The sequence below is a fragment of the Balearica regulorum genome, chromosome 1, assembly GCF_011004875.1.
Source record: "Balearica regulorum gibbericeps isolate bBalReg1 chromosome 1, bBalReg1.pri, whole genome shotgun sequence".
Classification (NCBI taxonomy): Eukaryota; Metazoa; Chordata; class Aves; order Gruiformes; family Gruidae; genus Balearica; species Balearica regulorum.
In genome coordinates this window covers 196560589-196704767 of record NC_046184.1, presented here as the reverse complement: position 1 = coordinate 196704767, position 144179 = coordinate 196560589, and the positions used below count along the sequence as shown (strand labels likewise).

General features: G+C 41.1%; 2 protein-coding genes and 1 long non-coding RNA gene across 4 annotated transcripts; 1 reads left to right on the top strand and 2 right to left on the bottom strand.

The window, feature by feature from the left end:
- Positions 1-22799: 22799 nt before the first annotated feature.
- Positions 22800-97859, top strand: WASF3 (WASP family member 3). Of its 2 annotated transcripts, none has more exons than XM_075742124.1 (10): positions 22800-22895; positions 45940-46032; positions 73575-73717; positions 77550-77684; positions 81006-81159; positions 83229-83346; positions 89198-89373; positions 92240-92503; positions 94115-94482; positions 95244-97859. In XM_075742124.1, exons 3-10 carry the CDS (start codon positions 73585-73587, stop codon positions 95399-95401), a joined length of 1506 nt encoding a protein of 501 aa, XP_075598239.1. In that variant the 5' UTR covers positions 22800-22895; positions 45940-46032; positions 73575-73584; the 3' UTR covers positions 95402-97859. The 2 variants fall into 2 exon arrangements, with proteins under 2 accessions (XP_075598239.1, XP_075598238.1); XM_075742123.1 differs by lacking the exon at positions 89198-89373 and adding an exon at positions 91216-91382 and having other exon boundaries at positions 22807-22895.
- Positions 97860-114634: 16775 nt separating this feature from the next.
- LOC142600174 (uncharacterized) lies at positions 114635-138558 on the bottom strand. The gene is made up of 3 exons (XR_012833623.1): positions 138412-138558; positions 118635-118772; positions 114635-115016 (listed from the first exon to the last, which is right to left on the bottom strand). It is a non-coding gene; the product is annotated as an uncharacterized LOC142600174 (long non-coding RNA).
- GPR12 (G protein-coupled receptor 12) lies at positions 136462-137811 on the bottom strand. The gene has a single exon (XM_010301130.2). It carries the CDS (start codon positions 137792-137794, stop codon positions 136790-136792), a length of 1005 nt encoding a protein of 334 aa, XP_010299432.1. The 5' UTR covers positions 137795-137811; the 3' UTR covers positions 136462-136789.
- Positions 138559-144179: the final 5621 nt, after the last annotated feature.

Below are 144179 nucleotides of genomic sequence, written 5' to 3'. Positions count from 1 at the left end.
GACCTAGAGATTTCACCCTGAGGTGTTAGCCAAAGCTGACCCATGTTTATTCAACTGGGTTAATTCTCCTCCCTAGTGATGCTTTCTAGCTGCAGCTCATTGATATTATTTGGGCTGCTTCATGCTATCAGAGAAAAACAATACCTTCAGAAGCTCTGCCGTGCTGATTGCGACATTTGCTGGAGGGAGAAGGACGGAAGTAAGGCAATATTTAAATGGGCATCTGAGCTGCAAGTATGCAGCAAGTCACACGAGCTTCACAATTTTTTTTCTGTGATCAATTACTGGTGAGGTATGTAACAGCAACATATTATGTTATCTCCTCCAGAGAGGAAAGATGGTCTGTAGATATTTAAGGTGGTTTTAATTTCCCGTCTGACTCCTAAATAGTCTCCTCAGCATTTGCCTTTACATCTCTGACTCCAGTCCTAAGGTCTATAAACCAGCTCCGTGCTGGGGAAGAGGTCTCTGCTTCTGAACAGCAGAGGAGGACACCCTGATGGTGGGATCACGCCTTCAGCCCTTTCTTCTGAGAGCGGAGCTATGTCCTAGGTAAGAGAGTCTAAGCAAACAGACACATTGTGTTGCAGGGTTGAGATTAAAACTGCATTTATGCTTTGCCGGCAATTTAGTTTGCAATCTTCTAACAGAAACCTGACCTTATCTCTTGGTGGGTAAATGGGGCTTTGTCTTGCCAGCAGCGTCAGTGTTTACTCCTGAGGTGGGCTCAGATGAGTCTGGCGAGGTGAGGGCGAGGTGCTAATCTGCAGGTATCACACTCAACAAAGAGAGGAGAGATGTGAGGGAGCCTTCACCCTGAGATGCAATTGGGCCCCTAATGTCTGCAAAATGTCTGCAAAAGGCTATTCTTAGGGCTGGCAACTCTTGATGTTGAGTTCTGCTGGAAACCTGTCCTCAGCAAGGAGAAGCAACATCTTTCCCAGTCTCCCTCTCCCCCAGGGACTAGTAGCTGAAATGTCTCCCACTGTTAACAGCAAATCTGAAGTATGACCCTAGCTAATCACATCACGCCAAGTTCTCAGTCATGCTCCTCCAAGCCAGAAGCCCAGTGAAGCAAGGTCTTCTGAAACCTCTCCCGTGTGCAGCCCAGTCTCAGAAATGCGGTCAGTCTGTCTTTCACCAAGAGTGTGTGTTGCATCCTAGAGCTGCAGCCTTCGTTCACGTGGGAGATGGAAACCACAGCTTGTTGGTCACCAGGAGACTGCATGTGGCCAGTCACACAAAGATGAAAGTAAGGACAGGAATTCTTCTGCATCTGGTGTTCTATGTGTTGTTCATGCAGGTTCCACGATGTCTTCTGGGGTTCCCTGGTGCTACAGAGCTCTTTCCTAACTGAGGAAAGATGGGCAATCAGCAGAACATAAGGGCTGCCAAAACAGACCTCGCTGCCCAAAGATGCCTCATACCTCCGTGGCTGCATGTGCCACAAATCCCTGAAAAATACAGACAACGTTCCCTGAAGAAACCAAAGTAAAATTTCTATTTTAGGATATGTTAGAAGTACAGTAAAGCATATTGTATTTATGAAAAGACTTTATGATGGAAATATTAATAATAAAAAGGAAAAAGAATAATGCAGAGGACGCTTCTCTCTTCTGTTAGATTGCAACGAGACAGAGCCTGGGTAACACTTCTGCTAGATTTACTCCTGACTAATCACACAAAAATTACTGATAGAGACTACAGATTTCTTTAAGAAGAAATCATAAAGCAAAGCAAGCATTTTCTGCTAGTAGATTTTTTTAAGCCATTTCACAAAGCACAGTCTTGTAGCAGTTTCTCTTTTTTGTGCTGCTGAACTTCTCAGCCTGGCTGAACAAGAGGGCAATGCATTTGGAAAAAAAATTCAGCCAAAGAATTGCTCTGAAAATATGACTTTTATAAAATCATTTTTATTTACATTTTTATTTAAATCTATGTACGATCATCTATCCACCAGAACATTTGGAGAATTTTAGATAACTATGAACTACCATCTAATTACAGCACCTCTATATTTAACATCATTAGGGTCCCATTAGCTTTACAAAACCTTACCAAAATTGTTCTTAAAAAAATAAATCCAAATTCACAAATGCCATATCAACTCGACTGCCTAGTCTAAGTGCATTCCACTTAAAGAAAGGATCAGATCACAAGCCTTTATTGACCGGGTGTTCAATTAAATATAGCTAATGATTGGTATGAAGAAGGTAGATCTTTTGTACTCCTGCTTCTGTTTTACCAAGTCGAGCAGAGTGGCCTCCCAGGAGCCCTGTTCCTTTTGATATATATTACCGGAGTTAGAAAACCTTTTATCTGCTGAACAGAGGCCACGTTTCAGAGTACAACCCATTAGCTACCAGTTTGGGTCAGTTCTCCATGAAGCAAATGAGCGATGTAGCCTGCATGGCTCCCTCTTTCTCATCATACGAAGGTGAGAAGAAAGATATGGGTTATAAGATGGTGGAGTCTGGGCTATAGTATAAAGTGGGTTTATAAACCCAGATGGGTAAAATCATATTTTAGGGTAAAACAGTGTCTTCACAAAGGAAGCAGTGTATTCACAGAGCACAAGAAAATGCTGAGGCACTGAATATTATTTCTCTAGAGGAAAGGTGTATCCTAGTTGGGGAAAAGAAACAAGCATACTGGAACACAGAAGAGGAAAGGCTTAACCGTTTAAATATAACAATCCAGAGGATGCATTGGGTACTGATACAATCCAGAAGTACAGGAATAATCTGGGAGCCAAGTAGAGTGCCACGGATCCTTAGCAATTGCATGTGGTCTGTGAATAATAGCTCTGCAGCAGAGCTGAGCGCTCCCCCTTCCTCAGGAGGCCCTTGGTGACACTAAATAATGCTTCTGGAAGTCACTGATGGGAAAACTCAACAAGACCAGTATCACAAATCAAAATAAATTTAAAAACCCCAAACAAACCCCTTGGATTTCACAAATCTGAAACCTATGTGGACTTGACCAGTACCATAATTAGAAGCAGATCTCAGCCTTTAGCCTAAAGAAACAGCAAATCCGCCTGCTTTGAATCCTGCCTGCGTGAGTCTGCGCGGTGATTCTCTGTGCACACCCCCAGCCCTCCTCAGAGGCAAGAGATGATGCATATCTTGCCTGGGAAAGCAGTAAAGTGCAAATTCTTTAGCAGAGAAATGGCCTATTGCTGGGCGAGGGTACACTTTCCCAGTCCATCCAGTGCTGACACAGGATTATACACTCTTAGCTGAGCCTTAGACTGCTTTGAGTAAAGCCCATCCATTTAATCCAAATCATCTTCAGACAGTTTTATCAGGAAAAAGCTCCGCGATCTGGAATGGAAAAGTACCTTTTGAAACAATAAATTGCAGGTCTCTGTTTTGCTTGCTACAGCTATTTATATCGTTACTTGAAAGATGGCATACAACAGGTTTGAGTCACTGCTGAACAGCTGAATTATAAAATTACTAATCTAAGGACTAATTGTACTGAGGGTTTATTATGTCAAATTGTATTAGACACAAGGGGTTTATTTGTTGCCTGATACAAACAAGAATGATTTTTCCTGGCACTACCCACTCATACCTTGTACTTACCGCCACTAGGGACTTAAAAAAATAGCTGCAGTAATAAAATTTTAAATATTCTTACTGTAATCTCTTGCTTGAGGGGCTAATGCTGCTAAACACAGAAGGCTTTGTAAAGCGTTGTGTGTAATGAAGGATGAGCTACAAGAACAGAATTGAAAGAACAATACCATTATCACAAATTGCAAACTTCTTCTGAGTGATGTTTGGCAGTAAATTACAGGCTGTGTGTGACTTCCTTTCTGCAGCTGTGAGATGTTTACTATCGGAACATGCAACCTGAAATTAGAGGGCAGAGAGATGGTTGGGAAACGCGAGGAAAATGCATGCACATTGTAAGGGCATATACACTGTGCATAGGGGATTGCTCTCCCGCCAACTGTCCTTTCCTTCACTTAAATTCCGCTTTAATTCACTTCTTCTGAAAAGGATTTAGGTCCTAATCTGTCAATGAAAACTTTTTTTTTTTTTACATATTCTTAATTGCACTTTTTTCCCCAAAAGCAACCTAAAAATCTATACAGCAGCCAGATTGGGCATCCTTTTCTCCAGGGGGTACCACATCTCTCAGAGAGTTATTCTTCCGTTTCATTCACCAGTACCCTCTCCAGTTTGTCTGCAGCCTGTTTTTTTTTCCTTGCTGGACTTTCAGAGGCACTGAATTCCCACTGGAGCTCCTGATATTGGGCGAGACTTGCAGGTAGCAGCTTTGGAAATTCAGTGGATTATCTTGATGATTACAGAAGGAAATGCTGGCATTTCATCTCCTACATTCATCCATTCCAGCAGAGATCTGGAAATTTCTGAGCAAAGGTTAGAAGGGCTGAAATAACCAGGGGAAAAACAACTCCAAGTAGTCAGTAACAGAGGAAGGAGTATCCCGAGGAGTTTGAGGTAGTTTCAGCAAGGCTGTACTTCCATCTAGATGCTCAAATTCCTTTGAATCTCCAGGTCACTGGCCTCATTTCTTGGTGATGCTACACCTGCTTTAAATTGCTCTCCTCAGGCAAAATGACCATAAAACCAGCATAGTTAAGAGCTGACTCTGCCTCTGCGGGCAAGAAACCGGCATAATGGATCCTACATGTCCAGTATCAGCTGGGGCTTTCTTCTGCTCTGTGATGCTTGGCTGAAGACTGTCTTAATAGAGTGCTACATCCCCTTCGCCACAGTGCAGAAACAGAGATGCTGGGGTGACCTCACAGTTTTCAGGACCTCGTTCTGTCAGAAAAGTGGGGAGAACACATTAAAACACGTAGCATAGAGCAGCTAGGAGTTGGTGGGAATTAAGTCCATGCACTGCAGAGTGATGTGAAAGAGTAATGTTTCTTACAGGAATTAGAAATCTTTTATACTAGGGGGGTTACGTAGGGCCTCAGTGAAGCTGCTGCTCCGGCTGAGTGGCTGTAATGGATGCTCTGCGACTGCTGAGCATCTCTTTCCCGCTCTTACTCACGTTGTTCTGGGAGAATGGTGAGAATGTTAGTGCTTTCAGGTGTCTGGCGTGCGTAGCTGTTAACAGACAGAGAGATCAGAAATTGCCTCAGTCCCCAAAGCGTCAGGGATTTATTGAACATGTTAAGCTCAAAATCTTGTTATGGACAAAAAGGAAACACATTTCATATGTAGAGCTAAGAATCTGCTGTTAACATAATTGAAATCTAAATGTTCTAATCAAAGAATTCTTATTAATCCAGATCTAATTATTATAGGAAAAGAAAGAAAAAAAAAAAAAAAGCAAAGAATACTACTATAGAAAAAGTTTCAATAATAACAATACAGCTAAAATTGTTATATCCAGTCCTTGTGTCTGGTCCTTTCTCCAGTGTTTTGCAACCCCTTCCACTGCCCTTCTGGGTGCTCAGATTGATGGTTTCAGACTGGGGGATGTGGGGGGAATTGGCGCCCCTGAGTCCCTCACCAGGTTGATGGTTTCTTCCTCCTCCCTGTGGGAGCCAGTTGGGGTCATTTCTGTAAGTTTGCTAATTTGGTTCACACCTTGATTTGTCACTCTGCATTGCAACCAAATTCACATATATGGTACCTTTTACTTATATTAGATACTTGTTCTTTGCTCTGTTTGCTACCCCTGAAAGACGCTTTCTCCAGCTCCCAGGTCTTCATTTCTTTAGTTGACCATCAATGAGCTGTTTATAGCCCTGGGCTCTGCCATGTCAGCCTCTGCCCTCTTTCTTACCATCCCACGCCTGTACATTGCGTCCTGTGTCCCGACGTTCAAGGCCCCTGCTATCATGCCCAGCCCGCCGCCTTCTACACCACCTCGTTGCATTAGGCATGAAGGTTTCGTTCTGCAAGGAAGAGCTATTTGTTGCTACTGTCAATGTAAACATTATGGTTATAGCATGCAAAAATAAGCAAAAGGAAAACAAATCAAGCATAGCCGCCTGGTCATTAGAAAAAACTGCAGCTACAGCTAACTAGGCTTAAAACAAAGCTCTAGGCAGGTTAAGACAGGTTCAGACAAAAAAACCCCTGATGAACCTCAGTCTTGAGACCTTGCAAACTCAGCACCGTGCATAACAGCCCGTTACGAGCAGTGGCAGTGCTGTAGTTACAGGGCCACAGGGCTATGGGTGCTGGTACGTGAAATGTTTAAGCCTCTCAGGAAAGCTTAGCGCTTGTGTCTCATTCTTCATCCTCAGCTTCATCATGCTTTGTGACAAACAGGCAAGCTCTTAACTCCTCAGCACGTGGACACTCGCTTTCTGCCACAATCTGCTGCCTCCAGCCTTATTGGAAAGGCAATTTTCCCCTTGCCAATACCAGGCTCACTTCCTTGGCTGTTCCCCTTTTCACCCTGCTGGGTTCCACGTTGCTTGCTCACCTGTGTCTCCTTGCTGATGTCAGCCTCTGCTCCCTGTGGTGGCCCTAGATTCCCAAAATGTCTGTGATGACTGCAGATGTTTCCATGTGAGCTGCACCCATGGCCATCCCAAACCCAGGCTCCTTGGAGGGGCAAGCAAAGTAAACAGCTCAGATCACATGTGGAGCTGAAAGACCCCACTACTCCTTGCTGATATATGGGATGGAGACTGGGAGCAGGGGGGCTACAACTTCAGAGTAGAAAGGCACTTGCAGATTTGGCTATGAAAAGCCACAGAAGAAGAAAAAAATGGGTATTGAGCTACTTTGACATCATCACTCTCATGCTATGTTGACCTCTCCCCAGCAAAAGCTGAGCATCAGGACCAGTTTGGTGCACAAACAGCTGTATTCCACACACACACACACATATATATATATAAAAAATAACAGCCAGCTAACAATAACATATTAATAAGGAAGAATCTCATAGTAAGACACTGAAAAACCCGGGAAATCTTTCTAAGATAAAAATGTGTTAGATAAAAATGTGTTATAAAAAATCCAAGGAGGAAGAAATAAGCAGTAGACTAACCATTCAAGTGCTGAAGGTGTAGAAAAGACAAGGAAAAAAGCAGATTTTTTTACTAACAGAAAAAGTAGTTAAGGAACAGAAATGAGAAAAGGTTATTATCTTCTCATCCACTGATTTGCATTTCTGAAGCAGCTAGCTCACCAATTTCTCAGTGCTTGGATGTAGGAGAGAGGACAGCACCACTGGAGATCTCCAAGTGGAAATACAAGTGCCCAGGAGGTCTAGACACCAGCAGAACAGTTAATAAAGAAGTAAAGGTCTCTAGAACAGCCTCAGAGAGCTGAGGTCTGACTAGCTCTTCTGCAATGTGTACAGAAATGACAGCAAAGGAGGTTAGAAAAATTCTGATCCAAACATGGCATTAAAAAATTCATGGGATCTTCAGCAGTGGCTGAGAACAGACGTTATGCAGGTGAAAAAAGGTTTCTGGGAAACTCTGAGAACTTGTATTAGAGCTTAGAGTATGATCTTTTATTCAAGTTACTTGCAGAAACCTGTCTCAGGAAAACCCAACGCTCAGAGGGGCTGGCTGACACAAATATTTCCTCTTCTCAGCTGGTCATGTAATTCTTGGTGATAGAATAGGTTAAGCTTCACGAGAGTTGTGTTGGCAAAGCAGAAATTGCCAAATGCTGTGGGATCGCTCCAGGTTTCAGGAGTTGGCAGGTGGCTGTGTTGCCCCCAAGAGCTGGACTTTCCCCCTACTGCTTCATGCTGGGAAAGTTGGAAATATTTTTGAGCACAGCTGGGTAAGGGCACCTTGTGCTTCTGCCCATGGCAACCTGTGGCAGAGCCGGGCCATGTCTGTGGGGTGGAAAGGGAAACTCTGTTCGTTCCTTTCTGAAGGATGTTGACAGTGAGAGGGGACTTGGGCGGCGGGGAGGGAAGCACTCAGCTGAAGACAAAAATAAATATTGAAAGGGAAGGCAATTATGAAGCTAAACTGGTAGGAGTGATCTGGGCCTGTGTTGTGCTGCCTTGGAAAACTTTCAAAGTCTTTTTAAGCAATTGGCAAGAAGCTTTCTGCTGGCTATAAAAACGTCCTTTGAGAATCATCTCCCATTTGTATTTTTACAATTCATGCTTTTAATAGGAATACTGTACCCGTTGAAAGTGCAGGCTTGCTTAACAGCCTGAGAGAATGGAGTTTAGACCAGGCAACAACAGTAGGTGCCCTGCGGGCGTCAACCCTGCCTCAAAGAGAAATGTCTTGGGGTGAAAAAGCAGGTCTGTTCATAAGGCTGTTCCTATCCTTTGCCTTGCTGCTGACCATGTATAGAATGAGCCTAGGTTGTTGTAGGGGCTCTGATCCCGATATCTGTTGAGAAGGAGCTGCCCATGTCCAATAAGCTCATTTCACACTGACACAGTAAGGTTAGGTGCTATCGTTCCTGGCTGGGCTGAAGCCAGCAGCCATGACCACGAGGCAGGAGGCACTCTCACCAGGAAAGTGCTTGTGTGTACGGTATACTTTACACAAGTTTCTGCTCCACTGAAGTGGATGGGAGTTCAGTGTGTAAACGAGAATAAAGACAGGCTTCAGTGTGTAGTTCAGTGCTTCTGAAAATGGAATTCTAACCATGAAAGACTACAGGCTTCATCCCCTATTTCTCTCTTGATGCTCTGCACCACTTTGAATTTGGAAAGCTATCTTCACAAGTCACCACTAGAAGTATCTACATCTTGGAGCTGAGGAACTGAGTCGTGCTCCAGCACCCTCCAGGCTGGTGCCACAGCATGAGCACAGGGTTTCCCCATGCTGCAGCAGCCCCACGGTGCTGACCTGACTCCTGAGACAGCTGAAAATACATCAGAGTAGGCGTGAGGCTGCTGTGCTGAACTTCAGCGATGTTTTTGGCTAGCTGGGCTCCTTCTGTACTCAACAGAGAAAGAGTAAGACAGTAAGTTAGACCCCTGTTCTGGCTCAGTTACAGGAGATGCTGATGTTTCTCCATTCACAATAGCAGGACTCTAATCAGACATGCTAACTAATTGAGTTGCCTCAAATTGTGGCGTGAGCATCCCTCCTGTGCTCCAAGATGTGCTCTTGTGCCAAGCCCAGCTTGAATAATCTGGACCTCTGTATTCCACTAGCAGTCCTTTAAGCTCTTCAATCTTCTCTTTTGAATGTAATGTATTTTTTATACTGCAAACATGAGTGTGTAATTCAACGCATATGTTTTGGGAGTGGGGAGTCTATGAGAATGCCAAGCAAATCAATAAAGGTTTAGCACATTATTATTCATTGTTGAGATGCCATGAGGAATTTATGTATACCCTTTAGTAGGGAGGAACAAAAAAAAAAAAAAAAAAAAAAAAGGGAAAAGGGAAAATTGTTATATATGTGTAGTAAAATTTGATTAGAGAGGAAGAGTTTGCATCTGAATTGCATGAAGTCTATTAAAATTTTGGTCTTCTTTAGACTAATAGGATTATGCCATTCCCAAACTGATTGTTTCCAAGCAACGATGCAGATCCTAGTATGTATTTGCTTATCTCTTTAGTTTGCTGCTAAACCAGAGAGGCTTCCAAAGATAGCTGCAAAACTGATGATATCAGGTGTTACACATAATTTCAAGACATTGTTTTGAAAAGACATTCCATTTATCCCCTCTTTGGAAGCTGATTTAAAGAGTGCATCGGGGCTTACGTAAGGCAACTGGCAAGTTATTTTTATTTTTATTTTTTTGTTTAATAAAGGAAATGACCTGCACTGCCATCAGTCATTTTCATTTGGACACAAACACTTTACTATGGTTATGGGGAATTGCTCTCTCTGAGGAACAAATCCTAAGTGGTAGCTATGAATAGCGGCATAGGTCTTCAGAAACTGTGGTTCAGCAAGGCTTTTCAAACGTCCTCAAGCGTGGCTGTCTAAAGGGCCAAGTCTTCCCTGCTTTACTAATTGAAAGCTCCCTTCATGTATTATAAAGGAATGCACAGCTATATAGCCCTGTATACTAAATAATAAATAGCCAGTTGCAAATGACATTGCTATTTTACATTCAGAACTGTCCAAATTGTGTTGAGATTTTGAAAGGTGCATTAAGAGGAGATTAGAGTATTTTCTGTCTTGCCTGACTGCTTTTGGATTTGATGACATGGAAGAAATATGATTTAGGAGTCAATGTTTACTATTTTGGCATTCAAAAAGGCTGCCTAAAGAACTCTGTTGCTAAATGTCATTAATGTTTTTTTCTTTCGAGTAAGAAAACCGTGCATTTATACATAATTTAATATGAAGAAAGGGCTTTATAGAGTTCTCTGATGGCTACATAAAGAATATAGTGCAGCTCTGTGTACATCTGAATTTCCACAGAAGGCAATTGATCACCTCAGAAAAGAAATATATCAGTTATTTAACGGTGTAAAGCAAGCACAAAGTTTAGGACCAGAAGTGAAAAATACTGTTATTGGTAGAAATTTTAAAAGGAATTTATTGTGGCAGAATGTAATTACCCAACTGGATGGAGTGCTGTGATTTATGTTTGTGCCTGTGTAAAACGCTTTGAGATGATTAATAACCGGCTCAATCCTTTATACTCATAACAACACTTCTGGCACAATAGCACTGTAATGATCTGTCACTCCGGCTATTGTGTTATTGGATATATAAGATCCCCTGCATTAGGCAAGCGTGGAGTCTTGGGGCTAGTGAGCAGGCAGATGCAGCTCCCTTACTATTTGCATTGCAGTATTACCAGATATCTAATCAGGGCTCAGAGCCCTGGTGGGCTAGACACTGATCAGTACTTGAAATGAAAGATGGCTTTCCCTTTCAGAGTTCACAATTTAATTATGTGATGGGAATCAATAGATAGATAGAGTGGGAGGGGTGCATGATAGGAGTTGTTGCACTTCATATAATAAACACCAGCCAGAGTCCATCATCTGTCTGCATCTCTTACAAAAGCACTGTTTGATGGAAAATGAAATTATCTTGCATACAAGTTGAAGAGAGGTAATTTCTTCTCATTTGTACTTCAGCAACAGCCAAAGATCTCATGAGATTGTCCTGTTCAGAGTTTGACTGCCCAATGAGTTGCAGTCAAAGTAAATAAAACATAAGGGAGAGACCCCTGAAAACATCATGTAGGATGTGGTGGTATCCCCCTTAGTTAGTTTGGCTTCTTGGCTTTTTGAGGGAAGTGGGGGAGTGAGGAAAAGGCAGTGAGGCTTGAACATTGTCTGTTCCTTGGCTGGTTTAATGGGGACGCTCGAAGACTAAACGGAAAAACAAAGTGAAAGAGATGATACGCACAAGTGAGGGTAGGGTAGAGGAGAGGGAGGCAGACTGATTAAGGAAAGTGACGCTGAAATGAAGACTTTGGAGAGGTTTATGAGAGGCCTATGAGAAGAGATGGAGAGCATCCCAAGGGAAATTAGTCGTATAATGATATCCAGTGTCTAATAGTCTTTGGAGACTATTTCTTGTGCTTGTTTAAGACAACCTGACTGTCTTGGCCCTGAGGCTGGCACCTCCCATACTGAACAATGGGACTTGACATTTACATGCAAATTTACCCGGTTCCTCAAAGGAGCAATATCACATTCAGGGTTTCCACCAGGCCAGTGAAAGAAACGAATATTAGTCACATAAAGGAACAATACAGCAGAAGAATCAGGGAAAAAAATGTAAAATTTTAATTTTTTTTTTTTTTAATAAAATCACCAGAGTCAAATTTGACCTCTCTGGCACTGGAAAGAGAAACCAGTGATACTGAAAGATGAGAAAAATTTGACTGATGCTGTCCCTCTCAAGAAGACAATAGTTTTGAGTAACTGAGTGCTTTGAATGGACAATAATTGGTTTTATTTTGCATACGACTTTGGCTGACGCTTCCTCCGTTGGCTGGGTGTATAGTGCTCTATTTATTTCCTCTATTTTTGTGCTTCACTCATGTTGAGGTCTCCTGCCTCCTTCCCCTTTGCAGAACTGCCACGCTCTAAGACATGCAGCATCGAAAAAAAACCCCCGAACAACCCAGAAAAAAAAACCAACAGAAAGAGCCCCCCACAACCAATTTCACATTGCTCTTTTCAAAGGGCGTGCCAAATGATGGGAAATAAAGCAGAGCGCGGGCTATAAACCGCATGCAGTAAATAAGGACATGTGTCGCCATGCCTGCCAGGCCCGCGGGGCCCCGCGGGGACGAGAGAGGCAGGCTCCGAGGGGCCGCCGTGCCGGGCTCCCCCCGCGCTGCCGGCCCGGCTCCCGGCGGGGCCGCTGCCTCACGGCGGAGGGCGCGGAGCCCGGGCGGGCGGCGGGGCCGCGCCCTGTCCATGGTGCTGAGCGGAGGCGGCGGCGCCCACGCCGGGCTGAGTCGTCGGGAGGGGAAGCGTTTTCCTTCAGGTTACTGTAGGCTTTCACCTTGAGTTACTGCTGCCTGAGCGGTGCAACAGATGTTTGCCGGGCTGGATTTTCCTCTTTTAGCCACCCTAAGAAGGCAGGGAGATTAATTAAAGCCGGAGTCCCCATAGGTGAATGGCTCTCTGCGTGTTCAAGGGGGCTCTCTCACTTTTCTTGTTTGTATCTTCATGAGTTGCTTGCATAGGAGAGAGGATTAGATCAGCACCGAAAACGGCTTCTGCTTTGATTTGTTTATGTGTTTACTTTTAATTTTTTAGGATAACTACAGAAATAATGAGAAACACCAGGGAATGGGAAACTGATTGAGATTGATCGTTTCTTGTATTTGGCTTGTGATGACCTTTGGGGAAAGTGGGTATTTAATTTTTACTGATGTTGTAAAGGCACAGACAAAGTCCTGACCTTTCTGATCCGGGGTGACCACTATGAGCATCCCGCTGAGAATTAATTACAATTGCCTGGAGCGGCTCCAAGAAGCATTTATTAGAGGACTGTAAATGTGGTAAAAGCGATCAGTATGCCTGGGAGAAGCCATTCCATGTGCCTGCTGTGATATCTAAGGGAAGCTCAGACTTGTCGGCTTGTTGTTTTGGTTTGCTGTTCATTAACAAGGCTGAAATAGGAGAGACAGTGTTAGAACTCCAGGGCAAGCATTTCCCATCATTCTGCTCTTCACACAGATACTTTTGTATTAGATTAAGGCACGATAGATAGAACTAGGCAGAACAAAAATCAAACGTCTCCCCAAGAGACAGGACATGGTGCAACTCTCCGACTGCACAAAGCACAATACACCAGTTTCTTCTACTAGCCTCCTAGAAATGTAAAGTGGGAGTGAACAGAAAGCTCCACACAAGAACTCCGTACACGGAAGTATTTAAAATTCTAGGTATGCTATAATGCCATTGTACTTCAGCATCCAGCACAAAGCTGGAGCTATTAGTCACATGGGAGTTTGCAGTCCTATTCCTCAGAGATCAATCTAAAAATGGAAAATCAGTTATGTGTACAGAGTTTAGGCAGAAATATTTCATATAAGATATGACAATTTTGTCAGATACTCTGCCAAAAGGACTGGAATTGAATAAGGAGGTTTAAATAAAAATTGTAAAAACATCTAGTTTTGTTTTGGAGAAGGATTTAATTGGGAATCATGATGAAAAACCCAGAAATGTGGATTAACCTGAAATGGAAAGGGCAGCCAAGTTACAGCAGATGGCTTTTTCTTGTTCTTTAAGTGCCTTATAATGAGGAAAATATGCTATGTAATGACAGTTGTTTCTAAACTGACTTTTTTTGGGGGGGGGGGGGGGGGGGGGGGGATGGGGGGTAGGGGGAGGTTTCCCAAGAGGCATTGGTTGAAAAAGGACAATCAAAAAGACGTAGCTGCAGACAGTCTGTATTGAACTGTTTTTGTTCCGGAGTTCCGGAGCTCAGTTTGATGTATGGTAGGAAAGACAGCCGTCTCCCATTCCAGCTAAAACCGAACGAGCACGTAGTCTCTATTTCTCCCATCTGCCTTGCCTCCCTGAGCATCTGCATTGCATAAGGGCTCTGCCACTCTCCTCTCATAGAGCTTTCCAATCGCCCTTTCTGTGAGTTCACTATGATTTCTTTATTCTGACAGGGTTTTGTTCTGTCTTGCTGTGGTTGCTTTTCTTTCTCGCCTGTATCATTTAAGAATTCCTCCTCTAATGCTGTTATCCAAACAACAGATTTTCCTACAAGTGAAAAGCTGCTGTTAAGATTTACTTAAAATCTTCCCCTCATTCTGTATTTTGATTCCTTTCTACCCAAAATGGGGCTGGGGGGGAGAGGGAGTGAAGGAAAACAGAAGAGACAGCCTATTCTATATGACATATGCTCGATTTCCCAGCAAGGCTTAATTACTGTTGGGACTTTGCACTCGTGTTCCTTTTGACACACCGAGCACTCAGAGTTCAGTGCAACGCCTCTTGCCTATTCCAGTTTGCATGCACATGGATAAGATTTGCACTGGGGCAATTGTATATGAATTGTATATGAGAATGGGGACCATAGGCATCTTCCCTCAAGACTGCAGGCATCCATGTAGCTTTCAGGCAGAGTTAAGGCCCACAGAAAATGGTACTTGTCGTGCTCTTTTAATATAAGGTTTCATCCTGCAAAGAAATTAGTGTTCTGACCCAGAAAGTATGGGTGGAACTTTCAAACCCCCACATAGCTCAGCCAAAAGGTCCTACGATAATGCAAGGGTAAGGGAACTTTGCAGTCAGCAGGACTGAACCCATGACTGATATCTGAAGAGACTCATGTTTCATGCGTTGTGGGTACACATATATAATTGGAGACGACAAGAGGCTTAGGATATAACACGCAAGATGGAGACCTAACATGGTGATTGCTCTTCAACTCTGCATAATGAAATGTGCATTGTATTTTGAGGAAGAGCATGATATCCCTTGCTTTGGATTGTAAAACACAGCTAAATGGTATTAGCTTCCTCCAAAAGGCAGAATAAAAGCTAGAGAATTCGCATGCTGAAGCTATGGTGTTAAGAACAATTAAAGAATACGCTTCACAAAAGAAATCCAATAAATATAGCACTTTCAAACTTCATTACAAAGAAAGAATGTGGTTTTCAAGATATAAAAGCGTGTCTGTGAAAGTAAGACCTTTTTTTCTGTTTTCAAGCTCTACATTTTAAACTGTCGGCTGGATCTCAGCTTTAGCTAATTTGAATAACATTCCAGATGACTGGGGAAGTCTATCCTACCAGACAAAGCAGTAATAAGTTGCTGAAATTATCTTGATAATTAAACAGTTTAGCTTTTTATTTATTTGCTGAAAAATCCCCCAGTGACATATTAATTATGCATAAAGCTTTGCCTTATAAAAAAGTTGGTTGGTTTTCAAATACCCATCTCATCTCTATTTATTTTTAGAAAGCTGGTCTTTCAAACTGACAGCATTTCAACTATTTTAATACTTTGATGAAGATCTAACTTTCGCTCTGGTTATTTTTCAAAATTAATATCTAGTGGCTTTTTTGATCAAGCTACAATCACTATTACTTCTGAAGCAGGAAATAACTTTGCTTTTAATCTTGGTTTTCATTCAGCTCTGCCTTATTCAAGGCATCTTTCACTGGAGGGATGCTCAAAAGAGGAGCTCAGTCTCTAGTGGCTGGAGCTGCTGAAGAAGGAAAACTTTGGAGGGCTTTGGGTGGAAAAATATATTTAGAGCAATACAGCTGTTTGAGGGGGTAGGGTGGGTATCGAAGCTCCCTGAAGACTACCAAAGTCCCTCTCTCTCATATCAAGTATAATATCATACTCCTGATAAAGTCTAGGCAAAATTTTGTAATATCATCTAACTCATTGCTCAACTTTAGGCTAATATTTTCAATGAACACAATACTGCCAGATATGTTACTGAGGGATACCTGGGAAGCATAGGGAAGTGATAATCTGAAGCATTAGAGATGGAAGGTGGCCTTCCAGTCTATGTAAAAGCGATGTTGACCCTCAGTCATGTGCATAAACACTCAAATACAGATTATTTACTGATGCTCAAAATCTAAGGATCTTATATGAGTGAAAATCCAACTTTTACCTGCCTACTGTCCAAAATGCCTGGCTTTCACTGACAATTCTGAAACATTATTTTGTGTGTCTCATGCGAATATAAGTGCAAGAGATAAGTAATCAACTCTAATATAAACATGAAGTTTAAGGAAATTATTAACTTCAGGTCCCTTGAAAAAGTTGGTATAGCTAGAGGTTTTTTACATTGTTATGTGACATGTCTGAATGGCATTCTTTTAAGAAGCTGGAGAAGATTGTTTGGAAAGCAGTAATCAGAGATTGTGTCCTGAGTTTGGTAACGTTTTGTATTTACTTTAGTGGCCTGGATGATGAAATAGAAAGTACGTTTAGCACATTTGCAGATGTCACAAACCTGGTGGAGTGGCAATCAAAATAATCCTGACAAATAGGACAGCTGGTCCAAAAAAACAGGATGAACTTCAAAAAGGAGAATGCGAGGTCTGCATTTAATCTGGAAAAATCAAGTGCATTAACAGAGAATGGGAAACAGCTGACTAGGCAGAAGTTTTGCTGAAAAAGATGTTGAGGTTACAGTGACTCACAAGTGGAATATGTATCAACAATGTCATACTATTACAGTAAAAGCAAACGTGCGGCATTTCTATTGAGTGCTGTATGTCTAGTTCTCTGCAGTGAACTTCAGCAGATGTGCAGGCAATCCAAAAGAAAGAAAGAAAGAAAGGAAAATGGCAAAGGAATTAGAAAACATGTCCTGTGAGGCAAGACTGAAAGAGCTAGGGGTTTAATTTATTGAATGAATGACTGGAGAGATGTAAGAAGCCTTCAAATAATCACAGGTTGTCATCTATTCTCCACATCCATTATGTACAGTATGAGAAAAGAATGTGCTAAAATTACATCATGGAAAAGTTGCATTAGACACTAGTAAAAACTTTCTGACAATAAACACTAGACAAGAAGGCAGGAGAAAATTGTGGAATGATCTTCTTTTGATTAAATACCTTAAAACAATCAAAAATTCATCAGTCCGTAATCATATCTCTCTCATTTATCCAGCCTGAGCACAGGAGGGTGGATTAAGAGATCTCTTGATGTAATTTTTGCCCCATTTTCTGTGTTTATATCACTACCTTCCCTATTTAATTTTAGTGTGAACTTTTCCATTTGCAGTTAATTTATATACATTTTTGAAGGGTGGTCTCAATAAAAATCTGTCCCACCTCATCCAAACTATATGAGATTCACGCATTTCATCTTCTTCTGGTGCTCTCTACCTTTACCTCCATAAATCAATCATTTACATCTCAGCTTCGTTCACTCTCAGACACCAGATACCAAGTCCACTGAGTAAGCCTAACTTTTGATCCAGCTGTGTCTGGCAACTAGGGTCAGGGAGTTGGAGAGGGACATCCCAACTGGAAAATGTGCTCCTTAGCAAGGAACTGGGAAGAAAGGAGATGGTCTCACTAGCCTTATGTCACTTTCCTGCCATATAACAGGATATAACAGTGCATAAAACAGTGCACTTGTCATAGGACTCCTAAAGTTCAGAAGCATTTTATGCTTGTTGTGCAAATTTATACACACATTTGGTCTTATAAATGGCTGTACATATAGAGAATTTGATTCCTGTGAGGCAGACACTGAGGTCAGTAATTAAGTGTTCCCATGACAGTTTTATTCTGATGAGTTATGCATACTAGTATGGCTGAAAGACTGGGATGCTATTTAATCTTTCCCTTTTAAAACATTTTTATTATTTTTTGACTGTACTCTCCATGTTTGTTTGCTATGTTATATGTCTCCTAACAATCCTAGGAGGGCATTTTTTATTGCCCCCCACTATGATTTTTATAGTTGAATAAAAAAGATGGGAAATTATTTAACATAACTAACCCTTTCATCACAGCCATCTTCATTGCTCTTCCCTCAGCTACCTTACGTCCTAGGGTGCAGCAAACCCAATGAAGTGGGACGCTGCTGGGACGTTCCAAGATCTTGAGCAAGGTTGGGTCTGGGTCTGAAATTTTGCACATCCACGTGTCATTTCAAGTATCTTCATATCTAAGGCAAATCATAGATGTTCAAATATAAGCCAAAGCCATATGATGGTCAGGTAGCTTATCTTCATGCTCTGGTTGTGTCTAACTGTCCACCTGACTTTCCTAAAGTCTAAGATGTTAGTGGGGTATAACACTGACGGATGCAGTGACTCTTTTGTGTGCTTCTGTAGATGAGAAGAGAGATTTCTAAAGGCACATATGACAGCTACATGACAATGTCTTGCTGAAAGTCAGTGGGAAGTGGATAATTGCAGTCCATGTTGGTAATCTTTACTTGTGATACTACAAGCCAGACAGACAAATCAGATGGAGTGAGGCCACTAATAACTATTGGACACCAGGGTGGGAGCAATCAAACATAGTGATCACGAATCTTTCAATATCCATGTCTGTTTATGGGCTCAGTAGAGTAAGAAAGCAGCTACGGACTTCCCAGCTGCATAAATCCTTTGTCAATGAGCAACATGTTGCTATTCCTTACCCTTTTATTTTTATCCGGTAGAGCCTATTTTTACCTCGTAAGAGATTTTTCCCCTTCCTTGACATTATAGCTCTCTTATGATCGGTGGCCATAATACAACAAGGCACAGAAGTTTAGGGAAGGACTGCTGGGTCTGTAAAAAGCATACAGCTATGGCAAATCCAGCCAGGAGAAATAAAAGTTATCTCATCCTTAGCTGATGGAAAAGTGTTTCGTACAGCACACTTTGAAACATTTCACACAGTCCTGTTTGCAGAACCCCAACCATCCTTGTGAGCTGACCTTCCCTTCACTTCTTTCAGGCTAGATATTTGCCCTGTGGCTCTTGTTTCTTAGCTTCATCCCATCAGTTCTAGCTGTGTCCTGCATTGTACAGCTGCTAAATCAACAGTCTATTATTAATTACAGCTTTCTGTACATCATTTTTAACCTCCCCAGCAACCTGGAATCATATCTTTCATGGGTTTATTTTTAAAAAGGGAGCTTGTTCAATTCACAATGCCGTAAAACCATTAAGAGACTATGTCCACTCCTGCTATAAATCACCAGTCCCTGCTTCGCAGGATATCTTACTACGCTGGCCTACCAAAGTGTCAGAGCCAGCAAAGAAAAACGAGTGCTTTGCATAGCAAATAGTTTTTATGACTTACAGTTAATGGACCTTACTATTAATTGGCAGAATTACAACTCTTGTTTAGTTGATGAAAGTAGTTGTCTTGAAAAGTTATTAGGCTTCCTTTTGTTCTTGTTTGCCTGCATTTTTTTCTCCAGATTGATTACACAGTGCCTCTTTGAACTTGTATTGAATGTTTCCTTTGAGGATCTACTTGCATCTTGGTTTCATATACTTTGCTAGGCACTGAATCACAGAATCATTTTGTTTGGAAAAGACCATTAAGATCATCAAGTCCAACCATAAACCGTAAGTTTCCTACAGGGAGGGAAAACACATTGCTTTCAAAGGTATAGGACAAATACTTATGCAAAGCATGATATCCTGACAGCAAAGCAAAGGAAACCTAGGTGCCCTGATCTCCTGTATCTGACTCCCAAGGTAACAAAATACTATTACTTACACTGTAGAGAGACCTACAGCAAAAAAGATTCATGATGGGATGGAGCTACTTCTCAGAGGCCACATGCTTGTGCCCATAACTTCTTTCAGTATTCCAATGGTCCAGGGATAATAAAAGGAAAACAACGACAAAAAGCAAAATACTTAATAGCCTCAGGAAAATATTCCTGAAAAATATGAATAGTATGGAAATATTTTGAAAACATGAAGAGTATGAGACATACTTATGCAGACTTATCAAGGCTAAACAGTTTTGTGTTAGTGGAAAATAAACTCCATTAACAGAGATGTAGTAATTCATAAAGCATCTTATATTGTGCATTGCATGTATCTGCTAGCCGTCCTAAATCAATTACCTCAGCCAAGACATGGCTCCCCTTTCTCTGGGGCGCGGCTGCGCCTGGAGGGAAAGCAATTTATTTCAAAAGCTGATTCAGCAAGAAACTCTTCAGGGGCCCATCAATGTCCTATTAATAATCAGAGATGCTGTAATGATTACCGGTGGTGCTGTAAATCATTTGCGTAACACTATTTATTTTAACATTATTCAGCAATTTTGTGTTTCCTGAAAGACAAAAAGATTTCTGTATCATGAAATATGCTTTTCAGCAGGAAGTGACAAAAGGTATAACAGACTTTCAAAATACTGCTTCTTATTATTTTGTACATTTTTTTTGTGTGTGTGAAATTAAATATTCAAGAAAACAAGGTCCTTATAAATTTGATCTAAGTCAGTGATATTCTAAGCAGACATTAAGAAAATGTCATGATCACTTCTGCTAACTCATCTTGGCTTCAGTCTCCAATAAACCTCCCTTTTCATTACCCTCTGAAGCCTGATTTTGCCTTCAAGTGAAATTAATAGGAGAAAGATCAATCCTGGACATCTCTCAGTGTGTCAGTCCAAACCTGTATCTATTGCCTTCAGAGGACTTTTCTGCAGCAGGATTTCACTTAAAAATAATAATGGTTCAGACAAAAGCTGATTCAATTATTCCTTGCAGATAATTTAACCACCTTTTTTTGTCTCAACGAAAACTCAGTATGGATTAAATGCAAATTGTTTGGCAGATTTGCCTTATTTGCAAATTCTAAGGCAAGGTCAAAACAGCAGTAATAAAGCTCTGCCTGAGTTCCTTTTTTACAAGATGTAGACATTAGTAAAAACAGAATTAAAAATCTTATGAATATGGAGGAGAAAAATGACAGCTGAGAAGGAATCCAAGAGCCTGGAAAGCAGCTGGAATGAAATAAATGTTCATTAATACCTTGCATCACACAGGCTACTTTGATGGAGCAGAAAAAAAAATTACTGGCAGTGATAGGTGTGTTTGAAATTAATATTTTTCAAACCTCAAGATCCCATTTTCAGCATGAAAAAAGCATCACCGAATGAGCATGAATGCAGCTGTGTTTTAACAATGCCAGGTCATTTTCCCTCCGTTTTATTTTACAGTCTCTGAAGAGCCTCCTCTTTCTTGCTGCATATGGATTTTAGGAAAAATATTCTCCTTTTGAATAGAGAATGACTTTTCCTCAAAACCTAAAGACTATTTTCCTCCTAAGATTTTTGTCTTAGTGAGTCCTTAAGCTGAGTAAAAAGTCTTACGCAGCTTCCTTCTTTTAGGGTTATGTTACTTAATGACTTCTTTTCTGTTTGCTTTGCTAGCGATCGTAAAACTGTCACCATCCGTACTTCAAAGCTGGCTTGCTGCTTTTTGCCGTGTAACCTTGAGTGATTATAGCAGTGGTTCTCCGCTGCTGCTTCTTACCGCGACCGGTACTGGTATCTTAAATGCAAATAATTTTTCTCAAATTAATAGCAATACGGCATATTATTTTTTGTGAAAAGGAGGTGCTTGTGAGCCCATGTCTTTGCAGTAAGGCAAAGTATGAGTAGCTGAAGCCAGTGGTACAATGGGGTTTGAGTTCAGTAAACTTTCAGTTGCCAAAGATGATTGACTCAAGATGGCATTCAGTAACCTCTACTTTCAGCTGTGATTATTTATTGAAGTGCCCTGGGCCATTAAAGTTCATTTGGTGATTGTTCGACACGGCCCCCCCCCCCCCCCGGACTCCCCCAAAATCTCATTCACATGATAAAGTCCGACTTATTTTTTCTAAAGGCTTTGCAGTGAACAACAAAAGCCCCTGTTACAGGCCGAAATCTCAAGCAAAGCGGGAAAGGGCACATTGTTCGGGCCGGGTCAGCAGCTGCAGCCCTCACAATGCACCCTGCCCAGCGGGGCAAAGGCCCCCGCCGCCGGCCCAGAACCAAGTCCCACCATCCCTGTCAGCATGAGGGTGCGTGTCGGTATGAACATGAACCTCTTTGGGGCCTCGATGACCGCAAGTTGGGCTTCAGTAGGAATTGGGTCACAAGGGCAGGAAAAGGGCAGGGGCAGCGGGTGCCCGTGGCAGTCAGGGATGAGGGCAGAGGCCGCCGGCAGTCGGAAAAGGGGCTGAGGAGGTGGGTGGATAACAGCGCAGGCCCCACGAGCAACGTGCGAAATGCAAGACAGCCTTCATCGCTGCGAAGGACCGGGCACGGGTTTCCCGAAGCCGGGGCGCTGGGCGGGGAAGGGGCGGCCGGAGAGGGGCGGAGGAGAGAGACGTGTGACAGGGCCGCAGCAGCCCGCACCCATGCCCTGCGTCTGAGGGGAAAGCAGCCGTAAGGGAAGGGAGATCCCTGCCCCGGAGCGGGCACCGGGGGCAGGCTGCTGAGCCGCCTGTTGGGGAGCGGGGGTGAGGCCGGGCCCGCGAGGGGGCAGGGAGCGGGGCCAGGCGGGGAAGGAGCCGATGTGGCGCCGGAGGAATGAGGCGGCTGCTCCTGAACGGCACGCAGATGTTGGGGAGGACACAGCCCCGCGGCGGCCGGACTGCTGGAGCCCCAGGACAGCCTCCGCACCTCCGAGACCTCGGCGGCCGCACCGAAATATGGGAGCGAGGCCCAGGGCGGTGGAGAGGGAGGGAGGGAGGGAGGGAGGGGGAGGGAGACAGAGGGAGGGAGGGAGAGAGGGAGGAGACGGCAGCGCCGGTCAGCGGGAGGAAACTCCCCTCCCCCGCGCCCGGCCTCTTGCGAACCCCAGGTAGGGGTAGCTGATTGACAGCTCTCCCCGCCCTCCTGACGTTTTCATTGGATACTTTTCACGCCGATCAGTAATGTGTGCGGCGAAGCCCTGGCTCCCATTGGCGCGTCTTGCCCCGCCCCCTGGCACGGCCCAAAAGACAGGCTAGGGGCGGAGCCTGAGTCTGAAGGGGCGGGGCGGTGGTGGGGGGCGCGGAGGCTTAGCCCGCGAAGGCGGTCGACGGCGGCTGGAGTGGTGGCGGCGCGGGATGGGACGGAGCGCGGCGCCAGGTGGGTGCGGGGCCGTGCTCCCGCCTCTCGCAGGCGGCGGCGGTGGCGGGAGGGAGCGAGCGCGCGCAGGGCGGCGACCCTCAGAGGGTCCGTTCTCTCTCGGGAGCCCGGTGGCCTCCGGGAGGGGCGCTGACGGGGAGCAGCGGCTTTTTAACGGTCTCTAGCCGCTCGCCCGCGGGGATAATCTTGCTGTTGCCCTGTGTGAGCCCCTCAGCGCGGCAGCGGCGCCTTTCCTCTCACAGCCGCGATGAGGGCAGCGACGGGTCGCTCTGGAGCCGCTCGCTTTCCCCCGGTCCGGGCTGAGCTGCCAGTCCCGGGGGCCTCCCGCCTCAGCCGGGGGGCGAGCTTTGTTTCGAGCCCTCCTGCCCCCCGGCCCCTCACCAGTCCCCAGAACCGCGGGGCGCATTCCCCTTCCCCCATACGGTCTCGAGTGGGGCTTGCGGAGCCTCCCCCCCCTCTTCCATGGGTAGGGTCGGGGAGGAGGCCCCCGAACTTGCGGTTCTCGGGGCTAGGCGCCGTGTTCCCTTCAGCGCGGTCGGAGCGGCCGCTTCCCCACTTGTGTTTCCCCCACGAGTGGCCCCCGCAGTAGCACCGCGCCGTGACACCGGCAAGTCTCTTCTGATGTCCAGCGGTCTTCAAGTATTTAAAAATAATCGTTTTTGGCTTTGAAGGGCACTGGGAGTCCTTGACAGCTCAGGAACTTTTAAACCTCTTTTTTTTTTCCCCCCCTACTCGTGTTTTGTGCAGATTAATTGTTTTTTTTACTTATTTCTTAATCGAACGTGTTGCTGAGAAGAAGCTGGGCGTCTGAGTGCAGGCATGTGAAGACAGGGATTTATTATAACTGCTGAATGTCTAACACTATCCAGAAAGCAGTTAAGAAATGCTTTATTTATTCTTTTTCTTCTCATTTCTGATACAGTTCAATAATTGCTGCAGATAACTAACAGGAGAAGGGCTGATAGTTTTAGGCTGAGCAACAGTCTGTGAAGTGGAGCCAGTACTTGGGTGATGGGTTATTTGATGCAGTTGTGAGATTCCTTGATAGAAAATACTTCAAAGCATGGGTGGTTTAGTTTGTGCAGAAATAGGAAAAAGCTGTCTAACTGCGCTTCTTTGTGCCTCTTTTGTAAACTACAGGGAATGAGGGGAAAGTTTTCCTATTAGAAAAAGACAGGGCAAACTATGAAAGCAGCCAGGAGCTTTGAGGCTTTAAATCTGAGGGTGAGAAGCAGGAGGTTGTTTTGCCTTGCATATCATGCAAGACTGGCCTCTTAAATTTTTTTTATTTTTAAAGCTTTACGTAGGGCATCAAAAAGTGTTAAGTTTGTAGGAGACAGACTGTTGTTTTGACTTTGCCTGATACAGTATTTTCCATAGTAGCTAATAGTGTGTGTGCTTGAAGAAGGGAATGAAGTAACGGGGTAAGGTTGCAGTTCTTATTTTCCAGCATACTCTCCCATGCTACAGCAAGCTGTAGCGCGGATGCAAAGTTGTATGGCCTGTAATATATGGAGGTTGACATGATACGGACTAATTATGTAGACTAATACCCAAGTTGGAAACCTGTTAAAGTTACAATTTTTGCAGACTTCAAGATTCAAGATTAAATCCTGTGTTTGAGATCTGGAACTGAACTTTGTTAGGTGTTGTGTTCAGTTACAGTTTACTTTTGCCTTTAGAGTTCTCATCAGAAGAAAATACACTAAGATGGAAATACAGTTATCTGCCTACACTAAAATAAAGGCCTGAAGTCATTCTTAGTAAGTAAGAATGTGGCTTTCAGTAAGTCCTGTAAGAAGGATGTTTTATCTGCAGCTCTTCAGTTGAGACCAGGACCAGACTGTGTTCCCCTTGAGCTTGATTTATTTCCAGCTGAATTTTGGGGATGAGTTGTGCAAAGGAAACTCTTCTTATTGGTTGCTGGAGAATTAGTTTTGTGTTTGTATTGCTGGTGGTGGTGTGAATGTAGTTATTAGGCGATGAACACAGAAGTTTTGTTATATGTGAAATAATATATAATTGAACCAGTTGTCTTTTTTTTCTCCTTTTCCATGGTTATTTTCTTCAAATAAAGGGGGGAAAAAAAAGAAAATATTTTTTTAATCAGATAGATACTGAAACAATAGTCTTGATTATACACAATAGTTACTGAAATTGTATGGTCTTTGCTAATCTTCCTGTTTATCCATGGAAGTAATAAAAGATGACTTTGTATGTCAGAAATAGAATTGCTTGTGCTTTAAAAGGGGACTTTCATAGCAGCAGTAAGTTATTGAGACTTCATGTTCGATTTATATGGTACAACACATGTGACATTTCCTAGTTGATAGCAGCATAAACCTGCTTTGTTTTTCATGATATGCCTTGTCTGTACAATATGCCTCAAAAGATTATGATTTTAGAAGGAGTAATATAAACTTCTTACAGACCAGCTGGTCTTTGGTGTGACTACTTTGGTTCAGGTTTATTTACTTTATTCTTCAGTAGGAAGGTACATGCCATATATTTCTCTGACACAAGAATAACAATGTCTGCAGGCAATATTCCTCTATGGAGGAAAGAGGAAGAAAAGCCATTGTGTGACAGATGATAGTAATATTATTTTGAAGTTTCTAATGTACAGTGGTTAGCAGGACAGGATTTATAAAAAAACAAATCTGAGCAGATACTTTGAAGAATTCCAGAAGAGCTGATGGTAGCTGAATGTTTAAGTCCTTCTATCAGTGTCACCTGGGCAATGAATTAGCTCTCATGCCTTTGCAAGTCTTCCCTTTTTGATTAAACTTCCTGCATAGACAGTTACATCTTAATGGAATTTGTAGTAATTGGAGTAGGAAAGAGCCTTGCGAGAACTGCATGGAGGACTCATGATGTAAAAAGATAAATATATGGAGTTAAATCTTTGTTCTTTCGAGCTCTCCCATCGCACTGTCTTCCAGAGCTCTCTTGACTGCTTTTAGTGAGGAATGAGCAAGAAATGCTGTTGCAGTTAATTGTAGTCTGATCTTGCAGGCCTGTCTTTAGTTGCTGCATACTTGATATTGTCTTGAATCATACCTGATATCAGCCTGAATATGTTCTAGGCTGTATAATACCGCGCTTCTTGGCTTTTTTAATGCAAAGGTGATGTATTGTTATCTTTCTGATTCATGTGTGGCTCCAATAAAAATTTTTGGACTTCTTGTGGTTGTTGCTGTGACTTCCTTTCATTTTGTTTTTGCTTGCACGGGGTATTGAACTACAGGCTGTGCATCAGGTGAATTGCACTACTAGCATGTTACTAACCAGGCTATGCGTATCCAGTGGGTTATAATACTAAGTTTTGTGAATTACCTCAGTAGCAGAAATATATTCATTTGTAGTACTGATGGGGAGAAGTTGTTTTTATCAGGCTCATTTCTTAGTTCTCTAATCTTAAAGCCATTCAGTATATGAAGATCATTAATAGGATCAGATTACAAATAAGTGTCTTCCAGTGTTATTTATGACTGTGCATTGCCTTCAGAGGCTTCCTTGTCCAAGGAATACTATGAGTCACAGATTGTAACTGCATATTCTCTTAAAAGAACAGATAAAGAAGTAGAGGTTGAGTATTGACTTCTCCATATGGGAGACTCACATCCAGAATACTTGTAAGAAAATCAGTGACTCGATTAAGAATTAAATGGAGTCATCTTAAGCCTTAGCTCTGTAGCAGAACTGTTACAGCAATTATGTTCTCTCCTGAGAAGTTAGTCTGCCTTTAGAGGTAATAATGAGAATAACCTGAATTTACACCAGATTTATTTGTTCAGCTTTAACCTGTGAGTGCTTCACACATACTGTTAATTCAGTCTAACTGTTCAGAAGCCAACCTGTTGTAAAAGCTGTTGAAAAGTTGTGCTGGGTTGTGTTTTTTAACTGGAAAAGCACTGTTGTTTTCACCCTTCTTTTGAAAGCTCAAGATAACTGAAATATGTTTAGCTGCTGATAGATGTAATTTCTTCTTCCTCTGCCAAAAGGGGAAACATTTGGGAAGAAATTAAGAAATTTGTGTGTAGAAACAGCTGGAGATCAAAATGGAAGTCTTTGTGCTCATTTAGGCTGTAAACTAGGAGCTTATCTTGTTTGATTTCTCTATTTTTGGCAGGTGAAATAGCTAGCAAATTTTTATTGAAGGCTTGTTAATATGGTAAGCATTTGTTTTATTTGCTTGTTTGTTGTTAAAAACAAATCCAAATTTATTTGTGTAAGGGTGTTCTGAATTTCAACACATTGCGAATTAGTCTTTCCTTTCACATACTGAAATATTATGGCATTAAACTAATGGTGTTTTATGGATCTAGCATTGATGGCTGTATAGGTTTGGGATTTTTTTTTTTTGTAGACCTCTCCATTTAGCAGAGTTTTAGTTACTGTTTCAAGATTCTGGAGCTCCTTCCTACTTGTTGGTGACAAATATATCTCTTTATTCTTATAGAGATTTGGTAACCAAATAGAGCGATAGGGAACAATGTGTGTTTCTGTTAAGTGTAGAACATCTCAATGCCAAATTTATTTAATATTTTATTTTTGAGTATTCATTATAGGCATACCACTTGAGAAGACAAACTTCAGCTGAGTTAATAATGTTTTTGACCTGGACAGGCTGGAGAGTTTGGTGGAGAGGAACCAAATGAAGTTCAACAAGAGCAAGTATAGGGTTCTGCACCTAGGGAGGAATATCCCTAAGCACCAGTACAGGTTAGGGCTTGACCTGCTGGGAAGCAGCACTGCTGAGAAGGACCTGAGAGTTCTGATGGACAGGAAGTTACTTGTGAGCCATCAGTGTGCCCTTGTGGCCAAGAAGGCCAATGGTATCCTGAGGCGCATTAAGAAGAGCGTGGCCAGCAGATCAAAGGAGGCTATCCTCTTCCTCTACTCTGCCCTGGTGAGGCCACATCTGGAGTTCTGTGTCCACTTCTGGGCTCCCCAGTTCAAGAAAGACAGGGAACTACTGGAGAGAGTCCAGCGGAGGGCTGTGAGGATGATGAGGGGACTGGAGCATCTCTCTTAGACCCAGCTTTCTCAGCCTTTCTTATGTTTAGCGTGGAGAAGACTGAGAGGGGATCTCATCAACGCTTATAAATATCTAAAGGGTGGATGTCTAGAGGAAGGGGCCAGACTCTTTTCAGTAGTGCCCAGTGACAGGACAAGGGGCAACGGGCACAAACTGGAACACAGGGAGTTCCACCTGAATGTGAGGAAAAACTTCTTCACTCTGAGGGTGACCGAGCACCGGGACAGGCTGCCCAGAGAGGTTGTGGAGTCTCCTTCTCTGGAGATATTCAAACCCCACCTGGACATGATCCTGTGCAACCTGCTCGGGGTGATCCTCCTCTAGCAGGGGGGGTTGGACTAGATGATCTCCAGAGGTCCCTTCCAACCCCTACTGTTCTGTGATTCTAAAACACATATATTTTAGAAGCAGAAAAATTAAGCATTATTTAGGTTGAACTTGATTGATGTTTGTGTTTGGTTTAGGCTATCATCTGTGTTTAAAACAAAAACAATAGAGCAAAATATTTCCCCATCATTTGTATACTGTCTAACAGATTGTACTTAATGTGTAGGTTTTCTTCTAAACATTCATAACTGCAAACCTCCTTGCAAGAGTGTTTTGGTAAGAAGTACTGGAAAGAACTGACACAGACTATTGAGTGCTGAGTTAGAGAACTGGCTAAGCTATTAGTGAACATAACTGAAATAAGTGTCTTGGACATGGCTCGCATACAGATATTTTTGCTTTAGTTTTTGAATTAATCTTGCATTCTGTAGATACTTAGGTTTTATAATAGTCTTCAGAATGATGCAACCTTTAAAATGCTGTTAATTGACACAGAGAAAGTATGTATAGACATCAATGGTAATTTGAATCTGTTAAGAGTTCTTATTTTACAGTCGTCATAATTGATATAAATAGGAGTAGCCTATGCTAAGACAGTCATAACTTCCATTAGTCTGTCAAAACCAGAATTCTGGCTTGACTTAAATGTATTTTTCTTCAGGACAAGAGAAAATGAGATTTTAAAATGTTGTGCACAGAATTACAGCCTGGCTTGTTTTCTCTTTAGTTCCATAAATCAAAAGTATGAAAACACTGTTTCTTTGGCATGAGCTTCTGTTGCACATCCCTGTTGTTGAAATCTGCTCACCATAGAAACTATAGAATAATTTATTGTGGTAAAACTCTATCAAGCATTGTTCATTTTACGCAGCAGTATGCACAGATAAATTCACATCAGTGAAAAATATTTATCGCTATTAATTTTGAATGAGACAGACTTTTTGGAGGCTTATGCAGTGGTTATGTTTCTTCCTATGCTGGTGTAAAAGCATAGTTAAGGTTTTTTTGGCTGTTGTACTTATACATTAATGTGTTTTGGGGGCTGTTTTTTGGTACCTGAATAGGGACATGCTTTAGAGTTATATATTATGGTGATTCTCAAGTCCTCTGTCAGCATCGTGTTTGCTGATAGGACTTCAAAACTGGGAAGGAAAGTTTAAATTATAAATAGTGATAATGTTGTTTAATGCATGATCTAAATGAAATTAATAGATAAAAAAATTCTTCAACTTTGTAGCAAGTGCTGCTAGTGATGATTTTTCAGACACTTTGAGATTTTTATACAAGCCTGTTGTTTGATACTTTTCATTAGGTAAAGAATGCTGAAATACTTTGCTGTCATTCAACCTTTTCTAACTTTTTTTTCTTTGAGATTTTCTTGAATTTGGCTTCTTCAGTCTTTTTAAGGTAATATGTTGTCAGATCCCTGGCTTATCTATGAGCATATGTAACTATTTTATGTATATTTAAGCTGTTTATTGAACAGTGAAATATTAAAATGGGGTGCTGTTTGGGTTGGTGCTATGCTAGTCAAATGTAGAGGCTGCTGCATCTTGTTGAAGTACTCTGGATGGCCACACTCAAAGGCTGCTGCATGTGTTTTCCTGTTGGGTTACCCAAATGGAAACCCTAATCTTCTGAGGGCATGTATCTTAATACTGAACACCGTACTACTGTCTTACTGTTAACATGTTAGAGATTCCTCCTTCAGGGAACACTTTCATCTGCTTGTTGAATTGGGGTGATGTTATATTTTCTTGGAATAATGTAATTTTCTACTTTTGGTAATATTTGTTCTTTTCAGTTCTTTGTCTTGTTCTTTGGGTTACTGGGTAATTAGTTGGATCTTAGCATACAGTGATATTATGGTTTAACTTAGTTTGCCTTCTTCATGACTTACGAAGCCTGTTTAATGTTCTTAAATGTATTGGTAGATTATGAAGGCAGAGGTCATTGACGGAATAAAATATACCAAGAGTTTTGGGTTCCACAATAGAAAAAGGATACCAAAATATTAAGAGTGTACCCAAAGGAGGGGAACAAAGATGGTGAAGGGACTAGAGGGCATGAGTTATGAGGAGCAGCTGAGGGTACTGGGTTTGTTCAGCTTGGAGAAGAGGGTACTGAGGGGTGACCTCACTGCTGTCTGCTACTTCCTCATGAGGGGTAGCAGAAAGGGAGGTGCTGATCTCTTCTTTCTGGTTTCCGGTGATGGCACACAAGGGATTGACTTAAAATTGCATCGGGGAAGTTCAGACTGGATATTAGGAAAAGGTTTTTCACTGAGAGGGTGGTCAAGCACTGGAACAAGCTCCTCAGGGAAGTGGTTGTGGCCCTAAGCCAGTTGGGGTTTGAGAAGCATTTGGACAATGCTTTTAGGTATCTGGTTTAACTTTTAGGTTTCCCTGTGTGGAGTCAGGAGTTGGACTTGATGATCCTCGTGGGTCCCTTCCAGCTCAGGATATTCTATGATAACATGAAAGGTACAATGCAATAGTATTTTAGAGGCCTTAGAGGACTTGAGTTTCACTGACTGTTTAGAAGACAGCATGTGCAAAAATGTTTCCTTTTAATCTTGATATGATAATAGAAACTAAAAGCACCTCATCAGTGAAGACTGAAAAGCATGTATAATCTCAAAAAATGTTTTATTCAAGTCTAGTAGCCAGTGCAAAGAGAACATAATGTTAAGGCTGTATGTAAAGGACAATAAGGTGGGAATTACTAGAGCTCTACTATATTTATAGGTGGAGAACATTATATAAAATGTGACCATCAGGACTTTCTTCCATGGACTGGTTAACCAGTTATCTGTTTGTTGCTTGATTTAGAGCAAGATACCATTGACAGGGCTGTTTGTAGGAGCTGGGGGTCAGATTGAATCTGGGGGTGACGTTTGCTCCAGTGATGACTGCAATGGCCAGCTGAGTTTGAGTATTCCCTTATTTGAGGATTTACAGTTAATGTATGCAGACATAGCTGATATATACAGCTGTTGCCTACTCCTCCCTCTCCAGCAGCTTTTTCTTGCAAACTAGCACTGCTGGTTTTGTTGCAGTGCCTTCCTTTGAAGGCTAATCTATCTCTTCTATTTTGTGCTTCTGATGCCCTGTAAGGTAAGGACAATGGTGTTTGGGTCACTATTGTGTTAGAGCAAGTAAGCAGTATATAACCCTTGAATCGATAACTCATTTCCTATAAAAAAAAAAAAGGTTGGCAAAGGTGTAAACAGATTCTCTTCTGCATTCCTGTGACTTGGAAAATTAAATGGCATTATGACACTTACTTTCCTCATAGCCAGAGACCTTAGTTATAAACCTGATGGATCCCAGGTTTCTTGTGCATCTTCATAGTGGCAACAACTTTGCTTGTAACAAGTAATAGTTGGAGAGCTTATGTATATAATGGGCAACAGGCATAATACATCAAAACATGTTAACAGTATTCCAGAGAATGTTGGAATTGATTCCTTGATGTTTGTTTTGAAATCCTGTAGTGGAAAAGGTCAGTATTCCCTGATGCCGAGGAAAACCATCTGCCATGGACTTTGTTTTGTCCTAATAGAGTAACATGCAGCTGTGGGGACTAGTGTGCTACAAGACAAGGCCTGGGAAGCTTATTTTGTTTTGAAACTTCAAACAGCCTTTGGAAATGCTTCTTTGAGAAGTTCTTCTGCCTCATTACATGTGAATGAAGACGAGAAGAGTTTGAACTTCTGAATTAGAAGGGGGGCTTTAGTGAAAATGTGGCTCTTTAACTGCTGTAGAAAAAAGAACTAGAGCTTGCTTTTGAGTTTTCTAGAGAATGTTGAAATTCTCTGGAACTCATCAGCACAGGTTTATTGTAGAGTTATTTCCTGGGAAAGCACTGTGGTTTTTTTTTAAAGTTTGGCTGCTGCTTTAAATGCTTAAACAGCTGCAAACATGGAGGAGCTAACACATCACTTCAAATGAAGCCTACACGTGGTTTTTATGCTGAATTTGAAGACACTCATATGTATTACTGTGTTTTTGCAAATGGTTTGAATATTGAAATTCCTTCGAATCTCTGCATGCCAACTTGGGAGTCGGAGTGCAGCTGCAGTTAACTCTAAGTCATATTTAAAGAGGATGTCTTGGTACAGTTATACAAGTGGTTTGGTTAGAGTTTCAGGTTGTCTGTGTAGTAGGAGAAGGGTATTTTCCAGGCTATGCTAGACAAACAGATGTGCAAGCCACATGCTTTATATCCACCCTTCTTTTTGCAGAAAGAACCAGGAACTAGTGTTTCAGCTGCTTTATTTTTTCTAGATGGAGGGCATCCTGTCTCCTTCAGCTCAGTCAGCTTGCTTCTCTTGAAGCTCTCCATTCTTCAAATCCTACAGGTCTTGCACATCTTCACCGTAGCAATCACTTTCTAGCAAGTAAAAAGTTGGAGAGCTTGTGCATGCCAGGCGTGAAATACCTGAATGTTGAAGTGATGAGTCACAAATGTCTTCAAGAGGAGTGTCTGAGAATGCAGTGGGGTATAGTCTTCCGACCCTCAGATGAAACATAACTATTCTAACATTTACCTCTGTCATCAAACACTGCTCATACTCTTGTAGACTATCTTGAAATTTCAAGCATTCTTTGATTCAGGGTGGGTAATCCTATACAAGTGCTTGGTAAGATTAGGAGCAACACCTAGTTATAGCTCAAGCTAATAATGCTGTAAAGACAGACCTTCATGTCTAGTTGCTGAATTTCTGTGGTGGACTTGTGCTGCTAATGACAGGAAGAGCTTCCATGTTGGTGGACTATTAAGCAGTTGGATTTTCAATCTTAAGGATTTTTATTAGCCTGAATAGCTGCATCTGAAATATTTCTGTAAGATCATTTGGATTGTGACCTTATTTTTCTAAAATATTTGCTATTCTACTGGAGAAGGTACATGCTTTGCAATAATGCTCTGGTTGCTATACTAACAATTTTAAGGGCTTTTAAGCTTGCATGGATTTGCAGCTTACTGTCATCTAGAAGATTATATTCTTGGTCGCTCAGCTGGCTGAACTGTCGTCTGACTAGTTGGCTTGATGTTGGAGCAGGTCTAGCAGCCTTCAGGAATTTCTGTATCTTGGAGACATGGCATGGTTCTGTTCAATGAGATTTATAACTCTTTGCAAAAACTGCTGGGAAGTGGTAATTAAAATTCTGTGATTGGGGAAAATTCCAGAATTTGTGTTCTTTTAGATGCTTCAAGTTGACTAAATATTTTACATCACTTAGTAAATTGGTCCAGTTACTATTTCTGTCAGTTATTAATTGATGTCTAGTAAAATGAATGAAGGACTAAGTCAAATACTCTAGCAGATCAAACCAGTGTCATAAAATGGTGGCTTTCTGAAATGTACAGACATAGTAGTCTCATGCAGAATACAGACCAATTTGCATGTTTCTATTACTGATTCCATCTCTTAATCTGAGTCTATTGAGGAAGCAGTGAAAAAAACACCTTTAGTGGACAGGTAGTATTTTTGCTGCCTGTTATAACAGCAGCCGAAACCCCAAATCCATCTCCTCTTCTTGTCCTACATTTTAAGATGAAGCTGTTGATGATCTTTGCGTGCTACTTCCTTATTTGGATTTTTAGTTCCACTTCCTCTTGCTGCAGATGCATTTCTTCTGAAGTTGTCTTTTACTTCCCTTTCAAACTCTCTCTTTTATATCCTAGTATTCCCCATAAGAAAGAAATGCATTGTGATGAACTTCTGCTTCGTGTAATTTCTGGTAAAAGCCACAGATGTCTTTTTTTGAGAGTGAAATGCTTGGAGATGTAAAAAAAACAAAACAAAAACCAAACCCAAACCAAAATCCCACAAACCACAACACAAGCCCTCCCCACTGCCACATTCATCCCCAAAGAAACTTAAAATGGAGGGAAGTAGATGCAAGACATGAAATGTAAACCATTCTTCCCTCAACTGAGTGAACTGCCTACTATCAGATTTCTTTAAACCACAGAATGTTATTTTTGGCAGGAACATCAAAAAGAGTATTCTCTCTTTTAAACAGTTGTTGTTTGGAAAACAAGCATATGTCTGGCATCATCATGGATTTCTAAAGAGGAAAAAGTGATTTTTAGTTTCAAAGCATGTAGTAAAATTGTATTTTCAGCAGAATCAAATGTTAAATGCTTTTGGAAGCCTAAATTTAATGGTGTGTCCTTATAGTTGGTTGTCAAAGTTGAAACAAGAAGCACAGTTAGCCCTTAAGCTGCTAAATGTTAATCATAGCTTGGCAAGAGTTTTCCTCAGCCAAGTTACTGGGCTCCAGAGAAGCACATAGGCAGCCTGTAATAATTTTTTGAAGTTTTTCAAAGCTAAACTTAAATGTTAGGCTCAGATATGAATACATAAGGCTTCATTTTATGCTTATGGTAACTATGATGTTAACTGCAAGACTCATCACTATAAATCTGTAGTTTGAGTATCCCCATTCTTGTGCGTCTTGGTAGAATTGTGACTGTTAGTGCCTTTGAATATGAAGCATTAGAAAAATACATTGAAATAAGTTTTGTGAACCTAAGGGATGATAGTCTAAACAGTGAACAGCTTTGATTTGTTGGTCAAAGATAACTTTCTTTATGCCTCATTACAGAACAATAAATACAGCATAGAACGCTCTCAGATACCCACAGAAGTTTGTCTAGATTCATTCAATTACAGAGATGGGATAAGAATGGGGAAAAATCGTGTGCTTTAGCACTGAGTGGGAAAAATTAGGGAGATTTAATTGGGAGGAAAGGAAGTATGAGTGGTGAATCTAGAGGAATAAAACCAGTGAATTTAACTGAGGGTTATTGAAAGTTGTTATACCCTCTTTACAATGTTCAACCTGGTATTTCAGAGCTAAAAATATATGGAAGAAGTATAGAAACAAAAGCTTGTCTGAAATACAAAGCTTGAAGGACAAGTGTTCTTTTGTCAGAAGTGTATATTTTGAGTCTTATAAATCCACTTTGAACAAAATACTAAAAAAAGTAACTGTAGGAAAGATAACACTGTAGAAATAATTAAATTCCACTATGGATTAATTAATACGCATGATATTACTAGTGCTCTATAAAATATGCCTTTCATGCTTTTTTGCTCGTTTTCTGCAGGTGTATAATGAAGTGTTGATCCTCTTTTCTGGTTCAAAGCCTGCAGGACTTGCTGATTTAAATCAAATTCTTACTGGGTGTTAAAAGAAGAATAAACTTGGCGGAAGCGGGAAGCTTAAGTATTAAGTTTTTTCTGTAGACTCAAAACAACTTCTGGTGATGCTGAATAGAAAAGAATGTGACCTATGAAACAGGTGGCCCATAAGGATCCAGTAGCTGCAGGTACCCTGTCCTCCTCTTCCCCCTCAAAACAAATAATATTAGTTAACTGTTTTGTGTAAGATGGGGATTTACAGCAGTTTTATTCAGGAACAGATACTGATACTCTAAAGGCTCAGGAGAAAGTGAAGTTCTCTTCCTTATTAATGAGTAGTCTCTGCCAGATTGATTCTTGGTAGCCAAGAAGAGGCTTTATAAATCACTCAACTGATCTAGTACTAGTTTTCACCTACTCTTTTTTTTTTTTCATACTTTTTGTTTCTAATGCACAGATAAATTGCTTTAGAGCTGGTTGTGCTTGGTGATTAAAACTATTTACTGTTGATAGCATTGTATCACTTCCAGCCATTAAATCAGTGTTCCCTTGTTCTGCAGAAAGAGATGGCAAAGAATGTAAGTTGCAAAGGGGCATGAAATCTCAAAGCATGCCTCTTCTGTGTTCTCACGTACTTTTGTTTGAATTCTGGCTAATTCCTTTTGTCTTGCTTCTTATTTCTTCGGAAGTATATCTCGTACAAGACTTAATGTTAAACTTTATTCTCATAAGTGTTTACTCTTTAATAAAAACTAGAACGTAGTAGAGAAATACTTACCAGCTGTATTGTAACTGTACAAGAACTTGGAAAGTTTAGTCTGGTTTAGGCCTTGTTAGCTGTATCTTAGTTTACTGGGCTTGGTTTAAAAAAAAAAAAAGTGCCATAATCCCTCTAGATTCCCTTGTATTTGTGGGACTAGGTATTGTGTGTGTTCCTATTGCCAGTGCAGTATCACTCTGCAATAATCTGGTTTGGGTTCAAATTTCCCAAGAATTAAGTCCTAACTCTCCTTGAGGCAAGTTCATTTTTCAAAGAGCAAGAAGCTGGTACAGGAAGAGTTCTGCTGATACCTGAAATCCCATTGACCAGTTATCCAAACTTTTATGCAATATTGTGGTACTTTTTGTTATTCAAATGATATTGTCCATTACTAGTTGTTAATTACTTGAATAACAGGAGAGAAAGAGTGACTGACCTGAAGTGATCAGATGCAGGCAGTCTGGCAGAAGGGGGTTTAAGATTAAAATTCCACTTAACTGTACGAATTCACCAGGTTTTTTTTAACCTGTAATAACATGAGTGGTAAGGTCAGATGACTGTGGTGCTTATGCTGCCTTTCCACATATTGGTCACAGAGATCACCTATGAAGAGCTACATGAGCATTTGAAACCGCTTGTGGTGGAGAGTAAAGATTTGATAAAGCATGAGGTTGTCAATCTGGTGTAGCTTTATTTGCTAGCTTCCACACATCTATGGTGCATGTGTTTGTGTAAGCTTAACACACTGACTATTAGCAGTTCTCAAACTTTTAACGGAACCTCCCTTTTTCGTAATAGTTTGTTCCTCTACTGCTCTTTTGCCAGCACCAAGCAGCTGTTAAATGAAGAGGCGAAGAGGAAGCAATGAGTTGCAGAGGTGTGGCTCTGGCCCCGTCCCCTGGGAAGTGGAGCTGGAGCCCCAAAGCATTGTGTGGTTTCTGCTTTCCTATATGGAGAGAGGAAGAGGTGGATTTGAAGCTGTGCCAGATTCCCTGCTGTCCCTTCTCTCTCTCTCTCTCTCCATCCCAGAGCAGAGTGGTCTGTAATAACCAAAATATCTGGTTGCTTCCATTCCTGAGTGTAGGCCACGTGTTGCTTTGGAGCTGTCGTCTGATGCCTGGGCAGGCATGGTATTGCCTTGGGACATGGCATGCTTCCTTTCTGGTAATACCTTATGTGCCTCCACTCCTGTCTACATAGTGTAAAAGAGAATAGTTTTTGCTCTTTGAATGAAAACGAAACTACTGTGGATTTCTTGGTGGCCCATCGCTTTCAGCAACGAGTTGTCACTGTTTCAAAACAGTTAAGGTTTGTGTGTTTTTTTTTTTCCAAAGTCAAGATATTTTGCATCTTACATGATGGAAATCTGTATTTAATTCTTGAAAATAATCTACGTATTTGTAGTTTTCAAAATCCTCAATAGAGGAAGGCAAAGGGAGCAGGACTTGAAAACGTAGTTGATATTTTATGGTTGTTGGAAGACTGAGGAAGGGACACAGGCAAGAAACTGAGAGAGAATAGGATGTCATACCTGCAGTCGCAGTATTATGAACTGTTAGGAGAGATCTGGGAGGTGTATATATACATACAGCATTGTAAGTCTTAAGAAATTTAGGTTTTCTTAGACTTGAGTATCAGATCAAGATTTTTCACTGTTTCAAAATCTCTTCATGGAAGTTACTTTTATAAGATGTTGCATTTGTGGCAGCTGCCTATTCCCTTCCCAGTAGAAAATACTAAACATGGCTGTGCAGATGATACTGAAGTAATCTGAAGAATAGTATTTATTGAATTTATGAGAATATTTACTGGGCACAGGCAAATCTGATCTCTTGAGTTAGTATCAACTGCTTAGTGTTGAGTCTGATGGCAAAGCAATAGATAACCTGGACGGGTTATGCGATTGGGATAATAAAGTTCATACTTTTCGTTACTCATAATAAACAGTGTGAAGTAGAAGTAGTTTTAAAATTCCCTTTTATGAAAACATGTCTTAATTAAAAACATAAAAATCTCATGGTAACAGCAGCCATGGTGGCTTTAAGCCATTTCAACCTTCTCTTTTGAAAGAAGTGGACTTTATTTCACATACTTCTGGATTTCTGTGATTTGTTTGATCTTCCTAAACTGCTAAGCTCCTCTGCATTGAACGAGATTTGAGGTCACAGATCCATGCAAAACTGCTTTAGTTGAACTGGCTTATAAGTAAAAATGTTAATAACAAAGACCCAAAAGAAACAAACAAAACTGCCTGTCTCATCTGGCCCTTTAAAAACAGGAGGTGAAAAAAACCTGCAAACCCTTGAGAAACTGGAATAAACTTGAACCATGTAGTTAATACTAGAGTATGCTAATCTCTTTCAAGAATAGCTCTCCAGCTGGGATGTAAAATGGAATGATTAAATGCATAAGTTTCACCTGTTAAATGCTTTAATTTCTCTCCCTCTGTTCTCACCCTCCTTATTTCTTTACATAGTAATATCCTTAATTGAACCCTACAGGTCAACTGTAAGGAGTCACTAACTGCTTAATTCCATTGAATTTTAATTTTATAAATGGTGGCTCTTTAATGATTAATCTGTATGATACCTACATCTGTCTAAAAGCAATTTAAATGCTTTAACAATTTAAAGACTTTCAAATTGGGGAAAACCCCACACTTTTCAGAAGTATCTTCTAGTCTATGTCCTACAGAACCTTTCTAAAGTTTTTTTTTTTTTATAGAGAGAGATATATATCTATAGATATGAAAGGCTTTATAAATAGTGAGAACTAAACTGCAGTAATATCTATATCTACATGATACCTAAGTATGTACACGAGAGAGAACTGTTTATAAAAATAGAATATTTCAATTGGAAGGGACCTACAACAACCATCTAGTCCAACTGCTTGACCACTCCAGGGCTGACTGAAAGTTTAATCATGTTGTTAAGGGTATTGTCCAAATGCCTCTTAAACACTGACAGGCTTGGGGCATTGACAGCCTCTCTAGGAAGCCTGTTCCAGTGTTTGACCACCCTCTTGGTAAAGAAATGCTTCCTAATATCAAGTCTGAACCTTCCCTGATACAGCTTGGAACCATTCTTATGTATCCTGTCACTGAATACCAGAGAAAAGAGCTCAGCACCTCCCCCTCCACTTCCCCTCCTCAGGAAGCTGTAGAGAGCCATGAGGTTGCCCCTCAGCCTCCTTTTCTCCAAACTAGACAAACCCAAAGTCCTCAGCTGTTCCTCACAGGATATTCCTTCTATCCCTTTTGCCAGCTGCTTTGCCCTCTCTGGATATATTCAAGGACTTTCACGTCCTTCTTAAATTGTAGGGCCCAGAACTGCACACAGTACTCAAGGTGAGGCCGCACCAATGCTGAACACAGCGGGATAATCACCTCTCTTGACCAGCTGGTTGTAACTGTGTTTGCTCCCCAGGATGTGGTTTGCCCTCTTGGCTGCCAGGACACACTGCTGACTCACGTTGAGCCTGCTGTCAACCAGCACCCCAGATCTTTTTCTGCAGGGCTGCTCTCCAGTCACTCTTCTCCCAATTTATACTGCATTACTCCATCCTAGGTGCAGAATCTAGCATTTGGAGTTGTTAAATTTCATACCGTTAATCATTGCCCAATGCTTCAATCTGTCTAGATCCCTCTACAAGGCATCTTGTTCCTCAAGACAGTCAACAGCACCTCCCAGTTTGGTATCATCAGCAAACTTGCTAATGGTGTGTTTAACTCTTGCATCCAGATCGTTGATAAATATATTGAGCAGAATCGGCCCTAGAATTGAACCCTGAGGAACACCGTTGGTGACCACTCACCAGCCAGATGTAGCCCCATTCACTACAACCCTTTGAGCTCTGCCCTTCAGCCAGCTCTTTATCCAGCACACTGTGAACCTGCTCATCCCACAGTTGGACAACTGGTCCAGAAGGATGCTGTGAGGAACAGTAAAAGCCTTACTAAAATCTGGAAAAAGTAGATCTACCACCTTTCCCTCATCCACTAAGGGACCTTATCATAGAAGGATATAAAATTAGTGAAACACAACTTTCCTTTTGTGAACTCATGTTGACTGTGCATTGATGATTGCATTATTCTTTATACTGGGGACTATTGAAAGACATTTAATCTTCTCCATAATTTTTCCAAGAACTGAGAACTAACACATCTGTAGTTCTCTGGGTCTTCCCTCACCCTGGTTTTGTAAATTGGAATAACATTGACTAGCTTCCAGTCAGCGGTGACCTCCCCAGACCCCAAGACCTTTGGTAGATGATCAAGAGGGGTCCTCCCATAACATTTGCTAGCTCCTTCAGAGCTCTGGGATGAATCCCATCAGGCCCCATTTGACTTGTGAACATTCAACTGATTCAGCTGGTCCCTTACAATTTCAGTGTCCACAACTGGAAAGTCAGTGTTCCCAGGCTCATGGTCCTCTGACTCAGGGGACCAGGCAGCCCAACATCTATCAGTATTATTAAAGACTGAGACAAAAAAAAGCATTGAATGCCTCTGCTTTTTCTTCATCTCTATTATTGAGATGACTGTCTTCAACAAGTATTGGTCCAGTGTTTTCTTTAGCATATACTTAAGTCTTTTAAGGGATCATAGAGCAGTTTACAAAGGAAGCAAGCTTCCTATCTCAGATGAGTTCGAACAAAGGATGTGGTGTCTGAGGAGAATGTAATTATGGGGAAGTTGAGATTTTTTTTTTTTCCCATGAGCCCAGGTCTATACTACAAAGCATTGTTCTGTCTGCTGGGGTGAAGGATGTGCCTTCTATTCTCCAAACATTGAATTTGAATGGTCTCTGTTTTTCCATTTCTCTTTCACTTCCAAGCTATAGGGAAGTAACCATAGAGTGATGCAAGTGGTTACTTTCAGCTAGATCCAGATGTAAAAATGTTTTGCCCTTGGATGGGGTGTGCTAGGGAGAGCAGCTCCTTTCTTGATCCAGCCTGCGACCGCTTGCATAATTCTGATTCCATGGAATTGAAGCTGGCTGTTACCATGTAAGATACCATTGAGTATGACCTTGCTGCTGCCTCCTTCCCTGTTGCATTTCTTTATAGATGTGATATATTTTTCCCTTTTTAAAAAATACATCAATTCTGTTTAACTTGCCTTTTTTTAGGTATTCTGAAGCCTACTAAATTTCATTTATCAATCTTAGTAGTTAGATGTCTCATTTTAGTGGTATATATGCATACATGTGGTATTTTTGACTAACATTTTTTCAGTGGGGTTCTGTGTGCTGTGCTGGTTTATGATTCCCTTATTCTGCCCCTTCTCTCTAATGTTATGAAGCAGCAGGCTACAAACTACAAGACGTTCTACTACTTATGGAGAAGTTTGAGCTGAAGAAAATCTTAAGCGTTGGTTGGGACAGGAGGAAGTCCACTATTTACTTTGAATGTTGACTCTTAGCTATCTGACAATGTTTTTGTGTTGCTCATGTCACCATATCCAGGTTTTTTTTTAGTGAACTTGAAAAGCCTGTATCTCTATCTTTCCCATCTAGCCTTGGACTAATCCATTTAACGAGCCCACAGATTTTCTTCCTGTCTGGGGTACTTATTTATCTAGTCTAGATCTGTCTAGATATTTATGCTTTGTAGCAGTATCTGCTATCCACAGATTGAATGCTCCAGAAAGTAGAATTTAATGGACCTTTCTATTTTAAGCATGATATTAACTATTATTAACTGATAATCTATGCTATGTAATCCCTCCCCGGCTGGGTGGGTGACAACTGAAATTACAGCGGTTCTGCTGAGGAAGGGCCATCTTTAGTATTGTTGCTCAAGTGGATCTCCACTTTGATGTAAAGCCAGCAGCATTCCTTCAAGCAAAGCATTAGGGAGACATCTCTGGGCACTGGGAGTAGAGCTAGCAGGGAGCTCTTAGCCTTTCTCTAAAAACGTATACAACAAGCTTCTAGAGAAGAGTGCTGGGCTATATTGGGAGAAGGAGAAGGCTGATAGTACAGAAGACTTGTACTGTGGGATTAGGATTGTGAAGATATAGGTACTATTTATGGTAAATGCTGCCAGCAAACCTTTTCAGGTGTTTGAAAACATTTTTATATAGGCATGCCAGCTGAAACTTGTTCCTCTCAGAGATATTAGACTTACTCATCAGTGATTGGAGAATCTTTTTTTAGATTGAAGGTGCGAGATTGAAAGAGCTACTTCCTGCCTGTTGCCTTTCTAGCTGTTTTGATCAATCTCATGAAAGCTGCTTAGGATGGGCTACCCAGAGGTCCCTTGGTTCTAAGTAAATGATTGTATGCATCTTTACAGAAAAGCCCCTCATCCCACTATAGAAATATTTAAGACCAAGTGGGATGGGATCGCTAATTGATGTGTGGTTCTGCTCTTTTAAGACTCCAGAACCTGTCTGGGTTTTCCAAATGCCTGCTGTAGAGTTACAGTAGTTTCCAAGATTTTAGTTGCGTGCTTTTAAGATTGAATATACGCAGGAAGTTAAGGCAAATCAGTATTGAAGATTTAAACCACTTCCTTTTTTGTGTGTATGCATTGATAAAACAGGTACTTTTTAATTCAACCTATAGTAGTAAGCTTTGGGTCTTCATATATGAAACAATGTTTTAAAACCCCTCCCCCAGAAAGCAGACTTTAAAAATCCTTTTTCTCACCATTTTGATGATGGCCTACATTTGGACACTTTTAATCCTCAATCTGTATAAAAGTTATGTTTTGCATTAAATCCTCTATGTTTTTTTCCCCTGTGGATTTCTGAAGTAATCCTCTGTATGCCATATAGCTTGTTCTTCAAATTGCCTGCATATAGTCTCCTCACTTCTAGGAGTCCTGTTTAGAAAGTTTTAAAATGTTGATTTTAAGCAAAATTCAGCTGGATATACATTTCTAACTGTCCTGGTTTCAGCTGAGAGGATTGATTTTTTTCTTCATAGTAGCTAGTGTGGGGATACGTTTTGGATTTGTGCTGGAGACAGCGTTGGTAATATAGAGATGTTTTTGTTCTATGGACTTATTGTTGAGCAGTGTTTACATGGGGCCAAGGCCTTTTCTGCTTCTTGCACTGCCCTGCCAGCGGGATGGCTGGGGGTGGACAAGAAGTTGGGAGGAGACACAGACAGGACAGGTGACCCAAACTGACCAAAGGGGTATTCCATACTATATTGACGTCATGCTCAGTTTATAAGGAGCTTGGGGGAAGAGAGAGGGGGGGCAGCGGCGTTCGGAGCAATGGCGTTTGTCTTCCCAAGTCACCGTTACGCGTGACGGAGCCCTGCTTTCCTGGAGATGGCTGAACACCTGCCTGCCCATGGGAAGTGGTGAATGAATTCCTTGCTTTGCTTTGCTTGTGCGCGCGGCTTTTGCTTTACCTATTAAACTGTCTTTATCTCAACCCACGAGTTTTCTCACTTTAACTTTTCCAATTCTCTCCCCCATCCCGATGGGGAGGGAGTGAACGAGCGGCTGCGTGGTGCTCAGCTGCCGGCTGGGGTAAAACCATGACACTAACCAGAAGTCAGTTGTACACATTCTGCACCTCTAAAATCCTATCCTGCTGGAACTGTTAAGTACTTTCTGTAATTTAGTCAGCAAATAAGTCAAATGGGGCACTTGGCAGAGGAGCTGGTGATGTACTTAGTAACGAGTAAGAATCTTTTATAATGACTTGGGATTTTTTTCCTCTTGAAGACTTTATGGGAAAGAAAGAATCCATACAAAAGGGAACGTGTATATTCACAGTTAGGCCAGTGTAGACATTGCTGGACTGCTAATGGTGTACTGAAATACATTTTCCTTTCTGTATCTCATGTTGCATGCATCTGCAATATTTTTTTCATCATAAATATGTGTCTTAAATGTTGAACATATAGTGAGAGTGTCCAGCATTTCTTCTCTGGGTTATCCTGGGTGTTGTGTTAATGATATTTTACTTTAAAAAAAAAAAAAAAAGAAAAAATCTCAGTTAAAAAACCCAACCAACCACAAACCAAAACTGTTTGATATTGGCCATGTCTTGATGTCTTTAACCATGTAATGTTTTATACTAAGCCCTGGAATATACGTCAGGATAGTTGATCTCATTTCACTGTGAAAGTTCTGCAAGAGTCTTGATCCTTACCATTCATGTGGTATTTCTCAGCTTCTTTCCTATCCCTGTATAGGTCACAAGTATTGCTGACCTGAGTGGAGAGTTCTTTCATCACAGGTTGGATTCAGTGATCCTGGTTATGTAGTGCAGCACTACAGACATTGTGTTGATGTAACTCATGGAAGTGGTGAATAGCAGTGTGTGGACAGGAACGAGTAGCTAATGTGGGGAAACTGCGAAGAACCTCATAAGGTGCCTCTGCTGCCGAGGTTAATGTAATATGTAAATATATTCTCAGCCACCCTGATAGCACTAGAGGGTTTGAGTTCTGTATAAAGTTCCAGTCACCTTGTACTAGGCTAGGGCTCTGACATCTGTTCTGTCACGTTTTTCAATCTAGTGTTAATTCTGTAAAGCAGATTTACAGTTTCTTGAACCACAGGTATACTTAAATAAATCACTGTTGGTTCAAATCGCTTAGGTTAATAGGATCCTCCCTGACATAATTTTAGTCAGGATTGTGAAGATGCGTTTGGAAGGCACCTTCTTCCCTGTCTATCCTGGTGATAAGATAGGGACACCTCTTGAGTGTGAATGAACTATATTTACCTGAGCCTTTTATAACATGTAACTTCAGAACAGTTCCTTCTGTAAGGATGTAAAACACTTAAGTGAGGACCAAGGCCTTAGCCAACTGGTAGATCTTGGTAGCAAGCTAACTGGAGGGCATTATTATGTCTAGAATAGGTGGCCTCTGCACCAGTGCTTACTGGAATTGAGGTGGGGACATCATAGAATCATTGAAGTTGGAAAAGACCCTGAAGATCACCATGATGTTAAAGCTCTAATATTTTGAGGGAGAATGAAGGAAACTTAGAGTGGTGGCAGTGAACAAGAGATGTTGTCCAGGACACTGATGTCTTGCCTTTGAGAAATTGTGTGCGGTGACTTTAACAGTGTCGTGCTCTTCTAGATGCTTTGGCTCGGTTATAAATCCTGTTTTATAAATGTGTCCTTGAAACAGAGAAGTTTTTTTATGTCTGTTTTAAATTTTTATGGTCTAAAACGTCTAATCAACTTCCATCAAGGAATGTATAGCAGCAGCCTTTAAAAATATGGCTGTAATATTAGTCTATTATGATCAAATTATCTAGTTTATACATAATCTCTGTACAGTTCTTGCAGAAAGGGCAGCTATGTCAACCACAAAAACTTAATTTATACGAATTTAGTGTATGACTAGATGTTCATCTGTAAGTCAGAATATTCTCTTGATGCTAGTAATATTTTCATGGAAACATCTCAATGCTTCCTTGTTGCAAGACATTCTCATTGCTTTTTTATGTGTTTGTTTTGTTTTAGTGGGTTTTATTTAGTAATACTTAATTTACTGTGAAGTATCTCAGAGGGACTCAAACCTGGTATTTTATTATGCTTTACTATGGGCTATTGTCTTACATTTTTCTATCCCCACGGTCTTTAAGCAGGTAAGTGTTGCCTTTTCTGCAGGTATTTCCAGTTTGAAAAATGAATCTAGTACATCTAGATTCTACTCATACATGTTTTAGTAAGTTGTTTTAACTGATCACTGAGCTTGATTTTTTTTTTTAATGCCTATCTTTAGTTATTCTGTTATTGAAAAGCAAAGTTGAAATTTGTCTTTCTTTGTAGATAAAGCCTCCTGAATGTGCTAGCAAGTTACAGAACATCTGTCTTCTCAAACGTGTAAACAGAAAGGACATTGTCTGCTCCCTTTTTTAAATGGTAAGTTGTTCAAGGGAGTGCTTATTTGAACAAACCTTGTCACTTACTTTGCATTTGTGTGAATATGTTACAAATAGCTTTGAAAACTGTGGTAAGTCCTTAAACTGAACACCAATGATGAAGTTTGGAAACTGTCCAGAAGGTTTTGAGTTAGCATTGGGAAAGAGGCTTATATTTTTGTGATGTTGAAGATATGCCGTATTAGGCCTTGAAACAAATGTCAAAAACACTGCTAGTCCAGGAGACTAGTATCCTTTAAACACTAATCTTATTGTGTAGAAAACAGAAATAAATTTACTTTATTCATGGATGTTCATGAGATACTGGATTTATAAATTTGCATCTGTTAATTACTTTTACCCTGTATAATCTGTACTTTGCTGATGTGTTGTCTTAGAGATTTAAACTAAATCTGCTGAGGTTAAATGTTTGACTGTTTGCCTCAAAGTGCAACGGATAATAAAAGATTTATATTTATTGATATTAAACTAGCTTTGGGGGGAAAAAATCCCCTGCCCCCCAATCTGTCTCAGCTGTGATGCACCCCAGACTTTTAGATGAGGAATACCTGTTGTGTTGGTGGAAGAATATGAAAACAGCTGTGTAGCACTTCCTTCAGTGTGTGAAATAAGATGTGGGCCACACCGGATGGTGCTAATGAAGGACTACTGCCAAAGTGCAGACAACTTTGTTAGAATAATTAAAGCTGATTATAATCATGTGGGGGTTTTTAGGGGGCTGAAACTTGTCTGCTTCTGCAGTGGGAAAGAGAAACCTTTTGAGCAACAAAAGCAGCTGGTGAGCAGGTTTGTTGTTCTTCCGAGAGGATGAGGAGGTTAAAAGTAGTATTAGCTACTTGTAGGAGAGACCGCTTTCTTTCTGCATGGCACACCACAGTGCCAACTTCGGCAGAAACTACAGCCAGCCTAGCTTCAAGGTCTCCAAAATAAGCAAAGTATGCAGTGGTGCTTTAGGATACTGTTGACTTTGTCTATGTCCCAGAGCTGACCCTGGCTGTGATCCTTTGGCATGCTTTATCCCCTCACATATGCTTATTTTAATTTTGAGTTTGATATATATGCTGATAAGTATCTTGAGTTTTCTGAAAGAGATTGCACCTAAAATGAGAACAAATTTAAAGGAGTGCTGGAAAACTTGGCTACCTATGCATGCATTCACAATGTCAATTAAGAAACTTTATCATGAGGGATGAAGGGATGGGGAAGCAATATGGTGCACACAGAAATGTGAAAGATAGGCAACAGCCTTTGAAGAGGGATGAAAGAAAACCTATTCTTTCCCCCTTCTGCCTCTCCTGCCGTTCCCATTAAATGGTTAGGTAACTTGATGGACATATACTGAAATTGTTTAGGAAGAAGGATCACTTGTTGTAAATTTCAAAGGCGGAGGATGTATCAGGGAAAGTAAGTAGTCTGCAAAAAATTTGGTAAACCAAATGGACATATCAAAGACTGAAAATATGCTTCACCACTAGATTACTGGATTAGCATATTGCTTCTTATTTAATGAAACAGTGAGATTTATTCATCTTAATATATGTATTTACAGTGTCCTGAGGTGTCCTGTTGTCACATAGGTGTGCACACAGAGAGGTCTCTTCAGTACTTAATCCATAGCTATAGTCACTCCAGTAGCTGATTTTAAGACCCCTGATCTCTCCAGTATCTGGCCCCCAGGCTTATGGTCTCTCTAGTAGCTGGCTTTACAGACCTCTTTCCCTGCTTTTGGGATTAAAAAAGGCACTGCTGTCATATTTTAACTTCCAGTGTTTCTTTTTTTATACTATAGGCTTAACAGTTGTTACTACACTGTTATATTTCAATTGCATTTCATGCTGCATGGGAACATAATTGCTTGCTGGGTTTTTTTTGAGAGGTCGTAGAGATTAGTTCTTATATGAATAAGAACCTAGGTTTAGGAATACTTTACCTAAGCTGTATTTATTCATGAAACTTAAAAATATTTTGAAATATTCATTGTTCATACTCAGTGCAGTATTATCAAATATTTTTCTGTTTCTTTGTGCAGGTTAAGCACAATGTTCGTGTAGAGTTTAATTCAAATGTATCTAGTGTTTAATAGTCTGGAGTTTAATGTAGGTGAAGGTTATTAAAAGGCAGAATGCTGAACATACTTAAAAATCACTCTGACTTTTTAAAAATACATTAAAAACTAATTTTAGTAAACACAATAAATTCTAATTCTTGGTTGAACACTGATCATTCATGTATCACAAATGTTCTAATAGGACATACAATTTGGAAACTCTCCTTAAACTTCTGTTTCAAAGAATTTAAGTTACTATTCATAATTAAACATTTAAATGGCTTAATTTGCCTATGTTACATGCATAGTAAGGCATTTTTCATTTTAAATCAAGTCATTTTGTCACTTGGTTTATAATTGTGCCTTGTGTTTTCTTGATTCTCTGGATTTTGTAGTGTGTTTTGCTAATGTAAATGCCCCCAAAAGGTGTCAAGTTGCTCAAAATAAAATACAACTGTTCATGTTTGTGAAAGCTTCAGATTCCTTAACGTGCCATCCTGTATTAAGTAGCATGCGCTGGCTTTTCTAAACTTCCATCGTAATCCTGCAACACTACGCTACAAAAGTGTTTTTCATAAAGAAAGTTAGGGAGTGTGTAGTCAGGAAGGAAATACCAAGTACAGGGCTTGAAAAAGGACCCTGATGTTTACCAGCCCCAGATGTCAATTCACTGGACTGACAGAACAACTCCGTGGTCATCACATACAAGCAGTTCTAAGAAATACATGTTTATAGTTAGTTTGGCATATAAAAATGTTGCATATTCAGTTATATGTTTTGAAGAAAGATGTTAAAATTATGTTTGTGATGCTGTGTGGATAAGACTGTTCCAGTCTTTAGAAATACTTCTATTGTGAAAGCAGCGTAGATAGTTTTAGTCAGGCTTAAACCAAATTTAGCAAAGACTTTTGCCTGTACTATCAGACTCTTCAGTCACATAACCTGTATCCTTTGTGGGTGGCAAACTATAGAATTATTTAGTAACTTAAATTCTTATCATAGAATCATAGAATACCAGGTTGGAAGGGACCTCAAAGATCATCTGGTCCAACCTTTCTTCGCAAAAGCACGGTCTAGACAAGGTGGCCCAGCACCCCATCCAGCTGAATCTTAAGTGTCCAATGTTGTTGGAATGTTTTTTTGTATGTTGGGGACCAAAACTGAACACAGTATTCCAGGTGTGGCCTGACAAGCACTGAGTAGAGTGGGATAATGACGTCTTTACCTCTGCTGGTGATGCCTTTGTTGATGCAGCCCTGCTGCCCTGTTGGGTTTCTTTGCCAGCAGCACACTGTTCACTCATCATTGTCCCCCAGGACCCCCAGGTCCCTTTCCACAGAGCTGCTCCCCAGCCAGGTAGATCCCAGCCTGTGCTGCACTCCTGGATTATGTTTTCCCAGGTGCGAGACCTCACGTTTGTCCTTGTTGAACTTTGTAAGGTTCCCGTTAGCCCACTCTTCCAGCCTATCCAGGTCTTCCTGCAGGGTGACTCTCCCTTCCAAAGTGTCCCCTTCCCTGCTCAGTTTGGTATCATCCGCAAACTTCATCAGGGTACGCTTTATCTCATCATCCAGATCACTTACGAAGACATTAAACAGTGTTGGGCCCCATATTGATCCCTGGGGGACCCCACTTGTGACAGGTTGCCAGTTTGAAAAGGAGCTATTTACCACCACCCTCTGGGTGCAGCCTGTCAGCCAGTTCCTCACCCACTACATGGACCACTTGTCTAGACTATAACTCATCAGTTTATCTAGGAGGAGGCTGTGGGGAACTGCATCAAAAGCCTTGGAGCAATCCAGGTAGATAATGTCTACTGCTCATCCCACATCAACCGAGTAGGTTATTTTGTCGTAGAAGGTGATCAGGTTTGTGAAGCACAATTTGCCCTTGGTGAATCTGTGCTGGCTTTTCCCAATCGTGTTCAAATTCTTGATTTAAAACAAAATATTAAGAAAAGTTTCCTCTAAGTTTTCTTCAGAAGACTACAACTTGGATTTTCCCTGAAGGAAAGAAGCTTTTCAGAATAGGAGAGAGTGAATGCGAAAGGTAGGTTGGGCAGGAGAGAGGAACAGTCTTCTTGAGAATGGCAGAAGGTTTTTGGACTTCTCGGCCAACTGAAAATTGAAGGTGACTAATTGTATAGCAGTGGATGGGGAGACAAGTGGACAAGTAGCACAATGTTTCCCAAATGGTCTCCTGAGGAGAAAAAAGGCCTTGGAGGAGAAAGTATCCCAGAATCCTTGCTGTACAAATGGTAAAGTCAAAATGAGATGGAACTGGTTTTGGGAGAGACTGACTTAAAACATTATAGAGAAGTCTGATCACAAATTCTGATTGTAATTAAGAGGTGCATGTGTTTTCCATGAGCTTTTCTTGTTTTCTGTCTGACTTTGATATTACAAGAGGCTGAATATTTGGGCTCAACTCTTTCCTGTCTTGGGTTAAACTCTATTTAGTGTGCACTTTATGTTTTGGACTTGACCGCATGTTGTTGCGGGACTTTATTTTTAAATTGCAGCCTGGCAAAATGGATTTGATGTTAATACACAAGGAGGAGTAATTTGGTAAAACTGACATCTGTGCAGTGACAGCCTTAGCATGCCCATCATGTTTTCAAGATAGCAATATGAACACATACAGAAGTATTCTTCATTATCACTGATACTTTGGGAAATTCAGTGCTACTTCAATGTGTATAAATATAGTCACTGGCCTCTTCTCTGAACTTTTTCTATGACTGACATCATAGTAACTTCCCTTCTGAATTATGCAGCTAGTGCTTGGAGATGAGGTTTAAATCTTGGTTGTCTGTGCAATGATTAACTAAATCAGTTTCTAAATTTAAACTGATGTAGTTAAATTGCTTCTTGAACTGTGTGTAGATCAGTCTCTAATGGCTTGATTTTTTTTTCCATATGTGCAGCTTGTAATCTACTGAGACTACGTTGACTGTTTGAAAGTGTAGTTAAGAGCAACATCAGTATTGATGGGTTTGTTACATAATTTGGTGGGGTGTACCGAAGATCCATGAAATCATAGATAATTTTAAATTACAGTCCTAGAGAATCAGAGCCAATGCGTTTGTGCCTGGTGTTACCCTGTCAGTCCACAAAAACTCTGGTCTCCAATGCAATTGCATTAGTTTTGCTCAGTTTGTGATTCTCAAATAGCCACAGGCAGGGTGTGGACAACCGCAGCATTGCCTCCTGGAGCCTCATCATAGAGGTGGCAGTAGCTGTCCTCTTCTTGCTCAGCAGCCAGCTGGCTACAGCCACGGTCAGGAAATCTATTCCTCTTGGATTGTGGGATCTCGTCAGCTCAATGGGGTATAAACTAATAATTGCATTTCACAGAAGAGTGTTTTATTACCAGGATAATAGCAACAGCAGTGCTGGGATGGAGGCAGATTTACAGTAAGCTCACTTCAAAATTCTGCATCTTTGTTTCTGTTTAAAGAGAAACAAAAACATCTTGGACATCAACATTCTAAGATTTAATTTTCCATTGTTTTCACTTCAGGATGTTTAGGTTCAAAATCTAGTTACTGGTGTTAAGAATGAACATCTACTTCTAAGAAACTTTTTTGTTCAAAACAATTTAATGACAGATCAATATTAAAAGTATATTTGTCCATTATGCAAAATATTTTGAAGGAAACTCATGGCAAATTTCAGGACTTACCATTGTGGAACTGGAATGGGGGTAAATTATAACATTTTTTGGAAATAGGTATTGAAATTAATTTCAAGCTGCTCTAAGTTCATAAGAGACCGCAGTGATCATTAGGATCTAGAAGGTTGCCCTTTCCTCTTTAATGTCAGGAATAAAATTAAAGCATGTTTTGGCGATACTCATTGCAGTCATATACCTTTGTTTGTAAATAAAACTAACTTGTAAAGCTTCTTCATTTTTCTTCTGTGCAGTTTGTATATTTATAGGATTAAACAGTCTGCTCTTAAACTGTTCATCTGGTTGCAGCTACATAGCTTCTTTATGTAGATGTCTCAGCTATGCATTAAAACAGTTTAAAAATAGGTATTAATGGCTCCTTATACTTTAAAAAAAAAAAGGCACTGAGAATCTTTGCAGGCAGCTGCTTGATCTGAAGCCTGCCAGCATTTAGTTAGCTAGGTACATTTTCCCCATGATTTGGGAAGAAGCTGCATCTAGTCCTGAGGGTTTGTGGAAGGCGTTGACGTATGTTATGGGGCCTATCTGAGGAGTTTTCGTATTCAGATAAAACCACAGTATTTGAATAAGTTTTTTTACCCTTAGACTGGGAGAGGATTCAGGAAGTCTGTGGGGAGTGGATAGGAAAGAGGGATGAGCAACTACTACCCTATCCCATTCTTTTAGTTATTGCACTTTTTTTTGAGACTAAGAAACAGTCTTTAGAATCTGTCTATGACTAGTAAACAGTCCTAATAAAAAAAAAATAAATAAGGTTTTATACCAAATAGGCCTTGTAGGCAAACATTGGGATGTAAAACTATGAGGGAGAGGAAAGGGTACTTAGAAGTATTAGTTTATACTTCTCCCCTTAGTTACCAACTGGACCAGCTGGCAACTTCTAAAGTCGTAGTGAGGTAAGATACTGCCAAAAGCGAGGTGTGCAAAGCAGAGTCCAAGCTGTAAACTCCCTGACAGAGGAAAGCAGCTGTAGGACGTGGGAAGGATGCAACTGTCTTCCTTGTTGTGTTGATGGCTGCAACGTAAAGTGTGCAAAAGGTGGTGCTAGAAGTGAAGGAGAAAAGAAAGCACTGTCAGTAGGGCTCCTGTAAAGAAGAAGAAAGTTGGACTATGGCTCTAAAATGTGGGCAAGGCATTTTACCAGTATAAAAGTCAGTACAAAAATCTCAGTTGGGTTGACTGTGGCTGGACACCAGGTGCTCACCAGAGCTGCTCTATCACTGCCCTCCTCAGCTGGACAGGGGAGAGAATACAATGAAAGGCTCATGTGTTAAGATAAGGACAGTAGCCTGTACTTGTTTACTATCAATAAGAGCAGAATAATGAGAAATAAACCCCGATCTTAAAACCACATACCACCACCTCCTCCCCCCATTTCTTCCTGGGCTTAACTTCACTCCCAATTTCTCTCCCTTCTCCCCTCCCCAGTGGCACAGAGGGATGAGGAATGGAGGTTGTGGTCAGTTCATCACACATTGTCTCTGCTGCCCCTTCCTCCTCAGGGGGAGGACTCCTCACACTCTTCCTCTGCTTCAGCATGGGGTCCCTCCCACAGGAGACAGTCCTCCACCAACTTCTCCAACATGAGTCCTTCTCATGGGCTGCAAGTTCTTCATGAACTGCTCCAGCGTGGGTCCCTTCCACGGGGTGCAGACCTTCAGGAGCAGACTGCTCCAGTGTGGGTTCCCCACAGGGTCACAAGTCCTGCCAGCAAACCTGCTCCAGCCTGGGCTTCTCTCTCCATGGGGCCACAGGTTCTGCCAGGAGCCTGTTCCAGTGCAGGCTTCCCACAGGGTCACAGCCTCCTTCGGGTGCGTCTACCTGCTCCGGCATGGGGTCCTCCGTGGGCTGCAGGTGGATATCTGCTCCACCATGGGCTGCAGGGGGACGGGCTGCATGGGGACAGCCTGCATCATCATGGTCTTCTGCAGGGGAATCTGCTCCAGTGCCTGGAGCACCTCCTGCCCCTCCTTCTGCACTTACCTGGGTGTCTGCGGAGTTGTTCCTATCATGTATGGCTGCTCCTATCCCTGGCTGTAAATGCTTTTGCTATTCTCCATTCCCCACCCCCCCCCACCCCCCCCGCCTTTCTTAACTCTGTTCCCCCAGAGGCACTACCACCATTGCTGATGGGCTCGGCCTTGGCCAGCGGTGGGTCCATCTTGGATCCGGCTGGCATTGGCTCTGTCGGACATGGGGGAAGCTTCTAGCAGCTTCTCCCAGAAGCCACCCCGTAGGCCCCTACCTGCTACCAGAATCTTGCCATGCAAACCCAATACATCAGTATAAAACTGAGTGGTTTCTCTTCAGGTGTTTGGCTACTGAATTTAGATAGATGGGTGTTTCTGAAATTATGAAATATGAATATGATCAGTTCAATGTGCAATCTATTTGTATATTATTTTATGACATTTATGGTTAAAGTACTGGGAAGCAAGTAAAGAAATGTTATGTTCTCTGTGAACTGTAAGAATTAAGACTTTTTAGATCCAAAACATATGGAGAATAGGCTCCTTTGATTTTTTTGTTTGTTTGTTTGTTTTTTAATGATTTGTCCTTGATTCCATCTTGCTCTCTTGGAAGAGAAAAAAGGGACCTTCACAATTTACCGGGAGCTAAGAGCAAGTGCTTTTCTTGAGATGTGATGGTACCTTTCATCAGATTCATGATGTGTGAGAAGAGGATACCAATTTTTTTCTGAGTTTCTATCCACCCTCCTCTTTCAGAGTACTGTATATTTATTAAAAATCCTTTAATGCTTTATGCTTTTAAAATTAATTTGATCTTAAATATTTATAGGTATATGCTGTTTTTTCTTTTTGTGAACAAACTGCAAAAATCAACGTATACCATGTTAGCATTGACCAAAAACGTATTTTTTTTATGAAAAAGATGGAAATGATGCAGGCATGAACTAAAAGATGGAAACAATGCAGGCTAACAAGATAAACAGAATTTGTAATACATACATGGGATATCATGTAATACAGCCCTTGCGACGTGACAGATGTCTCTGTGAGCCTGAGTAATAAATACATAAAAACCATCTATTTTCTTCTGTTCAGTAAGATTAGTTGGCCTTCTCAGAGTTTGGTGGGACTCCTATGTGATTTTGGGAAATATGACAGCCGAGGGTGACAGAAAATTGCAACAGCTTTGAGCTCCTCAGTGTCATAGGTCTGTATTCCTACCAATAAGGTGGGCTAGGACTAGAAAGCAGTTAAGGATACTAGATTTGTTCAGCTTGGAGAAGAGGGTACTGAGGGGTGACTTTATCACTGTCTGCAACTTCCACATGAGGGGTAGCAGAAAGGGAGGTGCTGATCTTTCTTTCTGGTTTCTGGATATGGAGCATGAGGGATTGACTTCAATCTGAACTTCCCCTGATGCAGCTTTGATATTAGGAAAAAACTCTTCACTGAGAAGGTGGTCAAGCACTGGAACAAGCTCCTCAGGGAAGTGGTCGTGGCCCTAAGCCAGCTGGAGTTTGAGAAGCGTTTGGACAATGCTTTTAGGTATCTGGTTTAACTTTTAGGTTTCCCTGTGTGGAGTCCGGAGTTGGACTTGATGATCCTCATGGATCCCTTCCAACTCAGTATATTCTATGCTTCTATGACTAGACTTAAATCCTCTTTCTATGACAATATTGATGCCATTTCTTCAGAAAGCAGTTATTAATCTGTCAGGTCTACTTACTCTATTTTAGGTAATTACTCATGCTAGGCTTACTATTCATCTACACAACTAAATGTTGTAACAGGTATTTTGAATGCCTCTGTCCTGTTTCAGTATGAAATGGGAGGTTAGCTTGAATCGCCTTTTTTTTTTTTTTTTTTTTCTTCCTTTGTACTGAAGCCGACTGAGTGCTCTCACTACCTCTTCCATGGTCACAGCTATAAGGGCAGTAATTCCATAAACTACTTTTGACTTCATTCTTCCGGATTATGTTTCTGTTCATTTCCAACCTGATTCCAACCCTGGAAGCAGCTCAGCTAGGAGCAGCAGTTATAACAGCAGAAATGTTAAAACAGGGAATGGGGAAAAGAATCCATTTAATTAAGTCAAGGAGTGGTTGGCTTTTAGCTCTCTTAAAAAGCACAACTTTAAGTGGAGTGGATCCTAAGGCAATAACGGGGTTTAGCTTCTGAGAAGGGAACATAACTCATCTTGAGGTTGAAGCATTTGTTGCTAAGTATTGGTGTGATCTAGGTCTGATTTCTGATCCTTCTACAGGCCTTATGTGCCTGCCAGCAACATCAAGTATCTTTGTGCCTCTCAACTGCACATATAATGTATAATTGAGATGTTGCTTCTTGCCTTTCTCAAGTTTGGAGAGTAAATTTAATGTCAAGGTGTACAGATACTGTAGTAGTACAGGTATTATGCAACCACATCGTAATAAGTTTTCTGATGCTATTTTGCAGTTGCCACCTTGCTAGGCTTAGGCAGTCTGTTCCTCCTTCAGTGGGTTTTAGTTGGCTGTATTGCCAGGAATTTGGTATGTGGTTGAGTGCCAGCTAGTGGGGAAGTGTGGTGGGTTGACCCTGGCTGGGGGCCAGGTGCCCACCAGAGCTGCTCTATCACTCCCCTCATTCACTAGACAGGGGAGAAAAAGTACAACAAAAAGCTTATGGGTCGAGATAAGGACAGGGAGAGATCACTCACTAATTATCATCACGAGCAAAACTGACTGAACTTAGAGAGGGAATTCATCTAATTTATTACTAGGCAAAACAGAGTAGAGGAATGAGGAAAAAAATCCAATCTTAAAACACCTCCCCCCCACCCCTCCCATCTTCCCAGGCTCAACTTCACTCCCGGCTTCAACCTCTGCCCCCCTCAGCGGCACAGGGGGACGGGGAATGGGGGTTACGGTCAGTTCATCACACGTTGTTTCTGCCGCTTCTTCCTCCTCAGGGGGAGGACTCCTCTCATCGTTCCTCTGCTCCAGCATGGAGTCCCTCTCACAGGAGACAGTCCTTCACGAACTTCTCCAGCGTGGGCCTCTCCCACAGGGTGCAGACGTTCAGGAGCAAACTACTCCAGCGTGGGGTCCCCCACAGGGTCACAAGTCCTGCCAGCAAACCTGCTCCGGCGTGGGTTCCTCTCTCCACGGGTCCACAGGTCCTGCCAGGAACTTCCTCCAGCGTGGGCTTCCCACGGGGTCACAGCCTCCTTCAGGTGTCTCCACCTGCTCCGGTGTGGGGTCCTCCACGGGCTGCAGGTGGAATCTCTACACTCCCTCATCCTCTCTCCATGGGCTGCAGGGGGACAGCCTGCTTCACCATGGTCTTCTCCAGGGGCTGCAGGGTGATCTCTGCTCCAGTGCCTGGAGCACCTCCTGCCCCTCCTTCTGCACTGACCTTGGTGTCTGCAGAGTTTCTTACATCTTCTCACTCTTCTCTCTGGCTGCAAAAGCTCTAACTGTTTTTCTCTTTCTTAAATATGTTATCACAGAGGCGCTGATTGGCTTGGCCTTGGCCAGCAGTGGGTCTGTCTTGGAGCCGGCTGGCATTGGCTCTGTCAGACACAGGGGAAGCTTCTAGCAGCTTCTCCCAGAAGCCACCCCTGTAGCCCCCCTGCCCCACTACCAAAACCTTGCCATGCAAACCCGACACAGGAAGGTGAGGTCCTTCCCCAAGCCTTGGGTGGCTGAGTGCATCACAGGGAGGGGGGAGGATAGATGAAGCTCTGACTCTTGAGCAAAGTAAGTGTCTTTATTCCCTCCTTTCCCATGGAGCCTTCATTCATAAATACTGGAGGGAGCCATAATTAAAAAATACTGTCTCTCAAGTTTTCAACCTTAAGATTTTTTTTTTCTCAAGATATTTGCCTCTTTTCCTCCACCTTGTCTTTGTAAAATTAAACCAAAATAAACTTCTTGTTTTTCAGCCTTTATGTAGTGAATTAAAACATGCTGAGACAACAGGTATTTTAGGGTGCATTATGCTATTGTTTTGGTTTGGATCCAGGAGTATGTTTATGATGCAAATTCCCCAGTTATGGAATAAATGAAGTCTTTTCTGATAAGTCTAAAACCAAAAGGTGCTCTCTGTGAGCATACCTGACGGTGTTCAGCATCTAATGGACCATGAGATTGGGTGAGAGCTAGTTTGGAACAAATACTCCTGCTTCCCTACCAAATAAAAACCCCATATATAAGACGGACACAGGATCATCAGCACCAACTATTCTGCTTTGCAGATGTCTCTGCTCCTGTTGTACCACACCACTTGCTAATGTAGTCTTTAACCTTAGTTACTGTTCCTAATTCCTTTTGAAGTATTTGAACATCCCCAGAGGTCCACAAATGGAAAAGCACTGATGGATGGTGCTGCTCTCTTTCTTGTGAACCCCATGCATTTTGTTCAGTTCTGTTTTTATTATACTATGTGATACTATTAGACTGTTTTTCTTCCCAATTCATCCACACTTGGCATTGCCTAAAAGAGGAGAATTACAGAGGTAAGTGTAAATCAATATGATACTTCCAAATGTTCAATCTTAGGTTCTGAAATTAGGTTCCGACTCTTAAAAATCTGTGTTTACGTTTTAAAGACATATCCATATATATATTGAAGAAAGATAGAAAGACTTGTGTTTACAACAGTTTCCACAAAGGGTATTTTAAAATGCACTGATTTGGAATGCTGGAAGAAAGTAGACTTTAAAAATTATTTAGAATTATCATTGGTAACCTCTGCATCCCCAGTAATCTTAGCTAAGATTTGATGATTTTAGCTGGGGGGGAAAAAAGTTGCTTAAGCTTCTTTTTAGTGATTGATTATACATGGTAAGAATGCTTTTTTTTTCTTTTCCTTTTTTTTCCTCCTCCTTGAAGCTGGTTTCTGGAGCACTTCCTACTCTGCCAGCTCCTTGGAGATCTGTTGATACAATGCCAGATTTCATGGAACACAGCTTTTCAGTCTTCAAGTCTTGAAAAGAGATTTTTAGAGAAGACTAACTGCTGTATTTGGTCTGAGACTCACTATGCTTTTATAGTAGCTTATTTGTCTCATAATGGTAGTTACTGTATGTGTAATGAGGAAATCTCTTTAATGCTGCAAACAAGGTTTTGTAAGCCAACATTACGGTATCAAAACATGTTACTTTTACTAATGCCTGGCATTCATTTTAGGCTTTACTTATTCCCACCCCCACCCACCAAAAAATAGCCCCAAACAAAAAAAACCCCTGAGACAAGGATTATACATTGAATTATTAGGAAGTTAATGGTGAGCAGAACTTCGACGTGTGAATTTGGGATGCTAGTAAAAGGCTCGCAAAAGAGCCAGAAACACCAAGGGAAAGTAACGTTTTCTATTTGGGGAGATGTAGCTGCTTTCAATCTTAATGTGCTTCATATATTAAGAAAATATTAGACATATCAAGTGTATTAAGATTATCTGTTTTTTACTGCTTTATTTCTCTTGGTATCCTGTTCTGGTGAAAGGTATAAATGGATATCTGTCCATGTAACTTAATTTTTAAAAATGTCTTCAGTATTGGTAAGGCCAAGAAAAGGGGTATGATCCATCTTGATTTCTGCTGCACCCTGTGTTATTTGCTTATGATTCAATTGTAGGGGTATATGGAGCTCCCGTACTTCTGAAAACTGGATATTCTGCTGTGCCATCTGTAACTATTACTATTTTATTTTATGAACTGGAAAATTATGAATTGCTAATTTCTTGTACATCAAACATGAATGGTTCCTGTGAGTAACTTGAAGATGGTAACCACCAAGCGAAAGAGGAAGGCTAGTCAATAGAGAGAAATTGGATTGTTAGTGCTCAAGCTACCCAACGCTTGCAGATAACACGTAGGAAAGATAGGGAAAAGCATTGCCACTCTGGGCAAATCTCTAATCAGAGCTCAGCCCTCCTTAGGCACCAAATCGAAATAACTACAGCGCACAAAGCTGCAGAATACCTGGCTGCATTAATGCTGCAGCTTAATAAGGCTCCTTGTGTTTTGTGGTGGAGTTGATTTTTTTTTTTTTTGGTGGTGGTCTCTATCACTCATAGTGTCTTTCAAGGACTGGTGCATAAATTAAGATCCGTGGCGTTTTGTGATACGCTATAGTGCGGTAGCCACCAGAAGATGGACTTCATGAGAGCAGATGGCGCACTTGGCTCGGGATGAAAATAGTTGGGAATTTTTATGTTGATTCGCTTAGACTCAGCTGTTGGATCCAAACACAAAATATTTTGTTCAATTTTTCCTTAAAATGCACCCCAAATAAATCTGTTTTTTCCCCACATAGTCTGGCTGCCATTTCCAGGTTTCTGATATATAGGGAAAGTGAAATGGTGGTGGTAGTGTAACAGTCAGGAGAATTAGGGAAATCCTGAGCTTCCTGCTGAAGTTCCATGGGGTGGGTGGGATGCTCTGCCTTGAGGAATTTTAGGGATGTTGATTTATTTTGTATTAATCTAAATCTTCATGGGCTGTCTGCGTGCTGGGGACACATGCCAGGAAATGTCTCCTGCTGTCTCCAAGAACCTGGTTGTTCAGGTGGACATTGAAGTAGCGTGACTACAAGATATTGTAAGGATGGTGATACGCTGTGGTAGCCTGATAAACCATCATTGCGGTTGTTTCCCAGTGGAAAAGTCTCTCCTGCCTGGTGAGAACTGGGAGTGGAGGAGGCACAGTAGGAGTTGAGGCAGACAAAGATTAATGCTGAATTGTCATGGTACAAAGTGTTTTTCTTTTGCTGTTTGACCTATGTTATTGCCCTCTTCCATCATCGCAGAGTGTCATGCATATAATAAATATGTATATATCTGTGTGTGTATGTGTATATATCAAATATATATGTACACAAACTTGCGTATATGTATGTATATATGCAGATAGGAGTTTTTGGAGGTTTTTTGTATGAAAAGAACTGTAAGAAAACTTCACACTTCCTTATGACATTTTAGATTTTATATCAACTATTGTGGGGAAAAAGAGTTTAAGAAAATTTTTTTTTCTGAAAAATGCTGTTCTGAAAGGATTTTAGTGGTAAATTAGATAAGGGAAATAGAGAGCACTGTATATTGCCATAAAATTGATATTATTGGAATGAAGTAGATACTTCATCCCTCTTGTACTTTTCCTTCCAATTTAGGGTTAATTGGAGTTCTGAGAAACAAATTACTGAATTTGCTTCTGGTTTAGCTTGAGGTCGTTTGAGGATCTGAATGGCATGTTCTCACTGCAGGCGGGCTCCTGAGGCCTTACCGGGCTGCCTTTGTCTGGGCTGTGACCCAGACGGTTATTTTGAGCAGTTTTAAATCCACTAAGGCTCTGTTAAATGGGATCAATGTAAGTCAGCAAGGCCTAGCTGCAACTTACGTTTTCTTTAAGTAATCAAGGCATTTGCTGCTGATAACACTTATCATTTGGGAAGGAGGAAGGCTGGGACAAATGAGCTCAAAATGGTCTCCAAGAGCTATTTGTGCATTGTTGTAGCCTAAATGATAACAAAAGGCTTGTTTATAGTTGCAGCCTCTTAATATACTGTTACAAATTGTTCCAGTGTCAAATTGTCTAAAGTAGTGTAAAATATCATACGGCAATGATTCTTGTATCACAGAATTATTCCATTTCTGTAATGTAGATAAAACATGACTTTCGATAACTCCAACTAAACTATTAGAAGAATGTGTATTAAATACCCAAACCAGATTTAAAGTGACCACTCTAAGATGTATAAAGCCATCATTCAAGAAACCATATTGAAAGAATCACCCTTAAAATAGTCTCTCAGTAGTTTACAGTAAATAGGGAAATGAAAAGCCACTCTGTGCCCTCTTATTTTAATTGTCAGATTGATGAAGAGGGAATTTGTGTTTGTAGTGACGCTTTTTGGACTGTAGTTGTAGTAGATCCCAGAGTAGGCAGGTGGTGAACAAGAAAGAAACTTCCTTTAGGTGGGAAATGTCCTGGTGTGGTTGATTGTTAGCTAAGTAATAGTATTTGTTAAATAGCTGTTCTGTTGGGTTTGTTCTTTTTTAATTTTATTGCCTTGTGGTATTGCTATGCTAGAAAAATTAAGAGGTACTGGATAGGTGGGAATGACTAGTGTTGCAAGCGCACAGCAAGATGTTTAAGCTATGATTTACTCTGAGGCTAGATTCATCTTACCTCTTTCACAGGAATACTTCTGCTGGTTGGTGGAAGAGACATTTTCCCAGATATCTAGGCTGCTGATTTCAGCTATGGAGAGTGAGAACTGTGTGGCTCTGTCTACACACCCAACTTGGTACTCAAATCTGATAAGATCCAAGCCTGATGACATCTGGAAACGCTTTGACCTGCTAGTGGAGGGCTGTTCCTGACCTAATTAGCTTGGCGTTGTAACTAGCGCTCTGCTGCTTTGTGATTTTGCTCCTTTTGACCTCATCTGGTTTATACCCCTCACTGGATGTTACCATTTTGGTCCTAAAGGTTAAAACAAAATTAGATTTTTTTACAGGATGCCATTTTTCCCATCAGTGTTTCAGTACTTCTGAATTTTCATATATGTAATCATTGGTTATTCAGAGTAGAAAAAGCTGAATAATTCAGCAGCCGTATGGTTCGCACATGTCAAGAGGATACAAAAGGGGGGGATGATCAATCTAAGTCTTTTTTCCTGTGCTGTAGGACAAAGCACCGCTTCCTTCTTTCTTAACTCGGCACTGAGTTCTTTCTTGTTCTGCCTGAGTGCTTCTTTTCAAGAGATGGTATTTTTTAAAGGCTAAATGTTATTTGAGAGATAGACTGTATACTGTAGTAAGAAAAGATATTTCTCTTTTTATTTCTTTATTTCAGCTCTGCTTAAAAAATGAAAAAGCTACTACTGTTTCTGTATATGCACAAGGAAAATATTTTTGAGTTGCTGTGCAAAACTGTTCAAATAGAATTTAAACAAGCTCCAACAAATGTATAGTGTGTATCTTTTCAGTAAAGACAAATAAATAAAACTAAAGGGAAACAAATGGTGACTCAGTTTGGTTCTGTTTGCTTGAATAGGAGAAGGGATGATAATAAATTCTTGGAGTATAATACACAAGAAAGGTCATATGAAAGAAAAATGTGGGTTTAGTGCAGCATAAGTACTTGCTTATTGAAACAAGTCCATTCTTAAGATAGCAAAACCTAAATAAATGCTCTTCTGTGACTTGAAAAGATATTTTTTCTTTCTCATGTGCACTCATAACATTTACAGTGTATTTGGTGTTAGCTTAGTAGTATTAGGTTGAAATAGTAAAATTGATAGTGGCAGTAAGGGTTTTTGTTGGGTTTTTTTAATGTATAAAGGCAGTTGAACAGATGTTCAGAACAGTGTGGAATATTCCTTCTTCCCCGTCCCGCCATCCCTTTCACACCAAGCCATCTGGAAGGGACTGTGAACAGGATGAGCAGCCTTCACGCTAAGAACAAGATTAACGTGTCGGCATCTTTTGTTGAGACTTTAAACTGGTCACTGTGTTCGTTCAGCGGAAAGCAACAATATGAGTTGTCATCATTGCATGTAGTTATGTTATCCATGTGGATATGGAAAGAAGACGAGAAAATGTGATTTATATAGTACAATTAATACATTTAATGGTGGTCAGTCTGGACCTGGTCTCACACAAGCACAAATCAACTTTTTTCTATTCAGCATGCTACATTGATCCGACTAGCCACCTTTTAGCCTTAAGCACAGTGTCAGGTAATACCCTTCTGTTAAACCAGATTTAAATTTACTTGTTTGGGTTCAGTAACAGCTTCTGAATATGTTTTTCTGCAGTTTTTCAGTCCCTGCTCTTAAAGTACTTTATTTTTTCCCTCTGTGTGTGTTTTTTTGGGGTGGGGAGGGGTTGTGGGTGTGTTTTGTTTTGGTTTTTTTACAGCAACAAGTATACCACATGTGGATGTCCTCCAGTTTAATCAGTTTGATTTCATTAGTATTCTATAGCCTTACTTCCTTTGAGAGAAAGTGTGATTAGTGTTTTGGCTTAATGAACAAAACTTTGGTTAGTGAAAGGAGAGCTTATGAGCTAGAAATGAGAGACTCTAGTCATGTGTGAAGGTGTCCTGGATCATCTGTATTCTGATACAGGATGAGTAGAAGAGTGGGTGGATCCAATGCTGGCAGAGTGATTGGATTTAGTACAGCAAGCTATTGTATTGTGCAATCTGTGAACCTATATTAGATTTCAGGTAAGCAAATCTGTTCTGAAATACATATCTTAGTAACATTAAGTGTACTAAAGAAGATTAAAATGTGTTACTGAAGGAGAAATCTTATTTAAAAGCTTGGCAAATAGCTTCAGTGGGACCACAGTGTTTTTCTTCCATTGTTTTGTGTTTCTTTTAATGAAAAGATTTTTAAGGAATGGGAATCTGACATTAGATTTGAGAAGTCTACTTGAAGATGAGATGCTTAAAGCCTGAAACTGCTGCTACTGTTGTGCTGTAAGCTACTGTGAGAGAAGGTAAATCAGAAGAAGGTGGCATAACCAAACAAACAAATATCTCAGCTTTCAGAGGGAAGATGAGCATGAGAAAAAGAAGAAAGGTAAAAATGAGCTGAGGGATATTAATAGATGTTCTGGGGAAAGTTTATCCTGTGAAGAAACGGAGCAATGAAATTAAGTAAATGATTACTGTTTAAAAAACCCCAAAAACTTCACCATGAAAAATATAGTATGTACACATTTTCCTGTATTTTTATAAAAATTATAAAGCATCTTTAGAAAGTATAAAGATTCAAGTGACAGAGAGGTAAAAAACATATCCAAACTTATTTGCTGGCAAAGTTTTTTCATATTGGGTAGTGTGACAAAATGCTGTAAATATAAATTGCAAAGTCCATTAATTTGAACAATAAGAAAACTTAATACAGGAAAATATGATAAACCATAGATATATTTTAGTTGGGCCTGAAAAGAACTATAGTTGTATACCCAGAAATGGAGATAAAACAATGAATTAACCTCAGTTATGCTACTGATTGTAGGCTTGTTTCGTTAGCAGAGAGCAAGAAATATCTTTATTTCTTCCTTTAAGAATGATGAAGCCATTTAATTGGATGAGATGTATACGATCCTTTATTTTGGAGCAGAAGATGAAACTTCATCATAATCTGTCTGTACTTCATACTGATAAGATTTTTATTTCCTTGGAAACCGCTGGGGAAAAATGCTGTGATGAGGAAAAGTTAGTGTTGGTATCGTAGTTTTGGAATATTTAATTTCTATTGGGAAGAAAAAAATTAAAGCAGTAATGTCTTTAAAGCAATCCCTCAGTCTTGTTCATTGAGGCATGCTTATTAAGCAGTGAACTATGGACACAGGTACTTAGGTGGAAGTTGATGAGACCTTTGACACTGTTACAGCATGGCAGATGCACAAATATCTTGAACCACAGCCAACAGATAATGCAAAGATGAGGTTTTAGAACAAAGGAAAAAAAAAAAACCATCCAGGAAGCTTTAGAGAAAATAAGGCAGATTTCTGATTTGTCTTCCACGTTGTTGATAATATTTTAAAACCACTTTTATATTACAATCCGTACTTTCATGGACGGAATAGCTACGTAATTTCAGCTTAAATCATTCTCGGGACTTCCTTTTTCCTGCATTAGTGAATGTCATCTTGCGTATGCTTATTTAGAGTTAACGTTAGTGTGAAATTCTGATCAGAACTGAATTTGTTAAGGTAATTGCAAATGTAAATGTTAAGTGCTATGGAGATCCATTTACTTTTTTTTCTCTCCTAACTTTTTAATTAGAGGAAATGTCTGAATTAATACATTCACCTTTTAATGGTTCTGTAAACTTTTTGTGTTGCAGGCTCCCAGTGTTAGCGAGAGAGAGTACCCATTCAAAATTTTTATGCTTCTTAAGGGGTTTTCCGAGATGTGGAGTGTTGGCTAGGGAAATGCAGGCTCATAAAATATATTTAAGTTGTAAATAAACAAACCCAAACACATCCCCTCCCCTGTTGTCCTTTCTCTTGTCATTGCTTAAGGCCTTGATTTCCTTCATAATATCACTGGACCAGAAAATCTGCCCTGAAGAGCTCAGCACAGACAAAAACCCAGCCAAGTTAAAAAAAAACAGAAAACAACCCTCTTAAGTTGGTGAACCTTCAGAAATAGCTCGTTGTGACAGACATTAAAATAAGAGCTCTGTTAAAGAAACAAAATTGCTTGAGGGATTTCTATGCTCATTTCATCATCACTAATACTCAGGGTGGTATGACGTGAGAGGAAGGTCAGAAATGGTGATTTGATGCTAAGAAGAAAAAACCTGTTTTCATTCCAGCCTTGACTGTCGTGCCTTTTGTGAAGATCTGGCAATCAGGAGGAAGGTCCATGGAAATGACATTGATAGAGTTGGCTATATATTAAATTTTAGTTATTCTTTTGAGATGAGCATTTTCTAGATATTTCACTTTGCATTGCACTTGTATTGTCTTCTTGAAAGTTGTGGTTTGCTGGGGATAAGAAAAAAATAGTTCTTGATTTTTAGTTACCCTTAAGGAACAGAATTCTGTTAGACTTTGTTCATACTTCTAACAAATGTCTGCCCTTGCTTCAGCAAACTCAGTATCAAAATTGAGAGTTGCATTAAAAATTGGGAGAAACATGAGGAAAAACCCCCAGTATACCAACTAATACAGTAAATACACTGTCCCTTAAACTGGGATATCTCTAGTGGAAGTAAAGCACTTAGAATTTAAAATATAATTGTGATGTTTAGTAAAACTTTCTTTTGTTTTGATATTTGTTCCACAGTAACATGCATACTTGATAAAATAGCTAGAAGATGCTAAAAAAAACTACTTGCAGATAGTCTTGTTTAGATGCTTTTTGATATCAAATACTTTTGGGACATTTGAGCAGTGAGAGATGTACGGTAATTGATGGCTAAATATTTCATGTTCTTCTGCAATATAAAAAATATTGATTCAAACTTTTGGTTGGAGTGAAGCCTGTTTAGAAACAAAAACCCAACACAAACCAAACAAACCTTAAAAAGTACAAAAGAATAACATTATATGGATCATGAACTTAAAATAATGATTTTTCAGGTTATCTGCTAGTTCCAGTTTGTTTTTAAGTTGCCATTACTGATAAAGAAGTAAATGACGTTCACAGATAAGTAGGAAAGGTTCCCAAACATCAGATTCCCAGTTGTCATAATTTAGTACAAAGCAAACCCAGGAAGAGACACAAATAAAGGCATGTGTATTCCTTTCCTTCCCTTCCCTTGAGATAAGAGATAGCAGTGTCTGCTATATGTGTAGCCCTTTTTTTGTGTCTTGTAGTGGAAGATGAGGGGCCTGTGGAGGACAGGGAGATCTGTGATAATACTGACTGCGTGGAAAAAAAATGGGGATGGAGACCCATCTCCAAAACTAGTGTTTGGGGTCTTTCCGTCTTCCTCCTTTCCCTTCTCTTCCTATTTAGCATGTACATAAACTTTGAAGGTGGGGCAATTACAGAGTATGCAGCGTTACAGGCTTGAACAGGAAAATATTACCAAGTTGGGTGCTATTCAGGGATGGAAGTTTAGCGTATTGAATTGCATGTTAGGACATTAGGTGTGGGAACATTTAGCTGTCTGCAGTCATTTGAAATGTTGAAGTACCCTAGGCACAGAGACAGTGTGATTAGGAGGTAGTGTAATTTGATTGTGGGCTAGAGGTGAGGAAACGTACAGTATTTCTCTGGTTTTGATGAGGTCGAATTCAGGTCTAGATTCTGACACCTACATTTAGGTGGGCACGTAGCAGAGCTATGTGTACGTGAGGTATCTGAGCTCACCGTATCGTTCTCATATGCAATGATTTAGTTGCTCCCTTAAGTTTCTACTGAGCTGTCAAGAGGGACACAGACACTGAGCTTGAGTGTGTGTAGTCATACAAATTTAGGTGTTTAACTTCGAATGGAATGCCACCCGGTACATCACTTCTGGCAAGTCACGTATTCAGTCCATCTTTTGTTTTTCTTCTCTGTAGAAAGAGAATTATGGTAGATTGCTTTGGGGGTTTTGTTTTTGTGGTTTTGGTGTTTTTGTTGGTGGTTTTGTATGTGTTTAAATAGGGGTCTGTAGGATTTCTCAGTGAAAAGCTCTAAAGCTCCCTGAAAGTAACAGAATATATTCAGGGAGAATTTAGGATGGATCTGTGGAAAACTCTTTTTCATGGTAAAAATGTTCAGCTTTGTTATATTTTATTAGAGGATATAAGAAGAAACCTTTTAAGAGTTTAAAAAAAGGATTGAACAATGTCCTTGAGAAAAAGTAATAAGGAAACGTTGAGTAGAGGGGCTGTATAATGTATTAGCATTTGTTTCATGATAATAGTGAATATATAAAGAACTTTAATATTAAGAACCATGAAATTCAGCTACATATTTTTAGCGCTAGTGTAAATTACAATGCCTTTTTGGGGATGTGAAAGGGCAAAAGACAGGTTTGGGGAACAGCTGGTGCTTTGAATTTTTCCCAGTGGTTCAAATACTTGAAAACCCAGCATGTCTCTTATAATAGCCGTGCTCCGCTGTTGTTTGGAAAGATTGTACATTGTGTTTGTCGTCTTTCATGTTTGTTACTGTACATCTGCTTTCTACTTGATTTTTTAAAAAATCTGTCTTGCCAAGGCAATGTCAAACTTCTTACATGCAATTTAACAGCTGTGTCCAGAGGAAGATGGTCCGAGCTGACCTGGAGCAATACTCCCACAACTGCAGAGAAGATGTGGGAAGAAAAGCAAAAATGCTTCGATTATCTCTTTCTGTACCCTGCTTGCCTCTACAGCAATAACTACTGGGATAATTGCTTTCTAATTTTAAAGCAAAAGGTAGTTATGCAAGTTGTTGTGAGGGGGGGGAAAAAAGAAGAGAAAGGGAAGTGAGAATACTGAGGGAGCACGCCTAATGTGAATTTTTAATGGTCTGATCTAAGCTAATTCAAGCTTCTGATGTCCTGTCCTTTCAGAATGTGCGTGGAAATGGAGTTAGGTTAGCTGTGCAGTTGCTGATGCCTGTAGGGTTTAGAGAGCAGTGTCCGTTTGTGCTCCAGTCAGAGTTCAATCCAGCCAGATAACTGTGTCCAATCCACATCCAATGAGGCACGCGTGGATTTAGTGAGATGTTAAGCAACATCTTGGCCTTTTAGTTTTCTTCTTCCCACCTTTGGCTCCTGCTGCCATTTTTCTGGTCTGCTGCTAATGTCTCCTACATTTCTAGTGCAGACAGTTATATATATGCAGTATAGCATCCTTCTAGATCGTTCATCTTTTGTGCCAGATGCAGCTGGTGGTTTCAAGCCAGCTGTGTTGGGCATAGGTGGCTCCACACAGGGAGTGGAGTTGGACCTGTTTATCCTAGCTGTAAGTCATGGCTCTATTGTGTACTTATGGTAAAATATGTAAGAAAATGATCAACTGTGATTGGTCCCAATCTTCTGAACGGGTACAATTTTTGAAAATAATAACTTTTTTTTGCCTTATGTTTTCCATTTATTTGGGGATAGGAACAAAGAGAAGTTGTCACTTAACTTCTGTGTTATAGAACCGTAGAATAGTTTGGGTTGGAAGGGACCTCACAGATCATCCAGTTCCAACCCCCCTGCCATGGGCAGGGACACCATCCACTAGACCAGGTTGCCCAAAGCCCCATCCAACCTGGCCTTGAACACTTCCAGGGAGGGGGCATCCACAGCTTCTCTGGGCAACCTGTTCCAGTGCCTCACCACCCTCATAGAGAATTTCCTAATATCTAATCTAAATCTGCCCTCCTTCAGCTTAAAGCCATTCTCCCTTGTCCTGTCACTCCATGCCCTTGTCAACAGTCCCTCTCCATCTTTCCTGTAGGCCCCCTTCAGGTACTGGAAGGCTGCTCTAAGGTGTCCCTGGAGCCTTCTCTTCTCCAGGCTGAACAACCCCAACTCTCTCAGCCTGTCCTCATAGGAGAGGTGCTCCAGCCCTCTGATCAGCTTCGTGGCCCTCCTCTGGACTCGCTCCAACAGCTCCATGTCCTTCTTGTACTGGGGCCCCCAGAGCTGGATGCAGTACTCCAGGTGGGGTCTCACAAGAGCGGAGTAGAGGGGCAGGATCACCTCCCTTGACCTGCTGGTCACACTGCTTTTGATGCAGCCCAGAATACGGTTGGCTCTCTGGGCTGCAAGTGCACATTGTTGGGTCGTGTTCAGCTTCTCATCCACTAACGCCCCCAAGTCCTTCTCCTCGGGGCTGCTCTCAGTCCATTCCCTGCCCAGCTTGTAGTTGTGCTTGAGATTTGCCCCAACCCACATGCAGGACCTTGCACTTGGCCTTGTTGAACTTCATGCAGTTCGCACGGGCCCACCTCTCCAGGCTGTCAAGGTCCCTCTGGATGGCATCCCTTCCCTCCAGCGCATTGACCACACCACACAGCTTGGTGTCGTGGGCAAACTTGCTGAGGGTGCGCTCGATCCCATTGTCCATGTCACCAACAAGGATGTTGAACAGTGCTGGTCCCAGTACCGACCCCTGAGGAACACCACTTGAATTGTAAAGCTGACTATGATTTGCCAGATGCCAACGTGTTTTATACAGTGACAAAGTATCACAATTAATATCTTGTCTAGTAATAAGCTGGGGCTGAAGTGTGACTCAAAACAGATGGAATATGAATGTGGAAGGCAGCGGAACTGCCATTCCCAATTCTTTTTCTGCACTTGGTAACATACTACCTACACCGCAGCCTAGTTGAGTGTAATGACACTGCTGTAATTCAGAGGCTTATTTTGTCTCAATTTCTTATTTAATCTCTTGTTTACACGTAGTTTGAAAAAATTTTAGCCACTTCTCATTAATTTTCCCTAAGAAAGATTAAGTTTGTCTGACTATTGTGTGTGGTGAAGAAAAGGATGGTAGTGCTTTAGTGGCAAGATAAGAGCTTTTTACTTACTACTGGGTTAGTAGCTGTATAGGTCTGTTTGATTCAGATAGTTGAAGGTGTTAAAGTAGAAGAAACTTGCAATTGCAGGTGCTTTTTTTTTTTCTCCTCCCTCTGATCAGGAGTGGTTAATGCATGGCATAATCTGTTGCATATATTTACTCATCAAATGTTCAGTTTACCTTTTGGAATTAAACTTCACACATAAATGAGGTGAATGCATAATAATTTAAATCATGCATTCACAAATGAAATTTGTTTTTTCTGCCACTCTGAGCACTGCTGTGTGTTTTAGCCTGCTCTGTAAAGAAATGGGATGTCTTGGGTCAGTGTGCCTCCCCCCACCAGCTGTTGAACACATTGGACCATTTCATAAAGAATTGATGAGAAAACGAAAAACCTCAAACTGCAGTTGTATGTTTTCTTCAAATAGGCTTTTATAGGTGAGGAAGAACATGATGTGGAGAAGGGACTTAAATTTGTGCTTTTGGTGAAAGGCATTTTGATTATATTCAACATGGTAGGTGTTTCAAGAGGTAGCAGGGAATTAGCCAGACAGTGTGCAGCCAGCTTCCGGCTGGCACCAGCGTGTTGTGTGTGGTGGGGGGGGGAAAGTCGAGTAAACTGCAGAAGGTAAGACAGGAGCTCTGAGAGCGTTAGTCAGAAAGACACTGTAAACCAGGCTTTATTCTGCTGGTGAAGTCTTTTCGTATAAGAATTTAAGGTGGGTTAAAAAAAGAGTGTAGCAAAACATATTAGCAGTATTTCTCTTAAAAAAACCAACCAAACCAACTTCCACAAACCCAAACCCAGTAGAATGGTCGCCTTGTTCACCAGAGTGTTTTACTGATGAGTTGCACATTAAAAATGGTTCCAAGGAAAGACAATTTTGAGATGTCTAATCACCCACCAATATTTCAGGAATTTTGTTCTCATAGTTGTAGGGAGTCTTTATGCCTTTAGTTTGTACAACAGTGTTGTGAATGGTACAGAGAAAACCAAAAATAGTAGCTTGTGTGTTGGAGTTAATACTAAGATTTGGAATTGACTGCTTTAGCGCTGATTTATGCTCCTATTAATTAACTTCTTACTAATTATGGTTATGAACATTTTACTGCACAGTGAAATAATACCTTATAATGACTTTTATTTCATAGTTGCAATTCGCTAGCCTGTTTACAGTGTGATGTTGCTAGGATGCTCTTCAGTAATTACGAATTTCCAGGTTTTACCTATTTTCTATCAAGTTCAGAAAACTGCATTGAATATTAAGTAATATTTTAATATGCATCTGTTTGTAGAAGAATATGAAAACATAGAAGAGAAACAAGAAGTCTTTTGGTCTAATATAAAATAAAAATTGTTCCTTTTTTACCTCTGATATATTGTTTAAAACTTAGCAAACCCAACTGGTCTTATTCTTATTCAATATTCTGACATATTGAACTAAACTGTCTCATATTAAGAAAGATATAAAATATAATCCAGGACTACTGCTTAGAAGTCACGACACTATTTTTTCCTAGCCTGTTCTGAAAGCACCTTACAGTTAAATAATTTGCTTTTGCTAATTACTTCAAAGTTGTTAATTTTTTTATAAATGTTCTTGAGAAGAAAATATTTTAAACCTTGGTGGGGGAAAGTAATTTCAAAAATTACTATGCAGCATTTGAACAGCAAAAAGGTCTTTGTAATTTACTAATGTGATTTTAATTAGAGAAATTGAAAGGTTACTTTAATTGCTCTAGTGCAATAAAAAAGAAATTTTCTGGTCTTTTCCAAATGAACTTATGCCCTTGGTAACACTGTAATTTCTCATTCCAGAATACTTTCATGCCACATGGTCTTCAAACAGAGTATTATTCATAAGCAGTGCATGGACATTGAATTGTCAATGTTCAAAAAGCTAATCAAATTGACTCATAATTGTATTAATGACATTTTAAAGAAAACTGCTTAAGAACATTTTATAGTATATGCTTTCATTTCCCTTTTGGGGGAATTCTGTCCCACTTTGGCATCCTTGCTCTCCAAGCTGCTCCCTGCAGGATAGGGTTTTCTATACCATTGTGCCCTTCTGTGATGCTTTGAGATCTCTTTTTGTATTTGTTTTCCCCATCCTAGTTTCTACTATTTTTCCAAGAAAACCAGTTCTGACAGCCTTTGGTTTCTCAGATAAATGTCTTTCCGCATCTGGCATGCTCCCAAAATCCATTCAATATGTGCTTGTAACCTCATTCAGATTGTCATTCAGCACCACCTGTGGAAAACCATCTTCTTCATGTTGCAGCTTCTCCCTTACCCTCACCCTTCTGTGAGGCCCTTGCCCTTATCTGTCAGATAAGTTAAGCATTTCGACTGAAAACCTGTCGAAGCAAGGGTAGGTCAGTGTCTGACGTAGTCAGGGGGCTGTAATGCATGGACAGTCCATTGGTGGCCAGCTTGCCAAGGCAGCGAGCCAGCTTGCTCCAGACAGTGATCTTCCCTGCTGCTCCTGTGGAGATGGCCAGATTTTTATAAATGCGAATGTGCGCTCAAGTCCAGTGATTCTGGTACTGGAGCACAGGTCTGTGCAGACAGTAAATATTACACTTTTTACCTGGATTTGGTGTATGTTACCTACACGGACTGTATCCTTTGTGCTTCTCTGCAGTGCTCTTGTCATGTTCTGGCGTGAGTGCACAACTCCAGTGCCTTGGTAGGAATTGTACAGTATCTTATGGCAGGAATGCTGAAGCAAGTGCTTTTAAAAAAAAAAAAAAGGTGAAGTATATTTTGTAGAAGAAAACCCTGAATGCATGCTACACAGATTCATAGCTCTTATTATCATTGTTGTAAATATATATGACATATTTTTCTGTAAATTCCAGGTTGTGAGCCATGCCTTTGGTGAAAAGAAACATTGAACCGCGGCATCTCTGCCGAGGAGCTCTGCCAGAGGGAATTACCAGTGAACTGGAATGTGTGACAAATAGTACCCTTGCTGCTATCATACGCCAGCTAAGCAGCTTAAGTAAGTATCTGTAACTTCCTGCAAGTTTTTAATTCCTGATGAAAAACTGAATAAATGAAAAGCTTTAAGATGGCTTGTTTTAAATAGCAAAATTATGATACAGGACATAGCATTATATTATGGTATTACATAAGTGACAACTTCATTGCTTGTATACTCTTCTATATTTGGAAGTTTATACAAGCAGAGCCTGTCTAGGATTTACAAGTGTTTAAAAAAAAAAAAAAAAGCCAACAAAAAACCCACCCAACCAAAAAACTATGGTAGAGGAAACCAGGAATTTTTCTAAGGTGAGAGAAATTGGTGCAAGAAACAAGACTAGCAGTTGAGTTATTCTTGGCTTTCAGTTGTGCAAAATGAAGCCAGCAAACTCTTCTGCCTCTTGGCATCAAATGACACATTTGACTGAAATTTCAGCGTGTCTTAACGTGCTAATATTTCTTAAGTCTTTCCTTTATATATGTGTGTGATCAATTCGTAGGAATGAAATTAAACACATGCATCAAAAGAAGGTTATTCACTGAACAAACCTGTAGGCTACTGTTGAGGCAAGCTAGCATCAGCTCCATCCAGAGTAGTCTACGCAGTACACCTGTGAGCTGACACCACAGTTAACAATTCAGAAGCATGCCTGGAGTGCTTGCAAGAAGAATAATATTTCTTAATGAGTGAGAAAAGAGATTACTTCAGAGAGTGTTTAACAATCAGCAGCTGTTGTTTGTGCTGATGACTCCGGTCCTAGAAAAGAAATTATTGCTTCATCAGTTTCTTTGCTTTGTAAATGGAAATGGTTTAAGAATGTAAGAAAGTCTGTATGGAGTTTATGGAGTTCAGATTACAGATCCCATTAACTCTGGTGTTCAGTTTGTGTTGGTAGGAAATAGCCTATGCTTAGGGAAGGAGTACAAGAAACACAGCGTGTTCCCCTTTCAAGTAGTCAGTGATGTAGGATTTTCTGAGCTTGAGATCCATCTGAATCATCCTATGTAACAAGCATTTGTAAACCTATCATCTGTGGAATTGCTTAGATGTGTTTAAATAGGGATTGCACTTTTTTCTTGCCCAGTGACCTGTGGCAGAATGTCCCACGATAGAAGTTGATGTGTTTCTTCCTTTTGATACCTTCTGATTCTTGAATTATGAAAAATAATGGAAGGTGATTTCATCTCGTGTATTTCTGTAATCATCTGTGATTTTATTAAATCTTTATTGTCTGTTCTCCTAATGATATCTTTTCCAGGTTGGAGTATCCTGATCTGTTAGCACTCTTTTTGGATAGAAACCATTTTGTAGTTCTGATCATTGTTTCTGATTTGGATATGTGAGTTAGAATATGTTGGAGTCTTTTTAAGGTGGAGTGTTGAGGACTTCAGATCATAATCAAAACAGACTTTTTCTATCATTAGTTCCCTAAGAATTTATAAAATTTTGATTACTGCTAAACATTGAGTCGATATTTTCAGAGATGTTTCCAAGTGATTCTCTGATCTTTCTTGAGCAGTAACTGCAGATTTAGTGTCTAATATTATTCATAGTTAATTTGTATTTGTATTGTCATTGAGTTTCATTTACCAATTTTTCAGGCAGTTGCCCAGTATTGACATCGTTAAGTTTCAGAAAATTGAGAAGAATTGTTAATGTCTCCTAACTACATTCAAGGATATCTGATAAGACCTCATTTTGGTATTATACGATGATTGCCGAAGTGTAGATAATACACTTTTCACTTGTCTGACTTGCTAGGAATGTCTAGCTTTTATTTCTCCAGATTTGGTCTGGGGGCTAATCTGCCTGTTACGCTGCGTGTTCAGATCCTCTTAGGATTGTTGTAGTGGCTACTTACACAATCCATATCCTGCAGTTTTCCCTTAGCAGATTTCTTGGGTCATCAGAAGTCTCTTTAGACAGCCCTAAAGTACTTCATTAGTGTCAAGTTAAAGATCTATGCAAATAAATGACGTGTCCTTCGTTTTAACAGATGAAGGCATGGTACTTAATGAGTGAAGTCTACCGCTAGGCTTGTCCACAGTCTAAAATCTGTCATGTTTGCAGAGGGTTTTTTCTGCAGACAGCGCTTGTTTTGCCTGTGGTTCAAGCCAACTGGGAGCAAGGAAATGATCATAGAAAAATTCTGTGCTGAAGCTAGTGTAATACGTCCTGCTGACAGCATCAGAGCTTGTTGGTGTTCCCACAGCTTGTCACACAGAGAGAGCAAGCACAGGTCTACCTTGCAGTCACACTGTTTTTTAATGTTGCACTGTGAGTTCAGGGTAGATTTTAAAACCTGGGAGATCTGTGCTGTTGCATACAGATTTGACTTCTGCCTCTGTTCTTTTCAGGAGACATGAACAAGTTCCTATCCAAAGGGAATGTGCTCTTAGTGGAGTCTTTCTTTCTGTTATGCGTTCAGATTTGGGTTTGTTTGCAGCCAGCTGGCTTGGAGCACAGGCAGAGTGACCAGAATTCTGTAGGAAACTCTGCACTTTTATGTAAGGCAAAAGCTTTACTAGGGGATTCACCTCCACTTGGGAGGGGAGAATCTATGGAGGGGGGAGAGGACTGGGAGCACTTGCAGCCTGTACCGGTAAGTACTGCGATGCTTTCTTTACCTAGTAAGCACACTCATGGAGCAAAGGCTTTGAAGAAAGCTTCCATGAAATAGTCCCTTACCCTTGGCAGTAGAGTTTGGTCTGATGGCTGCAGGACTCTAGCCAGTGAAAAAAGCTGCTCTCAGGATCTGCAACAGGATTTGTTGCCCCATGGTTTTGTTCCTGAGCTTTGCATATGTGTATATATGAGGAAGAAGTAATAGATTACATCTGATTGTCATCGAAGATTAAATACTAAAACCAGTATATGTGCTCCTTTATTGAGCTGTTCTTACTTAGATTTCAGTTGTACATTAACATACTCATTGTTTCAAGTTGCATTACCACTACTTCTTTCCTTTCTGCGAGTCTTTAAATATTTTGTATTTTTCTGTCTTTGGCTTCTCCATTCATTCAGATACTACCTGTCAGAATGAAATCTTATTTCTATATGGGTATAAACCATCTGTACACAGGTACTGAGCTACTTACTTTGACCCATATGCAAGTGATTCCAAAAGGTTTTTGCTGTACAACATAAAACAGAGGAGGTGTGATCTGTGGGGACTATCCACTCTCACAGTGAATGAGTAAATACGGCAGCTGAAAGGGAGGCAGAAAAGGTTGTAGGCTCCCCTTTTGTGCTGTGTTAAGTCCAGACTGGCCATAGGTAAATGTGCTCAGTGCAGTCTTACGCAGTGACTCCCGTAACAGAGCAACATGTATAAGCGAGCAGTTGTAGAGGTAAGTGGGTTGCCTTGAGTGAGGATCCGCATTTTTATATTTCACTTTGCCTTCATTTTGATGTTGGCTTGTGCTTATAATTAAATCTTAATCACTATGGATTGCAAGATTTTTAGATTCCAAAATTTACTTCAGAAGCTTTTATGGACAGCAGTAACTTTGGGCCTTTATTTTCATCAGAGAGGCAAGTTTTAACGATCAGTTCTGTGTCTGTTGGCAGTAGTTCAGCTACATAAGGATTAAAAGTTGAAGGTCTTTTTTTTTTTTTTTAAGTAGAAGACTAACCAGGCTGTCCAGGAGAACAGGCTTCGAGCAGCATTTATGGTATATTTTGAGATTTTTGTACAAATCTATTGCCCAAAATTTTGCTGAATGTCTAACTGTGCTGTTATAATCCTACAGCTACTGTGTTTTATTAGAACTTCATGACATTGAAGCCATTTGTCTTGTGTTTTGTAAGCCCTTAGCAAAGGGATTTCCCTGTCTGTTTTCTTACCCAGGCAAACATGCTGAAGACATATTTGGTGAATTGTTTAATGAGGCCAACAGCTTCTACATCAGAGCAAATTCCCTTCAAGACAGAATCGATCGCCTTGCTGTCAAAGTTACCCAGCTGGATTCAACGGTAGAAGAGGGTAGGTAATTGCATGAAGGCATTGAGCCAGAAGTGATGTTGACAAGACCACAGTATTTAATTACACAACAATCTCTCTTTTCAAAGTAATCCTCAACCAATATTTCATCTTGTTTCCTCAGTAAGGCAAGCTGGGAAAAATCATGTTAGCAGAGCGAGAAAAAATATTCTCGAGTTGTATAACTGTCTTCATTTTTGACTTCATGGTACTTCAAGAAGCCTCTGTAGTAATGGCTCCATTAAGCTGCCTTTTTCACAGGGAAGACTTTTAGTTTGTGAATGTAATAAATCAGAAGTGAAGAAATCTAGACCTTACTGGAAATAAATCAGAATATTGGAAAAAGTTTGAGGCGGTAGATCTATTATTTCAGGGTAGAGTGGTCACAAACTATATTAGTAGTGTCTGTTCTGCAGTCATCTAATAATACTCCTTACCTAAATGAGGCACTGCATGTTTGCATCAACTAGGTGAAATGCTCTAGGGGGTTCTAGTCACTAGAAACAGTATTTCCTTTAAAATGCAGTTACATCCTCATTCCTTATGTGTTTGGTCATTCACTTCATAAATACATAGTAAAAACAAAGGATTTAAGTAACATCATTACAGTGTTCGAAAGCACTTACTTGGGTAAGTAAAACATGTTTCTCTGTCTAGCCCTAAAAGCTGTCATGTTCACGTTTGCTTACATGTTCAGTTACATGTCTGAGTGAGCCACTGCCATGTACTCCCTGTTTAGATGATTCCTTCTGTCTTCCAGAAAATTAGAATTCCTGACATTTAGTACAATGTAAAAGCTTGTTATATCAGGATAATAGTGTAATATTTATTCAGTAGTAGTTAATGCTAGTTGTGATCATATAAACAGTACTATTTATATGTTTTATATATTTAATATTTATATAGTTTGTATATTGTATTCAATACTACTACTATTAATGCCAATATTAAATGTTACTGTTGATATTTAATAGTGTAATATTTAGCCTTCCATTTTTAACTTGTTTCTGTCTGAAAATTATTACGTCTGTTTTTTTCTGGTTTTGGAACATGTTAGCTGGTAGAATATCACAGTTGATACTAGCACCTTTCTTTTGCTGTCTTAGAGGACAAGGTCTCCATATGGGAACATAAACTAAACTATTATGGGGTCACTGTTCAGCTTAGTTGTTGAGGCATGTTGTGGTGGTAGTATGAGCAAACTAGATGATAATCGTACGCTGTACTTGTTCCGTGCTGAGGTGGATGATGTCAGTCTTCATTACTTTCAAGCCCAATGTTTTTGGAAATGCAGTCCTCATCAGAGCTTCTTTTTGCTTTTTTCTTTTTTAATGTCTCATTTGTGTTATGGAATACCTCCTGGCTAGTTTGCAGAGTTTAGAGGGTAATTAAAAGCAGCCTATTGGAAGGGTAAACTCGTGCATGGACTGAGAATTTAATCAGGTTTTATTTTAAATTGACAGCAGTTATTACTCTTGCATTGCTAATTGTCTTTCACATTAACAAGCTGTGTGTAAAACTGCTGTCACTATAGTGTCAGTAAGAAATTTTATTAGCTATTTAGCTGTAGAAGGTGAAATCTTTATAATAATTCATTGTGCTGTCACTAAATATATTTCTAGGTAGCTTAGGCTTTTAAGTAAAACATCAATTGCTAGGTTGATTTAAAAAACACTTTAGATTTAATTGTATCAGTGATTTCTTACATTCTTAGGTATAACTAATATATTGTGTATATATATAAATATTTTATGTATAAGTAATACTACACTTGAAAAAACATTTTAAAATAATTGAGGTTAAATTTTCAAAAGCATATAATTAACTTACACTCAAAACCCCCTAAAAATGGTATTTATGCTCTTTTGAATGTCTTCCTTCAAACAGGAATGTAACAATTCAGATATATACATCTGACAAAAATCTGCCTGAAATACCTTACTGGTTTACTTACAGGCACGTTTAAATAGAAAGTAGTTTCTCAAAAATTATGTTTTGATACTTCATATGACATGGATGGGTGAAGGACAATTTGGAATGAAATATTCTGTTTCTAATTTTTTGCTATTTTAAAAGCTACTGAAGAATCTAAGTGGTCTTCGCCTGAGAGGCAAGACCCTCACCACAGCTAACAAAAATAGTTGGATGGAGTTGGATTTGGTTTCCATCATGACAGGGTCTGTATCAAACTTCATACCTTTCTGGTTCTGCAGGTCATCAATATATTAAATTTTTGCCTGGTACTGTTCAGTTACCATGTGAAATTCTCGCAGTTTGTTCTTGAGACTTGATAAATTAGATGAATGGGCAAGAAATATGAGATGAAATGGTAATGGGAATGAAAAGAAAACAAGCCAGCCACTACTCCTACAGCATACACTGTTGTTAAATAGTTGGATCAATTCAAGAAATGGTTAGTGTCATTGTAGACAAGCCAATGAAGACTTCAGTGCTCTGTTCAACTGCAGTCAAAACCCAGTATTTTAGGTTGCCTAAGAATGGAAGATAATGTGGAGAGCATACTGCCACTTTTCAATTGTGGTTGACATTATCTGGATCTTTTTAGCAATGGTCGCTCTATCTCAGGAAAATTTATATTAAGAATGAAAGTCTTTCTAAAAGTGACAGGAACAATTAAAAGCAACTTAAATCTTTCATTTGAAAAGAGTGAAGAGGCTAGTATTGTTTCCCTCAGAATTGTGTACATGAAAAGATAAAATGAAAGTATGTTATTGAACTGTATAAGGACAGTAGAGTATTTCTCTCTCTATAGAGATGAGAAAAACTTAAGGGATGTTCAATTATACAGAAAGATTTTGGAGCTGAAAGATGGTAAAAGAAGCAGAACTCTCTCTCACAGGAGGTTGTGGAGGCCATAATTGAATTGAACTTAGAATGGGGTTGAACGTGTATGGATACCACATGTAATTATAAAACATGCTGTGTCAGAGGAGTACCAGACCTCGTGTTTCAGACTTGAAGCCAGTCTTTCTGCTATTAGAAGTCCAGGTTAAACCTCATAAAAAGAGGACATCTTTGGACATCTGCATGTGACAGGATTCTTGCATCATCTTCCATGACACAGTCCGTGTTCCCGTTGTTTTAAGGGAGGTTCTGGACCAAGTGGGACTTAAATCTGTTTTATGATGGTAATTCTTATATGCCTTTGTGCTTAAATATCATTATTATCCACTAAAGAAAAATCTTTCAGTTTTCCTTCTAGATTTTGCTGAAAATATTGTAAATAGCTACTGTAAAATGGACCTTGTTTATCCACTTATGTTAATTTCAGACCTGTAATAAATGTATTTTTATTTTTACCAGTATCCTTACAGGATATCAACATGAAAAAAGCATTCAAGAGCTCAACAATTCAAGATCAGCAGGTAGTTTCAAAGAACAGCATTCCTAACCCAGTGGCTGATATTTATAATCAGAGTGACAAACCACCACCTCTGAATATTCTTTCACCTTATAGGTACGGAAGTATTCATTGTTTACATTCTTGTACTTTGTCCTTTATCTCCTAGTTGTATGCAGAGAATAATTACAGGAGAAGGGAAAAGCTGTATTGGTTATTCAGATCTGTTTTTTCAGGGACTTCACTGTTCATGGAAACAAAAATTGCTGTTACCACACTTAAAATCCTAAGCTGTATGTGACAAAAATCCTCATGTTTCAGCATAAGTGTTACATGGCAGCACAGGATAAGAGAGCAAGGGCCATTGATTATGTAAAAAGTGAAAAGAAAATTAATAATACAGTAAACTGTTTTCTTTGGTTCATTTATCCAGAAAGCTGGATTTGTTGCTTTTGCCTTCCCTCTATTCCTCCTCTTCCCCCCACCATATACACACATGTGCACACACACAATCTTTACCTTGTCTTTTCCTGGTTACTTAATGGTGAATAAAAGAGCAGCAAGCAGGACTTTGTTTCCTGTTTCCTTTAAGTTTATTGCTGTTTATCAAATGAGTATAATTTGTCTGTCTGAAGGGTTGGGGACAACATGTTTTTACTGTGTCCTTCAACTTTTGCGAGGTATTAGATTGTGAGGTATCTGTGTAAAGCAGGCACTCAATCTGCAGTAAATTATTTGATTTTTTTTTTTTAAGGAATCACATAGCAGGGCATTTGCAGTATATTTTATTTTCAAGAGCTTTTACTTAGAAGGTAAAATTGTTTGGATTTGTAGCTGAAGGACACATTTTTTGCCACTGCCACAGAGAACGGTGGTGTTTGTTTATAGGCATCCAGTTAGCAAGAGTTGTTATCGATCAGCTGTTCTGCACAGCTATGTGCTAATACGAATCTGGATGACAGCATCAGTGACCTTTATTGTTATTCCTGTTTTATTAGGGATACTTTTAGCGAGATTTACTTAAATTATATTTCTTGGTAAATCTTTTACATCTGCTGAATTTAAATTATTTGTATTTGCCTTGGACAAAGCTTAAACGAACTTCAACTTGGAGACTGACCTAAACCGGAGGGTTGGAAGAATGGCCCCAGTACCCTCTTCACTAGATTAGATGTTTGTAGCAAGGAGATCTAGCACACAAAAAGTAAGGGTTTTATGGTTGTATGACCAGACAGTATACAAGATCCGCTCTCTGTACCCTGCTCCAGTGGTTGTAAGGTTTCCATGTGCTGGATCTCCATCACTCCTGATCTAGAAATTAGTATTCAGCTGCAATCAAAATTTACCTAGGAGGAAATTAGGACTCACAGCCAAAAGGGACTCTGAAGGACACCAGTTCAGAAAGCTAGACTGGGATCACTGTCATATGCTGTTTGGACCATGCCAGCTTTCCTTCCCAGGAGTTTAGGGTATGAGAAGATTCTGTATTTCCAGGTCATAGGATCAAATTAGGATTTGATAGCTTACCTTTTTTTTGTGCCGCCTTAGTCTGGGTGACCCTGACTCCTGCTGCCAGTTGGAGCTGGCAAGCCCAGATCAGCTCTGTCTCAAATCCTCCTAGAATAGTCTGGTAGGATTCAACCTTTCAGTTGCCACCCGTTTCCTAGCCCTTGCCCTAGTTAGAAGTCCCACTGAGAGTAGCAGCTATCTTGTGCTTCCTGTCATAAGGGCAAAGGTACTCAGACATACCTTGTTCCTAAATTCAGCTCTTAAGACTCGTTTGGATTGAGCCAAATACTCCTTTTCCTGTTCTTTTGAGACAGCTGAGTTCCATTCTTAGGCTCCTCTGTCCCCTACATGTCCTGTCTTGGCACTGATTGTGCAGCACCAGTGAATTTCCCTCCGGTGAGCTGGCTGATGCAGGAGCCTAGTTGGCTTTGGCGAAGCATAGCCTGGGAGCATGCCTCCCAAGACTGTGGATTCCACCCCTTTTCCCCTGAAATTCTTGGCATCAATCAAGTCAATTGTGAGCTGTAACTACCCAGAGTGGCATTTAATGCACTTAGCGTGCTGTCATCCTATAATGCAAAAAAGACGAAGTTTGTATGATCGTCAAAGGTGAGCTTTGTTGGATTCAGAAAATACTAATTCATATTTTCTTAGCTTTTCTTCTGCTGTATTTCCAGGGATGATAAGAAAGATGGATTGAAGTTCTATACTGATCCTTCCTACTTTTTTGATCTTTGGAAAGAAAAAATGTTACAAGATACTGAAGATAAGCGAAAGGAAAAGAGGAGACAAAAGGTAAAAGCAGAAACATAATAGCAAATGTATGTATTACAATTTTCTGTACAGTTGTCCAGGCATAAAAATTGCTAGGTCATACTTCATTTGTGCGCATGGAAAGACTATTCCTCTTTATATGGGGCTGTAGATTGAGTTGGTTCAGTTTTTATAGCTTACTGTCTATTTTAAGAAGTTGGCAAATTGAATTTTAGGAGTACTGTAGTTATCTTCCAAGATACTTGCTTTAATCCTTTGCCAGTATCTGCTTATTAGTACTCAGCAAAATGGCCCTGTTCTGCTTCAGAAAAAGACACTGTGATTTTGAGGGGGAAAAAAAAAAAAAAAGACTTTGAATTATGGTTTCCTTTATTTTCGTAGGGTTTTTTTATCCAGCAACATCAACTCCTTTAGCAAAAAATGAGCTTATCCAGAAATGAATGTTTTGGTGGGTTTTTAAATTCCTCGATTTAAATTCCTCTTCACTTTTCTACACCTGTTACAAGTTAGTAAGATGATAGCACACAGCAAATTATTCTGTGGTTCAGCAACAAGATAAGATTAATTTTAGGAGTAATATTCTTTCTTTCCTCTAATTTTAAAATGAGGGAAAAAAAGACTTTTTCATAGAAAAGTGTCTTCAGTCCTTCTGGAATATCTTCAGTTTGATCCAAGATGTTTATTCTGATGCAGTCAAGATTTTCTTAATGGATTTTAGTTTTGACTGAAGAAATTGTTTGCTACTTCTGCAGCTTCTTTGCAGTCAATTTTTTTATCAAATCTGAGGACTTTAAGATTTTTGAAGGTAATTCTGAAAGAAAAAGGGAAGAAGTAAAGTTTGAAGTGATGACTGACCGTCTTATCTGACAGAAGGTGCCCTTTTAGATACGTTGAATGAGACAGAAGGGATTTAAAATAAAAGGAATCCAAACAAGATGCATGGACTGCTTAGAGGAAATAGAGGGCAGCTACTTAGTTTTCAATACATATTCACACATGTATACACATATACCTGTGTATGTACACAAGTGCATATATATCATGTATATTAGCATACCTATACATGTGTATATATAAGCAAGTATCATAATATATCAGTATATATGTACATGTATTATACACACGTGTATATACATCATGTCTAATATGTGAATATACATGCTAGTGTACATTTGTGTGTATACATCATGTGTATAATACATGGTACCGTATATATATGCTAATATACATGGTACCGTATATATATGCTAATATACATGGTATCAAATTGTAGGGCATGACTGGGAGGCTTTACTGTTCTGTTTTTATAAAATTCTATTAATTCCTTGTTCCTGTTGCTAGACAAAACTTTCTGACTACAACATTATTAAACAAAACATGAAGACTTGGTTTAACTAAAACATTTTGTGAATTCAGGATTTTAAAAGTTTTGGAAGAAATAAATCAGGTCTTCCTGTTAGGAATATGAGTCAAAAATGTTTTTCTGTTTTGACAGGTATCTCAGTATTGAAATATTAAATAGAGTTGAAAAAACTGAGAAAACATTTCCAGTAAAAGTTACTGTCTAAAGCAAAGTATTGGAAAATATTCACTTGGTTATTTATATAATTGTATACAAATGTATATGCAAGGTTATAATCCCACTATATTCTCAGTATGATAAGTCACAGAGCTGATAAAAAGACTGGAAATAATTAAGGCAGCTTTCATTCTCTAGTTTAGTTGGTTTTTTAAAATTTATTTCAGTGTTTCTTTATGAAAAATATATGGGGATAATTGCACCCTTTGGGTTTCTTTCCTCCCACTTTTTTCCCTTCAAATTTAGATCTTTTCACTAGAGAGAGGGATAAAAAGAAACTATCAACTGCTAAATTTTTTTTCTGATTTAATATTAAAAAGGAAAAATACAAAAGCTTTTAAAGACAGTTATAACAGAATATCCTTAAAAAAATTTTGATAGCTTTAGACATGTTTTTACAAAACCACTTCATATATAAACTTGCTTTTAGACTTTAAGCAACACATCTCACCTATGTCCATCTATGGTAATTTTTGTAGATTTTAATTGCCTTATGAAATCGTACAAACCAGATGTAAAATATGGTCAATTACAATCATGTAGGATTCTAGCCATACATGACAGAAATATCCCTTGATAAATTCTACCTGAAGTACTGTTTGATTTGATTAAATATATAACAAGAGCAACTAAGAAGAAAGCAGCGTAGATTTGAGTTTGCATGGATAGGTGTCGCTTTGTGACAGGAAGAAATTTGGTTTTTAGCTTTCTGGTAGCTGGTGTGCAAATGAGCTTTTTATCATCTGGAATGTTTAGAGAGCTGGAGGGTTTGGGTGAGATGTCTCACAGGTTGCTGCCAGACTGTCTTTCTTTTGTTCTTGTCCTTACGATAGCAGTGACCAGAAATGAATCCAGAGCATCTATTAATAATTTTGTGGCTGAAGTTGTATTTTGAATCTACTAAGTGAGAATTCCTTACACAAGTTGTCCTCCACAGAAACACAAAATAGAAAGTTGTTGAGAAACTGCAGGAGAAACAGATGTGTATTGGTTAGCAAATTATAAATTAGACACCCAAATGCAGTCCTACTCAGCTAACCAAACATAGCTGGTTTTAGCCTCATTTTTTCAGGTGATCAGTGAAGCCTGAGAGTACTCCTTGCACCAATCAGACAATCGATTTTCCAGTATTACTTTGGTAATTTGCCTTAAATGCTTGAGCTGTTGCAGCAAAGAGCTTGTGAGGAGTTTCTTTTTCCTGCCTTCAAATATCACACTTCTTTGTTGTTTCTGTATTCAGTTTAACTGAAGGAATCTAAGACAGGCTTTTTCTGATTTTGCTCTTTCAGGTAGACTTTTCTCTTGAGAAAACTGTAATTTTAATTCCTTAAGTTTAAAATCTGTGGTGTGGTCTCTGGTGGGGTTTCTTGTGGGTTTTTTGTTATGCTTTTGGGGTTTTTGTTTGGTTGTGTTGTTTTTTTTGGTTTTTTTTTTTTTACTGTCAAGCTTTCAGTAGAGCAGTGTCTAAGGGTTCAATGAAGTTAGTTTTGACTTTTGCATCTATCAGTAAGATTCTGAATTGAATGACCAGAGTAGACGAGTTGTTAACTGTTGGTTAACCAAAGGAAAGTTGTTCTTCTCCACTTTTTATTGTTCCCCATTTTTTTCTGAGGAATGGTTAGTTCTTTAAATAAGTAGAAATCTTTAAATTTGGAGGGCTTGTATTTCAAAAATCATCCTTGATGCCTTGTGACTGATAGGATCTTGTATATTTGTGAAGTCAGGAAAATACTTAAGGCTCACGCTTCCAGCTTTTTGAAAATATTGCAAATACTTGCTGAAGTTACTTTCTGTTACTAGCTCTAATTCTTTATTAAGACGCTTGAAATATCATTTGCTAACTCTTGATGCAAATATCAAACTTAAAATTAACTTAACCCTGTTTGAGGGCTCTAATATGTTTGTTTTGTTTGCTGAAATCACTTCCTGCCAGCCCCTGTATGATGTACGTGTTTTCTGACTTAACCTACAGCATCTACTCGTCTGCCACAGCTTCTATTACATTCCGTTAAAGACAGCAACTCTTCTTAATATTGCTTAACTTTCCTAAGAAATATTTCTAACTGTAGTTATTTTGAAAGGCTTCAGCTCCCCTAGAACTCTGTTGTCATTGCCCTAGGCCCTAAAAGTAGAGCTGTCACTGTTGTTTGTCGAGGTAATGAAAATACTATTGGAACAACTCAAAACTACTCTATTCAAGGTATATATACTTTGAAGTATATATAGTTTTGTCAGCTGCTAATGACTGGCCTGCCCCACTGTTTTGGAAGTAATTACATGTTTTAGAGATGCATTTATCTAATATTTAATCCAAGAATCAATACCAGTAGGGTTTAGTACTGTTTGAGTAGAAAGGGTTCCAGCATATTTATTCATTAGCACACTTACAGATGCTGGTCTGGAACAACCTATCCAACTGAAATCTGATCCAATAAAAGCAAACTAAGCTTTGAGTGTATTTTATGTTATTTATTTATACATGCATATGTATTTACCCTTTTCATAAAAAACATAGTGATCTTTTTAGAACCAAACTTTTAAATAGGTGATTATATGTAAGCAGTCACGTAAGCACTCCTAATTGTACAGAGATTGTATAAAAATTATTGTCTTCTGAGCAGCATCATACATCAGTCAAAAGGTGGATGTTTACTTTATCTAGAAATGCAGGAAATAGGTAGCTGTGACCCTTACAGGATGGAGTTACTATTCTGTGAGAAAACTAAAGTGTATTTTCAGTTAACCAAAAGGCTTAGTTGTACTTTTCTCTCAAATCTAGCATGATTTAGTAACAAAATCTTAATAAATGAACAAAGATAGAAGTCACAAATTAAACCAAATTAAATTTTGCAGCAATCAAATGAAAGACGTCAGATGTAAGGCCTTTAACAAGCATGTATTGAACCATGGTTATTAGCAAAGCTTTATATATTTAAAATAAAGCATGACTGAATCTGTCTCCCTTCTGCTCCAGTTCCCGTATTGGGAAATTTTGATGTGAGGAACTGGTATTAAACGAGAAAGTAAAGCCTTGCATAACCTGGATAAAAACAGCTGTGATTCTAAAAAGTTAGAGGAGGAAAAAGATTTTATAGGAAGTAATTAAGAACCAAGGTGATGATCTTTACTTAACATGAATCAGATCAAAAATCTACTCACAGCTGGGACCAGGAATGAGCAAGTGGTGTCGGAACATTTGGATGTTGAACTTCAGAAATAGTTTTCCCTGTCATTCATAATGTTAGTGGATGCAGATCACCAGGTCCCTCATGTGGACATGCATGAACGAGCAAGAGAGCCAAAACAAGGGCAAGCAAGCCATTTGATAGATTTTTGTTAGTTGTATAATGCCAGATGCATTATTTCAGAATTATTTACTCAGTGCTGTTTGACAGTTGGAGTAAAATACCTGTGTTTATCTGTGTTGTACATTTTTTCTTTTTGGTGAGACTAGCTTGCCAAATATTATCCCTTACTTTGAAGGTAGAGAGTCCACAATAAAATGCTTCCATATCAGCTTTTTACCAAACTCTTCTCTAAAATATGACTGCCTCCTCAGAATATCAATATAATTATTTCCTGAGAAACTATTTTTTTAGCAGCCACAAGCCTAATCCCAACAATTATCATTCATATTGTCATTCATTTTTATATAAGATAATGGGAAACAATGATGAGGAAAAACTAGGAGGAATTTCAGTAGTTAATCAGATCTAAGCAGAGACAGGAAGTTAAAACAAGAAAAAAAAAATCTTTTCACATAGACTGTGAAATAGGAAAGTGTTTCTAACTTTTCCATACTTCCCCAAGGCCTCAGGCGATCATGACCCTAATGAAAAGCCAGAATAACCCTGAGCTTTTTTAACACATTCTCATAAAATTGATTTGCAGGAGAAAGAAATTACAAGTACTTCAGCATGGTCTAAATAAATGACATACAATGTCAGAAGCAGCTAAATTTTCTGGCTTTTAAAATCAGTCACATTTCATAGAATCGTTTTGCTTAGAAAAGACCTTTAAGATCAAGTCCAACTGTCTGCATTGGGAAAAACAGTAGGTTGGTTTCACATTAGCACGTGCATCCTACAGATGGGGCAAAGCAGCAGTCTTACTACTAATGAGGTTCATAGCATAAGGACATACTCTCATTTTCAGTGCAGAGAAATTTTATGAAGACTTGGCTTCATCTGTAAATCTGGTCTTATTTCCGTGCACTCTAACTGCATTTTAACCAGCTTTTTTCCTTTCCTGTTTTTTCTCTCTTTGCATGCTTTATTTTTGTTTGAACATTAGGAGCAAAAGCGTATAGATGGCACCACCCGTGAGGTGAAAAAGGTTAGAAAAGCCAGGAACAGACGCCAGGAGTGGAATATGATGGCATATGACAAAGAGCTTAGACCTGACAACAGGTTGTCTCAAAGTGTGTACCATGGAGCATCTTCCGAGGGATCACTGTCCCCAGATACTAGGTCTGTTTACAGCAAAGCTGTTTGTTATACCACAGTTGTATGTTCAGAAATACTGAGTAGAATTAGGTGTATTTACAGGTTGGGAATAGTTAGAATAGACAAAACATAACAATGCATGTTTTAAAGCTCAAAATTATTTTAAAGCGTAAATAACAAATTCTGTAATGAGTTTTTTTTTCTTCCTCAGCTTCAGATGAGCATTTTGTCGCCATAATGTTATGCGTTGTAGTGAAATACGTTTGCTGCATGCTTTATATTTCATCTTGAGTAGTTGCAGTTACAAAAGCATTTAAGTCTGCCTCTACTAGATAATGTCAGTACCTCTTCCTTTGTGTCTAGTTTGTCGTATGTTACGCTGCTGATAGCTTAATAAATATTTTTCTGTGATCTACTCAGTTGAACATACTTTTGCTTCTAACAGAATGCTTTAACGGGGGAATAGTTTGGCTTTATTGATGTTAGCTTTGTCTAAAAAGCAAGCTACAAAACCAGATGCAATGTTATTGCTTGAAATAGCAGAAATCTCTGCTTAGATATGTGCAGCAGAAGTCATCTTCATTGACTGAGATGCCTTTTGAGCTCAGTGGGAGTTACCTTCTCCTGGTGTGCACGGAAGTCTGGGTTTGTTCACTAAGCTGATCTCACTAGTGAATTTTCCCACTTATTTCCTCTGTCAGTTGAGGTTAATTGCTAGCAGTAATGTTAGGAATAAATAGAATCTACTGGAAAAAGTATGTGATAATTTAGCATTTAAATTTTTGAATGGCTAGGTTGAGGAAGCAGCCACCACTGCAAAAGTGTGGACTGATACCTTTAGTCCACTATCCAGTGGAGATTAATTGGAAAAAAAATAAAATCTGCTCAGAACTTTGTATATGTAATGTTTTGGTCTTTGTGAGAGTAATCATCTTGTAATTGAAACAAAAAAATTAAAATTGCTACTGCTGCTTCAATAATATATTCAGACCCCCTCTTTGTCTGAAATCCTTTGATCACCAATTTATTTATTTATTTTTACAGTTTATAATGCAAAATGTTGTCTCCTGTTTGTCAGTCTGTAATGTTTCATTAAGACTGTGCTTTCCATAGGTTGGTCAGGTGAAATGACATTGATGTTCAGCTGTCAAGTGCAAGATGTGGATTTTTTCATCATGAGTTCTGCGTGTCACATGTTTTTGAGTCTTTTTCTAGCCTTAACAGCTTGCTTCCAGGATTCCTGAGTTTAAATAATCATGTTGAAGCGATTTTTTTCATCTCCCAGCAATGTCAATGTGTATGTGACTGTTTGCAGATATCCATAATATTTGCAATCTGTAGGATTTTTTTAAGCAGAAATTGTAGGATGCATCATTATGTTGGACATAGATGTTGTGGTATGACAGGTATCTTGTACTTGTATAAGCCTTTCAAATTTTATAATGTATGGAGAACTTCCAGTTTCAGAGAATTAAATATCAGTGATTGAATCCTGAAATCTTCTGTGTGCATGAAAGGTCAATTTTGTGAGTGGTAGGGAGGTCGACAGAAGGCTTTCTATTTTTTATCTTGGGATACGTCAGCTGTAGGAACTAAGCTATAAAACCCCCATACATATAGAAACAAGTACTGGTTTCAGAAACATTTTTATGCTGGCAGCTACTGCATGAGCAGTGTTTTATAAATAAGGTCCCAAAGAAGTGTATTTGGCTATATTGTGATTCTTTTTTAATGCTAAAGTAAAAAAAAAAAAAGCTCATATTTCTTCTCATTTGCTAATTATAAGACTTACACATTAAATATTGACATCCAGGTGTCCAGACTGTGGCAATTTACAATGTATTTGTTGTACTTATTATACTTTAGAGAGAGAAACACAAGCTGAATCCAAACAGAAACCAGCAAATTAATGTGAGAAAAGTAAGAACAAGAAAAGAAGAGTGGGAGAGAAGGAAAATGGGCATTGAGTTCATGAGTGACGCAAAGAAAATGGAACAGGCAGGAAGCATGAAAGAGGACAAAATGCCCAAAGGGTTTGTCATTTTGTTTTACTCAAAGCCCTGGCTTTTTGTTGCTTACCTTGCTTCCAGTCTTACAGATAAGTGCATCAGTTTACTGTGTTCACTAAAAGCCAGGCTGCACGATTGTTCATTGCTAAAACAACTATTTGCAGTGATGGGATGAAGAGATCCTTTTGCTCCCTCTCTTGGGCTTATATGACAGAGCATCCTAGACTTTGTATCTTTATGAACTCTCTGCTCAACTAATATTTGCATTTCCCAGTTTCTCTAAGCCTTTCCAGCAAAATTAATTGTGCAAACAAAATAAAAAGTGTTTTCTAACTTTTGAAATTGGTTTTCTCTGCTTCCGTAAAATACATTCTTCTACATAATTGTGAGTGCTTGCAGTATTGCTTTCCTTTTTCTGCTGCCATTGTTAAGGCAGGCCTGATAAGTGTTACCACTTCAAACAATGGACTGTCAAAATCACTGACAAAAATAATATGCCTCCTTATGGCTACTAAAGAACTCTGAAATCTGGAGAAAGCTCTAAGGGTTTTTTTGCCTTTTTAAAATTCTGCATTAGAGGAGAACATTCTGCATGCAGCTAGTGTGCTGAAATACTGAAAACATTTGATTTCAGGTCTTTTATGCTGGCTTGTCAGACTAATGTCTTTTCAAATCACATTAAGCTGAACTGTGATTTTTTGTTGCATTTGTTCCTGTGCTTTCTGTGGACTTACAAGGGAATGGTGCTTGATAATCAGGGAGTCCTGTTGCAAGAAAAATAATTCTGATTATATTATTTTTAGCTTTTCTTGTGAGCTATTTAGATAATACCGTTACACTCACATAATCTGTTCTTCTGCATCCATTTACTTTAATTTTAGGTCCCATGCATCTGATGTTACAGATTATTCTTATCCTGCTACTCCGAATCATTCCCTCCATCAGCAGATAGCAATGCCTTCATATGGAACAGGAGATGGTCCACAATACATGGCAGCATCCCAAAGCCATGAGCATGAATACAGACCACCTTCCACCACTGTACGACATGCTACTTTAAACAGACCTCAGCAACCACCTCCACCACCACCCCAGCCTTCAGATGGCCAACATAGCTCAGTACCTGTGGTACCAGCAGAATATGGGTAAAACTCCTGATTTATTCCAGTGGATTCTTGACAAAACTAGAGGGATGCATGTTTTTCGTAACCATCATAACATCTAACGCATACACACAAAAAGACCCCAAATATGTTACTTATCTTCCTGGGGAGGACAGAAAAAAAAATTGGTATAATTTTTGTGTATGAGCTGAATTTAAGTGAAGAAATGGTGAAAGCAGAAATAATGAACTCTGTATTGAATGTGGTGAAATCAATATGCTTGTAAAATATTAAGGGTTCCTAATATAATATTTAAAAGGGGATGATTTTCCTTTGAAGTGGAAAATAGTTACAGCATAATTTGAATAATATTTTAAACTTCAGGAAAGGTGCAGAAAAAATATCACTGAATGTGGTTAACATGGCACTCTGTTGCATCCCTGAAATGACTTTTTAAAGGAGCTTATGACAGAATTGGAAGGATCTCCTCAGACACAGAATCAAGTTCCCTGCTGCCACAGATAACTCCATAATTCAGTGTATGAATGTATCAAACTCCTGTGTAGTTATTTTGCCTGAATGCATTCTGAAGGAAGGCTTGCTCCAGAGTAGTGCCTCTCTGATAGCAAGAAGACATCTGTTTTCTAACCAGTCTGTGCCTGTTTGTTCTTTTGCTTAAAAAGCTTAAACTTTAAAGTTGTAACCCCAGGAAAGTTGTAATCATTCTTGCCTGTGGTGTTTTAAACTAAGCAAGCCAAGGCTTTTCAGCCTCACTTGATGCATCCTGGGATAGTATTTGCCCGATTCATGGCTGTATCATGCTGTAGGTGACTCAGTTATGCTATGATTGACTGCTCCAACCTGCATTTTCTCTGTTATTTTCAGTTTATAACAGAAATACTTGTGCTTAGTCCCCAGATACATGACCATTGTCAGTGTATCACAGTTGTCATACGTTGACGTGTATCACTGAGTGTCATCAGTAACTTCCTTCAACTGCTGTCTCCTATATCTAGTTCTTTACCCGCATTCGTAACATTAATGACCATTTTGTCTGCTTAAGAATTTTTAATGGCATTTTAACAATGAAAATAGCTCTTCCCTGTTCCTCCTCTTTAAAGTGTCAATCAAATGTATCAATTTAATTAAATAATATTTAAATTGATAAACTTGACTAAAGAAGCACATGAGATGCATGATATACCTTTGGGTAAATCTTTCCATTCATACTTTCCATTGTCTTCCATGCCTGTCTTTTTTTATTATCTCTTAATACTTGTTCTAACACTTGGTCTTCTATGGAAGTGATACACATAGTCTACAGTTTTCTTCATCCCTTCTTCATCCTAGGCTTTGTACTTAACACTCTCACAGAGTAGATGTTTAGTAACAAACATAGCTTCGTACTTAACTAGGCAGGAGTGTTAAGATAAAGTCTCACTTCGGAGTGCTGAAAGGACACTGCCTTTAACTTTGTCATCTGCCTTAATATTCGACAATTCATATGTTTATAATCACTTGCATATTTAACTCACCAGTTTAAATTCCTTTTGATTTTTGTTTTAGCTGAGGTTGGATGAGAGCAGTTTAAGGTGTCATGACTCTGTAAGTCCTAACTTTCAATGCATTAAATGTCTGTTCTGTTTTATATAGGATGCTTCCAGCTCAGATGGTGGATTATTACAATCCTACAGGTCCTCCCCCTCCGCCTCCTCCCCCTATGATTCCTTCAGCACAAACCGCATTTGTTAGTCCCCTTCAGCTTCCTGTGCCACCTTCCCATTCTGGACTGGTGACTGGCTCTACATACACAGCTACTCATCCTCCTCCTAGTGGGCTTGTTGTCACTGCTCCTCCTCCCCCTGGCCCACCTCCTCCCCCTCCAGGCCCTCCTGCTGCCGGTTCATCCCTCTCTTCCTCCCCAATGCATGCTCCTCCAGCTACAGAGGCAAAACGCCATGAACCTGCACAGCCGCCAATAAGTGATGCACGGAGCGATCTTCTTGCTGCCATTCGAATGGGTAAGTGGGCACTGAGTTTTAGCTATTTCTTTTTTCTTTTTTTTTTCTTCTTTTTTTCTTTTTTTTTTTTACCCTGTCAATGAAAGCACTGTGTTTTCAAGTGATTTGAGTTCATGGCTTCTATTCCCAGCCTGGCAGAATGTCATTAAGAGACTAGTTTAACCACAGGTACCATGCACCTATTCTAACGTTTGTCAACCCTGACTTTGGATTTTTTTTCTGTTGCCTAAAGATGTACAGCTTTGTCAAACAGTTTCCAGTGTTTGTGTGGACACAATCAAATTAAAACAGTACTTGTGTGTTCATTATGTGAAGTAGCCGGTAGACGTACGTGGATTTTTGCTTCTGTTCAGGAGAACCGAGTTACCCAACGCCAGGCTTCAGCCCACTGATTTTTAACCAGTGACTAATGGCTGTTCCTGCCTTTGCTTACAATATGGAGCTGTAGGTGTAATGGTGTTTCCAAGTACAATTATGAAAACTTTCATCTTCAGATCACAAGCACCCATGTAGTTGTGAATATTTAGTTTTAACGTGTTGTTGGCAATTTTAGAAGTCTAGAAGTATTCAGTCTCTGAGAATGGATTCCAATCTGCCTTTTTTTGTCTTCCTTGCTCAGGGACGCTCTGTAACTCAATGATTGCTTTTTTTTGTTCTTCTTCCTGAACGTATTGTTAGAATACAAAAAACTCACCAATAATGATACAAAATTGAAAATCTCTTGTGTGGAAATCTTTGTCTGAGAGTAATTGTCTCTACAGGAATTCAGCTGAAAAAGGTGCAGGAGCAACGTGAGCAAGAAGCAAAGCGAGAGCCTGTTGGAAATGATGTGGCGACCATCCTTTCAAGACGCATTGCTGTGGAATACAGCGATTCTGATGATGATTCAGAGTTTGATGAGAACGATTGGTCAGATTGAACCTAGTCCAAGCCCAGCGGCAAGTTCATGAAATACTTGGCTTCAGTGATCGCTTTCTTAGCGAGATGTAAAGCAGGACGCTGACACGTATTAAAGCTAGTGATCAAAAATTGAATTGATATTATTCAGAATGCTGTAGCTTAGCAACTCTGGTAATAATGATGTGATTATGCTTATGCAGATCAGAAACTTGTCTTACTTTCAGTATTTACCGCATAATACTTAAGTGCCACTAAATGTAGCAAATCATGTGCTGCGTGCAAAATATGCTGCAGTTGTTGCACTGTTACAGAACCAGCATTTTATTTTACTTTCCTGATCTTGAAGGGATAAAATATATTTTTTTGACTTTACATCTTATTCTTTTAATTATGTAAGCAACTTAGGTACTTGTGAATTGGTCTGGTTGTTAGTCTTTGACAGCAATTAACTATGTGAGTGAAGTGTTGAGTTCCATAAATAAGACTTTTAGCTTTTTTTATTAGTTACTAATTATGCCCATCTTAGTCTATTTTTAATCACTTCTGGGCTTAGGTTTTTTGCATACAGAATTGATTTTACATAATCTTTCTTTTTATCTTAAAAATGTAGCAGATGATGAAACGTATGCTTTGAAGAATGAATCCACATGATTCAAAACGAATGTTTTATGAGCAGGCTGGCTAAGTTTGTAACAGGACTGGCTCTGGGTTGCTGGCTGCTTGTTTGGGGGGTCTCAGGCAGGCAGTGGATGCACGTCCATGTTACAAATGACACTTTAAATACCTGTAGAGCTTTTCAGTTTTATGATACAAATCAGCTAGATACCAAGACTTAAGGGTAGACCTGATTGAAGCCATTTGGGTATCGCAGTGCAGAAATCTTGCTCTGTTACTACTAAAGATTGGAACTTTTGTCAGTCCAGATCTAGCAAGCAGATACATTTCACAAGTATTAAACTAGGTCTTTATGCTTGTAGGTATAAATGATTGTAAATAAGTTTTGTTGTTGTTGATTTGTACATGTATAGTCAGGACATTGTTTTCCATTTCCTGTAGTACGTTTACTCAAAACTATTATTACTTTGAATGTATTTCTTTCCTAGTACATCCCATTGATAAAACATTGGCAGTTAAAACAGTTTTAATGGCTGTTTAGGTACTATGCCATATATACACACTTGTTTTCTCCTTCGCTAGGAACAGTTGCTGCCATGCTGTCTCTGTTTTCTTTAAAAATAATTCCTTTTTTTCCACAGTACAGTATTAATTTTTTTTTGTTGTTTTTGTTTTCTCTCTTTTGGACTGAGAGTCAGGCTGCTGCTTTGCCTAATGAGGTTTTAAAAAATGTATTCTTAGCGGGGGAAGAGTTCTTTCCTTACCAGATCACAGTTTTAATCTTTGTAGCTGAAGTCTGTGTAATTCCAGGTCTAACATTTGGTAAAGCTCCTTTGTTCTGTGAGGCCCTGTCTGTTCCCAAAAGGGGAAAAAAAAAAAAAGTATGTAATATAAAAAGAGAAATGGGAAATAATTATCTAAGTTGTGTTTACACAATGAACAGTTTTAGTCCTGAGAATGTAACAGTCTAACATGATGTTTGCATGCAAACTGTTGGCTACTTCATTGCTGTTTAGTCTGCATATGATTTTCCAATCTGTCGTGGCTGCCTTTAGGGTAGGGTGGTAACATGCCGCCTCAATGTCAGTGTGAGAATTTATCACATAAAGTACCACCGAGCTCTGAGTAATGGTGAGCAAGTACAGCTCTTGTTAATTGATGGCAGCTGAAGGTACTCATCTCCGTTTCAGCTGGAGTGGTTTTGTCTTCGCCTTAAAACAGAGCTGAAGTCTGCTTTATTTTTGTGTCCTGCCATCTGAGGTCTGTGTGTCCACCGCATAGGGCAGAATTTAGGCCATAGCCTGCTTGTGGGTTTCATCAGTCAATGAGAGATGGTTTGCTCTGATCATCATGGTGCTCTGCACAGTGGTTTGCAGAATGATTCTTCGCGTGGGTCAGCTAAACGTGCAACCGGGACCGCAGTGTTACATCCCTGTACAGGTGGGGAGAGTACTCTCAGTATTCTTTTAATATGCGCTGAAATGAAATAGGTCAGCAGGAAATTCTTTCCAATTTACTGAAATTTGATATGACGGAAGATACATTTTATGAGCACAGAAGTTGGGTATGTCTGAAATGTTGTAATTTATGTTAATTTTAAATAATAAACATTAAACAACCAGTCAGTTGGGACCAGTTAAAATAGTGTAGATTTTTCAGTCCTAGTAGCCAACCTGTTTTTCTGAACCTGCAATGTTGTCGCTTTCCTTTTGGTATTTTATTAATAAAATGTGAATTGAATTTAGTGGTGTAAACTAACATTATTCTAGCCTGTTTTTATCAGTTTTATCATACTTTGGGTTGTGAATAAGTAACAAATATGAATAAAATCTCACTTTTGAGCCTGTGTTTCTTTCCTTAAATTAGTAAGATTTTGATATTAATATTTATGCCTTATCAGTAAATGAAAATGTAAGGCTTCCCAATGCTATCTGTGATCCCAGGAACTACGATTTTACTGGGATGGAGGCTGGACTCTGTAAAACCAGACTCCTTGAAGGTACTGCTGCTTCTCCTAACATGCATACTTATTTCTTCTTCTTTTGCACCTTGGTTCAAGCTCCGCATTTAAGTTGTTGGCTGGGGTAAACAGGTATTAATTTCCCCACGGGTAGCTTTAATTTTTTTTTCAGTGAAATGCATTAAACAACAGCTTTGCTCCCAGAAAGAACAGGACAGAATATGAGAGTTGTATCAGCAAGCCCCTTTCCCACTTGTTTTAATAAGAAAAGAGACTTCATAGGTGAATGACACCAAGGACAATATTGTAAAATGCAAACCCATGGCTGCCTACTACAAACATATCTGTTTAACTTACAGTTAGACTACTATATTACACAATTGGTTTATGTAATTCTTCCCAGTATGATGTGATAAACTGATTGTGTAATATAGTTGCCTAATTGTAAATAAACCAGACTTGCTTATGCATCTTAGACTTGGTTGTTCTTTGGGAAAATGAATTCATCTTCAATCTGTTCAGCTGATAATTCCAGTCCCTCTGGCACTCAGTTCTAATTTCACTGAAATTTTCCATCTTTGATTTGAACTTAATTCAGGTAATTTAGAGCAAAGACACCAGTTCTACATAGCAACTGAGTGTATGAGCTTGCAGTTTGGGTACAAAGGCTTAGTAAAGCATTTATATCTGCTCATTTATCAGTTGGGGTTGGAGTTAGGACTGGCGGTCATTTGGCATAGTGCCTCTGCAGCTTTTGTGGCTGTCTTTTCAATGTTAAAAAATATTTCCATGTGACTAAACTGACATATCAGTTGGATTTTTAGGTATTTCACATTTCTCTCTACTAAGATGAACTGCATGAAGAAGAAAAAAAATCTTGTTGTAAGAGAGGTGCATGCTGTTGAGAACAAGCTCAAAACTGAGCTCGTTTGCGGTATGCAGATGGAGTTGGGAGGAAGGGAAGTGACTCTGGGAAATCAATTCTTGTGATGTATTTTGGAAGTGTGTTTTCTCTCATGTGCCAGGCATTCTTTTCATGATAAAAAGGTGTTCCCTTCCACTTGAAACACCACACCTAAGGATACAGCAAATGTGTAACTTCTTAAAATATTTAAAATCTTACTGTAAACTGAACTCTGAGTATAAACCTAATGACAATGAAAATTTCATGAGAATCTTGTGGCTGGAAGCTGAAGCTGCATGAATTCAATCTTGAGGTACTATTTCCTAGGAGGGGAGTAAAATAAATATTAGAACAGCTTATCCAAAGATGGCTTTGATAGTGGTTTTGTTTGTTTGTTTTTGGGGTTTTTTTTAAGGTGACATTACCCTTTTCTCTCCTGAAAAACCAACGAAATCCAACCTGCTATAGTCCCTTTGGGGAAAGTTTCCTGCCCTGTGCTGGGGTGGCCAGCCTGAGCTCTTAAGTCTGAATCTGAGGTGTTCCTGATACCAGTACGTACATACACACAAGTCCAAGGATTTTCAGCATCTCAAGGCAGCTCTGCATTCACATCCTTCAGCATTGTCAGTGTGCTCAGAGCTGTATGGGGAATGAAAATAAATGATGAACCATGGTAGAATCCCTCAGGCCCTGGCATCTGCCACAAAATAGTCAGGAGTGACTCGAGCTTGTCATCAAACAATCTTCCGAATTCCCTTGGACATTTAAGGAAGCGTGGGAACTCTGGAAGGGCTGTAGGTTTCCAGTCAACCATCGTCTTTCATTAGGTGAATAGAAAGAGTGGGAAACTAGAAAAAAGTCCTTTAAGTACAAAATAGGGAGAAGGAATTTCATAGTTTGCTTTCTGCAGTAATAGGTGGAGGAAGAAGGGAGTTTCTCGTGTGCTGTCAAATATCTGTAGGTTTCTCTGGAGAACCGTGTTTTCATCAGTGCTTGATGTAGGTGTGCGCTTCTACGCATGGAAAGCAGTCTCCTAAGTTTGGGCTGGCCTGGGCTTTTTTTTCAGCTGCATAAGAAAACAAGTAGCCCTTAAGAGATTTGTGGCTAAATATAGTAGTCTCTAGCGGTTAATGGATAAATAGCGAAGTTCTTATGTGATTAGCTGGAGCAGGGAGTACTTCTGCGCTTTTCTCTTGGTGAGGGATCACATGCAGAGTGCTTTGGAGATTAGAGCTGAGGGCAACTGTTCCTGGGATGTCTCAACAGCTTGTCTTAGATGTGTTGCCTTTCCGAGTCACTCAGCGTTTTCAATCGCTAACACGCTGTCATACAACGTGAGAACTATCTGCCCCCTTCAGCAATCGCTCACATTGCCAGTGCAGTGTAGGTTAAAGGAAGGAAGAAGGACTGGGAATCTGGCAAAGTTACCCTGGTGCCAGGTAGTATCGGGCAGTCTGTCCCATCTGACTTTGAGAGGAACCCTAAACAGGAGTCCTGCCAACTATACTGAAGGAGATGCCAGAATTCATCAGATGTTTCCTTTGTTTTTCTTGAAAATCAGGCTGATGCATTCCTTACTCAGTTTTCTGAGTAATGCTGCTGTTATGTTCTATTTCTCTAGAAAATTTAACTTTCCAGTCCCTTACTGGTTACCTTTCTCTGACTTGCTGAATGCCCTGTGCCCATTGCTTTTCAGCCTTTACAGGATGCACTCCCCAGCTGCTAAAAACACCTTTACTCTGCTGAAGTCAGCAGCCCAGCGCTGATTTTTCACCTGCAGCCCGTCCCTCTGCATCCTTCTCTCTTGAGTCTCTTCCCTCTGGTTTTTAATAGGTAGGTTGTGTGTTACCAGCCAAAGATTTTCCCTCTCACTGTGTGAGCAAGACTTTCGGTTTGCTGGGTTGGCCATGGTTTCTTTCCTTTGAATAGATCCTCGTTCTGTGACTGTGCTGGGTAAAGGTGGATGCTACAAGGGATGTCGCTTCCAGGTACGGGGCCTTCCTCCACAGAGGATGATGGTAGTAGCAGGATTGTTTATCATAGGCTAAGCAGGCTTAGCTTAGTGATCAATCTTGAGTATTGCTAAAGTTACTGCTCATTCCAGCCACGTGAGACCTGACCTTAACTTCGCTTGGGACATTCTTTCAGATTTTTTTCTGGTCTGGTTTTGTGGTGTTTTCAGCTACACCTGGGTTGGTTCATTTGTCTGTTCTGTTTGGGTTTCCTTCCAAATTTAGCATACTTCCTAAACCTCTTTTTTCTTAGGGTGCCTTCATGCAGCTGGCTGAACTACTTTGATCACCATTATGTTGTGAATGCTGCTTCTGCATTTGAGGAAGAAGGCTTTTATTTTGTTTCATTCTCAGAATGACTACCACAGTGACACTTTCTAGACTGTAAAAGCTTCCTTGTAAATTTATTTCTTTGTGATTTCTGTTTATGGCATTGTGTTGGGTTTGCGTGGCAAGGTTTTGGTAGCGGGTGGGGGCTATAGGGGTGGCTCCTGTGAGGAGCTTCTGGAAGCTTCCACAGTGTCTGACAGAGCCAATGCCAGCCAGCTCCAAGATGGGCCCGCCCCTGGCCAAGGCCAAGCCAGTCAGTGCCTCTGTGATAACATATTTAAGAAGGGGGAAAAAAGAAAAAGGGGAGAAGATTTTGCAGCTGGAGGGAGAAGCGTGGAGATGTAACACCAAGGTCAGTGCAGGAGGAGGGGGAGGAGGTGCTCCAGGCGCCGGAGCAGAGATCCCCCTGCAGCCCGTGGTGAAGACCATGGTGAAGCAGGCTGTCCCCCTGCAGCCCATGGAGGGAGGATGAGGGGGTGTAGAGATTCCACCTGCAGCCCATGGACGACCCCACGCTGGAGCAGGTGGAGGCACCTGAAGGAGGCTGTGGCCTGTGGGAAGCCCAGGCTGAAGCAAGTCCTTGGCCGGACCGGTAGACCCGTGGAGAGGGGAGCCCACGCCAGGGCAGGTTTGCTGGCAGGACTTGTGACCCTGGGGGGACCCACGCTGGAACAGATTCTCCTGAAGGTCTGCACCCCATGGAAGAGACCACACTGGAGCAGTTCATGAAGGACTGTAGCCCGTGAGAGGGACCCCACGCTGGAGCAGGGGAACGTTGAGAGGAGTCCTCCCCCTGAGGACAAAGAGGTGGCAGAAACAACGTGCGCTGCACTGACTGCAACCCCCTTTCCCCCCCCACCCCCGTGCCGCTGAGGGGGGAGGAGGTTGAAGCTGGGAGTGAAGTTGAGCCCGGGAAGATGGGAGGGGTGGGGGGCGGTGTTTTAAGACTCGATGTTATTTTTCTCATTGCTCTACTCTGTTTAGTAATAAATTAGATGAATCTCCTAAGTTCAGTCTGTTTTGCTCGTGATGATAATTAGTGATCTCTCCCTGTCCTTATCTCGACCCAAGCCTTTTGTTACACTTCTCCTCCCCATCGTGCTGGGGGAGGGGTGAGCGAGCGGCCGCGTGGTACCTTACTGCCGGCTGGGCCTAAACCACGACAGGCATGTTTTCCTTTAACAAAAGTTTAGAAGTTTTGCGTACAGCAGTCAGTGAACTTTTTGGATTGCTGTGAAGAGCTCTTGTATAGGTTCATGAAAATATTTAATCTGACTGTGACAAGGCAACATTGAGGTAGGTAGTATGTGCAGCACTACGTTGCAATGTGTATGTTGAAATACTGACATAAACCTGGATCTTGATTCTTGATAAATGTCAACAATTCCTGGGAGCGTTTGGAGCATTAAGCATTCCACTTAAACTGGTGGATCCTGCTGGCTCATTGCTTTTCCCAGTGACCAGTCACTGATTTGCCATTATCTGTTGAAAACTAACATTGTGACGTTTCACAAATCTTTAAAAAAAATATGCAAGATAGCCGCCTCGTACCCAACTGACTTCCATCAGACAAATTCTTCTCCGAAAAAAACCTAGTTATCTCATTTTTGTTCATCCTCTATACTCTCTTCAAAACCCCCAGTGACTGTCAAGTCACCCTTTGCTTTTTAAATTATTTAAGAGCCATCTTCATTCTTTAAGTTGACATTGTCTATCTGGGAAACTGAATTTAGGTCTACCACATGCTTTAAGGATGCTCCATCCCTCTCCTGTGGTGCCCCTCCTGACCTATATTCCTTGCTATGTTTCAAGAATTTACATGAATTATTTATACGGCATGATAGATTTACTTCGTACTTTGCCGAAAGAGATACTAAATCCTCACTTTAGGGATTTTCAAACCTAGTTAAAATATACCAAATTGTGAGGCAGCTGCTAACAACTAGAATTATTTGAGATAACAGATATGGGGGTTGTCTAGCTGTAACGTTGCTTCTTACTTGCCGTGTTACCAGAGAAAAAGCATTTACGTACAGGATGCCTCGCGTAAATGGGGAGAATAACACCACAGATCCGTGGCGTTCTTCTGTCTCTTAAACATGAGGTAGGAAAATAGAGATTTTTTTGGATAGAGATGGGGAAGAAGAGAAAGGCCAGTTTATAGGAGAAGATATTTTCGTGAATAATTGCTGATACTTCTCCTTGTATTTGTTTTATCTCCATACAGAAACACTCTCTGAATGGTGAGGCTAAATTTTAACCTTCTCCCTGAAGATCACCTTATCTCTATTATTCTCTCCACCTTATCCGTTGCAGTATGTAACGACCTTTCTCTTCAATTCAGCCATCTGCCTGCTTCAGTTTTTATTTCCTTCGCTGATCAGATGAGACATGAGAGTACAAACGGCACTGGCAGTGCTGCTGGCCTTGATACCTGAGGAGGATAAATAGACTTAAGTTGACATTTAAATAGTAAATAGGTATTTTTAAAATTCATGAATACAAGAATCACTAAAGGAGTAGTGAACTAGGAATGCTTTCTGCTTAAAAAGCAATACAGGGTTGTTCAGGGTAGTAGGATATTTAAGGAATATGTGGGTAAAGCACACTTCTAAAGTGCAGCTCTATTTTAGGGCTTCCAGGTGTGAGCTTTGCACAGTTGCTGTAATTACCAGTCTGCTGTAGGTATTGCTTCTCTCTGGGTTTTAGGCAGCAATCATTTATTCTCACCCATCTGTTCGAATGCTAACAGGGATCCCAGTGCTGTAGAAAGGATGTAGAAAATATTGTTGGCTCGAGAAGTCTATGTGGAATGGAAATGGAGAGGCAGTGGGAAGTTAAGAGGAAAGTTTACTCCTGAAAACATAGGGCATCTTGGCAGGACAGAACTCAGGTTATCGGAGGGACCGTTAATTTGTTAGCACAGAGGAAAATAATATAGAACTTGATAATTCCAGATCTTTAGCTATATGGCATGGGGATTGTCTCACCTCATCAGACTTCACAGATTCACAGAATCACAGAGTGGTAGGGGTTGGAAGGGACCTCTGGAGATCATCTAGTCCAACCTCCCTGCTAGAGCAGGATCACCCCGAGCAGGTTGCACAGGATCACGTCCAGGTGAGGTTTGAATATCTCCAGAGAAGGAGACTCCACAACCTCTCTGGGCAGCCTGTCCCAGTGCTCGGTCACCCTCAGAGTGATGAAGTTTTTCCTCATGTTGAGATGGAACTCCCCCCCTGTGTTCCAGTTTGTGCCCGTTGCCCCTTGTCCTGTCACTGGGCACCACTGAAAAGAGTCTGGCCCCATCCTCTTGACACCCACCCTTTAGATATTTATAAGCATCAGTAAGATCCCCTCTCAGTCTTCTCTTCTCCAGGCTAAACAGACCCAGCTCTCTCAGCCTTTCCTCACACAAGAGATGCTCCAGTCCCCTCATCATGCCTCAGTTTTTCCATTTGGTGCCCAAACTAGAGAAATGAAGGCAAGGAGAGTCCCTGATAATGTTACTTTACTTCCACTGGAATTGCCTTGAGATTTACAGATGACAAGTCCTCTACTGGAAATAGGTGAAACGGCAGCCTGAACAGCCATGATGTCAGCTAGTTGGTCAGACCGTGTCCATGTTACTCAGAAGTGGACCTCAAAGGGATGGAGTCTGCGCCCCAGAGCGCAGGGGTGCTGCTCAGCACCAGCCAGGCTTCAGGAGTTCATGCCAACGAAACCTGGTGCTGCAGTGGGAGCGGCCCTGGGGGGAATCCATTCATGCGCTGCTCCGTGGAATTCAAGCATGGCAAGCAGGAACCAGCAGATCTGCTTCAAAAGAGCTTCTGATTCAAACTAAATGCTGGTATGGATGGTGCCTAAATGGTGGCCACACCTCTCTGTTTTCAGGGCTGTTTACCCTTCCCTGCCACGCTCGCTCCCTCCTCTCCGCTACTTTTGTCATCCTTCTCCATCACGTCTTGCTCAGCTTGGGAGGGGCACGGACCCCCATCTCTGACGCGCTGAACGTCTGGCAAAGCATTGGCAGCTGCCAAAGGAGCGCTGCTAATGAGGGGGGGTTTCTGAAAGCAGCGTGGTGCAGCGCGTCTCCTACGCAGCGTGTGCAGCAGCCTCAACGGGCGCTTTCTCTGGAGCTCATCCTAGCAAACGAGCCAACGAGGATTAACTAGATAGTAAAAATCTATCCGCTGGCAATTACACTTTAGTATTTGATTAAAATACAAGGCTGGATAATGCAGGAAGCGTGAAAATGTTTGAACGCGTTTATTCATCAGCTAGGAATTAATTCCCTGTCTAACTAGATGCCGTTTAACCTAGAGGGGAGCTATGCCTTTGGCTCCTACAGCGCTGCAGCGGTGGCAGGAGAGCTGCAGGAGGGCTCTGGCAGCTTTTGCCCTGCTCGAGCCTGCTTAATATCTGGGAAAACAATAGATTTGAGGTTCCTTTAATTCTTTGTGCGACCTTTGTAAAACCTTAGCTTGATTGAGAAGGGACGTGCGAGGAGAGGTCTTCCTTTGGCAATGATGGACCCCTAGTAGGCTTCCGGCTTCATCTTCTACCCAAAGCCAGGAAAATGAGGTGCTGCTGGAAGATTTGTCCCCTGCAAACACACCAGGTAAGAGGGACTATCTTTCTATAGAAAGATACTGACCTCCAGTGGACAAATTGGGCAATCATAGGAGTTTATTCTAATGAAAATTTAGGTGCATGAGAACCCAGAAAGGAGATGAAGAAGTTGAAGATATGAAGATTCATGCACTTCACTATTCCCAAACTCTTAATGCCTTTATTTTTCTATACGGCTATAGAGCAAATATTCCTATGTACCTTGGTGAAATTTCAGTGTCTTTAACATTGCTGACGGTCTCAATAAAACAAACGTCTCTTCAACTTTTCCCCTGAGGAACACGTTTTCTGCCCTGTGCAGACAGGCATTCTGAAATAAGAGAAACCCAGTTATTATGACATGATGTAATGTGAGCTCTGCTCTACTAATTTGATAGCTGCAGGAGGACAAAGACCCTGAGAACTGCCCTCTGCAGATCTTTCAACCGTTTGTTCCTCTCGCCGTAACTGAGTGGTACCGCGGTAAAAGTAGGCGTACAGCAAAATCTCAGTGCACGTGCGTGCTGACTTCTGGAGGCTGGGTCCACCACTCCTTGACCTAGTTGGAATAAGGCAGAGCCTCTCTGAAATGAAAACCTACCATGAAGCTAAAAGCGTGGAAACAACAAGATATGACAGCTGAGGAAGTTTCTGCACCTCTGCTGATCTCCCACATCTAAATGTCCTCACGAGTCCTCAGAGCCTGCCCTAGTTGTGAGGTGATGTGATGTTGCACAAATGAAGAGGAGGCCTCCAGAGAAGTTGAAAGAAATGGGTGAATTGCAGCAGCTTAGTGTTGGGTGTTTTAAGGTTTTCATTCATAAAATTGCAGAGGGGTTGAGGTGAGAAGAGACCTCTGGAGGCCAGCTGGTCCAACTGCCCTGCTCAAGCAGGGCCACCTAGAGCTGGTTGCCCAGGACCATTCCAGATGGCTTTTGAATATCTCCAAGGATGGAGACTCCACCACTTCCCTGGGCAACCTGTGCCAGCCCTCAGTCACCCTCATTGAGAAAAAGCATTTTCTGATGTTCAGAGGGAACCTCCTGTGTGTCAGTTTGTGCCCATTGCCTCTTGAATGCCCTTTGCCTAGTGTGCTCAAGCCCTAGGGAAGCTGAGCATCTCTGCTCACCAACTGGGCTGTTGGAAACACAATATTTGAGTTAAAAAAGGTTAAAGTCCTTCTTTCTACAGGCGGGGGGCGGGGTGGGGGTGGTATGTATGGCTGGCAGTGAATGTGCTGTTCTGCTTCTCAGCTACACAGTAATAAAAATCACTACATAAAACAAAATTAGTTGTACAGTCTGCATTTGCACAGCAGGTTTTATCATCGGACTTCTGATGGCTGTAGCTGACCCTAAGATGAAACCAGAAAACCTTGGTTTTCCTCTCCAGCCTTGCTTGGGAGATGTGCTTTGAGTCACATCACGCTGAGGGGTTTTCTAAGGCCCAACAGCAGCCTAATGAGAAAGAACCTGAGGGCCTTGTTGGGCCTGAGGCAGCTGGTCTTTGAGGAGAAGAGAGCGCGATGGTTGTTTTTTAGAAAAGGACTGGAGGGGCAGAGTGAGGTTTTGGCAAACCTAAGTTTCCCCCCCTTTTGTGAGCAAGCACAGGTGTGGATGGGGAGGTAATCGGGGACATATCTGCTAGCTAAGAAGGGAAATATGTTCAGCAGCAAGAGCTAATGCTGCTTCCTTGGACTCCCATAACCCCTTTGTGTGGTGGAAATGAGTCTTAGCAGAAAGCCTTTCCTCTGCTCTTTCATAGGATCACAGGATAATTCAGGCAGGAGATCTCTGGTCCAACAGCAACGTCCTGCTCACAGCAGGGTCAGCTCTGGGGTCAGACTGAGCTGCTCTGGGCTTCATTCAGTCCCTGGCGCCTCTGGTAAGATTTTTTTTTTTTTTTTTTTTTACCAGTGCGTAACAAGGATCTTCGAGATGTGGCTAAGCTGTCCCGTCCCAACGTGCAGTGACTGCTGATGCAGGTCCCACTGCTGCCTCCACCATCACTCTGAAGAGGAGAAAGCAAATGTTTCCTGGTCACTAAGGGAAAAGCATGAGGGAAACGGCCTCGCTGCGGTACGGCGAGGGCTGACGGCCGTGCCGACATTCCCTGCTCCCCCAGGCACACTGCCAGGGGAGAAGCCAGCTGGGGTGTTAAGATCTTAGCTGCTTTGCTTTCTTTCTTTCTCCCTCCTGGAGCCTCTCCAAATATTTGAAGCATTTGAATAGTTGGTAGATGGAAGACACAGGTAAATTCTGCTGTTCCCCTTCTGGTGAAAAGAAAGGGGATAGTTCTTCCCCTGGGACAATGATGTGGGAGATGCTCTTTGCAGCGTCACTGTGTACGCCACTCCTTCTCCCATAAGAAATCCATCCCAAATTTTTCTTAGCATGTTTGATGATGTGTTGGTTGATGCAGATGTTAATCCGCAAAGGCCTAACTAGATTTCATTAGGTGCGTTATTGTCTGGAACTTGCCCATGAGTCAGTCTGTTGGTATGAGAATAGATCAACACTTGAATGACAACTAATCTATATTGTGAAATATATTATAGAATCTTTAATTTATATAGAGATGAAGGCTGCCTGCAGGGAGTGGAAATCAATAGTGGCTTTTATATCATCCTCTGGGCAGAATATTAAATCTGAAACTCCATAATATCTAAACTGCATCAAAAGATTATAAGCCAATAGTACTAATAGCATCGAAAGGATCAGGTTTTTTTCCTTTCTTAATAAGTTTGATATATCTGCAGTTTCCAGCTGGGTTTTTGTTCTTTCAGAACAAGAAATGTGTTGCAGACGTTGTCATTGTATTAGCGTTGGAGGTTATGGCCAGAAGCTGTGTATAAGCACAAAAAGACAAGGAGATCCCTGCAGTCTACCCTGGATTTGGGGGGGTACTTGGTGGACACCTACATTACCTGAACGGGAGCCTCGATTGTTTCTTAATTCAATGCCCACCCATGAGCAGGGAGATTTGCCATCGACCAAGCTGTACTCAATTTAATGCTGTAATGATACCAAGCAGGGAGTGGATTCAGAGTAAAACCGGCCATCTCAGCAAAGACCATGTTGCCAGTGTGTTCCTGTAGCATATGGTGGGGTTCCCAGTCCAGCTTGCTTCTGGTCTGGGTCTGCCCGTAGAGTAACCGCAGCACCCGTCTGCACCATGTCTCAGAAGGGCATTGCCGACGCTTGATTTTGTTGTTCTTTCCTTTGAGCTGACAGGCGCTGTATAACAATCTGCTTCAACCATTCTGTTCTTAAGGCTCTATTTTTCTACAATTTGCTTTGATCTTAAATAGATGGGAAAGGTGACAATGAAAGAAAACATTTCCATCAGAACAATGTCTTTTTCCAAAGGCTTGTCACAACATGAAATACAACTAAAATTGACTGAACGCCCACGGTTGGTACATAAAATCTTATGCTGTGCAGTTTATGGTGATTCACAGTAGCAGCGCGCAGTGAACATGATGTGCCGGAGTATTGACGCTCCCTGGCTGGATCTCTGCAGCTTCTGCAAGTCCAAGTTGCAGTGCTATTTATTTCTCCTCCCCCCCAATGCTGTCTCTTCTTCTGTTTGATCAATACAGTCATTAGTACAAGATTAACTTTATTCAAACTCTTTACATCACTTTTCTGCCTCTGGTTTTAATCAGCTTTCCACAACCAAGTTAGGTCTGTCTTAATCTTCTATACTTTAACTTACAAAGATGCAAGAAAAAACAGCAAGTGCAAAAGGATGGAAGGAGGGGGAGGAGGATGACAAAACTGCAGGAGTGGGAGGAGAATAGGTGCATGCTATGATGGTAGAAGTAGGGTTAGTTGCAGAAGAAGGGACGGGGAACAGCTGGGCAACAGCTGGGAATGGGGGGGGCCTGGCGAGCTGGAAAGGATGGAGCTGGGATTTCTGGTACCAAAAATGGAGAAATCTGGTACAAAAAGTCAACCAAAGGACAAGATGCAGGTGGGGGAAGCATGGTTTGAAGATGGTAGGCAAAGGAAAAGTGTGTGAGGGAAATGGGCTGGGGTGTCTGTGCCTCCCAGACAAATCATCGCTGTGCCTTCAAGTGGAACTCCAGAGCTCTTCTGCCACTGGGAAAGGTCTTGGGAACAAGAGTCAGAGCCCATTTGTCCATGTCTTACTCAAATTGAAGATGGCCAGGGGTTGCTGTATGTTGTCCATTAGCTCATGTAAGGAACGTCGGGAGTCCACCTGGGCTCACCCTTCGGATGGTAGTGCTGGGAGTGTGATGAAATGTTGTAAGGCTTTTCAGTGAGGCTGTTTCAATAGCTTAAAAATTTACCTTTTTCAGAGTATATATAATGGTTTCCAAGTGAATTCCTCAAAATTATGACTTTTCTACACTAAGGTTTTCTGAGAATTTCTTGGAGAATAGAAATTAAAAGTGTTGAGCCAGCTTGGTTAATAACCTCCCGTAATGCAGCTTTTGCGTGCACAGCAAATACATGGATAGACAGGCTTTTTCTTCTGTAAAACTGTCTCTACTGCAGCATTTAAACCCTATATCTACTTTGCATTCCTTATTTCTCATGTTGTCAGGGGGAAGTCATTTGATTTCTTTGGTTGTGCCCTAACTAGGCAAATAAAATACAGAAGAAAGCTTTAGATATTGCAAATTCCATTGAAGAGATTGATGTTTTACAGAAAAGAGAGCAGATTGTGATACTACTTCTTATTTTTTTAAAAAGATGCAGCCCATTTAATTGGTTATTTTGATGACTTATTTCTTTCAAGGCAATTTACTTTGTTTTATCTACAGATAATTCTATTGAAGCGCCTAGAGTCTGAGAATTGTACAATTATCATATCTTCCTATCTCTGTAGATCTCTAGCCAAAACAAATTCCAGGGCTGACATTTTAATTTGTATTTGCATTTCAGCTCTGCCAGATGACGGCAGTTTCTTGAAGTGAACTAGACAAAAAAAATCCTCATGTGAAACAGGTGGTAAAACAGCAGACAGGCTTCTTTTCATCATTCTGTTCCTAAATTCTCTTCCCCAAAATGAATGCTTTTTAGGATTTGATGTGTACGTGCTTTGCTGCGTTTTTCATTTGCTTGTAGTGAGGATCCACTTTCTCTGATGAGAGACTGCCCTGTGCTGGGCACTGGGTGAACAGGGTGCCCTACCACAAAGGACGTATTGGACACATCTCTAGCAATGTACTAATCGTTCCTGGCCCATTAGTGATTTTAACAATTTAGGATCAGTTTAAGACTGGACCTGAAAAAAAGCTTGTGCACATCAGAACTTGTCTTTTTTTCCCCCAGACACATCAGTTTGTTTAGTAAAATGTCGCCTTTTCCTCCAAATGATGCTTCACTTGTAACTACTGAAGGTTGGAAGTTTCAGCCATGGAAGCATGGCTTAAGAATAGCAATGGATAAAAGTGAAGTCAAAAGCAATCTGAAATGGTATGACATTGTCTGTACTTTTATAGCAAAGATCTGAAAAGCTCGTAGCATGCATCATCCACTGAGAATATAAATATTTCTGAAAAATCTGATTTACTTCATACATTATGGAAGCATTTATAATCATCGTCATTTGAGGACCTAACAGTTACTCTATCATTAACTGGAACACAGGGAGTTCCACCTCAACATGAGGAAAAACTTCTTCACTCTGAGGGTGACCAAGCACTGGGACAGGCTGCCCAGAGAGGTTGTGGAGTCTCCTTCTCTGCAGATATTCAAACCCCACCTGGACATGATCCTGTGCAACCTGCTCGGGGTGATCCTGCTCTAACAGGGGGGTTGGACTAGATGATCTCCAGAGGTCCCTTCCAACCCCTACCAATCTGTGATTCTGTGAATCTGTGAAGTCTGATGAGGTGAGACGGTCCCTCTGAAAGCAGATCATTTGTTATGACATTGGTGATGCAAATACGCAACAAAGCAAAAAAGTGACTCAGCACTGGATCCAGTACGAGTTCTCGCTCTGGGCAGCAGCACTGGCGATGTCCGATGACGAAGGAACGTGGGAACCCAACCGCTGCCTCACTGCTGCGCCATTCAGAGAGGAGGTGGGAATTGGAGAACCGTGTTTGCTGTCAAGCGGCATTTCAGGCACACATGTAACTATGAGCAAAGGGTGTAGACAACACAACTGCTGCACGTTTCTTACTGCTCTGCGGTGGAGAGAGGTTCAGGGCTCGGCTTTGCTCTCTGTGTGCCACCTCGTCGTGATGCTCTCTGTGTCTGCACTGACCTTTGGCAGCGCAAGCCTACCGCATGTTGAGTATTTTCCCTTTTTTGTTGATTTTTAACCATCCTGAAGACTTTGCAGGTGTTCCTTCAGCTGTTGGCTCTGGCTGTGCCACAGCTGCCGCTGCCAAGACGTTCAGCGTGATTCTTTGTGCTGCTCGCTTCAGGTAGGTGATGTTCAACAAGACCCAAGAATTGCCTGTGAAATGCAAATTGCTCTGCCAGGCAGGAGAGCGAAAGCAAAGCAAACGAAGGTGTCTTCTAATTAAATGTAATGACAAGGAGGCCAAAAAGCATCCCCTGCTAATTCTTGAACTATGCTGGCAGGAGGTGGAGAGGATGTAGAAACAAGTGAGGAGACCTGCCAGAATGGGGAAAGAAGAGAAAACCAGGACAAAAAGGGAGGACAAAACCGGGACAAACCCCCTGGGGTATGGTAAGGGCAGCTCTGCCCCCCGCCCCCGCCAGGACTGCCTGGCAGCAGCGTCGGGGTCCCTCGGCCCCCAGGGCTCCGCTTCTCCTCAAGGGTGTGTCGTGGTTTTACCCCAGTCGGCAGCCGAGCACCACGCAGCCGCTCGCTCACTCCCCCCCTGTGGGATGGGGGAGAGAATTGGAAAAGTTAAAGTGAGAAAACTCATGAGTTGAGATAAAGACAGTTTAATAGGTAAAGCAAAAGCTGCGCGCACAAGCAAAGCAAAGCAAGGAATTCATTCCCCGCTTCCCATGGGCAGGCAGGTGTCAGCCATCTCCAGGAAAGCAGGGCTCTGTCACGCGTAACAGTGACTTGGGAAGACAAACGCCATCACTCCAAACACTGTCGTCCCCTTCCTTCCTCTTCCCCCAGTTCCTTATAAACTGAGCATGATGTCATACGGTATGGAATATCCCTTTGGTCAGTTTGGGTCACCTGTCCTGTCTGTGTCTCTTCCCAACTCCCTGTGCACCCCCAGCCATCCCACTGGCAGGGCAGTGTGAGAAGCAGAAAAGGCCTTGGCTCCGTGTAAACACTGCTCAACAATAGGTCCATAGAACAAAAAATATCTATATTATCAACACTGTTTCCAGCACAAATCTAAAACATAGCCCCATAGTAGCTACTATGAAGAAAATTAACCCTCTCAGCTGAAACCAGGACAGGGTGTTACATGAAGAGTATCTGCCTCTCGTCAGCAGGCAAATCTCTTCGATGAGATAGCACTGATAGTAGCTGCTCTGGTTTTAGTCTTCTCCTAATTCTTGCAGGAATATTCATGTACCTAAGATAATCTTAGTAATGTAGTTTCTGTAATTCCTTTTTACTGGTGCTATAAAGCTGAGGAAAAGCCCTGCTGTCCTGGGAGCTGTACTCATAAAGACAAATCTTCTTCCTTCAGTTTCAGTTTCTTTGTCTTTCAAGTTAGAGTATGCTCTGGTGCATCCCACGATCGGCTTCTTGGCCGGGTGAAAATTAGCTCCTGCGAGATTTCCTGCTACGCCAGAGGTCGGTGGCAGTTACACGACACCCAGCTAGCACGTATGCAGCTCTGCAGGGCGTGTGTAAGCTATACTTCATGTTGTTGCATAGACACCACTTGTGGAAACACCAGTAGTAAGCAGGGTCCCCCAGGAACTCCTCCTCAGCTGCTCCACCTGCTCCCTGGGAGTGGAGTGGCAATGGATGGGCTTCACCATATGGATGGATGTAAACGTGTGTGCGCTCCTGTTTCTGGTACAGCTGGATCTTCACGTTTTCTGTGTTGTTAGTCTCCATTGTGGAGTACACTCCACAGGGACGGGACTCTCCACACACCTTCACTTCCACAAGTATTCAGGGAGGGATGTGAGCACCCCAAGTCTCACTGTCTGCGTGCTCCCAGGGTTTGGTGGTCAGGTCAGAGAGCCCAGGTTTCAGTGGCACAAGGGACATTGTTTGACACTCTTTTGTGTGTGTTTTTTCCTTTCCTACATGAAAAGTTAGGCAAGAATCTTTTTCTATTAAAGGTGAAACTCAGCACAGTTTATAACCCGCATTCTTCTTAGAACGAGCCTGCCCCCATCCTCCCTCCCCCCAGGCTGAGCGATGAGCCCCACCGGCAGCCTCACGCCCCTCCAAGGGCAAGTGACTGAGTTTGGAGTAGGGCAACTTCTGTTGTGTTTCGGGGTGGGCTAACACGTCCCTCAGAGTTAGTACTCAGGGTTTCCAGTGACCGACTGCAAATGGACTGGGAAAATGTTTTTCTCCCATTCTGACGACGGTGGAGGCTGCCAGGTGAGGAGGTTTTGGACAGGCAGGATGGTGGTGGGCCTGTTGTAATCATTCCAGGGGGCTTACATGGAGACTTCCATCAGATATTTTTGACTGTGAAAACTTTAGAAAAATGCATGTAATATAAGTCAGGAACAATTTCTTGTGGCAGATTCAAGGCTTTCAAAGAAACATTTTGACAGGACAAAAGCCTAAAAGCAGTTTGAACAGGACTCCTAGCAAATGGTTTATACAACCGTCCGTGGCGGTGAGAAATGAGCTGTTACTCCACTCAGGCAGTTCGATCCATTGTCAAGCCAGAACAGGGAATAGGAATTTCTATAAACTGGGGATGTGTAGTATATTTTATTATATTTTATTTTATTTTATTTTATTTTTGGAGCAAAATTATATTATATTTGGAGAGATAATGCCAGAGACAATATGGAAAATGGTATTAAGGAATGTATATTAATTTAGCAAAACACCAGCTGCCATAGAAAATTTTCATTTCATAAACATTACTACTTGATTGGTAATGTTGGCAGTGGCAGAAATTTTTTCCTCCTTTTTTTCCCTGTGACTTCCGTGTTTTTGAATATGTCACGTTGATAGTCCTGGAGACTAGAAGGCTCACTCCATCCAGAAATTGTGCAAGCTTCTCCATGTGCCTCAGTCCTAAGGGGGACAGGACGTCTTTATGTTACTGATGTGCGCTCGGTTCTTTTCCAGTCTGGTACTGTGAATAAAAGAGCCAAATGTCAGAGCAATTATGGGTCAGTCACGACCAACTAGGCTGATACCCCCAAACTATTTCAAGTAGAGAAATAAATCATGTGAACTGATATTTGTGATAGGTCTATATTTTTCCATTTGTATTAAGCACAGATTATCCATGATGCTAAGGTGAGGACCAGGTACCCTGCAGACACAAAGTCCTGCCTTAGATGATCTGGCCCTGGGGACTTGAGCTATGCCTCCAACTTGGGCTGGAGCTGAGTGACTGCGAGCCATTTGGTTTCACAAAGGACATGCTTTTAATGATATTGGGAGATTTTTCCCACTCAGAATCCAAACGCTAATGGTGCTTCATGCCATAACTCCAGTCTTTCTGCTTTTCTGGTCTATCTGTTGAAGAGACTGACACACAAGTGTGAACTTTTTCTTTTAAATGCTATTTCTGCCTCTGATATGACATAAACACATCATGGACTAAGGCAGACCTTAGTCTAATTTTAATTAATTTTATTTCCAAAGCTCATGCCCCAAGGCAGATCGTTCTGTAATGTTTAAAATTTCAAAATGTTTGTGTTACCTTTTGTGTGCACCCAATGTCATGAACAATAGGTGAAATACTTAAAATTACAAAGAGCTTCATGTAAAAAGTGAAAAAAATGGCTAGGGACACAAATGTAGGCACTAAAATAGTTTGTTACTGTTTAAGGCAGCTGATACCAAGAGGGAGAGGGGGAGGATCCGGTACGTAACCTGTGGAGGTTGTGGCCTTGTCTCTGCTGTTACCATGGGTCATTCACAGAATCACAGAGTGGTAGGGGTTGGAAGGGACCTCTGGAGATCATCTAGTCCAACCTCCTTGCTAGAGCAGGATCACCCCGAGCAGGTTGCACAGGATCACGTCCAGGTGAGGTTTGAATATCTGCAGAGAAGGAGACTCCACAACCTCTCTGGGCAGCCTGTCCCAGTGCTCGGTCACCCTCAGAGTGAAGTAGTTTTTCCTCATGTTGAGATGGAACTCCCTGTGTTCCAGTTTGTGCCTGTTGCCCCTTGTCCTGTCACTGGGCACTACTGAAAAGAGTCTGGCCCCATCCTCTTGACACCCACCCTTTAGATATTTATAAGCATCAGTAAGATCCCGTCTCAGTCTTCTCTTCTCCAGGCTAAACAGCCCCAGCTCTCTCAGCCTTTCCTCACACGAGAGATGCTCCAGTCCCCTCATCATCCTCGTAGCCCTCCGCTGGACTCTCTCCAGTAGTTCCCTGTCTTTCTTGAACTGAGGAGTCCAGAACTGGACACAGAACTCCAGATGTGGCCTCACCAGGACAGAGTAGAGGGGGAGGATAACCTCCCTCGACCTGCTGGCCATGCTCTTCTTAATGCACCTCAGGATACCATTGGCCTTCTTGGCCACGAGGGCACGTTGCTGGCTCATGGAGAGCTTGTTGTCCACCCGGACTCCCAGGTCCTTCTCAGCAATGCTGCTTCCCAGCAGGTCAAGCCCTAACCTGTACTGGTGTCTGGGGTTATTCCTCCCTAGGTGCAGGACTTCCCTAGGTGCACTGATTCCTAGCTCTTAATACCAGAAGTGGTATTAAAGCCAGACAACCAATATTTTGTAGAGTCTTTCTATTTTACAGTCATTTATACCTCTGCTGACTCCATTAGTTTGTGCTTGGCTCAAGCCACCCTGTTGGCAAGTCTAGATGTCAGGAGATGCAGTCCCCTGCATTTCCTGGGGACTGTCTTCCAACGCTTACATACCCAGGTGTTGAAGTGGATATAACTTGCTTCAGCTTCCATCCATTCACTCATGTTACATCATTTTGTGCTTGATCCATGTGCTCCACAGACCTCCTGTTTTCTCTAAATGGTACTTATAACATGATATATTCATGTCATTTTTCAGGTTTCCTTGGGTAAGGAAAAATACTTGTATTCTTGAGCCTTCCACTGTCCATAAATCACAGAATGGTAGGGGTGGAAGGGACCTCTGGAGATCATCTAGTCCAACCCCCAATGTTCTTTTTCAGACTCTTTCCTTGTAAAAACATTGCATGTTCCTTTGCAGACCATGTAAAAACCTAGTTTTGCAAGCATGGGAATGGGCTGGGTTGCAATGTTCGGGGCTCATGTCACCTCAGCTGTACAGAACAAAAAGACAAGGTCACCTCCCAGCTCCCACGTGTGATACCTCTCATTCAAGGACTCAGCTTACGAAGGAGTGGTCAGAGGTACTTGGCCAAGGAATGTTCCCAACGTGGGTTCTCCTTTGAACACTGATGCACAGATTTGACCCACGGGCCCAAACCCAAGTGTTTTCTGTTGCCACCAGTTAGTGACAGGAAAGTTTACCTTGACTTTATCAAGGCTTTCAATGCCATTTCCCCATGGGCCAGACCAGGAGATGTGAGTGGATGGGTGGACTTGCAGGGTGGGTGGAAAAAGTAGAAGGACTGTCAGGCTCAAATGGTCATGGATTTGGAGTCCAGCCAGTAGCTAATGGCAAGAGCTATCCTTCAGAGGCTGACCACTGGGGTCAATACTGCCAAACATTGTCATCAGTAACCTGAATGACAGGACAGGACCTGTGTAAGCTCACAGATGATACCAAATTGGGAGGAGGAAATGGGCAAGCTGGAGGACAGGGCTGCGCTTCGGGGGGAAGCTGGCAAACTGGAGGAATGGACTGACAGAAACCTCACAAAGTTCATCAAAGATAAAAGCAAATTCTTACACCTGGGGTGGAATAAGCCCATGCATCAGTCCAAGCTGGAGAGGTCCCGGTGGGCAGCAAGCTGAACGTGAGGCAGCAGTGCCCCATTGCAGTGATACAACACAGAGGGTGGCATTAGCAAGAGCACGGCCAGCAGCCATTGTTCTCCTTTACTCAGCAGGTCTGAAAATGCACCTGGAGAACTGTGTCAAGTACTGCATCCAATCCGAGATATTTTGTGATGCCGTAAGCAGTGTTTTTGAGATTGACACTTGGATATAGTTTGATCTCTGCCTCCTTGTTATGAACTACTGCTCTGTGAAGGTTGAAGCCTTCTGGACCATGGTATGGGTCTCTGACTCAAGATTAATAGGGCACTGTGGGACAGCTTAGATCACACTTTGCAAAAAAACCACCAAACTCAAAACAAACCAAAAACCCCTTCTTGTTTTATACTTCAGTCTGCCTTTCATGGACTGATGGGTAAGATGGTTGGACACCCACAGGTATGTCTCATTCAGGCTGGAAGGGACCTTGGGAGATCTCTAGTCCAACCTCTGTTTCAAAGCAGGCTCAGACCATGTTGCTCAGGGCTTTATCCAGTGGAATTTTGAAAACCTCCAAGAGAGACTGCACAACCTCTCTGGCCAACCTATGCCACTGCTGACTGTCCTGATGAGGCAACAGTTTCTCCTTATACCCAGTCTCAACCTCACTTGTTTCACTTATGCCTACTGTCTCTTATCCTCTCATCATGCACCACCGTGAAGATCCTGGATCCATCATCTTGATACCCTGCCTGCAGGCACTGTTAGATCCCCGTGAAGCCACCTCTTCTCCAGGCTGAATGAGCCAAGCTCCCCCAGTGTCACCTCACAGGCTGTTGTGGAACCACCTATGACTTACCTGTACTGTTACCTTCCCACATGGGTCTGTGTTTGCAAAACAAATCCCTTGACATCAAAATGCAGCACAAGGTGATGTTGATTTGTTGAGCAATCTGATCTCAGTTATCTTGATGACAATTTGGATATTATAAAGCCTCTGTACGATAAAGCACAGATATCTATATGTTTCATATAAATGTCAAAGTGTCCCATCAATTCCTCTCTATTCATCTCATCTGATCAATTTGATTTTATACGCTGGTAAGATGTTGACTTGGGCTACCGGTACCTCTAGGCCTGTGCCCTCCTCTCACCACCTGTCTGCCTCTCCTCCAGCTCAAAGCTCAGGCAGCAAGACTAAAACCCTTTCCTCCAGGCTGGTCGAAGTTGGGTCCCTCTCAGTTGTCCTGCTGGCTTCCCAGCTTCTTGCCTCACAGTCATCTCAAATGCCATCTCCATACCTCACCACCTACCCAGACCTCTGTTTCTCCTGATGGCAAACCAGAGGGAAAGCAGAGGTATCAAGAGGTTTCACGTTGCTTCCTGAATTCTTTGACGATGTTTACTGTAGAGAGGATGAGCTCTCACATAGAACACACACCAGCTCGTTGCCCCAGTTATTTCTGATACACCATATCCTAGCCGTGATGCTGTGCACACAAAATACAGCCCTGCTCTTCTGCTTACACATTTGCTACGGTTTTACCATCAGCAACAAACCCATAATCTCTCCTGGGCAGGATTTTTTTTCTAGTTCTAGTTCTCATAGTCAGCTGCTGCACCCCGAGGGCAATCAGTGCTTTACGCAGCTGCTAGGTGGGTTTCAGCTGGAGTTGAAACTCCAGAAAGCTGCAACTGGCCTGTGACCTTTCTGCAGGAAATAGTACCTCTGCTGCAGCTGAACCATTGGACGCTGGTTGCAAAATAACTCTTGGGCTCTGTCTTTACCGCGAAAGAAATGAAGCCATTCTTTATCTATCTGTGTTAGCAAGTGTGGTGGGTTGACCCTGGCTGAGGGCCAGGTGCCCACCAGAGCTGCTCTATCACTCCCCTCCTTCTCTAGACAGGGGAGAAAAGGTGCAATGAAAAGCTTATGGGTCGAGATAAGGACAGGGAGAGATCACTCACTAATTATCATCACGAGCAAAACAGACTGAACTTAGAGAGGGAATTCATCTAATTTATTACTAAGCAAAACAGAGTAGAGGAATGAGAAATAAAACCAAATCTTAAAACACCTCCCCCCACCCCTCCCATCTTCCCGGGCTCAACTTCACTCCCGGCTTCAACCTCTGCCCCCCTCAGCAGCACAGGGGGACGGGGAGTGGGGGTTACGGTCAGTTCATCACGCGGTGTTTCTGCCGCTTCTTCCTCCTCAGGGGGAGGACTCCTCTCATCGTTCCCCTGCTCCAGCCTGGAGTCCCTCTCACAGGAGACAGTCCTTCATGAACTTCTCCAATGAGAGTCTCTCTCACGGGCTACAGTCCTTCATGAACTTCTCCAGTGTGGGCCTCTCCCACGGGGTGCAGACCTTCAGGAGCAAACTGCTCCAGCGTGGGTCCCCCACGGGGTCACAAGTCCTGCCAGCAAATCTGCTCCAGTGTGGGCTCCTCTCTCCACGGGGCCACAGGTCCTGCCAGGAGCTTGCTCCAGCCTGGGCTTCCCACAGGCCACAGCCTCCTTCAGGTGCCTCCACCTGCTCCGGCGTGGGGTCCTCCACGGGCTGCAGGTGGAATCTCTACACCCCCTCATCCTCCCTCCATGGGCTGCAGGGGGACAGCCTGCTTCACCATGGTCTTCTCCAGGGGCTGCAGGGGAATCTCTGCTCCAGCACCTGGAGCACCTCCTCCCCCTCCTTCTGCACTGACCTTGGTGTCTGCAGAGTGTTCTTAGCATCTTCTCACTTGCCTCTCCCCGGCTGCAAAAGCTCTAACTCTTTTTCCCCTTCTTAAATATGTTATCACAGAGGCACTGATTGGCTTGGCCTTGGCCAGCGGCGGGTCCATCTTGGAGCCGGCTGGCATTGGCTCTATCAGACACAGGGAAGCTTCTAGCAGCTTCTCACAGAAGCCACCCCTGTAGCCGCCCCCCCCCCCCCCCCCCCCCCCCCCCCCGCTACCAAAACCTTGCCATGCAAATCCAACACAGCAAGCATCTGGTAAAACCCTACTGGAGATGAGGCTTTTTGTAACTTTTAATGAGTCAGGTAAACCTTATGTTTCTGATGATAGCCTTTAACCTGACCCACTGACCAGAAACTCCCAGTTGCTGCGTTTCCCTTTGGATTTTCACTGGTTCAGTCTGGAGACGTGTCTATAGTGCACAAGAGGAGGTGGCGCATGGTGCCCAAAGCTTCACAGAATCCGAGAAGTGTCCATACCTTTCCCTACTGTGTTGCTGGACGCCTTTCAAATTACCAGCTCTTTTTTACGCCGCTGTTTGCTTCTGCATCACCAGAAGGCTGATGCCAGCCTGTTTTACACTGTAAGCTTGACAACGTGGTAATTGTATGTTAAGCATTACAACTGCTGTGTGGTGGTGCGCTCTTCCAGATGATACAAGCTACCGACAGGGAGACACACAGGTAATGTGATGAAACCCAGCTTTTTGCAGGAGTGGAAATTGTTCAGAACTTTTCAGTAGATGTTAAATTCCCTGTAATCACTTACTGTAGGCATTAATCCCGCAAATGCAGAGTGACAGAGAGCACTAGTCTTACCTGCCATGGTCTCACAGCAAGCACTTAGGGAAGCAAGAAGGAAGAGCAGCAGATATTTGTGTTATTTGCTGCATGCTTGATGTGACCTCTTTCTGCTCACATTGCCATCTGCTGTGGAGCACTTTGTATGTGTTTGCCAAAGCTTCTGCGTCTTTGAAAATAATGCTGCTACTGTATCATAAATGGCCTAATTATTCTATATATGGCCCTACCTTTGCATATATACTGACATCTTTATGGGTACTTAGCTGCTGTTCAGGATTTTTGCTGCTGATTTCCACCATGGGGGTCAGAGCCCTGCTGACTTTTGTCTCAGAACAGCTTTCCAAAAGGAAGCACTCTCTACAGTGATATAGTATCATGCAAGTTATTCACAGGGGAAACTTCACCTACGCTGCAACGCAGCTGTGCCTGATGTTAAATATGGAATCCGCTGATATTTTGACACATGGGAAAGACCTGTGCTTGGGGAAGTCCTTTATCATACTATTAAGCTGTCATTTAGATGGTGTAAAAATAACTTTTAAGCAGAGGAAAAAGCAACAGTCTTTTCGCAAATGGCTGCTGAAGGTGAGATGATTGAAAGGGACACAGCAGTGTTTTGTTCTGGTTTTAACTTGACTAAAACAAAGCGCTGCATCATTTTGTGAAGCAGCGGAAATGATGGAGATTCCACTGCTTAGATCTCTGGAGAGAGATGCGTGCATTTAATGAATGCTCATTAAAACAGTCTCTAATAGAATCAAATAGAAGCTGAAAAATGCTAAAGAGAATAGGGGAAACTACCGGGCTCTGATGAATGCTTTATTTCATCTCTGAAGAAGAATACAACATTCCCTGGTAAGACAAATTAAGTGTAAATGTGAAGAAAACACTGAAATACAAGCTGGAAACTCCTACCAGCGCAGCCTAGCTGCACGTCCATTGGACAAGCCTGGCTTATCATCATCTAGCCTGGTGACTCTTCCCTCTAGGAGATGCACCATGGATGTCTGAGCAGCAAACATATCCTGGACAGGTAAATGTCTATTCCTCCACTGCTCAAAACTTGGTATCACCAAGGAAGGAAAATCAGCCTCCCTGACCAGTGCCCGCTGCTGTCTGCCCCTCATACCCCACTCTTCCCAGGCCCCAGGGATGTGGTGATCACAGCAGCAGCAACCACCACCTTGGGAGTGCCCTCTTGGCCTCGCCTTCTGCTAGCTGAAACAGCCAATTTTAGCAGACTCCCTGCGGCGTGCAGAGGTAGGTCACTGTCGCCATCTGAGGAGGGCTGCTGCTGCTCCTGGGGAAGCGGGCAGCTTGTGAGAGCGGTCCCAGAGCTGACATGCAGCTGCTGAAATTGAGCCAGCATGAACTACCCTGTGATGGCTGACGCAGGGGTTTGCAGATCTAAGACCAGACACATCTATTGGCAAGGCTGCCTGTGTTTCTGTAAAGGCTGGGCACAAGCTGTGGCTGGAAAGAAGGCAAACAAACACTGTCCAGGAAGAGTGTGATGAATGAAATGGACCAAAGAACTCAGCACAGAGAACTCCAGGGGCCTTAAAATAGCCTTTTTAATTAAAAAACAACAAACCTCAGATCTGCTATATTAGTTCTCACAGAAAGCTGTCTGAAGGGATTGGGAATCCAGCATTGACAATAAATCCTGGAGTCCACTTCAACAAGAAATTAGGCTGCAGAAGGATCCAAAGCATCAAGGGAGAGATGAGCTGCTGCTGCGTGGCCCTGGCTCAGCGTAGCATGTACTACCTTGCCAGGCAGTGAACTCAACCCTATCATCTGCAGAGTAATAGAGCCAAGGAAGAGTCTGCAGGCTGTGCAGGGACCAGCCCCTCCAATATTCTCTCCTCTAGGTTGGTGGGAATGAAGTGAAAAATTGTCCTTGCTTCTCTCTCAAAAGCAGTGGGTCTATCTGATCTGCTGGATGTCAGGAAGGAAATACTTTCCTGTTGGGTTAAACTGGCAAATAGCAAATGCTTCCTTCTCCTGCCCGATGCCCCTGGACATGCAGTTTGGCTAACGGGAATTTCCATGGATGTCCTTGCGCTGCAGCGCCAGTGGCACCACTCTTGGAAAAAGCTAAATGGGAACGGGAGGCTGCAGCGATGGGTGGCAGGTAAGAAAGAAGGGGGGAACACCAGCCCCCTCTTTGTCACCCCCTCTTGCAAAGGCGAAAGAGTAAGAATATCCAGGGGAGCGAGGGGAATCCTTAGGTTAGTTTGAGATTTTGGAATCCTCTTGCTCCCAATTAGAGTCGCCTAATGCCTGAACCTGGAGTTGTAAAGGTGCTCTCCCACCTTAGCTTGCCACATCCTCGGCATTCCCCTTGTAAGCTGAATGATTTGGAGCGTGAGGATCCTTGTTCTGGAATTCATAAGAGAATGCTTTTGAGCTTGACAGCTCAAAATGATGATGATGGCAAACTTGATGCATCTTAAAAATGTATTTATATGGGCTCTCTGTCAAGCATCATTTAAACCCCCTACATCATGATAAAAAATGAAGATGAAACCTGCTCTGCTAGGCCACTGGTGGGAAGACAGTGTCCTGGTACATTAAAATACCTTTTGTTATCAGATAAAGAATGTCCTGCATTGAAAGGCCACCATCTCTACAATTAGCACAAAATAAGGGGAAGAAACACTTTGGCAGATATGAAAGAACAAAATCCCAGTAAAATCCACAAGTAGAAGATGCTCAAGTAAGAGCTGATTTTCATGTAGCGGTTGTTTGTAACATGCTGTACAGCACTGGGTTTGCTCTGCTCCTATCCAGGTCAGAGGAATGCAAAGAGTAACATGCCCAGGGAGCTTTTCTGTTATGAGGATGACATTTTAATTAAAAAAACCAAAAACACCCTGAAAAAAAAAAAAAAAAAGGTTTGAGCTGCTAGCTTTAAAAGCAATTCTAGAGAAAAAAAAGTATCTAGATCCATATAATACTATATAATTTCAAAATAATTTTGAAAATAAAAGGTATATATGGAGGTTTTTTTAAAAGCCTGAGTACCTGCAAGTGGAATTGTCTTTGTCATATGTCTGGGGTAGAATTAATTTTCTTCCTAGCAGCTGGTGTAGTGCTGCATTTTGGATTTAGGATGAGAATAATGTTGATAACACACCGATGTTTTAGTTGTTGCCAAGCAGTTAAGGACTTCTCAGCTTCTCACACTCCCCTGCCAATGAGGATGCTGGGGGTGCCCAAGAAGCTGGGAGGGGACACAGACAGGACAGCTGATATTCCATACCATATGATGTCATGCGCAGTATGACATGCTCGGTATGTAACTGGGGGAAGCTGGCTGGAAGGCACATGGCTCGGGAACTAGCTGAGCATTGGTTCCAGGTGGTGAGAAATTGTGCTGTGCATCACTTGTTTTGTACTCTTTCATCATTATAATTTTCTTCCTTTTCCATCGTATTAAACTCTCTTTATCTCAACATGAGTTTTACCTTTTTCTTTTCAATTCTCTCCCCCATCCCACTGCGGAGGGGGGTGGGTGTGTGTGTGTGTGGAGTGAGCAAACGGCTGTGTGGTTGTTTTAGCTGCCGGCCAGGTTAAACCCCAACATCATACATGCCTGACTGATATTTCCTATACAGTTCTCAGTGATGAACATCTAATATCCATTAACTGTATAGGCCTCACACTTTGCATAGACATCAAAGATTCATTGCTATAGGACAGTGGTGAGGTTGTAGACACTCTTTGATATCCTGCTATAAGTAAGACTATTCATAAGAACATAGTAAGAAGGTAAGATACGCTGCACTGCGCAAACGTCCACCTAACTTACCCAGCAGCTCATCTCTGACATGACCTGCAGACACTTAAAGAGAAGAACACAGGAACAGGCACATGCACCTGGAACGCTGCAGCCAAGCCTCCTGAAACCAAAGGATCACACTGGACTCCACTCTTAATTTCCACTTGTGGACCTCATATAAAGAAACTCTCTTTTGCTTACTGTAATATGGAAATTATTTGATGTCCTGACAGCTTTCAATTATTTTACCCTTGTAAATACACTGACCATTTATTATTAGCCACAAAAGTTTTCTGTTGCCTATCCATTATAAAAAATTCTGCTGTTACCCTCTGCTTAGTTGATATATCTGATCTCCAACCATAATGCATAAAGCACTATACATTTGGCAGGGGGGCACAAAGTAGTTGTTACTGGGTGGTCTAAGCATTGCCAACGCCTGCAGTTCCCAGTTAGTGCAGAACACTGCTTTAGTAACAGTGCTGTTTCCTGAACTTGTCATGCTGCTGGATTGCTGTGTAAGCAGCGTGTTATCCACACTAAACACAAACGCAGCCAGGACACCTACCAGTTCTGTAACACCACTAATACTTCCACCATTTTAATAGGAATTCCTTTACAATTCTGGCTGAATGTCATTAAGTTTTGGCAGGTTTTTACTATTCTATTTATTGATTTGGTCAGACATTTTGCCCTTTTAGTTGTATTTCCGAGACTGCTAGGAAGCCATTAGGCTGATGCCGACGCTGTCAGGTGCGGAAAGGGCACCAACACAGCAACACCAGGACGCTTGAACCATCCGTCTCTGGTGTTCCCTGCTCGTTCCTGGTCCTCCTGACTGCAGAAGCAGGTTGAATTTATTGCCCTACTTTAGGCTCCAGCAATTAAGCCCAAAGACATCCTCAAACAGCCCTGGTCACATGATTTCAATATTGGCTTCTCTGTTAGGTAAAACATTATTTTCCCCTCCCTCTCTATTATTTTTTCCCATTAACTTTTATTCACTTTCCAGTTTAGTAGATTGGATGGCTGATAGTTCTTAAGGGTCTATACTGTGTAACTGTAGTTCATGTTTAACTAAGCAAAAACCATTTATCAAATACATCCTGATCACCATTGTGCTGTAGTCCCTTTGGCTGTAGTTTTAAGTGCAGAGAGAAAAACTGGGACTCTACCCCTGCACTATGACACCAATTTCTTCTCCTCTAGATAAAATAGCTGGTGCCTGAATGTCTGATGTGAGAGGTGGCGAGGATAGCTGTGTCTGGTAGAAGTAAACATCACTAATACCTCCTCCAGGATGCACCTGTGCTGCAGGACAGTAGTCCTGCATGGTATACAGAAGTAGCCTCACTCCCTGTTACTTACGAGGATGTCAGTCACCAGCCACTTTCTTTCAGATGTCATATTTGCACTGGCTATGGTATACAGTAGTCAGTTTTACTGTTAGAGATGTAGCTCTTTCCATCAATTTACATGCCTAGAAAATAAGTTGTGTATTCAAGAAAACCATTCAGAAGAATTAAAATATACATTAAAAAAAATTAATTCTGAAAATGAGACAGTCCACCATTTTCTTTTGGCCTGTCTGTAACAGTCAAATCAGAAAAACAGAACTCTGATCATGTATCTGATTTTACAGTTACTTAATTGGAGGATCAGAACCAAACTTCTAAAAAAAAAAATAAATCTAGGTTAACATAGTTTCTTTCAACTCTTACCTCTCCCAGTTAATGACCACTAACTCAAATATTTAAGTATTTACATCCATTTAGCAAGACCCAATGCAGACTCTCTTGTACATCCATATTGAATTTTGTTCCACAAAACTGAGCATATACAATGATAATAAATGGCAGTGTGTCAGAAGAGAAATGCAGCAGAGGTAAATTAACTTGGATAAGAAAAGTAGACTTGGAAGGGCACCTTCATTTACAACTCTACATTCAAGAATTCCGTTAGCTCTTCTTTCAGACTTTCTGTACAAAACTGTAGTGCCTGGTATTACCTTCCGCAGCGTTAGGGGATGTAGGGAATCTGCAGAAGTTCAGCTGAAGTTTGCACATCTGAATTTAATCCCCCAAGTTTAGTTAGTGTCATCTGCCATCTCTTTGCACTGGAACATATTTAATTTTATATTTTTAGAAATAATATTGTTTTGTTATTTGAAATAGAATGTGAAATTCAATTAAATGAAACAGACAACCATTCTTTTTTTAAAAAGGAAGATTTATTTATGGTTACATATACCACATATAAAATTAACATTTAACTGAAACATGTAATTGTTTCAATCATTTATGACTAAACACTTACAATGTTGACTACAAAACTGTACAGTATATATTTAGTAACAGATTCTTACAGCATAGTGCAATTGTAACATTTTATAAACAAAATAATTTGTGCCTTTTTTTAAATAAAGTGCATTAAATGACTATCTTGTATACAACAAGAAGCTCTGTAGTTGCAATCCAAAGCTTTAATTTTAAGGGAAACTGAGGCAAAGATGTTTCACTTCTTTTTAAAATTACTTCATATACTGGCAAGCTATGGTTCAAACTTCAACCACAGTTAAATGAAAAAAAACCTAAATTAGTATAAGAAATAACCACAGGCCTTTATGTACTAAACCAGTAATTGGTTCTCATATAAAAAGCACAATATGCAGAATTTAAACTACTGGTTTAAAGCCATTTGGCTTCTAATGAGATGTGTAACGTGAGTACTACCCCCATGCAGCTGCTTTTGCTAAAGCTTTTAGAATTCAGCATGGAACCACACTGCAGTCAATAGTATCAGGAGTTTACATGAATCCTATGTTTCCTAGGAAAAGTTCTCACCGAGAATTTCATGAGATGAGCATGGTAAACCACAGGTTATTTTTAATGGCATTTGACAATAAAAAAAAGTAGAGGTCTAGTTAGTAAGTCTAGAAAATTACGAGTGGTTCTACTAGCCCAGGGTATTCCAAATATTCATGGCCTGAAGTTAAATACAGAGTTTTACAGCTTTATTTCAGAGGCACGGTTATAACATTTTATCCTATGAAATTTCTTTTTATTTGTAAACACATTTACAATCAACTTTTGTAGGTTTTGGCTGTGGCAATAAAGCTGAGACCGAACAAAGGATGATATGACTGTAGATTTTAGCCCCAAAGAGTAAAAAAAATGTAGCCATACAAAACGGATAAATGTCTAATGTAGCTCTTTCTAGAAATAATTACAAAAATAAGAATGCCCATTTCCTTTGGTGGCCTCTGACTGAGGCCCAACAGAAGAGTCCATATTCTTCTCGTCCTCCTCCATACACGGGACTGCTATCAGCTTCCACGGAAAATATAGTTGAGCACAGGCAAGTAACCCTACAGATTGCCTGAGTAATTTGCTATATACATAATCTAGGCAGTTCACCTGCCTCTTCAGCTGCAATACCCATTCTACACTTTTGGCACAAATCACACATACTGTTTCCACATTCTGGAAAACCGCATTTTCCTCCTATATGTTTTAACTTGTGGGACCAGCCTGAGTTCAGAAGCAGACTGCCCCCAGAGCAACTCCCAGCAATGAGTTACTCTCCTCCTCCTAGACTAAGGGAAGTCCCTGCTTACATTGAAAGGAAAGTACAAAAGAAAGGAGCTGAAATTTGGTTGGAATGCGACTGAAGGGGGCTTACTATTTTCTATCATGTCTTATCATGTCTTCAGAAAGCTCTCTGCTGAGAGCAGAGCTCCCTTCCAAACCCAGCGTGCTCTGACCGTGAGATCCGCACTGTAAAAAAGCCGCACTTCTGTGCTATTTTCTTGTGAGCCCTCTGGGGCAGAGGCACCACAAGGTGAGCCGAATGTTGCTCATATATTGTGGGAGTACACTGTCAGAGGGCAACCAAAGAGCAGCAAAACAAAAACCCACGGATGGCAACACAACAGTACATTCCTTTCAGGATGTGGGTATATCAATTTTAGAAGGGCCAGGTCATACTGCTTTCATTTACATATTATAACATATCTCTTCCCTGAAAGCAGTGGAAGCTGAATTCCTGATTATTTTGATGAGTTTCATCTTAGCAAACACTAAAGTAAGAATAAAATTCTATGGGAACCATAAGTAAACAATGCTTTAAGAGCTCCATACCTTGGCCCTGAATCTTATAGGTCCTAGTCCCCTTTCCTAGAAAGCCCCTGAAGCATATATGGATTTTGTGCACCCTTTAAAAATAAATGTGTAAGATTTTTTAGATACTGTAATACTCCCCAGATTAGCATCAGCCAGTACAAAATGTTCACCTGTGTCACATGATTGTGTGGACTGCTATTTAGACTCATGATCTATGCAGTCCTGTTACCAAAGCACCTATGAAAGACAGACGCAACAGGGAACAGTGTGCACAGGAACATATAACTGCTATATAGGCTCCTGTTAGTGGTAAATATCCTTCTTGTATTCTGTCCCAGATAACACATTCCTGTAATCCTAAAGCTGTAAGTGGGATTTGTCCAAATTAAAGACATGAGAATTCACCTCCCTTCCAAAAATCTCTGGATTGTCTTTGTTTGTTGAAGTATCATTTACCACTGAATCTTTCAGTGCTTGCAACATTCATACAAGTTTGGCAATGTTTTTCTTTAATCATATGAACTGTCTCAGCAAAGAGGTTGCACTTTTACCATTACAACACTGAAGTTATAAAGCAAGATATCTAGCCTATCATACATATAAAAAGTAAATTATCATAATAATTATGCATATATATTTAAGTATGTAATTATGCTATTTAAGTATGATAGCTCATAATACTTAATTAAATTAATGGCATACCAAAATGCTCTAAGAAACTGTTTCTCCACTCACCATGCAATAAAAGTAGTATTTAAGTTAAGTTAAACCTGAACATAAGTTATTTCCTTTTAAGAATTAGTTTATACTTCAAAAAAAAAAACAAATCTATTTTGTTGGCATCTATTCCTTAAAAGTGGAAAGCCCCTCCATTTTCTAAGGTAAATCCTTGCAGGATGCAGTCTTCAGCATGTGCAGTTAGTATCGGCTTGCTTTTTCCTTCAGAAACCGAACTAGGCCTATGCTCAGTCATCATGGTAGATCATATGGTTGGGATCAAATGGTTTGAGGAAAAAAGAGTATCACCAGTGTAAAGAAAATGGTAGCAGTTCACTTGCTTCCCACAGGTGAATCAGATAAACTTCCAGTGTAAGGCAGCGTAAGGCAAATGCTCACCAAAGTTGTTCAATGAAAAAGTGCTGCTGATATATTTGAAAGGGTAATAACAAACTATTAAAAACTTTGTAAATAAGCTTTTCCCTAAGAACAGAGCACTGTACTTATGAGAGGCAGGTTCTTGCAATCACAGAATCATTTAGGTTGGAAAAGACCTTTAAGACCATTGAGTCCGACTGTAAACCAATGTTTGCATTTACTGTAAGGACTGTGCCAGACATATTACTACTAGGGCAAACCCCCTGCCTCAAACCAAAAAACCCTCCTATAATCCTATGGCCATCAGCTGAATTACTCTACACCAGTAATTTGATGAAGTCCCTAACTGTGCAGTGAATGTCCGTAAGTACTCTGTGCTTTACAGAAAGGTCTGTTTTACTCAGAGGTATCAGATAAATAAATCAGTTCACTTGTTCTGGGACATAAAAGTCTTCCCCCCTACCCAGGAGGGGGAAACCCGTAAGACCATCTTTTCCAGTTAAATATTTAGCATGTCAGCAAGAGTTTGTAAAAATTGCCTTGGCAGACGTAGAGTGCAAAACAAAAGGTCTGGGGAGGTGAGGACACTTTCCTCAAAAGGCAATTTGAAGAGTTTGGGTTGAAAAGTTTGACTGACCTTTGTTTTAAAATTAATTTTACTCTCTCAACCCATTTGCAAAAACCTCCACTGGAAAATCTCCCCTTATCCTTTCAATGGCACTGAATTAGTTTGCATCACAGCAGTGACGCACCAGTTAATTGCAATATGGTTTCATCTAACCTACATTCAGGTTTGTTTAGTTTTTTTTGTGCTTTTTTTTCCCCTCCTTCTAGAAGTTTGTATAATACAGTGAAATATGCAACTGTTTCTTCTTCTTGTCTGGCTTACAAGATCTACAACAATTTTGTGAATAAACTGCAGCATAAACGTCTTTAATTTTTTAGTGCAAAGGCATATTGTTTTCACAGAAACTGTTAGTGTAAAGTTATAGGCTCAGCTGCTCCTTAGAAGAAATATATTATGACTTAATGTAAAATAATCTGCTGTTGGTTCTACATTTATATTTTCAATGATTTTTCCACAAACACCCTCTTCTGATTCCAAGTTGAGTCATGTACAACTGCTAACAAGAAAAGTAATAATCTGAATAAAATATATGAGGTCACGTTTTTAAGGGAGGATGACCTCACTACTGATCACATTTCCTCCTTTCTGTTCTCTGGTCACCATTCAACAGGAACAGCAATACTGATGGCCTCAAGGACACAGGACTGCTGGACTACACCCCAGAACAGCAGCCCCAGGACCCCTTCTCAGGTGCTCTGTATACGTTGGGTAAGGTTCAAAATAACCTTCTCAAAGGGGATTCATTTATTCAAGCATCCTTCCTATCCAAGATCAAGCACTGAGTACCTGGCTGATTCACCAAGCCATAAAGACTTTCATCCTCTCATCTTTCATCATCCACCTAATGTGAAAGCAGATATCCTTGCAGTTCATCGAGATTTCTGATCCATTAAAAGGAACTGCAAATTCTTGGTCTGAAGAAGCCAGCAGCACACAGTTTTATGGGGTAATTTCCTTTTGTACCAAAAAAGTATTTTCATATATGCTTTCAAACCTTTCAAGTTTACTGGGAGTCCCATCATTCTTTGACTGAGAGGCAGGGGAGATAAGCATGCCTAATTTATCTTTCCTGTACTATTGCTTATTCATGACATATAAAGCATGCCCCTTCCTTTTAGTCCCCTCTCTATAAGCAGAGATCGAGAGATCTTGTTTTTTCCCCATTGCACATCTCTAGACTACCACTAAGCCAAACTAAATGTGCCACTGAAAAAGAGGGTAAACCATTGCTCTATATAATGGCATTCAAAAATCAGAAAAAAAAATCAAGAAATTGAAACATTATTTAAAATTAGATTTCCCGATTATAGTAATGCACTATTATCTGCACTGGCCTTTTTTTTTTTTTTTTTGTTAAGCACCAAATTTGACATGCTTTGATCAGCCCTGCTGCCTAATACTAGTCAAGTTACAGGGCTTCTTACTAACATGTAACATGCCAAGTGTGCAATATGCTAAATGTGAAAATCTTGTTTTTCTAAGTTTACCACTTAGGTTATCAAACTGTTTTTGTAAAGTGGCTTCCTGTAGTATTATTTTAAAAGATGTTGTCTAGTTACAAACAACAATTCTGACTGCAAATAGCTATTTAGTCCTTTCGATAAATATGCAAGAAGGACCAATTATTTACTACATTTAATGTAAGGAGCAACCTCTTGTTCTAGAACTGGCTGCTGGCCTAAGCCAAAGTTCACTGCTATCCATGGAGGGGTTTTAGTGACTCCAAGACGCCTCAAGGTTGGCCTCTGAACATAATGGATGGACACAGCTGCTTATAACATTGAGTGTCCATGGTAGGAAGATACAGCAGCGATAGCAGACCTTTCAGCTTGCTTCAGCAATACTCTGGGCATTGGTAGGGGTTTTCTTCAGTGACACCATAATCTTGTTCTTTTAAAAGCCAAGCTGTCTTCCGAATGGGCTAGCACCCATCTGGATGGGCATCACAAGTCTGTGTATTCTCAGTTTTTGTTTGGTGAGTATTAAGTTGCAATCCAAAATCCTGAACACAATGAATTTATCCACAGAATGCTGTACAACTGAATGCCAAACAATGAAAAGAATAAAAATCCCCACTGCAGTACATAATTCTCTCTTGCAAATAGCACAAATTCAGGATCCAGGAACTATGGTAAAAGGTTATTGCTGAGTACTTCTATTCAGGAACTCAGTAATTGTAACACAAACCAACCAGAAATAATGTTCCACATCAGTCTGACAGCAACTGCTCAACAAAGGAAGACTTCTGCTTAAAGTCCTTATGCAAGTTACTATTTTGTGTCTAAAGAATATATTGCTTCCTCTCTATTGCTCTGAGTTTACTCAGCAGTTTATAGTACCCGCAACATGGAGAATTTTATTGCTCTTGTGCTAAAAACGTATTTCCCCTTATTGCTGAAATCTGTTAGGAGAAATAGTAAAAATAATAACAAAAAAAATTTGAAAAATCCTCACCCAAGCTTTGAAGATGAATATCTGAAAAAAAACTGACTACAGTGGATGTTGCCCATCAAGATACAACCTGTTACTAACTTCAGGTCAAACGTGTTAGTTATTTAAACTAAATTACGCATTAAGAAAAAAGTCTTTTGTCGTTACGATGCAGATATGAAAGATACTTCACTGTACATGGAATGGTGGATCTAACACCCCTGCTCTTATGCATGGGTGTTGTTTGATGGGACAACAAAATGACAGAATCCTTCAAGCTGGCTGGATTTTTGCCAGTTTCAGAGGGATCTTGGATGGATACTGGCACCTCACCACAGAGGGCTGGGGCCTACACTGTAACTCTGAGGTGACAGCAGAGAATTGCTTAATTCTGCAGGGTGTGAAAAGTGGCTTGTCTGCCAAGCGTTTTTTTTGTGTGCAAGTGAGGTAGGCAGCTTTGTACTGGCAGCTCTGCCCCGACTCCCAAGAGATCGTTCACAGGTGTGTTACAGGGCATCTATCCAGTACTGTAAACCATGATAAAGTTGGTCTGATAGCTGTGGACAAACCTATGCTGTTGACTTCCAGAAGGATTTTTCTGGCTTATGCTGCACTGTTTCCATTTAAGAACGTATTTCTGAAAGAGACAACATCCTCACTGGAGGTCACAGCAGTAGCTTGGGTGGCATAATCATGTTTCTCATCTGTTTGTGGTGAAAGGTAACCATGCACTACTCCTCAAACGAGCGCAAGTCACATCCCTACGAGCTAGCTTTGTGGGACTTCCACAATTAATCTTCTTTTCCTCCGTTTGACTCACGCTGCTCCTCAGGAGACGAGCTTCCAATTACAAATCTCTCTGCTCTGGCACAACGGAAAAGGTCCGCTTCCCTGCCACTATGGAGAGCCTCTGCAGATTTGAGCAGCTTGTGGAGCAAGGAAGATGACAAGGACACTAGGTGAACCAGCATGAGAAGAGGGGACAATATTATCTCCCTCTGTGCTGTCTTCTTCTGGCTTCCCTACCACCTAGGTGTTATGAAGATAAAAACACTAGTGCCTGTGAGGTTATCCAAGAGAATGAGAACAGATCTGCATAAGCAAAACAATAGTCACCCTTGGGACTGAATTTTGGTCACAGTTGTAGATGCTCATCTTCATCACACTTTTTAGCAATGTGATAAAGAACAAATGGGGGAAAAAAGGCCAGGGTAAACTTTGCATGACTAACATTTTTTGCTTCTAAAAGTGCCATTCTGCATTATTCAGCCTTTCTACATTATTCAGCTCATGACTTTTACTGCCATTTATTCCCAATACTCTGCATACTTGCAAAACTGCACGCATACATAGCACGGATATTTATGAAGTGATTATTTCTTATACAAAAATTCATAACAAAATGCAATGACTAGAGTTTCATTAGCATTCAGAAGTAGATAAAGAACACCAATATCCTACACTGAGCAGAGGCCATAGTCTAACTGTACTGAGCAGCTGTAAATCGCAGTGAAGCCAAGGGAGCTGCAAGTTCACAGCTCTACTGGACCATGCCATGCAATTATTAAACTAATCAGATTACAAAGTAAGAGCCAAATATCATGAAGATTGAACCAAGTAAATAATGGAATTTGAACCCAGCATTGCAACTAAAATTCATTATTGCTCATAAAAATCTCTACAGAGCCTTGTTTACAGACAACTCATTCACATTTGAGATTCAGCTGTGTGTATAGCGTATGATTCTTAACGTCACAGAAACTTTGCCACAAAAAGCTACAGTCATCCAAACGTCCATGTGAAAAGGACAGACTCCATTTGGAAAAATCCAGACCAGCAACACAGTTGTCTCTACTATCTATACTATACAGGTATATTTTTTCATTGAACTGTAAATATTGCTATTTTTACACTTAAGTTTGTTGTTTTTTTTAAAAACTGTAATGGAAGATACTGAAGCAACAACACAGTATGCTGACTTTGACATTCAAGGGAATATAACCTCCTACTGATGCCAGGGCATTAACACATTGAGCTCCCATCAACACTAATGGAAGTGGCACTGTAAATTCCCATGCGCTGACATTAGGGTACACCTTACGTTTCATGAAGACATCCGCCAGGAAGATTTTCTCTCTGACAATCAAGTCTTCAAATTAGAAAACAATGTTTTATTTCTAGTGCATTCTAATGTGGCTTCAGTGAAAGGTTAGAAGCGGTTTGAAATTTAACCATTCATGAGAGGAAGCTCTGCTTTTAAGACCAGAACTATCATCCTACAATGAACTGACATGCGTACAGTGCGAAGAATCACAATCTGTAATGGATAAAACTGCCAGAAAAGGAGAAAATATTGTTTCATGTTGCAGTTCTGGTTGCATACAATTACGAACCAGATATACTCTGAGAATTTATAAGCTCCAGTATTTTAAATTATATAGCAGAACAATGAAAACAAGCAGTACTTGATAACAAACTTACGGGGAACCATTTCATGTAGATGCTAAATACGTGTTGCAAGCAATTTGTAGGTTATTTTATTAGATATTTTCTTATACACTTCTGAAAAGATAAACTTGTCTGAGAAACTTAGTGTTGCATCTATTACAAACGCATAGCCAAAAGAGGCCATATTGTTTCATCAATTTCAAAGATTCCCCCCTGAATTCCTTTTAAAATTAATAGTATAATGAGTTCTGATGTCCCATATCTAAGTGAAAACATATGGCTGACTTTTGAAAAGGAAGGCAAAGCACATCTTCTGCTTTAACATCCAGCCAGAACTCAGGACCGAACAGGTAACCCTTTAAAACAATTACCAAGCTAATTCATGCTGAGATGTAAAATAAAAAGCTATACAAGTACTTCCTCATTTAGAGCAAATTTGTTGCAGAGATTATTACAATAAATACCATATAAATCAGTACAATTGGCCATTATTTTGAAGAGTATTCTGATGGGGTAACAGGACATGGGTTTTCTTTTCTTTTTTGTTTTAAAAATAAAGAGGGAAAAAATCCTGACAACAGACTGTAATGTACAGTATGACTAACCTCAATCACATAAACAATTTCAAAGGAGGTATGCTGTTTCAATCTAATTTTAATTAGCAAACTTACTTAACGTAAAATCGTGGCAAACATGGCAAAGTCTGGGTAATATAACAGAAAAGACCCTGAGCAACATTACAAATCTATAAGAACACTGATTATTTTGATTCTGGAAAGCTCCCTTAAACCACTCGATTCATTTTGGTCACTGGGGTTTTCCGTTTACAAAAAGGTCAGTGCATCCTGTGGTTTTTATATGAACCCATCACACACCGTTTAATGAATGCATCTAAACCAAAGACAGTGTTGCAAGAATGTCTGGAAAGTAACATGTTAAGGAGCGTCCTCCTAGCTGCCAGTCAGACATCACTGGGTGATCTTGCCCTCTGAGACAGGTTAGAAGGAATACAGCCACAACAGATGAGCCAAAGTGCTTTCTGTATCTCCTGGTTTCTAAAAGCATATATCACAGGATTGATGATGGAATTGTAGGTAGCTGGCAGAAGGGTGGCATAGGTGTATATAGAAGGGTAGGTGTAATCTGCTATTAAAGAATAGAGTGTAAAAGGCATCCAGCAAGCAGCAAAAGTCCCCAAAATAATGGCCAAAGTAGACACTCCTTTTCGGGTGGTCACATAGTGGGAAGTGGCCAGGAAATGGTGTTGCAAGGCAATCTGATGGGCATGGCGCATCACAATTTTACAGATTTGAATGTAGAGCTGCAGCATGAGGGCAAACATAAGCAAGAAAGAGACTGAAAGGACTGCTGCATTATTTTTAGTGAGCGGTCTGATAACACTGCAGGTGGATTCATCTCTGAGGCAGTTCCAGCCCATTACAGGCAGCAGTCCAATACAGATAGATGCTCCCCAGAGCAATATAAGCATGACATAGGTAAAAGTGACAGTCCTCTCTGAATTATAAGTCAAAGCGTAATACAGGGAGAGGTAACGATCAACAGTAATGGCCAGCAAGCTGCCAACAGACGCTGAGAAAGAGGCAACAATCAGTCCAATCGTAACCAGTTTCGTAGCTTCTGATTGCAGAAGGTATGCAAAAACGAAATTGATGATCAATCCAATGCCCGCTAAGAGATCTGCCAGCGCCAGGCTGCCTATCAGGAGGAACATGGGGGCGCGAAGACTGGGATTATGGAAAATGATAAGAACCACAATAGCATTTTCGCAGGAGATAAGGGTCCCTGAAGTACACAATACAATGTCCCAGGGGTTTACCAAAAGCTCTGGCTCTGGATCTACGACAGGAACCAGGGAGGAGCCTGCAGCTGAGGCATTCTCGGTAGAGCTGGCTTCTACATGATCCTGAGGCAGCCAGCTCAAATTAACCTTCAGATCTTCATTCATTTTAACCCCTGTCTTCTTCAACAGAAAGACATTTTTTTTTAATGTTCAGACACAGCACTGGATACAGCACCCCCAGAGCATGCAACGCCCTAGACAGCAACACCAATCTAATGTGCAGGCAGGCACTTGTTACATAAACGTGACAATAAAAATAATAATTAAAAAAGGTGTGTGTGGGGGAATATTTAAAACTGCCCGAGATTATCTGCCAAGGGACCGACACACGGAGGTAGAGTGATCCCATCGGTAATTCCCTTCACCTGCATAGGGGAGAAGGCAAGGCACGGGAGGGAGCCCATAAAACAACTAAACACCCACCCACCCCCGCCTTAAGCGCTGCAATTTGGGGTACGGGCCAGCTGTGGGGCGGTGTAAACCCCCTTACTCAGCAGCCACGATTTCAAAGCGGGATTATTTTCGCTCACGGAGGGAGCGACCGGGGGGGGGTGGGAATCCTTCACCGACCCCCCTGTGAGGAAACCCCGCCCGGGCTCTGTGTGTGTGGGTAGGGGGCGGGGGGGGGGCGATATCCTCTGAGAACTTACAAACTCGACGCGGACGCCACACATACACCACCACCACCACCACACACCCCACGCAACCCCGGCGGCGGTCACCTGGGCTTTCCCCCGGCGGGTCGGAGGAAGAAAGGAAGAGGAGGAAGAAGAGGAGGAGGAGGAGGAGAAAAGAACAGAGGGTCGCCGTGATCCCTTCAAGGCGGCAGAGGGACCAGCCGCCCTCACGGCGCAGGGGCCGAGGGCGCAGCGCAGGTGCGCGCCCCCTGCGCGCGTGGAGGGTGTGTGTGTATGTATGTATGTGTGTGTATGTATGTGTGTGTGTGTGTGTAGGGAAGGGGGGGGGGCTTGCCTCGTGCGCGCACGCCTGCGCAGGTGTCTCCCGCCGCGCGCGCGCGCGGAGGAGGGGCCGCGGGGGGGGGGGAGAGGGGCGGGGAGGAGCCGGGGGGGCGGACGCCCCCCCGGCTCCTCCCCGCCCCTCTCCCCCCCCCCCCCCCCCCCCGCCTGCGCGTGCACCCCTGAGGTACCGGCGCAATCGCCCTGAGGTGATTTTTCTCCTCGCCCCATCGAGGCGGTTTTCTGTGGGGTGGATGAAGGAGGGGATGGACCGTGTGTGGGTTTGAGGTGCTGAGAAGGGTGGTGGGAGTTTGGGCAGGGTCCAGCCAAAGTGGGTGCTGGTGATAAAAGCATAAGTTCAAGTGCTCAGGTCAGCTTTGCAATCCTGATTCTAATTTGCAGCAGCTGTGGCTGGGGGTTAGCTACTGTGCACCTTGGTGAAGAGCAGGTCTTGGAGGGTCACAGAGTAAAAGCCTTTGAATGATATGATACTGTGCCCAGGAATCATAGAATGGTTTGGGTTGGAAGCGACCTCACAGACCATCTAGTTACAACCCCCCTGCCATGGGCAGGGACACCCTCCACTAGCCCAGGTTGCCCAAAGCCCCATCCAACCTGGCCTTGAACACCTCCAGGGAGGGGGCATCCACAGCTTCTCTGGGCAACCTGTTCCAGTGCCTCCCCACCCTCACAGGGAAGAATTTCCTCCTTATATCTAATCTAAATCTACCATCTATTAGTTTAAACCCATTACCCCTTGTCCTATCACTACACTCCCTGAAAAAGAGTCCCTGTCTAGCTTTCCTGTAGGCCCCACCTACAAGGAAGCCCCTTGCTGGTCTTGCAGTGGTCAGCTGGCCTTTCAATCACAGCAGAACCTCCTAAAAATGAATTAAGTCAAAATTATCTGTACCATGAGGGTGGCTGAGTTGACCAGAGAGGCTGTGGGGTCTCCATCCCTGGAGATGCTCAAAACCTGATGACGTGGTCCTGAGTTACCTACTCTAACTGACCCTACTTTGAGCAGTGAGGCTGGACCAGGCCATCTCCAGAGGCACCTTAAAGTCTCAACCATTCTGTGATTCTGTGGTGTATAACCATATGAAAATGGTATAGTATAAAAGATTTAAAGGAGCAATGCACAGTATCAGGTCTAGAGCCGGTAGCACCTTACAGCGTGCAGAGAGCCTGGGTATGGAGATGCCTCCCGTCTTCAGAGGGTGACATTAGAGATACGTGGCCAGATTTGCAAAGCTGTTAGGTATTGGATAGGGCAGACAGGCCAGTGGGACTTCTAGTGAGTTAGAAAATGAACCTGCATAGAAGTCCCTGGGTCACAGGAACCACACCAAACAGCTTTTAACACCAGGTGTAGGTGTTTGTGTGCAGAAGATAGTCTCCCAAGGTCCCCTATATTGTCAGCGTCCTCCAGGGCATGTCAAAATGGTGGGATGAGTTGGTCTTTGGAAGAGCCTGGGTAATTTTAAGAAAACATACTTTGTCCTCATTTGCACCAGCAAAGGGCTTTGGAAAATCTGGCTCTGGGGAACAACTGGAGTCTGGAGCGGAGAATTCCTTCTCCCTTCTTGAGTAATGCACTCAGCAAACATACCTGTTTCCATCCTTCATTCAGTTCTACCTCGGACATCATGCTAAGCCTTGTGAAACTTTGCAGGATGATTCAAGATGATTCTTTCGTATTTGGTGAGCCTTCTGTTTTATAACAAGGATTAAAAAATGGTTATCACCTTGCTGCTGATCTCTGTCTTCCTGATTTATCCACTGATTTCTTATGTGACAGTGTTACAAATACTATCCTGTGATCTAGACTGAGTATGTTTGGGGTGTTTCAGCATCTGTCACTCTTACATTTAGAACAGTTGCATTAAAAAATGCAAAAGCTTTTCTTCATCCCGTTTTAACATTTATTTCACAAATGGGAAAGACCAGCATTTCAATTAAATATTTTAATTTAGGACTTTGGAGAGCTGTGTTTATTCACTTAGTTAATTTGTGAATGATTTTCATTCCAATTATAACACAGTACAAACAAGCTAATGTTTGTATCCCGTATTGCCAGTTCGTCACTTTTTAGTGAGACGGTGGACTGTCATGGTTGTTAGGGCAGATGGCATTGGCATGGATTTCACCCAGCAGCACTACAGAGCAGTTGTAATTTAGAGGGAAATCTCTTTTTAGGCATTGTGAAGATGAACAGATGCAAAAATTAGTGATGGGTCGTAGTTAAAGAGGTCTTGTGCTTCTGTCTTGCTTCTGATTTCTGTCTCTCTCGTGAGCATGCTGATAGAGATGATGTTTGCTGACCCTCAAGCTAGCACAGAACAGCCTAGTGCTGGAACAGGAAGCAGAGGTCGGGCTGTGCTGGATTTGGACCGGAGCTAGGATCCCTGTCTGGCGCTGTGACTGCCATGGTGATGTACAAAGATACTCTGGCCTGTCTCGGGTAAGACAATATGACTTTCCATAATATTGGCATATCCTGAGGCATCAGCTGGGAAGTCTAGTGCTGTTATCTATCTCAGGGCAGTTTGAAAGTTACTCTTCAGCAGTCTGTGGGCTGCTGTGTCCAGGAGGTCTGGATGAGTACAAGCATGTGCACTTCTTCCCTTCAGGTAGCTGTGACTGGCCCTCCATGGTAACTGCTCCTCCAGGACCATGCCCCAACCATGTCCTTAGCGGCAAGTCTGCTTCCAGGACCCTGTGTGCCACAGGTGGGAAGTCTGTTCATAGAGCCTAGAGACAAAAAACACCACCCGGGCCAGTGACTTACTGGTCTGAACAGTAGGAGCATCGGGCTTTGGTGTGCATCCTGATTTACTCAGTGAGTAAGTATAGAGCTGTCCATAGAAACCAAACAGCCCAATTCAAAGAGGACAAAATGAGCCTTTAGTAACATGTTGACATATTCTTCACCTGGGGCCTTACCAGCTAGCAGGCCTTCCTTCAGACAATCCAGCGGGACCCCATGCCTCTCTCATTCCTTCCTAAGCACCTCCTCTTCTTAATCCCATTTTATAGGCTCCTAAACTTTCATCCATATAATGAAAACTGCCCTGAAGGAGCACCAAGTCAAGGGACAGTTCCCAGTACACTCCTACCTGGAGCTATTTTTCCTTTGGATTTTTCCCCATGTGTAGCCTCGTAGTAACTTAAATAAAAATATTAAGAAACTTCATATTCTAGTAACAGCTCTTGCAGAGACTCATGGTTAGCTGTATAAAGGAAGAACTCAAATACATGTCGGCATCCCGTGTGCGTTTTAGAAATGGCTTTCGTTAGAATTTTCTTTCGGGAGATTTAAAATCTTCTTTAAATATCCATAGTGGTATTAAATATGAATTTTAAACTTCAGAGAAACATTAAACACTTTGAAAGATGAACTTAGTAAGTGTAAAATTTGTTGAAAAACAAATAGCCAGTAAAGCAGCAAAGTAACATATAGATAGAATTCTATATGCAAATGTATAAACAGTTATTACATTATTTTTTTCCGTCACACTGAGACAGTTATACATAGTGTTAAAGTACTTGCAGCCCTGTTACCTTGTTCCTGAATTTTTCTTTATAATTTCTCAATCACTGAGCATTTAAATATTCTAGATAGCAATAAAAATATGGGTAAGTTTTACTTTCAAATGTGCTTCCATCTTCTCTGTGAATGCTTTCTGCCTAGCTTGGGCCTGCCTTTAATTACTGCAAGGTTTCTCTCCTGCAAAGGGAGATGTGACTTGAGGTTCTGTAAATGTGTTTGTCACTTCTTTTTCATTCCTTCCTCTTAGCCTATTTTTTTCTAATTTTAACAGTGAGCTAGCTTCACATTGATTTAATCTTCAGTGTTACATGAGTGTAACAAAAAACCCATGAAATAAATGTAACATCAGCGTTACATTTAGACGCTCAGACCAAGTAATGAGCCAAACTCTACCCATATACAAAACTGTGCAGTTATTATTGACCTTTCAGAATCTTTGAGCTGGAATACCCTGTGCACTGCACAGCCCATTTTCTTCTTCCTTTTTTTTTAATTTTTTTTTTTCCTCCCATTGATGAACCAACTGTTGAAATCTTCACTGTTTTTTTCTCAATTGCTAGGTAAGCTGAAAACAATTAGCGTAACTAAAGAAAGGGTTATATAGAAAATGCTTCAGGTTTATTCCTTTATCCAAAATCAGTCCTTTGTCCATTTCTGAAGGAAAGAATGAAAATGGAGAATAAAACAATACTTGTCAATCTATATCAATTTACTAGAAAGTAAGTCTTGTCAAACAGACATGATGTTATTACAATGGGAAGATCTATTTTGTTCCTCCATAGATGTAACAGATTTTCAAAAGGCATTTGTCTTATCATTATAATACATGTGCCAATTTTAGTTAAAATACATGTGAAGGGGATTAATACCTGATTTGCTACAGCCTCTGTAAACACTAGCTTCCAACAGAGCCTGTGTCAGACTTGCAGTTACTCAATAACCCACGGGACTACTGGCAAAGAACGGAGAATGGACAACTTGTTTTTAATACGTGCAGCTAAATGCATAATTGTATTTCTAAGAAGAGATGATGTAGTTGTACCTACATCATGGGGGACTGAGTACTGGAAAGCATTGACTGTGGACAGGAAGTAGTTGCTTGTCTATGAGTTCCCTGTGTGGAGCTGTAACAAAGAGGGCTGCAGTGATATAAGGATAATCATGAATAGAAACAGGGAGGTAATATTACTTCTGGACAGGGGACTGATGAGATCAATATTTGAAAGCTGGATACAGTTCAGGCCAGCATGTCTTAAAAAGGTACTGAGAAACCAGAGAGAATGCAGGAAAGAATCACAGAAATTATATTGAAGACCTGAGAAAATGTCTCATAGTGAAGTATTTATAGAAGTTACTCTGTTCAGTTACTCTAAAAGAAGATCAAGAGATGACTGGATTACAGCATACTTTCACCAGGGTTTCCCATGGTTCTTGAATCTAACAGAAAAGAGTGTAATGTCTGGAAGCTGAAGTTAGAGAAGGTCAGGTTCAAAATTAAGCTCGAACATTTAATAGGAAGATAATTAAGCACTGGAACAACACATCCAGGGCAAGTAATGGTTCCCTTTCCTTTTAATACCTTTTTGGAAGATGCCTTTATCAAATAGAAGTTCTACACAGGCACAAGCCAGAATAAAAACCTTACCCAAAATTAGTAGCAATTGGTTGTTTGGGTTTTTTTTTTTTCCTTTTTGCAAGTTATTATAGCAAGGAGAATTTTCTTATAACTCAGAGTTTATTCTCTTCAGGTAAAAGAACATGATACTCCAACGGCCTTAAATGTTTGAGAACAACCCCTTTTCCCTTGGGTGCCAAATGCACTCAGTAGGTAAGGCCGCTCTGAGGAGTTGTCCTCTGCTAGTGGGCTCCTTTCCTTCCTGTCTGATAAATGGCGCAGTATTCAGGGTCTTCAACATTGTCTGTTTCCCTGCATGTACATCTCATGCTTTTTTTTTTGGTAGCTACTGTGTCTCTTCCCTGC

Excerpts from the sequence above, each read along its gene's own strand:
- WASF3 (XM_075742124.1), top strand. The coding sequence starts at position 73,585 with ATGCCTTTGGTGAAAAGAAACATTGAACCGCGGCATCTCTGCCGAGGA. Across the intron at positions 73,718-77,549 it reads ACGCCAGCTAAGCAGCTTAA|GCAAACATGCTGAAGACATA; the intron begins GTAAGTATCTGT and ends TTTCTTACCCAG. Across the intron at positions 89,374-92,239 it reads TCACTGTCCCCAGATACTAG|GTCCCATGCATCTGATGTTA; the intron begins GTCTGTTTACAG and ends CTTTAATTTTAG.
- GPR12 (XM_010301130.2), bottom strand. The coding sequence starts at position 137,794 with ATGAATGAAGATCTGAAGGTTAATTTGAGCTGGCTGCCTCAGGATCAT.